General features: G+C 50.8%; 9 protein-coding genes across 16 annotated transcripts; 4 read left to right on the top strand and 5 right to left on the bottom strand.

Annotated features, from left to right (window-relative positions):
- Nucleotides 1-9,771: 9,771 nt before the first annotated feature.
- STX4 (syntaxin 4) lies at nucleotides 9,772-14,778 on the top strand. The gene is made up of 11 exons (XM_032842676.1): nucleotides 9,772-10,021; nucleotides 10,210-10,311; nucleotides 10,423-10,522; nucleotides 10,658-10,732; nucleotides 11,254-11,324; nucleotides 12,719-12,827; nucleotides 12,901-12,977; nucleotides 13,215-13,352; nucleotides 14,105-14,215; nucleotides 14,336-14,434; nucleotides 14,530-14,778. Exons 1-10 carry the CDS (start codon nucleotides 9,992-9,994, stop codon nucleotides 14,414-14,416), a joined length of 894 nt encoding a protein of 297 aa, XP_032698567.1. The 5' UTR covers nucleotides 9,772-9,991; the 3' UTR covers nucleotides 14,417-14,434; nucleotides 14,530-14,778.
- Nucleotides 14,779-32,903: 18,125 nt separating this feature from the next.
- ZNF668 (zinc finger protein 668) lies at nucleotides 32,904-42,048 on the bottom strand. Of its 2 annotated transcripts, none has more exons than XM_032842605.1 (3): nucleotides 41,951-42,048; nucleotides 35,392-36,072; nucleotides 32,904-34,903 (listed from the first exon to the last, which is right to left on the bottom strand). In XM_032842605.1, the coding sequence occupies exons 2-3, from the start codon at nucleotides 36,048-36,050 to the stop codon at nucleotides 33,691-33,693; spliced, it is 1,872 nt and encodes a 623-aa protein (XP_032698496.1). In that variant the 5' UTR covers nucleotides 36,051-36,072; nucleotides 41,951-42,048; the 3' UTR covers nucleotides 32,904-33,690. The 2 variants fall into 2 exon arrangements, with proteins under 2 accessions (XP_032698496.1, XP_032698497.1); XM_032842606.1 differs by lacking the exon at nucleotides 41,951-42,048 and adding an exon at nucleotides 36,183-36,363.
- Nucleotides 42,049-42,145: 97 nt separating this feature from the next.
- On the top strand, nucleotides 42,146-51,439 carry ZNF646 (zinc finger protein 646). Of its 4 annotated transcripts, none has more exons than XM_032842572.1 (3): nucleotides 42,146-42,219; nucleotides 44,174-49,575; nucleotides 50,853-51,439. In XM_032842572.1, exons 2-3 carry the CDS (start codon nucleotides 44,256-44,258, stop codon nucleotides 50,972-50,974), a joined length of 5,442 nt encoding a protein of 1,813 aa, XP_032698463.1. In that variant the 5' UTR covers nucleotides 42,146-42,219; nucleotides 44,174-44,255; the 3' UTR covers nucleotides 50,975-51,439. The 4 variants fall into 4 exon arrangements, with proteins under 4 accessions (XP_032698463.1, XP_032698460.1, XP_032698461.1 ...); XM_032842569.1 differs by lacking the exon at nucleotides 42,146-42,219 and adding an exon at nucleotides 42,645-42,989; XM_032842570.1 differs by lacking the exon at nucleotides 42,146-42,219 and adding an exon at nucleotides 42,645-43,090.
- Nucleotides 51,440-51,731: 292 nt separating this feature from the next.
- On the bottom strand, nucleotides 51,732-56,648 carry PRSS53 (serine protease 53). 3 transcript variants are annotated; one of them, XM_032842635.1, is made up of 11 exons: nucleotides 56,445-56,648; nucleotides 55,509-55,529; nucleotides 55,258-55,420; nucleotides 54,657-54,922; nucleotides 54,375-54,529; nucleotides 53,995-54,214; nucleotides 53,067-53,217; nucleotides 52,737-52,981; nucleotides 52,510-52,655; nucleotides 52,060-52,276; nucleotides 51,732-51,786 (listed from the first exon to the last, which is right to left on the bottom strand). In XM_032842635.1, exons 1-11 carry the CDS (start codon nucleotides 56,500-56,502, stop codon nucleotides 51,767-51,769), a joined length of 1,662 nt encoding a protein of 553 aa, XP_032698526.1. In that variant the 5' UTR covers nucleotides 56,503-56,648; the 3' UTR covers nucleotides 51,732-51,766. The 3 variants fall into 3 exon arrangements, with proteins under 3 accessions (XP_032698526.1, XP_032698527.1, XP_032698528.1); XM_032842636.1 differs by lacking the exon at nucleotides 55,509-55,529; XM_032842637.1 differs by lacking the exon at nucleotides 51,732-51,786 and having other exon boundaries at nucleotides 52,140-52,276; nucleotides 52,510-52,609.
- A 1,449-nt stretch (nucleotides 56,649-58,097) lies between these two features.
- On the bottom strand, nucleotides 58,098-60,187 carry VKORC1 (vitamin K epoxide reductase complex subunit 1). Of its 2 annotated transcripts, XM_032842663.1 has the most exons (3): nucleotides 59,927-60,153; nucleotides 59,071-59,180; nucleotides 58,098-58,566 (listed from the first exon to the last, which is right to left on the bottom strand). In XM_032842663.1, the coding sequence occupies exons 1-3, from the start codon at nucleotides 60,097-60,099 to the stop codon at nucleotides 58,358-58,360; spliced, it is 492 nt and encodes a 163-aa protein (XP_032698554.1). In that variant the 5' UTR covers nucleotides 60,100-60,153; the 3' UTR covers nucleotides 58,098-58,357. The 2 variants fall into 2 exon arrangements, with proteins under 2 accessions (XP_032698554.1, XP_032698555.1); XM_032842664.1 differs by lacking the exon at nucleotides 59,071-59,180 and having other exon boundaries at nucleotides 58,461-58,566; nucleotides 59,927-60,187.
- Nucleotides 60,188-71,092: 10,905 nt separating this feature from the next.
- BCKDK (branched chain keto acid dehydrogenase kinase) lies at nucleotides 71,093-75,354 on the top strand. Its single transcript, XM_032842607.1, has 12 exons — nucleotides 71,093-71,120; nucleotides 71,692-72,074; nucleotides 72,195-72,263; nucleotides 72,356-72,466; nucleotides 72,780-72,827; nucleotides 72,908-73,027; nucleotides 73,110-73,208; nucleotides 73,501-73,574; nucleotides 73,866-73,994; nucleotides 74,085-74,174; nucleotides 74,647-74,805; nucleotides 74,898-75,354. The coding sequence occupies exons 2-12, from the start codon at nucleotides 71,880-71,882 to the stop codon at nucleotides 75,040-75,042; spliced, it is 1,239 nt and encodes a 412-aa protein (XP_032698498.1). The 5' UTR covers nucleotides 71,093-71,120; nucleotides 71,692-71,879; the 3' UTR covers nucleotides 75,043-75,354.
- Nucleotides 75,355-78,349: 2,995 nt separating this feature from the next.
- KAT8 (lysine acetyltransferase 8) lies at nucleotides 78,350-88,549 on the top strand. Its single transcript, XM_032842713.1, has 11 exons — nucleotides 78,350-78,578; nucleotides 79,927-80,001; nucleotides 80,081-80,256; nucleotides 83,956-84,009; nucleotides 84,107-84,271; nucleotides 85,066-85,155; nucleotides 87,286-87,426; nucleotides 87,526-87,619; nucleotides 87,715-87,865; nucleotides 88,003-88,157; nucleotides 88,388-88,549. Exons 1-11 carry the CDS (start codon nucleotides 78,368-78,370, stop codon nucleotides 88,450-88,452), a joined length of 1,377 nt encoding a protein of 458 aa, XP_032698604.1. The 5' UTR covers nucleotides 78,350-78,367; the 3' UTR covers nucleotides 88,453-88,549.
- A 323-nt stretch (nucleotides 88,550-88,872) lies between these two features.
- Nucleotides 88,873-93,043, bottom strand: PRSS8 (serine protease 8). Its single transcript, XM_032842714.1, has 5 exons — nucleotides 92,681-93,043; nucleotides 90,548-90,710; nucleotides 89,956-90,227; nucleotides 89,697-89,863; nucleotides 88,873-89,578 (listed from the first exon to the last, which is right to left on the bottom strand). The coding sequence occupies exons 1-5, from the start codon at nucleotides 92,763-92,765 to the stop codon at nucleotides 89,270-89,272; spliced, it is 996 nt and encodes a 331-aa protein (XP_032698605.1). The 5' UTR covers nucleotides 92,766-93,043; the 3' UTR covers nucleotides 88,873-89,269.
- Nucleotides 93,044-95,210: 2,167 nt separating this feature from the next.
- Nucleotides 95,211-106,068, bottom strand: PRSS36 (serine protease 36). Its single transcript, XM_032842715.1, has 15 exons — nucleotides 105,779-106,068; nucleotides 105,446-105,481; nucleotides 105,143-105,178; nucleotides 104,755-104,917; nucleotides 104,041-104,321; nucleotides 101,240-101,406; nucleotides 98,593-98,842; nucleotides 98,355-98,484; nucleotides 97,755-98,011; nucleotides 97,509-97,672; nucleotides 96,952-97,189; nucleotides 96,685-96,826; nucleotides 96,176-96,441; nucleotides 95,979-96,100; nucleotides 95,211-95,731 (listed from the first exon to the last, which is right to left on the bottom strand). Exons 1-15 carry the CDS (start codon nucleotides 105,813-105,815, stop codon nucleotides 95,453-95,455), a joined length of 2,568 nt encoding a protein of 855 aa, XP_032698606.1. The 5' UTR covers nucleotides 105,816-106,068; the 3' UTR covers nucleotides 95,211-95,452.
- Nucleotides 106,069-121,896: the final 15,828 nt, after the last annotated feature.

The following is a 121,896-nucleotide window of genomic DNA, read 5'->3' as shown; positions in this document are numbered from 1 at the left end:
ATTCCTCTTCTTGCCCAGGAATTTTTTTTTTTTTAAAGATTTTATTTATCTGACAGAGAAAGAGCACGAGCAGGGGGAGAAGCAGAAGGAGAGGGAGAAGTAGGTTCCCTGCCGAGCAGGGAGCCCGACTCAGGACTCGATCCCAGGACCCTGGGATCATGACCTGAGCCAAAGGCAAACGCCCAACCGCCTGAGCCACCCAGGCGCCCCCGTTCAGGGATTCTTAAAGTCCATCCAATAACCCTGTGAGATGGGTGACCTGGACCATGCCCCAGCCTCTCATGCCGTCCCTCCTCCCGACTGGCCTTTCTAAAGCATCAGTACAAGCAGGCCAGCACCTGCTCGGAAGGTCTCCCCACATCCCCACTATTCGTAAGATAAAGCCCAGACCTCCTATCCTGACTTCCCACTTCAGCACACACCACCATCACTCATGTACCCCAATTCCATTCCAAGCGCTCTTCCCTGCATTTCCCCCCGTGCTTTTCCTCATGTTCCTCTTGACCCTTAGAACGCCCTTCCCTCTCACGTCCCCAAGCCCCACTCCTACCCTGCCTTCAAGTTTAGCTGCTCGGGCTTTCTTGACCCTTCTGAAGATGGAGGGGAAAGCCTGTTAAATATACAGATTACCAGGCACTTCCCTGGAAATTCTGATTCGGTAGAGCTGTGCTGCAGCCCAGAAATCTGGGTTTTGAGCAATGACTGCCGGAAAGTCTTATGTTTAGTCAAATTTGGGAACAACAGTGTATCTGGGCTGTGCCGGCCGAGGCTAGGTTATGCTACATAACAAATATCTCCCAGATCTCGGTGATTTAATGCGACCAAGGCTTACTTTTGCAGCGCGCTTGGGTTACTTCCTGTCCTTCAAGGAAGATTCAGTACTTCATGTGGAGAAATTTTTTTTTTAAGATTTTATTTATTTGACAGAGAGAGACACAGTGAGAGAAAGAACATAAGCAGGGGGAGCGGGAGATGGAGAAGCAGGCTTCCTGCAGAGCAGGGAGTCCTCCGAGTGCTCATTCCATGACCCCGGGATCATGACCTGAGCTGAAGGCAGACCCTTAACAACCGAGCCACCCAGGCGCCCCGAAAATCTCAATTCAAGCAGATGTGAAAGAACATTGTTGTCCTGTGCTTCCATCCCTCACATCAGGCTTTCAGGTTTTATTTCTCATGGCCTTGGAATGTGGCCGCTCAGGCTCCTCCCTATTTCCACTGCCCATTCAAACCATTGTGAACCTGTGACATGAACATAATGTCAATAACGTGGGTAACAGTAGAGATGGTAATAGTTAAATCTTACTTAGTGCTGATCATGTGCGAAGCCCTGCTTTACGTGTTTTGTTTGTATTAGTTAATCTTCACAACCACCATCTGAGGTTATCACCGACAAGGGAACAGAAGCACAAAGAGTTTAAGTAATTTATTCAAGGTAGGAGCTGGGCCAATCCCAGCAGAAATCCTGGACTATTGAACCGTTCGCTTTGCAGGTTGGTATCTGACTGCCGGGGGCCTCATTCCAGCCCTTCTCTTCATCAGAACCAGAGTCCACATCCTGCAGCAGAGACTGGATCGTGGCTCTGACTTTGGAGATATATTTTGGAAGAACTGATGTCATTGCAATACTGACATCTTCCTGTTCATTTACATGGTATATCTACCCATTAGTTTTGGATTTCTTTAAAATCTTTTGATAAAATTAAAAATGTTCTGTCATGGGGTGCCTGCGTGGCTAAGTTGGTTGAGCATCCGACTCTTGATTTCGGTTCGTGCCATGATCTCAGGGTTGTGAGATCAAGGCCGGCATCAGGCTCTGTGCTCAGCAGGAGTCTGCTTGAGATTCTCCCTCTCCCTCTCTGCCCCTCCCCCACTAAAATAAGTAAATAAAATCTTTTTTTTAAAGATTTTATTTATTTATTTATTTGGCAGACAGAGATCACAAGTAGGCAGAGAGGCAGGCAGAGAGAGGGGGTAGGGGAAGCAGGCTCCCTGCTGAACAGAGAGCCCGATGCAGGGCTCGATCCCAGGATCCTGAGATCATGACCTGAGCCGAAGGCAGAGGCTTTAACCCACTGAGCCACCAGGTGCCCCAGTAAATAAAATCTTTTAAAAAAAGTAAAGTGTTCTTTAAAAAAAAAAAAAGATTTTATTATTTGTGTGTGTGTGTGTGTGAGAGAGAGAGAGAGAGAAAGAATGAGAGGGGGAGGGTCAGAGGGAGAAGCATTCTCCCTGCTCAGCAGGGAGCCTGATGTGGGACTGGATCCTGAGACTCCAGGATCCTAACCTGAGCTGAAGGCAATGAGCCACCCAGGTGCCCAAAATTAAAATGTTCTGTCATAAAAGACATGAACATATTTTTAAAAGGTTTCCTTAGGTACTGTATATTTCTAGAAATGGTATTTTTCCATTTCCTAATAGTCTGTTGCTGTGATTTATAAAGGCAATATATTTTAAATAATTTCTCCTATTCCAGAAAACTTGCCTGCACATATAGCGAGAGGCAGATATCCAGGGGTGATCTAGGACCCTCCTGCTCCCTTACCAATTTTTCCAGTCTGCAACCATGTCTGATAGACTCTGTCTCTTTAATGGATGTTCTATCCCTACCTCCAGGCCTCATTATCTGCTAACTTATTTCCCAATCAACCTTCACCTGGCCAGGGCCACTGCCAACCCTTACTGCGTCTTTGTGTAAATAGAAAAAGGTGTCCCTTCCTCATGATACTTGACTTCCATCTGTCAGACAATTGTAATAAATGTTCAGATATACAGATGTCCACGATGTGGTTGGGGCCTCTCTTGTGTGATCGCTCCCATCGCGCCCACAGGCACAGCCATCTGTGGTCTCCCTGCACATGGCCACCAGCAGGATCCTTGAAAAGTGAAAGTTTGATCATAGAATTCTGTTATGGGCTGAAAGTCTGTGTGCCCCCCAAATTCATATGCTGAGGCCCTAACCCCCACTGTAATGGTATCAGGGGGGTGGGGCCTTTGGGAGACAATGAAGTTGAGAAGCCATCACAAGGGTGGAGACGTCCACCCACCAGGGAGACGTCCCTGATGGGACGGGCGCCCTCATAAGAAAAGGAAGAGAGACCAGAGGTTCCTCCTTTTGCCCTGCGAGGATGCAGCAAACCATCTGCAATCCAGGAAGAGCGCCCTCACCACGAACCAAATCTGCAGGCACTGTGATCTTCTTCCAGCTTCCAGAACTGTGAGGAATAAATGTCTACTGGGTAAGCCGGCAATCTGTGCTATTTTGTAACAGCGGCCCAAGCTGCCTAAGACAGCTTTTTCTTTGTTGGAAATTATTTGAAGGTAGCTTCTTTCTTTGATACGTTATTTAAAATAGGTAGTACTTTCACAGATTCAAAAATCTAAATAACATTAAAGGTTGACAGTGAAGATTCTTACTCTTGACAAATGTGCTTACCAGCTTGTTCTCTTCTGTAATTTTCCAGGATTTCTTTGAGGATACAAGCACATGCACACACACATGTGCACATACACACACGCACACACAGACACACTTTTTTCTTTTTTTTTTTAAGATTTTATTTATTTATTTGACAGAAAGGGAGAGAGAGATCACAAGTAGGCAGAGAGAGAGAAGGAAGCAGGCTCCCTACTGAGCAGAGAGCCTGATACAGGGCTCGATCCCAGGACCCTGAGATCAGGACCTGAGCTGAAGGCAGAGGCTTAACCCACTGAGCCACCCAGGTGCCCCCACACTTTTTTCTTACACCTCAATAGCATGATCTACTCATTCTACACCTTGATATTTGACTAACAAGGTATTTTAAAGCACTCTCACATCAACGTCCTCATCCTTTTTCACAGCTGCTTACCTGCTGATGGACAAGTCTGCAAACAAAATCCAATGAATAACATTGATGTACATGTCATTTCATTCATGGGCATATAGAGTGCATTAAAATTCTGTTTCTCCTCCCCCCCCCCCACCTTTTGCAGCTGGTATGGACTTATGACTTGCTTAGAGACTAATTGAAGAAATAATGTCACACAACTTCTGAGTAGGGCCTCAAGAGACCTTGAAGCTTCTATTCTCACCCTTTTGGAACCATGAGGATGCTATGCTATGAAGAAACTCAGGCTGGCGGCACTGGCTGGCTCAGTCAGTACAACATGCAACCCTTGATCTCAGGGCTGCAAGTTCAAGCCCCACACTGGGCAGGGAGTTTACTTAAACAAACAAACAAACAAACAATTAAACAAATTCAGGATGACTGACTACCACATGGAGACAGCGGCTCAGCCCCCCTCTAGTTGACCAAGCCATCAGGGCTAAGGTCTCAGACAAGTCAGTGTGACAGCCACGAGGGGCCATCCAGATCCAGGCTGGATGTCAGCTGACTGCCATCACTTGAGTAATCTAGATCAGATCAGCAGAAGAACCACCTGGCCGCCCTTTGAATCTAGAGAAACAATAAATCGTTGTTTTATGCCAGTAAGTGTTAAGGTGGTTCCTTGGGAAGCAATAGCTAATTGATAGAGGTAGGTTTTCAGATAGATTTTTGCAAGTGAGAATGCTGGCTCAAAGTGTGTATACATTTATAATTTTGATAAATAATGTCTGGGTTGTATCATTTTGCATTCCTTCCAACAATGGGTGAAAGTCCCTGTTTCCCCACAGTCTTGCCAAAAGAGTGTTTCATCAGACATATGGGTTATTGCTAATGCAATAAAGGAAAAAATGCATTTCAGTATCATCTTTTCATTTCTCTCATTATGTGTGACGTTGAATAGCTGCATATGTGTTTAAGGCCTTATGTATTTTCTCTTTTGTGATCTGTCATGTTCTTTGCCCATTTTTTATTGAACTGTTGGTCAATATGAGGAAGACCTTTAAATAGTAGAGAGATTACCCTTTGTATATGATAAGAATTGCAAATATTTTTTCCTAGTTTGTTTGTCTTTTGATTTTGCTTTGATTTTTTTTAACCATGCAGAATTTTTTCCATGTCGACAAACGCATTAATCTTTTATAGCTTCTGACTTTTGAGTTGGAGTTGGAAAGGCTTCCTCACTCCAAGAGTTATAAACGATTTTGCCCATATTTTCTTCTGGTATTTTTAGGGGGGCTTATGCTGACAAATTGTGTGATTCATCACTTTTAAAATGAAGTTCAAGGCCAAGGTTATGGCACATGTGATCAGGAGTATCCCACATGGAGAGGCAACAGGAGAAATAGAAACTAGCTTATGAGATTCTCAGGGGGAGACGATGCATCCTGTTTGAAACATGTTGAATTTAAGGTGCCTATGGGACCCCCACGAAGGGATGTCCAGAAGACAAGTGGATTCAGGGATCTGGAGCTCAAGAGAAAATTTGAGCCTGGAGATAGGGATTTGGGAAGGCAGCCCATGCATGCCAGTTAAAGCCACAAGAATGTGTGTAGTGTCTGAAGAGAGGTTCTCAGATGGAACTCTAGGGAGTGGTCAAGGTCAGGCCACAAACACAATCATGAAAAGAGAGCTGTGGGGGCTTCTTCTCTGTGGGCCTTGGGGCTTGGCACAAAAACCACCTCAGAGACTTGTAGGATAAACAGAGGCCCTTTATGCCAAACATGCACAGATGTCTTTGCTCCTGGGGAGTGGGGAGAAGGCAAACAACTTCCCAGCAGTCAGCCCTACCCAGCAGGTGTTTAAGAGAGAACTTGTGAGGGACACCTGGGTGGCTTCATTGGTTACGTGTCTGCCTTCTGCTCAGGTCATGATCCCAGGGTCCTGGGGTAGAGTCCCTCGCGGACTCCTTGCTCAGCAGGGAGCCTGCCTCTCCCTCTGCTTGCCACTCCCCCTGCTTGTGCTCTCTCTCTCTCTCTGATAAATAAATAAATAAATAAATAAAATATATATTAAAAAAAAAAAAAAAGGAAGAGTGAGCCTGTGATGGGGAGGGGAAAAGGCTCAGTCTTGCAGGTAAAGTCCTTCCCTCTCCTCCCCACATTTGATCTAAAGCAGGACCTCAATAGGTGGCAGCAAGTTCCCAAAGGTAAGTGGACACAGGGAGCCGCCCATAGCCCATGCTTTCCTTGGACCATAGTGGAGTGGACAAGAGCCCAGAACCTAGACCTCTACTTTCTGGGTTCAAATCCTGACTCTCCCCTTTGCTAGGGTGTAACCTCGGGCAAGTTACTTAATACTGCTATGGCTCAGTTTCCTCCTCTGTAAAATGAGGACAACAATAGTACTTACCTCACAGAACTGCTATGAAAATTAAATGAGTTAATATTTACAATGTGCTTATATTGGTGCCTGGCACATAGTAAATGCTATATAAATATTAAATTTAAAAACAATAATTTGGGGTACCTGGTTGGCTCAGTGGGTTAAAGCGTCTGCCTTTGGCTCAGGTCATGATCCCAGGGTCCTGGGATCGAGCCCTGCATCAGGCTGTCTGCTCAGTGGGGAGCCTGCTTCCTCCTCTCTCTCTCTCTGCCTGCCTCTCTGCCTGCTTGTGATCTCTCTCTGTCAAATAAATAAATAAAATCTTAAAAAAATAAATAAATAAATAAATAAATAAAACCTTTTAAAAAATAAAAACAATAATTCCATTCATTCATGAATATTTATTGTCCAGCTACCATTTGCCAGGCACTGTTGGAGGTCCTGGAGACACAGCAGTGAATAGCACAGGTGAAAAACCCTGTCCGGAGCTTCCATTCTGGTTAGCTGGAGAGGAGGGGTGAAAACAGACAATATAGAAAATAAATATAAAAAGTATAAGAAAATATATGGTGTGTCAGATCCAGGTGGAGACATGAGAGACCTGAGAAGCTGGCAAGGCCTCCAGCCTTGCACCTGAAGCACAGCGGGGTGCAGGAGTTGGAAAGCAGGAGGAGACCCTGGACAGGCAGCAGAGTGGAATCCCTGCGGAGAAACGGGGGCCGTTCACCCCCTCGGGGTAATAATCATCATCATCACTGCCATATAAAAGCAGCAAACACTTCTATAGCATTTATTCCGTACCAGGCCCCATTCTATTCACTTTACATATATCATCTCATTTAATCCTACAAGGTTGGTACCATTATTGTTCCCATTTCTCAAATGAGGGAACTGAGGCATAGCTAAGTTCTGTAACTTGCCTTCATGAGCTGTATGATGAGGGGAACAACCTAGAATTCCAGCCCAGGTCATCTGGTTCCAGTATAGGTAGGATGTTGGTAGGCTGGACCTGCAGGTGGGGGGGCACCGGACAGGCTGCCATGCCTTGGGACTGGGTAGGGCCTGACCTTCCCACAGACTGGAAGGAACACACAAACAGAGCCCTAATACCTATACATCCAAGACCCAATATACTTAATGCACAGTTCAAGGTTGTTCAGAGGGCCCAAAAGGAATAACCCCAAAACCATGAAATAGAGATAAGGACTCAGCTCTGGAGAATTCTATCCCCAGAGCCATTCTCCTTATGTGGTCCCTGCTCCCCACCCTCTCTCCATACCACTCCATGAGGCTTTAAGCCCAGCCTCCTGTGACCTGCAGTCACCATTCCAAAGCCCTGGGATCCCACCCAGAGACCACAAATACAATATATGAATGAATAAATATCATAATCCTGGGAAATTTAACAAAGGCACCAACAACTCCAGACCCAGCTGGGAACCAAGAAGGCAAACCATCAAGAGGCCAACAGAGAGGCAGGGGGGCACTGGTGATCCTAGAGAGAGCTGGAACCCACAGTCGTAAAATTCCACGGAGGGGGCAACCCTCGACAGTTCGCAAGACCTTTCCATAGCCTTTCTCACCTCACTTGATACTGTTCAATTCTTACCTTAGGCAAGGCAGAAATTACGAGACCAAGTTATCAAATTGAGAAATTGAGTCCCAGAGAAGAGCGATGAGTTATTTAAGACCACATGCAGGACTGGGAGTCAGATGTCCAAAAGCCCTTCCATTGTCCCACTCAGAGAGACAGAGTAGGAGAGAGAGAGAGAGAGAGAGAGAAGGGGAAGGAGGCAGGGAGGCAGAGGCTGATATAGAAGACCCAAGAGTGGAGAAATCCTCCTTCATGATCTCCAGGAAACCCTAAGGGGCAGGGCTTAGCCTCCTGAAAAACCCTCCAACCCTCCTGTAGGTTGATCAGAGCAGCACACCATCTTTACTTCTTCATTCCCAACCCCAGGCAAGCTGGGTTCTGAAGGGAAGAGAAGGATGAAAGCCCTTCGAGTAGAATCAGACATCATTTTACAGTTTCCAACTTCATAATCAATGAACTTTAGAGCAGGGAATACCCATAAAGATGATTTCCCCATCCCTCTACGCCACCCATTGCATATAGATGGGAGATGGAGGCCCGGAGACAATGAAGTCACTTTTCAGAAATCCACACCAACTCAAAGGAAATCTAGATTCTCCTTACCAGGGCATACTAGAGAAGGGCCATTCTTTCTTTTAGTTGACACTGTAAGTTCCCTGGAAAGAGCCCCTGGAATCCAGGAGACCTGATTTTTACTCTGGCAATGCTGAGACTCACTGAGTGGCCTTGGGGACTCCTCTTACATAATGCAAGTTTCATAAGTGAAAGGTATTTTGTCTCTAGGGCCCTGATTTTTCTCTGACCCCTTGAACAGTCTCTGCGCTATAGTAAGTGCCTAATAAATATCCACTGAATGGTCATCTAGAGGGCTAGGGCAGTGTCACCGTGAGAGGCTGACGCCTGAAAGACAAGACTAGGGAACCACAAGCTTTATCTTCAGATACATGAAGGGCTCAGGTTCTGTCCACAGATATTTATTGAGGGCCCACTGGGTATTCAGGTAAGAACAAGACTGCCATGCCCTGACCTGAACAGCTCACAGTCCACTATAATGTGGAATGTGTGCACATTTTTTTGTGGGCTTCAGAGGGTAGACCCCGATGCTAGGCAGGGAGTTAGATGTAAGGGGCAGACTGCTCAATAGAATACAGACACTTCTCAGCTTTAGTTGCCCTGAAATGGTCTCATGCTCAGAAGGTGGTGAGTGCAGCGGAACTGCAGTGTTCAAGCAGGGCGCCAACCGCCCACCTGTCAGAGGCTGCGCCAGGAGTATGCGGGAAAAGAGATTTCTGCCTTGGGTGAGGTCACTTTCCACCCCCAGATTCTCTGCCTACAAAACCCTGCAATTCTCTGACGCTGGATCTTATTATTTTCCAAATTTCATGGTCTCATGATGCTGACAGCCGCGAATTCTAAGTTCTCTGTCTGCCCACACCCCCGGACCCAAAAGAAATGAAGCCGATTTCAGCAAGGGTCCTACCACCCACTGCTTCAAATGGTCTTAGGGGATAGTCGTAGTCCCCTCCCCGCTTCGTGGGGGTGGAGGGGCGTAGCTTGGGCGCGAGGGTGCTGGAGACTTCGTGGGGAGAAGGGTGTTCCAGAGACCAAGTTGACAGCGCCGAGACACGTGACATTAGAAGCGTCACGTTCTGTGGTCCGCGAAGGTGGGACCGGGCCGGTCATGTGACGTGGGGGGGGTGCCCATGGGGTGATGTGAGATGCAGGGCCTGTCAGATTACGCACGGATGACGCACTCCCACCCGGTTTGGCAACTGGATTTCCGTTGGAAGATGGGACAGTTCCGGCAAAGGGGGCGGGTTCTCACGTCCTGGCAGCTTTGCTTCCGTTCGGGGCGCTACAGCTTCCGACCTCAGCCTCTCCCTCGGGCGAGGAAGAGACGCGAGCCCGTGCGCATGCCCCGATCATCCCAGAGGGGCGGGGCCGAGGCTACAAGAGGGGGAGGGGGGGAAAGAAAAGGGAATTCCAACCTGTGGGATCTTGGGGGGGTCCCCGAGGTCGGCTTCTTCCCATTGACTGTGGATGGTGCCCGGGACAGAGCCTCTGGTGGCTCGTGGGGGAGCTTGGGGGTCTGCAGGGTGAGGGCGGGGGGGAGTGTCAGTGTCAGAGTACGAGTGGGATACAGGAGTTCCAAAACTTAGTCTTGAGGCCCTCGGGGCTCCGGCGCCGGGGAGAGGGAACTCGGGCCGCCATGCGCGACAGGACCCACGAACTGAGGCAGGTGAGAAGTGGGGGCTGCCGTGTTGGGGACGGGCGGACTGGACAGGGTCTGGCTGGAATACAGGAATCCTGGACTTCGGGGCAGGGAGGGGTGGCTGAGGGCTAGGAAGGAAAGACCCGGAAGTCCCTGAGTCCTGCGGGGAGAGAGCAACAGCAAGGAAATGATGCCAGTGACCCCGGCCCTGGTAGGGGGATGACAGTTCGGACGATGAGGACAAGGAGCGGGTCGCGCTGGTGGTACACCCGGGCACTGCACGGCTAGGGAGCCCGGACGATGAGTTCTTCCAAAAGGTAAGAGGCTGGGGTGCTGCCTGTCTTCGCGAAGGGGCTGGATGACTCGATTTGCAGCGCGGTCCGGAGTACCCCCATATCTCCTTCAGCCCTCTCGGTCACCTTCCCCAGGTTCGGACAATTCGACAGACTATTGTCAAGCTGGAGAATAAAGTCCGAGAGTTGGAGAAGCAGCAGGTCACCATCCTGGCCACGCCTCTTCCCGAGGAAAGTGAGTGAAACCCCAAGTGCAAACGCATGCTCAGACGGAGGGATTGTGGGGATTGTAGTTCCGCGAAGGTGGTGGCTAGGGAGGTTTGTTGAGGTAGGGGCTGCTGTTTGGGAGTCATGGGTTTCTCTTGCTCAGGTATGAAGCAGGACCTGCAGAACCTGCGCGAGGAGATCAAACAGCTGGGGAGGGAAATCCGATCGCAGCTGAAGGGTGAGCTCCCTAGGACCTCAGATGGATCCTTCACTGTGGTCCTGCCCAGTTCCTGGTATGTCTGGGGAGTGTGTGGCCCAGAGAGGCCAGTTATGTATCCAGATCACACAGCAGGCCTAGGCCTAGAAGCTCTTTCTCCTGGCTTCCAGTACATAGTATTTTCCACAGCACATGCCAGCCCCTTAAGTTCCTTTATTTGTAAGGAAACCATTTACTTCTACAATTTTTGCTGCCTAATGTGCATTCTTTGGAGGGGCAGATGGGGGTTTCTCAAAGAGTCCTCTGTATTCCTGTGGGAATGCTCTGATGTATTGCAAAGAAAAATACACTTTCTCCCATCAGAGGCTCAGAATTAGTCATTTATGATAAATTATAATTCCCAAAAGAATCCCATGGAGATAAGCACCTCTCTGTTGTATGGATGGGGTATGGCTCTGGCCCTGTGTCCTGATCTCCACATGATTTTTTGAAATCACAGCTCAAATCCCCTTCCCCACCAATATCCTTGTGTCTTCCCACAGCCATAGAGCCCCAGAATGAGGAAGCTGATGAGAATTATAACTCAGTCAATACAAGGATGAGAAAAACACAGGTGGGTTGTTAGTCCCAGAAATAAGACATTTCACATCATTAGATGGATCATTAGCTGGTTTTCAGATGGGGAATCTGAGGTTGAAAGAGAGAAAGGACTCACCCAAGGTCAAGACTCCCGACTCCCAGTCCACTTAACACCCTATCACCTTCTCCATTCAGTGACAAGTTGCTGGGTCCCCAGGTATGATCTGGGCTTGACTGTGGAAGGCATGCTTTCTAGAAACCAAGATGGGAGGTCAAGCTTGAATAAGTGACAAAGACCTCACTGAGATAGGGTTTGGTAGCTAATATCCCTGCCCAGGGAAGAAGGGGGAACAGTCATAAATAACTGGGAGGTTTCCTGCCCACGTGACAGGGACATCCTCTGTCCCATGGGCCGAATTCAAGAAGTCAGCAAGAGGAACTTCCCTGGAGGAGGAAGGTCACTGAATCAAATCTTAGCAAGGAGATTTGAGGCAATCTAACTGCCCCGCTCTGGGTTCCCAGTGAGGAGTTACTTGGACTTCCTGGAGGTCAGAGTTGGAGTAGGAAGGCCCAGAGCTCAGCAAGTCCCCTAGATTGAAGATAGAGCCATTTGGGCATCCGGCAGGGGTGCAGCTGAAGGCAGGAGAGCAGATAGGTCTCTGAGGAAAGTGCTCCAAGGATTGAACACATTGAAGGCGGCAGGGGAAAAGACAAGATGAGAGGACATTTCAGGAGGAGCCTGTGGTGGTCCCTGGTGTGAGAGGCTGAGGGCCCAGGTGGACCCTGTAAAATCCAGCAAGTGGACTGCCCTCCAGGTATACTAGCCCACCTTTGGTCTAAGCAGTGAGGCTGGTGTTCAGCAAGCATTCACAGGTGTTTATTAGCTGTTTTTTTAGCTGTTTGGGATACAGCAGTGAACCCCGGAGCCCTATCCTCATGGAGCTTATGTTCTGGTGGGGAGAGACAAACACCTTAATAAATATGTACATTATTTTAGAACGTAATTAAGTATTCAGGGAAAGAAACGAGGAGAAGAGGGATGGAGAGTGCCAGGAGAAGGCAGGTTGCAGTGTTCGTAAGGTAGAGAAGACTTCATTCAGAAGGTGATCTCTGTGGGGCACGAGCATTCTAGACCCAGGGAGCAGTGAATGCAAAAGTCTGAGGTGGGGGTGGCTTTCGTGGAGGCAGGAGGAGTCCACCATTGTTGGAGAGAAGGAGTGAGGCAACAGCTGGAAGAGGTAGGTCAGAGGGTACATGGGGGAAGGGAGGGTCATGTAGGCCCAGAAAGGGCTTTGGCTTTTAACTTGGAGAGAATGGTGGCCACGGTGGCAGGCACCTAGAACAGCCTGTGCTGTTTGCTCACTGTCTTCGTGGGGGTGTTGAGGCCAAATCCTTCTGGGGTGCCCAGCCTATATTCTCTTCCATTAGCATGGGGTCCTCTCCCAGCAATTCGTGGAGCTCATCAACAAGTGCAACCTGACGCAGTCCGAGTACCGGGAGAAGAACGTGGAGCGGATCCGGAGGCAGCTGAAGATCAGTGAGTTGTGGTGTCTGGCCCACAGAGTCAGGTAACCTGACGCAGCTCTGAGCCTGGCTTTTCCCCTTCACAGCAAATGCTGGAATGGTGTCTGATGAGGAGCTGGAGCAGATGCTGGACAGTGGGCAAAGCGAGGTGTTTGTGTCCAATGTGAGTGGCCACAGCTTAGCCTCCCTCTTCTGGGATTCTCATCTTCTCCGAGGCCTGGCCCCTTCTGGTTAAGGGAATACGGAGGCCCAGAGGGGAGTAAGTTAGCATGCTTAGTGTCACATGTCAGGGCCCCAGCCCCGGTTCCAAGTCCCAGGGCTGCCTGAGAGCTCAACGGGAACTTCTGACCTGCTGCCAGGTTCCCTGTGACCTGTCTGTCCATCGGTGTCCACTCCCCAGATACTGAAGGACACACAGGTGACTCGACAGGCCCTAAATGAGATCTCGGCGCGACACAGTGAGATCCAGCAGCTTGAACGCAGTATCCGTGAACTTCATGAGATCTTTACTTTTCTGGCTACCGAAGTGGAGATGCAGGTGGGCCCCCGAGACAGCTGGCTGGGCTTGACCTGAGACTGGGGCTTGACCTGAGACCATGTTCAGTCAGAACCCCTGCTGTGACTATCAGCCCATCTCTACCCTCAAGCCTGTCTCTCTGAAGCTTTCGTCCCCCATCTCCCCCAGGCTGGCCCTCACTCCTGAGAGGGCCTGCCTCTGCAAATCTGGATGAGGCTGGGTGGGAGGTGGTGGTCTTTTGTGGCCCTTGGCTGTATGGCTGAGGGTAAGCTTCCGGCTCTGTCCTGGGGGAGCTCACTCGCTAGTGCGGCAGCCAATAGCCTCGTGCAGCTGGGAGTCACGGGGAAGGGACTTCATTCAGTAGGAGAACCAGGACCTGAAGGCTGGTGGTGCCATGAGGAGGCAGGGGTGGGGAGGGCTTCACAGCTGTTGAGAGGCAGGCCTAGAAGAATGGGCAAATTCAGACAGATGTACAAAGGGACAAAAGTCCACACTCTGTGAAAAGGTATGGGCCTCTTAAGGCACTTGGCCCAAAGTCACAAAGGAAGGTTGTAGCGGGTAAGGGAGCAGGGCAGAAGGGACCACAGGATAAAAGGGAGCCCGGAAGCCACCCTCAGGCATGTGAACTTTTGTGGTCCTGCCCTGCACCTTGTTAGTGCTGTTTGCCGCCAGAAAATGTCCTTCAGGCGGCTAGGGAGAACAAGCAGAAGAGTTGCTGGGCCCTCGGCCCCCAGTCATCCCTACCTGCCTGAACCATGCCCTCCTCTGAGCAGGGGGAGATGATCAACCGGATTGAGAAGAACATCCTGAGCTCCGCAGACTATGTGGAACGTGGGCAGGAACACGTCAAGATTGCCCTGGAGAACCAGAAGAAGGCCCGGAAGGTGAGCCTCTCCTCCCCTCCCATTTCCTCCCCTCCCCTCTCCTCCCTTCCCCTCTCATCCCTGACCCTGGTAGCCTTCCCTCCCCTCCTGAGTGAGTGTCCCTGAACTCCTCTCCCACAGAAGAAGGTCTTGATCGCCATCTGTGTGTCTGTCACTGTCGTCATTTTGGCGGTTATCATTGGGATCGCCACATTGGTTTGAGAGCATCGCACATTCTTGGTGAGATCCTGTGGGCCTGCCCCCCGGCCTGCCTCATCCCAGGCCCCAGCCTTGCCTCCTTCCCTCAGACCCTCTTCTCCCTCCTTCCCTTGCAGGCGCTAAAAGCACCAGAGACCCAGGTCTGCCCTCGCTCCTAGCAGCTGAGGGGGGAGGGCAGGACAGAGCCTCCAGCTGGACCCCTTCCTCCCACTGGCCCAGGCAGAGGGGCAGATGGTTCTCCTGGGGTCAGCAGCCACTCATTCTTGGGGGCTTCCCCAGTCAGGCCACAATGCCTGGGGGGAGGCCTGCGGCGTCCTGTTTGGCGGGGACACACGGTTTTGTAAGAAATTAAAAAAAAAAAAAAAGTGCTTGGAGCCTGCCCTGTGCGTGTGTGTTCCTGGAAGGGGTGGCCCAGGGCCTTCAGGTATCTAGCCTCCCCTTTTCCTGGCCATCCTTGGAGCCAGGCCCCGCCCAGAGAGACTCAGATCAGACTGTTGTAGGTGCTGTGGCCCCAGAAACTGGCATTGTCCTTCTACTCTCCCACAGGAGCAGGTGGGACAGGGAGGGACAAATGCCCCTATCTGGCTTAGTACTGCCCTTGGGTAAAGACTACTGGGAGTACCAAAGCCCAGAGCAGTGAAGCTGGGCCAGGCTAGCCTGGGCCAGGTGAGATGTGTGTGGGCATTGGTGGGCATCGGAGACCAGGGAGAGGCACCGTGAGTAATGGAGGCTGTTACTTCAGATACAGTAAACGGGGAAAGGCCTATCTCAGAATGGGTGACATTTGAATGGAATATTGAGGAGGAGCCAGTTACAAGGAAGAAGCAGGGGGAGAGTTACCAGGCAGAGGAGAGCAGCCCTGTACCCAGAAAAAGGCATAGCCTTTGACGTAAGAGTTTGGCCTGGAGAGCCAGGGACTCTGGATCAACACACCTGGTTACTAAGGGGTTATCTGGCTGAAGCAGTAAAGGAGGCTGAAGAACCTGACCCCTGGTTTCTATGAGGCACCTAAGCTCCAGACCCCAACTCTCAATTTCTAAGAGTTCCAAGTCCAGAGGCGTGGTTTCCAGAGCTGGGTGTCCCTTCCCCAGACACCTGATTTCAGGGGAAAGCTAGCTCCCAGCTCAGAAGCCTGGTTGGAGTGGGGCAGCACCTGACCCCAAACCACGGTCTGGGTGCCGGGTTCCAGCCACCCCGACCCATCCCACTTTCGATCCCACAGGTCCCTGCTGCTGCTGTCGTCGCTGCTGCTCCAACCTGCCCTTGCCCAGCCCATCTGGCCTGCAGTACCACTTCCTTCGGGTGCTGGGGTAACGCGAGCCCTAGAAGGGCAGTCTTGCCCTTGGTCTTGTCCTTGGTGCAGTCTCGGACCCTGCCCCTGGACCTGGCCTGGGGAGGAGCCAGAGGGCAGGATTAGGCCCCCACGACCCTGGCCTGCTTTGCCTCCATCCACCTGGGTACCCGCCTGCAGCGCCTCCCAGTGGCCCTAGAGAGACTCTGGCTTGGCAGTTGCAAGGCCCTTCCGCCAGGTCCAAGCGTTTGCTTGGCCCTGCGCGTGGGGGGCGTGGCCTGGCCGCAACTGGAAAACAATTGGCCCGCGGAACTAAATGTTTTTCCTAAGGAGCGTTAAGGATTGGTCTGTAGGACGTCCAGGGAACGCCTTGGGGAGTGATTAAGCCACAACCAGTCGTCTGCGGATGTGGGCGGGGCCTCAGTGAGTCCTCAGTCACCCCCTAAAGTGGTTTGATCGTAGGGCGGGGCATGACCAAACCTCTGAATGAGGGCGGGGGCGGGTACAGGCTTGAGAGAGGCTGACCAGGATAGGTGAGTCGGGGACTTCTCTCCAGAAGGTGTGGCTGGGTCCCTCTCCCCAGCCCCCGAACTTGGCAGCTGCTCGAGTCTGGGAGGGTACCCGCGCCTTGGTCCTGCCCGAGATAATGTGTCCTGAATACAGATGAAGCCCTAGATACCTCAGGAAAGAGCTCCTCGTTCTCGCCAGTGTGCAAACACAACCTGGATGTCCACTCGATGGAAAACCGCGGGGCCAGACGGATCTTGTCCCAGTAGAAGACTGATTTGGATACGGGGCCTCCGGGCTTCCCTAATTCTCCATCTCTTCCCCTGTGGCCTGCATCTTCAGCGGAATACTGTCGTCTCGGTCGCCTTTGTCCACCCCCTCATCTTTCTCTTTCGGAGGAAAACTGCACAACCCGTTGGCAGCTACTGGGATCTGATAGAGACTATCAGATCTGTGACGAGACGGAGTCACATCTATGCACCTGGGTGTCAGTGTGGTATGTGACTTGGGACTGGCTTTGCTGGACGGCGCCACCCCTGAAAGCCTGCCTATGTGTCTGTCTGCCCCAGGAAGTGGTCTAGAACCTCCTGACAAACATAACTAGATGGCCGAGTGAGGCCTTGGATGCCAGGCCCAGTAGTTTGAACTTTTCCTGTGGGCTAGGGGACACATGGAAGGTTTTTGAATAGGTGAGTGGCAAGTTTGGGGCAGACTTAGCAGTCAGGTGGACCTGTGCACTGGACATTTCACAGCCTCCCCCACATATACCCTTTCACTGGGGGAAACTGACCTGAATGAGGGGTTAAGGGCAAGTTTTACACTGAAATCTTCTCTTGGCTGCTGTCAGCCCAACTTTCAGAGAACAGGGTCTTGTTTGGATGTGGTTTTTCCAAATCCATCTTGCATCATAACTTTTCAGCTGTAGCTCTCCCTGCTTATTGCTTCATTCACTCAGTATTTTATGGTTCAAATTACCAGGAAAAATAACATATAAATTGTCTAGCCGGGTCAAGACTTTACCCTTGATCATGATGTATGTGAAGTGTTTATATGGTACGAAACACTGCGGCAGAGTGTGCATAAAGGAGGAGTGGATGGGCTCAATGACTGACATTTCTTGTGCAACCCTGTGATAGATTGTATTATTGTTCCCAATATATACTGTCCTTCCTACTGGACCACTCACTATAGGGTTGTATCCATTCGTGCCCCACTTAGGGGTTGGCTGTATGTCTTGCTTTGGCCAATAGATTGTGAGTAGAAATGTAAAGTATCACTTTCAGATAGAAGCTTTAAGTATCAGTGAGTAGGCTGGCAGTTTGCCTTTTCTTTTCCCATTTGCTGCAAACCACTGATATTTGGAGACTAGTTGTTGCCACATCAGAAGAAGTGTAAACCAACTGTCACAGAGCTAGTACCCAGAAGCGGGGTGCTACCACATTAAAAAATGAACCTGAATTATGTGCCATTGGCTTTGGAGCTGGACAGCAGCTGATGAGGAAACCATCAGCAGAAGTTGGAAAGATATGGTGATGTGTTAGGCTGTGGTGAAGCATTTGGTTAAACTGTAAGCTGGAAATAAGTAAGAATATAAATCATGTCCAAATGAGCTTGGGCCTTTAGGGAAAAAAAGAATTTGAGAGGGACGCCTGGGTGGCTCAGTTGGTTAAGCAGCTGCCTTCGGCTCAGGTCATGATCCCAGCGTCCTGGGATCGAGTCCCACATCAGGCTCCTTGCTCATCAGGGAGCCTGCTTCTCCCTCTGCCTCTGCCTGCCATTCTGTCTGCCTGTGCTCGCTCTCTCTCTCTCTCTGGCAAATAAATAAATAAAAAAAATCTTAAAAAAAAAAAAAAAGAATTTGAGAGAGAATATCAGCAGCATGACTTGATTGCTTTGGGGGTGCATTTGACAAATTACTGTAAGAAAGAGATAACTCTGAAAATAATTGGCCAGTTTTTAAGCAGAAATGGAAGAGAGTATAGAAAGTCCAGGCAGGTGATCTATATTTTTAAGCAATGAAAGATACAGTTGACAAAGCCCTTAAGCTGAAAAGGTTGAGTGAAATTCATCTTTGTGGCAAGGGTCTTAATCAAGTGTATGGCTTTCATGCCTTTTGTAAAAACCTCTGAATTGATCAAAGTGGTTCCAAATAAAGCCTTTTAGTTAGTGGAGGTGATTCAGAAAAGAGAGATTAAGAGCACAACTCTCCCAGAGGAGTTAGTAGGCTTCATTTGCTTACAATTAACTCTAAAGAGAGAGGCATGTCTGAAAAGAATTGTGGGTTTGGCAGTTAGCCCATAGAACTGACTGGAATCAAATAGATAAGAAGCTTCTTTCCCTCCTCACAAAAGCCACTAGCTTGGATTTTCAAAAGACCATGAGTGTTCAAGATCTTGAGAGCTCCCAAATTTCTATGGATATGAAGGAGACAGAAAGCTACTTTGCCTCTGAAGGGCATAACCTCCAATGTTTTCTCAAATGCGGCCAAGGAGAATAAATGGGAAAGGATGAGCTACTCTATGGGAACCAGGGAACTAGCTCCAGGAAGCAATCCCACCCCCAGGTAAAGGTGGTGGGCCTTCAAACATCTGCCCAGCAGGATGCTGCAGTTACCATGGATCAGTAAGTTGCTGTGTGTCTCCCATTCTTCCTTCTAAATGGGAGTGTTTACTGCTATTATCCCATCCCTGTTCCACTTCAGATGTTGGATGTGCATGAGGAAGTGGGGGCAGAGTTAACTGGTGGTGATGATGATGATGGTGGTGGTGGTGGTGGTGGTGATGATTTTGGTTCATAGGTCTCTGGATCAAGAGAAGCTACCTCTGGACCTGATATGAGACTATTAGTGGTCCTGGACTTGAGCATGATGCCGCGATTAGATGGGTCATTTGGGTAGTCTCCCTGGGGAAGGATATGTATATATCTTGCACGTAGAAAAAACACAAAGGCCATATTTGTGACAAAGAAGGCAGACTAGGAAGATTTCACAATTGTTCAAAACCCATCGTTCATTAACCCTTGCTGTGGGGCCCCACCATATGAGAATATATTTCCCTACCCCACAGATATCAGCTTTGGGGATGTGGCTTGCTTCAGGCCAAGGACTTCGAGTAGGAGTAACATGTACCACTTCCAAGAGGAAGCTTTAAGAGCCATCACGGGGCCTGATGCCTTTTTTCTCTTCTTTGTCTTGAGATTGAAGGATTCCAGATTGAGGCTGTTCCTTCAGACTAGATTCCGATTCCGGAATGAAGATGAAGTAGAACAGAGCCACAGCTGTCCCATGGAGGACATTGGTTCAAAACATCCTCAGAAGCTTCCCAAGTGAAACCCGAAACCAGCCCCTGTACACAGAGCACAGGGAGAGACTGAACAAAGAGGCAGGCCACCGCAGATCAGTACGCGGTGGGGTTAAGAAGCAAGGGGACTTACATGCCACCAGACACGTAGATCTCTGCACCTCCCACCAAATCTTAAAAATCTATATAGAGGCCTTGGGGTGCCTGGCTGGCTCAGTAAGTAGAACGTGTGACTTTTGACCTCAGGGTCATGAGTTCAAGCTCCATGTTGGGCATGGAGCCTACTTAAAAAAGAGTTTTTATAGAGGCCTTCGCTGGGTTCAGTCATGTCTACCATCCAGATGGTCTCAACAACACAGTGCTCTCTCAAGGCTGCATCCTTGGGGCAGCCTCTGGGGGCAGAGAAGTCAAGCCAAATGGATATTCCAAGGACAAGGGAGGGGTATGAGGAGCCTTTGATTACAGGGGAGGGAGGCTGCTGCTCACAGGTCAAGGAATATCAGTGAGAAAAACACATTTGTTGTGAACCACTGAAATTTTGGGATGGTTGTTACTGCAGCATAATTTGATCCTAGTTGATGGATAAAAGCTCTCTCCATGTAAAAGAGACTCTATTCAGTTCTCCTTTCCTTTTTTAATTTTTAATTTTTATTTTTTAATATATATATTTTAAAGATTTTATTTATTTATTTGACAGACAGAGATCACAAGTAGGCAGAGAGGCATGCGAGGGAGAGAGGGGAAAGCAGGCTCCCCGCCGAGCAGAGAGCCCAACTTGGGGCTCGATCCCAGGACCCCAAGACCATAACCCGAGCCGAAGGCAGAGGCTCAACCCACTGAGCCACCCAGGTGCCCTTTAATATATTTTTTTAAGATTTTATTTATTTATTTATTTATTTATTTGACAGAGAGAGAGAGATCACAAGTAGGCAGAGAGGCAGGCAGAGAGAGAGGGAGAAGCAGGCTCCCTGCTGAGCAGAGACCCCCCCCCCCCGATGTGGGGCATGATCCCAGGACCCTGGGACCATAACCTGAGCCGAAGGCAGAGGCTTAACTCTCTGAGCCACCCAGGCAGCCCCATCCTATCCTTTTTAAAAATATATATTTATTTATTTATTTGTTTGAGAGAGAGAGAGTGAGCGAGCGCACAGAAGGAGAGTGTGAGGAAGAAGCAGACTCCCCGCTGAACAGAGAGCCTTACGCAGGGCTGGATCCCAGAACGTTGACATCATGACTTGAGCCGAAGGCAGATGCCTAACCAACTGAGCCACCCAGGTGCCCCGTAGTTCTCCTTCCCTGTCATCGAGACAGCATACCAAAATGAGCTGAGGTAGTTCTCTGAGGTCTGAGGCTTTTCCCTTGTTTAGAGATATTTACTCTCAGATCCAGTGAACCTTGCTGGTTCTTGCTGGTTCTTGGCAACCTGTGGTAGCTGCTTATGTGAACTAGAAAAACGTCTGGGGGGATGGGGCCCAGACTTTCTACCATCAGCTTGGTGCCTGGTAAATGCCAATCAAACATATATCCTAAGACATATCTTAGGATACACCATATATATCCTGAGACCACAATGGTGCTATTGTGCTATTGGACAAAGGACTTGTCCAAAAGGAAAAAAAAGTAAAACCCAAACTTGCCTTAATTACAAAGATGTCTGCCCTTCCAGGAAGCCCCAACTTAATGGAGTAAGTGGCAATTAGTACTTTTGCTTATGCGTACATCTGCATGAAACAGAGAACCAAACTAACCATGGCTTATGCAAGGTAGGAGTTTATTTCTCTCTTGTATAAAAGTCCAGATTAGTATGGTAGGTCTTTGCATGAAGTCATCAGGACCAATGCATAATAATTTAAAAAAAATTGTTTGTTTAAGATTTTACTTGTTTATTTGACAGAGAGAGAACAAGCAGGGGAATGGCCATCAGAGGGAGAGGGAGAAGCAGGCTCCCTGCTCAGGGAGCCCAAAATGGAGCTTGATCCCAGGACCCTGGGATTGTGACCCCAGCCAAAGGCAGATGCTTCAGTGACTGAGCCACCCAGGTGCCCCAGTAATAAATTCTTTTATTTGTCTTATTGCTGTTCCATCCCTGGGATATTGCCCTCACCCACGTAGTCTAAGATGGTCCACCACTACTTCCACAGTTGAGCCCTTGTGAAGCAGAAAAGTGAAGGGGATGGCTTGCCCTTTACCCTAAATTGCAGAAGTTTTACCCAGAATTTCTGCTCTAATCCTGTTGGCTAGAATGTAGTCACATGGCCAAGAAATAGATTCTTCCCCTGGGCAAGCTTTTTGTCCTGCCAAAAGTTCTAGGGGAACTGGGAAATTATTCCCAGGAAACAAGCTAACTTGGGAAGGATGACTACTGGGGGACAATCCACAGTTACAGCCCCATACTACCAGTGTTCACCCATCCCAATTGTATTAGCTTCCTGTTACTCCTGTTACAAAGTCCCACACACGTAGTGGTAAAACAACATGCATTTATTCTTTTACAGCTCCAGAGATCAGAAATCCAAAATTAGTTTCAGTGGGCTAACCCATCAAGGAGTCGGTAGGGCTGGCTCCTTTTGAGGAACCGTTTGCTTACCTTTTCCAGCTTCTGTTGGTTGCCAGCATTCCCTGACCAGTGGCCTCATCCTCCAAAGTTTCCATTGTCGTATCACCTTCTGCTGTGATTCTGACCTTCCTGTCTCCCCCTTATAAGGATGCTTATGATTACTTTGAGCCCACCCAGATACTCCAGGATAATCTTCTGTCTTACAATTCCTAATTGCATCTGCAAAGTCCCTTTTGTCATATAAGGCAACATTCTCAGGTTCCAGGGATGAGCGTGTGGACATGATTGGGGGCAATTGTTTAGCCTCATTTCACATGTAAGTGGAATTAAAAAAAAAATATATATATATATGTGTATATATATATATAAATTTGTATATATATAAATATGTATATAAAGATTTTATTTATTTATTTGACAGACAGAAATCACAAGTAGGCAGAGAGGCAGGCAGAGAGAGAGAGAGGGGAAGCAGGCTCCCTGCTGAGCAGAGAGCCTGATGCAGGGCTCGATCCCAGGACCCTGAGATCATGACCTGAGCCAAAGGCAGACGCTTTAACCCACTGAGCCACCCAGGCGCCCCTTAAGTGGAATTTTAAAAAATGTATTTATTCATAAAATATTTACTGAGCAAGAGTTACACACTTGGTATTTTGGAAAGTGCTGGAGAAATAGAAGTAAAAATACAGACAAGGTCTCTGCCTTTCATGGAGTTATATTTTAGTGGAAAGGATAAGTAAAGAAATAACTAAGACATTCCAAAACCATGACATGTATTATTAAAAATTAAGCAGCATTCTATGACAAAAAAATGACAAAGGATTGGAGATGGCCATGTTAATAGGTAGTTAGGAATGGCTTCTTAGAGAAGGTGACTAATCCAAAGGACAGACCCGGGAGCTCAGGCCGGAACTGAGCCATGGAGGATTACTTCTAGTCTGGAAACCTAAGGGAATCTGCTCAGCCGGATTTTGGAATTGCTTTGGATTAGTGACTCCTTTCTACCTTCCATTTCTCCCCATTTTGAACCAGAACGTCTATCAACTATTACCCTATGCATTTCCCACCATTGCAAGTTGGGAGTGCCTGACTTGTTTCTTTAGTTCTATAGTCCACAGATGGCAGGAGTTGTGTTCTAGGAAGGATTATAACCAGAGCCTCATCTGCATCTACTTTTGGATAATGAGATTTAGGACTCTGGACTTGATAAGATTTGTATGAGATTTTTTGGATTCTGACTTGATGCTGTAATGGGATGAGACTTTTAGGGACCTTGGGAGGAAGTGAATGTATTTTGCATGTGGAACAGACATAAATATTCGAGGGCTAGAGGGTGAACTATAGTAATGAGAAAAATGGCCCCCAAAGATTCCAACCCCTAATCTCTATGAATATGTTACCTTACATGACAAAAGAGACTTTGCACAGGTAATTAAGTTTACTAATTGGTTGACCTTAAGATAGGGAGAGTATCCTGTTATTCAGGTGAACCCAATGTAATTACATGAACTCTGAAAAGCAGAGAAGCTTCTCCAGCTAGCAACAGAAGAGGAAGATAGAAGTCAGAGAAATTTGAAACAGGAGGATTTGATGTGCCATGGCCAGTTTTGAAGGGCCCCAGCCAAGGAATGTAGAGGGCCTTTAGAAGCTGAGATCAACCTCTGACTGACACCCAGCAAAGAAAACAGGGACCTGAGTTCTACAGACAAATGGAACCGAATTCTGTTAATCACCTGGATAAGTCTGAAAGTGGACTCTAGGTGAGAGCCTCCAGATAAGAACCCAGACTGGCCAAGACCTTGACTTCCGTTTTGTGAGACCCTAAGTAGAGGACCCAGCTGAGTCAGACAGGACTTTGGACCTATAGAACTGTGAAATAAGAAATGGGTGGGGCACCCGAATGGCTCAGTCGGTTAAGCAGTTGACTTTTTTTTTTGACAGAGATCACAAGTGGGCAGAGAGGCAGGCAGAGAGAGAGGGGGAAGAAGGCTCCCCGATGAGCAGAGAGCCCGATGCAGGGATTGAGGCGGGGATCAATCCCAGAACGCTGGGATCATGACCTGAGCCGAAGGCAGAGGCTTTAACCCACTGAGCCACCCAGGCGCCCAAGTATTCGACTCTTGATTTCAGCTTAGGTCATGATCTCCGGGTCCTGGGATCATGCTCAGTGGGAGACTATTTCTCTCTATGCGCCCAACCCTGGCTGGTGCTCTCTCCCTCTCAAATAAATAAATAAATCTTTTAAAAAAATGGGTGTTGTTTTTAAGAGGCTGAGTTTGTGGTTTTTTAGTATGCAGGGATAGAAACCTAATACTGGAGACAAGACTTGAATGAAGAGAAAGAGCATCATGGATGGGCAAATCCTGGGCAGTGTTTTCCATCCCCAGGGAAGATCAAGTGTAATGGCCCCAAGCCTGGGAAGAAACAAACAAATTTGTTTGCTGGGACCTGCTCTGTAGGAGTAGGTAGATGAGATCAGAGCAGGGATAGGGACTGAAAGGAAGGCAGGCCCCAGGTGGAGGGATTTCTATTGAGAAGGGACTATGTGTAGGGAATTGAGAACTGGCTTCCAAATCTTGGTTGAATCCAGAATGACTGCCCCACCTATTAAGCTTGCTGACTTCCCCTTATCTCCTCCGCAGCCCTGGCCCTGGAGCATTCTCCTGGGAGAAGCTCATAATTCATCCAACCATTTGGCTGGGAAGCAGGTGATGACTGTCATACATAGTACCGACGGACCAGTGATACCAGCTGCTGCTCATGTCAGCAGCAGGGTGTGTGATTTGGCATTCCTGAGATGTGCTCCCCCTGGGACAGTCGTGGTAGAGAGCCAGGGGGCAAAGGAAGTGAGGGCAGAAGAAAAGTGAAGGCCAGAAGTTAGACTGGACATTATCCAGATAATAAAACTGGACACAGACATCACAAAAAAAGAAAATTACAAACCAAATCTATTAATATATAAAAATTATTATACAGCATAATTTTTTTTTCCGGAATGCAAGGTTGGTTTAACATCCAAAAAATCAATTAATGTAATTTTTAAAAGTTTATGTAAGTAATCTCTAAACCCAGGATGGAGCTTGAACTCATGATCCTGAGATCAAGAGTTGAATGCTTTTTCAACTGGAGCCAGCCAGGCACCCTTCAATTAATGTAATTCTGAATATATTTAAAATATTTTATTTATTTATTTGAGAGAGAGAGAACATGAGCGGGTGGGGTGTAGGGACAGAGGGAGGAGGAGAAGCAGACTCTGAGCAGGGAACCAGACCCAGGGGTTGATCCCAGGACCTTGAGATCATGGCCTGAGCTGAAGAGAAATGCTTAACTGACTAAGCCACCCAGGCGCCCCTAATTCTGAATATTAATAAAGAAGAAGAACCATATAATCATCTCAATAGAAAATACATTTGAGGGACTCCAATACCCTTTAATTACAACAATTAAAAAAAACTTAAGAAACTATGAATAAAATGAAACTTCCTTAACTTGCTAAGTATCAAAAGGAATCTATAAAAAAATTCACAGTTAATATACTTAAATGGTGAAAGACTGGATGTTTTCCCCCTGAGATCAGTTCCCTTTAACAATGTACTGAAAGTTCTAGCTCGGGCAGTTAGGCAAGAAAAATAAGTAAAAGGTATCCAGATTACAAAAGAAGAAGTAAATTATCCAGATGACATGATCTTGTATATAGAAAACCCTTAGGGATACACACACAAAAACTATTAGAGCTAATAAACTAGTTTAGCAAGATTGCAGAATATAAGAATAATGCACAAAAATCTATTGTATTTCTCATTGCTGGCAATGAAACAATCCAAAAATGAAATAAGAACAATGCCATTTATAATAGAAACAAAGAGAATAAAACAGTTAGATACAAATTTAACAAAAGAAGAGTAAGATTTATATGCTGAAAATGATAAAAACACTGGAAAGAAATTTAAAATTTAAATATATTTTTAAAAATATTTTATTTATTTAGTTATCAAAGAGAGAAAGAGCACAAGGCAGAGGGAGAAACAGACACTGCACTGAGCAAGGAGCCTGATGCTGGACTGGATTCCAGGACTCTGTCTGGCCAAAGGCCGACACAACTAACTGAGCCACCCAGGTGTCGTGAAATAGATTCTTTAAATCCCAAGTTCATGGGTCAGAAGATTTCACGTTAAGATGGTAGTATTTCTCAAACTGATCTACAGATTCAATGCAGTGACCATCAGAACCCCAGCTGCTTCTTACTTTTCACAAAAATTGTAAAGCAGATCTTAAAATTCATATGGAAATGTAGGGAATCCAGAAAAATTTGAAATAGAAGAATAAGTTAGAGGAATTACAAGTCTTGATAAAACTTACTACAAAGCTACAATAAGCAAAATAGTATGGTACTAGCAAAAAGAAAATAGATAGATGATAGATAGATAGATAGATAGATAGCTAGCTACATCTACATGGAATACATTGAGATTCCAGAAATGAACTATGTGTACAGTTAGTTTACTTTCAACAAGGGTATCAAGAGAATTCAGTGGAGAAAGAACATTTTTTTTAACTAATAGTGTTTGGATAATTGGATATGCATGTGCAAAAGAATGAAATCACATATAAAGATTAGCCCAAAATGGATCAAGTATCCAAATGTAAGAGTTTTTAGCTATAAAACGTTTATAGGGGCACCTGGGTGGCTCAGTGTGTTAAGCCTCTGCTTTTGGCTTGGGTCATGATCTCAGGGTCCTGGGATCAAGGCCCACATCAGGCTCTCTGTTCAGCAGGGAGCCTGCTTCCTGCTCTCTCTGCCTGCCTCTCTGCCTACTTGTGATCTCTCTCTCTCTCTCTCTGTCAAATAAATAAATAAAATCTTAAAAAAAGATAAAAATAAAGCCTCTGCCTTTTTTACCAAAAAATGTTATAAATTTTTTTAAAGATTTTATTTATTTATTTGACAGATCACGAGGAGGCAGAGAGGCAGGCAGAGAGAGAGGAGGAAGCAGGCTCCCTGCCGAGCAGAGAGCCCGATGCCGGGCTAGAGCCCAGGACCCCAGGATCATGACCTGAGCCGAAGGCAGAGGCTTTAACCCACTGAGCCACCCAGGCGCCCCTGTTATAAATTTTTTAAAAAGATTTTATTTATTCATTTGACAGAGAGAGACACAGCGAGATAGGGAACACAAGCAGGGGGAGTGGGAGAGGGAGAAGCAAGCTTCCTGCCAAGCAGGGAACCTGATGTGGCGCTCGATCCCAGGACCCCAGGATCATGACCTGAGCCGAAGGCAGACATCCAACGACTGAACCACCCAGGTGCCCTGATGTCACAAATTTTTTAAGAGAATTTACGTTTAGAGAGAGAGAGTGCACATGGGGTGGGGGAGGAGCAGAGGGACAGAATCCTCAAGCAGACTCCCTGCTGAGCGTGAAGCCAGTTGCAGAGCTCCATCCTAGGACCTTGTGATCATGACCTGAGCCAAAATCAAGAGTCAGATGCTGAACCGACTCAGCCACCCAGGTGCTCACAACTTTTATAAATTTTAAGCCTTATAAGTTTAAAACTAGGTTGTAAACTTTGTACGTAAGGTTTCTAACACTTGTAGATAAAAACACAGGCATAATTCTTCATGACCTTGGATTAGGAAATGGTTTCTTATGTATGGCTCACGAAGCACAAGCAACTAAAAAAAAAAAAAAAAGATAAATGAGATATCCTCAAAATTAAAATTTTTTTCTTTTGTGCTCCAAAGGTCCCCCAGAAAGTAATAGGACAATCCACACAGTCGGAGAGAATTTTTGGAAATCATAAGAAACTTCTTTCTGGAATACAGAAACAACATTTGCCCCTCAACAGCAAAAAGCCAAACAGCCTAATTTAAAAATGCGCAAAGAACTTCAATAGACATTTTTCCGAAGATGAGGTACAAATGGCCAATAAGCAAAAAAAAGATGTTCAACATCAGTTTCTTTTTTTTTTAATTAAGATTTTATTTATTTATTTGACAGAGAGAGATCTCAAGTAGGCAGAGAAGCAGGCAGAGAGAGAGGGGGAAGCAGGCTCCCCACTGAGCAGAGAGCCTGATACAGGGCTCGGTCCCAGGACCCTGAGATCATGACCTGAGCTGAAGGCAGAGGCATAACCCACTGAGCCACCCAGGTGCCCCAAGATGTTCAACATCAGTTTCCACCCAGGGAATCCAAATCACAACCGCAAATTCACACCCACCAGGATGGCTATAATCAAAAGATAATAGCAGCTGTTGGTAAAGGTATGAAAAAATTGGAACAGTCATACCCTGTTGGTGGGAATGTAAAATGGTCCAGCCACTTTAGAAAATATTCTGACAGTTCTTCAAACAAGAGAATTGAAAAACATGTCCAGGGATTCCTGGGTGGCTCAGTCAGATAAGCATCTGCCTTTAGCTCCAGTCAGGATCCCAGGATACTAAGATCGAGTCCCGCATCCTGCTCCCTCCTCAGAGGGGAGCCTGCCTCTCCCTCTGCCTGCTTCTCCTGCTGCTTGTGGCGCTCTCTCTGATAGATAAATAAATAAATAAGAAACACATGTCCACATAAAAACTTTTACATGGGACGCCTGGGTGGCTCAGTTGGTTAAGCCACTGCCTTTGGCTCAGGTCATGGTCCCAGAGTCCTGGGATCGAGTCCTGCATAGGGCTCCCAGCTCCGCAGGGAGTCGGCTTCTTCCTCTGACCTTCTCCCCTCTCATGCTCTCTCACTCTCTCTCAAATAAATAAATAAAATCTTTAAACAAAAAAATTTTACATGAACGTTCATAGCAGCATTATTCACAGTAGACAAACAATGGAAAACCCAAATGTTCATCAAGTGATGAAAGGATTAGAAAATGTATTTCTGGGTGCTTGGGTGACTCAGTCGTTAAGCGTCTGCCTCCGGCTCAGGTCATGATCCCAGGGTCCCGGGATCAAGCCCCACACCAGGCTTCCTGCTCCTTGGGAAGCCGGCTTTCCCTCTCCCACGCCCTCTGCTTGTGTTCCTGCTCTCACTGTCTCTGTCTGTCAAATAAATAAAATCTTTAAAAAAAGAAAAAAGAAAAGAGAATGTATTTCCAAGGGGCACCTGGGTGGCTCAGTAGGTTGTCACTCTTGATTTCGGCTCAGGTTATATCTCAGGGTTGTGAGATCAAGCCCAGTTTTGGGCTCATGCACTGGGCTTGGAGCCTGCTTGAGATTCTCTCTCCCCCTCTTTTTGCCCCTCCCCCCTCTCCCTCCCTCTCTCTCAAAAAAGTAAATGAAATTGATCTCCATACATTGGAATATTATTTGACAATGAAGAGGAATGGAGTACTGACAGCATAGCTGGACCTTGAAAACGTTGGAAGTGAAAGAGGCCAGTTACAAAGAGCACATATGGTGTGATTCTGTTTGCATTAATTGTCCACAAGAGGCAACTCCAGAAAGATAGAAAGTAGATTGGTGATTGACCAGGGCTAAGGGAAAGGAGTTGGGGTTGGGGCCAATAGGGAGTGACAGCTAATGTGTATGGAGTTGCTTTCAAGAGGATGAAAATTAGATTTCAATAACCCTGTGGATATACTAAAATCCCAATTCAGTGATACTCTAAACAGGTTAATTGTACAGCATGTAATTTATATCTTAATGAAGCTGTTAAAATACTTGAAAAAAAAAAGTCAGACCATCTGAGTCCTTAGGGAGCAGGCACTGGGGTATGGGATGCCTGGGGTATCAGAGAAGGGGGACCAAGAGATGGGTGCACTGTCGGGTCTCAGAAAGGGAGCAGAGGCTATGGATTCCTTCCAAACATCCAGGGGACCCACTTCATCCTTCACTATAGATAGATACCCATGGTTATCTGTCGATTAGGGAATATGGTATCTTTGTACCAATTTTAAAAAGATGCCTAGTCATTCCCAACATAAATGATCTTGGGCAAGGTCACAAAGCAAGTTGGTAGTAACCCAAATCCCCCTGTTTCCAATACCCCAGTCCAAGTCTGTTTCTTTCCTGAACCCTGTCAGTATTTGGTTCCAGCCTGGACAGTCAGAAAGCCTGGGGTCAGTGCTTGTCCTGCTTTGGGCAGTGAGTGTCCTTGGCCAAACTGGTGTCTCCTGCAGCCACGACACCCTGTTCCCTGCTGGTGCCATGTGGCCCCCTTGTCCTTGATGGTCAGCAGGAATAAGAACCTTTCTAAAACTAATTTCTGAGGATTGGTCATGATGACTGTAAGTGAGGTCCATGATATCAGGGGACACTTGATACTTCTGTTCCTGAAGCTAACTGGTGCTGCCAAAGTCCCCTTTGACTGGCATGTGGGCCTAGAGAGGGACTGCACACTGGTCACTTCCTGAGGCTGCCAGCTTGGTCTAGAGTTGGTAAGAATAAGTCTAGAGATAATAAGAGCATGGAAAGGAGGATCTGGTTCCCTGAACTTTGGCTTCATTTTGGCTTATAAATTGGGAGGGCCCTAGTGGCTGGACTTTATAATAATCCAAAATCAGTTCTGGAGTGTCCTTCTAAGAATATTCTTTTTTTTTTTTTTAAGATTTTATTTATTTATTTGACAGAGATCACAAGTAGGCAGAAAGGCAGGCAGAGAGAGAGAGGAGGAAGCAGGCTTCCTGCTGAGCAGAGAGCCTGATGTGGGGCTCGATCCCAGGACCCTGGAATCATGACCCGAGCTAAAGGCAGAGGCTTAACCCACTGAGCCACCCAGGTGCCCCTCCTTCTAAGAATATTCTATAGGAATTTGAGTACGAATGTGTGATTAGACCCAGATGGGAGTATAATCATACTGCTTTGTATCTTATTTTTTTCACTTGACATATTTTTGGGAGATCTTTCAACAAGAGTTAATAAGTGTCATTTTAAAAAATAGCTGCATAATAGATTTTACAGTGGCTAGCCTTATTTAATTAGTCCTTTGCTAATGGACTTTTTTTTTTTAAAGATTTTATTTATTTATTTGAGAGAGACAGTGAGAGAGAGTATGAGAGAGGAGGTCAGAGGGAGAAGCAGACTCCTTTGTGGAGTTGGGAGCCTGATGCAGGACTCAATCCCAGGACTCTGGGATCATGACCTGAGCTGAAGGCAGTCGCTTAACCAACTGAGCCACCCAGGCTCCCTCTTGTTTACTTTAAAAAAAAAAGCAAAAAACAACTTCTGTGGGTTTGGTCTGAGCTGAAGGCAGTTGCTTAACCAACTGAGCCACCCAGGAGCCCTGCTAGTGGACTTTTAAGGTATTCCTGGTTATCGCAGATTTTGCCGCACTGAACATTCTTATCTTCAGTTTTGGTGTGGACATGGATAAAGAATTCGTGGTGTAAATTCTTTGACATGTGCTTGCCCAGCCATGGGGTATATGCACTTAACTTTTTTTTTTCTTAAGATTTACTTTTTTTTTTTAAAGATTTTTTAAAATTTGACAGACAGATCACAAGTAGGCAGAGAGGCAGGCAGAGAGAGAGAGAGGAGGAGGAGGCAGGCTCCCTGCTGAGCAGAGAGCCCGATGCGGGACTCAATTCCAGGACCCTGAGATCATGACCTGAGACGAAGGCAGAGATTTTAACCACTGAGCCACCCAGGCGCCCCAAGATTTATTTATTTATTTCTTTGACAGAGAGAGAGAGAGAGATCACAAGTAGGCAGAAAGAGAGAGAGAGAGAGAGAGAGAGAGAGAGAGAGAAGCAGGCTCCCTGCTGAGCAGAGAGCCCGATGCAGGGTTCCATCCTAGGGCTCTGGGATCATGACCTGAGCTGAAGGCAGAGGCTTAACCCACTGGGCCACCCAGGCGCCCCTGCACTTAACTTTTTAATAACCATGACCAAATCATCTTCCCAAAAGATTATTCCAATTCACACTAAATGTGGGGCTTTGTTTCTTTTCTTTGAAAAGTTGTGTAGCCTTCCAGAGTATGGATATGACTATAATTTAACAGCCTATCTTTTCCCACTGATTAGAATAATCACGTTTATTGTAAACTAAATTCCCAGAAATGGGGCTGTTTCTAAACCTTTGCCCCCACTCCATTGGCTAATTTATTCTTGTGCTAATAACCTGTTTTAACATCAATGTGTTGCTGTTTATCTAATATGTCAAATACATCACCTCCATTTGTTCTTAAAAATGTATTATGTAGAATTTTGAGTTTTCAAAATTTGGGTTTTCAGGCCCCTTTTGGGGGGTTGCGTGGGGGCTTAGTCTGTTAAGCCTTCAATTTGATTTAGGCTCAGGTCACAATCTCAGGGTCATAGGATCGAGTCCCAAGTCAGGCTTCACAGTCAGTGTGAAGTTGGCTGGAGATCCTCTCCCCTCTGCTGCTCTGCCTCCTCCCAACTCACACCTGCCCTCTCTGAAATAAATAAATACAAAAAACGACAAAAAAACCTTTTTGGGGGCGCTTGGGTGGCTCAGTCGGTTAAGTGTCTGCCTTGGGCTCTGGTCATGATCCCAGGATCCTGGGATCCAGCCCCATATCGGGCTCTCTGCTCAGCAGGGAGCCTTCTTCCCCCTCTCTCTCTGCCTCTTTGCTACTTGTGATCTCTGTCTCTCTCTGTCAAATAAATAAATAAAATCTTTAAAAAAATAAAAATAAAAATAAAACCTTTTTGGATGACAGTGAATCTAAGGATTAAACTAGAAATAATCAACATTTTTATTTTATATTTTTAAAGATTTTATTTATTTATTTGAGAGAGAGCAAGAGAAAGCATGAGAAGGGGGGTCAGGAGAAGCAGACTCCCCGTTGAGCTGGGAGCCCGATGTGGGACTTGATCCTGGGACTCCAGGATCACGACCTGAGCTGAAGGCAGTTGCTTAACCAACTGAGCCACCTACGCACCTGAAGAATCAACATTTTTAATAATGTCTTTCCATTCAGGTACTTGGTATGTCTCTTTTCACTTAGGGGTTACAATCTTCAGAACAGGGATACCATTTTCTTTGTATGTGTTTTGCATGTTTTTTGTGAGGCTTATTCCTTCATAGTTTATGGGTTTTGTTGTTACTATGAATGGAACCCCTTCCTCCCCTAAGTGGGTTTTCTAGTTTGTTATTGCAGTATACGAAATACACTAATTTTGGACCTCAGTGGATTATCTATAAAAGGATGGAACTACCCAGTAAAAAGTTTCCATGATGAAATAACAGTGGGCTAAACAAAGATAAATAGATTTGTTCATTGTTGTATCAGTGACTTTAATACACTTTTGATCACCAAAAATCCCCAAGAAGGGCACAGGGCATATCCTGTACTTCCTTGACCAGGGAACCCTTTGTCAAGACATTCTGAAAATATACATTGGGAAACAAGCCAGCCAAAGACACTTCTGGTTTCTAATCTGTCAATCCAGGGGTCTCCACTGAACCTTATCTGATGCCCAAACTCCCAATCCGTTTCCCGCAGCCAAAACAGAAGACAACCCAGTGTCAAAGTGAATGCTTTAATGAGTGTTGCTCAGAGGACACGTGTCTCTCAACAGCTGCTGCCTGCCTCCATTGTCCCCCAACTCTTTGTTGACAAGGAAAGCTAGCTGCCCCGGGGGACAGGAATCTGGAGTCTAAAGAGCAGGGGCAGACAGGTTCAGGAGGCACCCTGTAAAGTCTGGGCTCCTGGCAGTGAGGTGGAGGGGGCATGGGCCTCAAGCTGGTCCCTCTTCAGGCATTCCTAGCAAAGCCACAAGGGGCTCCAGGGGCGTGGAGGTCCCGATGGGCACAGGGTGGGTGCGCTCGTGCTTGCGCAGGTCACTGGCACTCAAGAAGGCCTTGGGGCAGTGGGGGCAGGTGTAGGGGCGCACAGAGCTGTGGGTGCGGCTGTGTTTGCGCAGCCCTGCCCGGTCAGAGAAGCTCTTGCCGCACTGGGTGCAGGGAAAGGGCCGGAGCTCCGGGTGTGAGCGCTCGTGCCGCCGCAGCAACGTCAGCGTGGAGAATGTCTCCTTGCACTCCCGGCAGGCAAACTGCGGTGGCTTCTCGTCCACCTCCTCTCCCCCCACCTCGCCTGCTCCCCCCAAGTGACCAGGAGCCTCCCCAACCCCAGCATCTTGGCACTCCACATGTTCCACCGTCATGCCCACCACTTGCCACTGGGTGGCCATCACACCACCTGATTCCGGGGGCAGCCCTAGCAGCCCTGCTGGGGGGTCACCTAGCCCTGCACCTGCGGTGGGGGCAGTGGAGCCCTCGCCTGCCACGCTGACTGGCAGTGCCAGCCCCACTACCAGCTCCTGCTGTGGGGCCGCCCCTGCGGCTTCGCTACTTCGATGGGTCCGCTCATGCTTCCTCAGGCTGGATGATACCACGAAGGACTTCCCACAGGCGTTACAGTGGAAGGGGCGCTCACCCGAGTGCACCCGACTGTGCTTAGTGAGACTGGCTCGCTCGGCGAAGGCTCGCCCACACTCCTCACAACGGAAGGGCCGCTGGCCCGAGTGCACCAACGCGTGGCGCTTGAGGTCCCAAGACGCCACAAACGTCTTGTCACACTGCAGGCACTTGAATGGCCGGTCCCCCGTGTGCACCCGCCGGTGCATGGCCAGGTCTGCGGGCTGCCGGAAGTCTTTGCCACACTTCTCACAGCGGTAAGGCTTCACGCCCTCATGTGCCCGCTGGTGGCGCCGGAAGCTCGAGGGGTCGGAGAACATGCGGCCGCAACGCGGGCACAGGAAGGGCTTCTCGCCAGAGTGAGTGCGCTCGTGGCTCTGGTAGGAGCTGAGCTGCGTGAAGCCCTTGCCACAGGCCGGACAGCGATAGGGCTTCTGCGCCGCGTGGATGCGCTGGTGGCACGTGAGCGAGGATGAGCGGGAGAAGCTCTTCCCACACTCCGAGCAGAGAAAGGGGCGCTCACCGGTGTGGGACCTGTGGAGCAAGGAGGACTCGGCATGAAGGTGGCAGGCCTGTCACCCAGACCCTGCTGCCTGTCTGCACTGTACAGTAGGGGCTCCTAACGTCCCTGGTGACCACAGGGCTGCACCCGAGAGTGGGAAACCTTCGGCTGGGTGTCTAGATCCCAGATAAGACCTTGCTCTGCACACCAAGGCCAGGCTCCACTCCCACCTACCAGCTTCCACCAGGGATCCTCTGGGTGGCACAACTTCCAGCCCTGCCCCCTTTCCAGCCCAACACGCGGTCCACCCCGCCCCACCAAACTAAGGTACCCACTACACCCTGGTGCTCTGCTCTCCCCACAGCCCCGCCCCCTCACCTTCCCATTGGCTCTCCTCACTCTTTAAGACTCTACCCCTGTTCCCAAGGGTCACAGGGCAGCCTTGCCCCACCTCGACTCCACTAGTAGGCTCTTCCCCAGCTCTTTCCCGACGGGATCACCCCCAGCACCGTGCCCTCACCGCTCGTGGTTGCGTAGGTCCTTGAGCTCCGCGTAGGCCTTGCCACAGCGCTCGCAGCCGTAGGGCCGCAGGCCCGCGTGCGTGCGCCGGTGCTTGCGGAACACTGAAGGGTCGGCGAAGCTCTTGCCGCAGTCGGTGCAAGCGTAGGGCCGCTCGCCCGTGTGACCACGCTGGTGAATCTTGAGCTTGGAGAGCGCGCCATAGGCCTTGGGGCAGTGAGCACAGCGGAAGGGCAGCTCTCCGGCATGGGAGGCCAGATGCACGCGCAGGCACACGGGCTGCATGAAGCGGCGGCCACACTCGGGGCAAGGGAAGGGCTTTTCGCCAGTGTGACTGCGACCATGACTGCGTAGCTCAGGTGCTGTTTTGTAGGCCTTAGGGCACAGCGGGCATGCATAAGGCCGAGGCTTGGCCGATGCACCTGACACCTTGTCCCCGCCAGCATCCTCTGCCTTGGGTTCTGTCTCTGGCTTCAGCTTTGCTTCCGCCACCTCTTCTGCGCAGTCTACAGGACCATGTGTGGCAGCGTGACGCGCGGCCCTAGGCGCATTTGGAAATGTCTTGGTACAGGACAGGCACTTGTAGCGGCGGCCAGAGCGTTTGTAGCCCGGGGCGGGGGCGGGGGCGGGGGACCGGGCCTCCGCAGACTCCACCTCCATGGCTTCAAAGGGTGGAGCTTCTCTAGGAAAGAAGCAAAGTTAAGACACAAGCTACGTCCCTTTGGCGTTCTCTAAGGCCTCTCCTTGCTAAGGCCTCAAAGGGGGACTCTGTCTTATCTGCATTTCTCTCACCAGGGATGGTCATATCTCTCCTTCCAAACATTCCTGGCTCTTACACTCTGAACTGGCGCTTCCTCTCTGGTCTGTTCATTGATGAAAGAAGTTGGACCAGGTAACCTTTGAGGGGCCAAGAGAGAGGGCTGGCGTCATCAAAATGTCCACCTGTACTTTTTCCCCCAGCCTCTGAGCTCCTCCGAAGGCTGTAGCATTCCCAGAAGGCCCAGGTTCCATCCATCTCCCCATCCTCCTTCAGCTCAGTGGCTAAGACCTGTGCCAGGGTACAGGGTCCCATGCAGGGCTGCAGACACAGAGGTTACCTGGATGTGGGCCCGGCCTGAAGGCTGCCATGTTCCCAGGGAAGACAGAGGTAGGTCCCGAAGAAGGCAGAACTAGTGGGCTAACTGGCGACTGGCGCCGTCTGTCTGAAGTGACAGGTCCCCAGCATATGTATTTTGTCTTTCCCCTCTGGTTAGTCAGAGGCAGCAACTTTTCACACAGAATTCTGGCTTTGCACAGCTGCAAGGGACTCCACCCCAGACAGGAATCCTGGTCCGCCCTCTGCTTGGGAATCGTTGTTGGGCTCCTGTTCCCATATCTCTGGTAACGGGGAACTCATTACCCTCAGGGCAGCTTGAGCTGCTAGCAGTTAGATGTGTCTCAGTCATAATCAATATATCTGATTTAGCCTGGCCTCCTGGGGCACCCGCTCTAGCTAAGGCTCCTTCTTTCTCATTCCACCCAGCTGCTCCTGGGGATCATGGCTGGTAGGAAATAGGATTAATGGCTGCATTAGTCTTAACACCAGCTCATCCTCCCAAGGGGATGAAAAGTAGAGGATTATGGGCAGATCCACTTAGGGAGTACTGGGCAGCAGCTGCTGGGGGCGGCCAGTGTGGGGGGTAAGGATGCTGCTATAGGCAGTGGTGGAAGCCAGGTGTGTCCAGAAGCTAGTCTGGGCAGGAGGCCTGAGTCTAGTGCTCCCTTCTAGGCCTGCTTCCTCATCTGTATACCTCAGGGGTTGGTGGCTTCCAAGTTATGACCCACAGGAGCCCTTGGGGTAAATGGCACGGGCTGAATCTTTAGAGACAGTACCTTTCTGCCTAGTGGCCCTGCCCCAGTCTCCCGCCCCTAGACACAAAAAAATGCTATGTGTACAGGCAGCCAGAATCTTCATTAGGTACCATGTCATACTTTGTCCCCTGCTCAGTAACTTTTCATGACTTCCATCACACCATGCAAGCTCCCAGGTCCTTCCTGGCTATTACAAAGCCCACCAAGCCTTTCTTTGAGCCCCACTTCCCCCAGGAAGCTCTTCCTGCCATCTCCCCTATGGTTTTTGGCCCCAATCCCACACAACTGTGTTCCAATCTCAGCTTGTTTTAGTTTGTTTCCCACCCCCCCGTCACTTGTCCCACTAAGTGCTGGGGCTGGAAGGTGAGTTAAAGGACATGAGGCCTAACCTTCCCCGTGGCTTGAATTCTCCCTAGAATTTCCAGGGGATTCTTCCCTATCTCTGGATGAGGCAGTCACTAACTCCTTTCTAGACCATCTCTGAACAGTCTGACTGATAAAGTTTCCCTTAAATAAAAATGATAGTTCCTGTTTACTGAGGACTTGCCTCGGTAAAAGGCAGTATCCTAAGCTCTTTACATGTATTAACTCAAACTTCACGTCAGCACTGTGAGAAGTGTTCTGTTATATATATTCCTTTTTTACAGAAAAGGAACCTGAGGCCCAGACAATCAGTATAGCATTGTGGCTAAGTGTCCCATCTCTGAAGCCAAACTGCCTGGCTTCCAATCTTGCTTCACTCACTTCCTAGCTATGACCTTGTGCCATTCACTTCATGCCATGGCACCTCGATTTTCTCATCTGAAAAATGGAGATAATAATAGTACTTCCCAGTGTTGGTTGAATTCTATGAATAACTGCCCTCGATTATCGAGAGTCTTCTTAGAGCTAGACACTTCGTTGAGCATGTTACCTTAGTTCATTCTCTCATAGCTTCCTGAGCTAGAGATGCTTGTCCTCATTTCACAAAAAAATGAACTGAGGTTCCAAGAGGTTTAGTGACTAGCCCATGGTCACAAAGATAGACTCACAGCTGGGGCTTGAATCGAGGTGTTTAATCTGCCTTGAGTTACTGGGCTCTTGCATCAGTTGTCTGGGCCCTCCCTACGCTGATCAGAACCCAGAGTTCAAGCCACATCTTCATGCTCTCTCATCCCTGTGGAATGCCTTGAGACCAAAACCAGCACCCTTTATGCGTCTGTTTCCCTCTCGGAGGGTTTGACCCCTGCCTGGGTTCCAAGCTCTGGGCTTCAGTGTTCCTATCTGTGAATCAGAAGTCAGATAGCTGGAGGTATACACCTCTCCTCCTAAAGCACTTCCTGGGGGGAAAAGGTAGGGAAGCATCAGGTTGGTTGCACTAGGAGCCCACCACGAAGAGCAGGGGACCATGGAGGCTAAAATCCCACCATTAGGGGTGCCTGGGTGGCTCAGTTGGTTAAGCATCTGCCTTCAGCTCAGGTCATTACCTTGGGGTCCTGGGATCCAGCCCTGCTTCAGACTCCCTGCTCAGTGGGCAGCCTGCTTCTCCCTTTCCCACTGCCCCTCTGACCACTCATGCTCTCTCTGTGTCTCTCAAACACTCTGTCTCTCAAATGAATAAATAAAATCTAAAAACAAAATAAACAAACAAAAAAAACCCTAAAATCCCACCATTAGCTCCTCACTTCATTATTTACCAAGGACCTTCCACCCAACACTCCCTAGACTGATATTTCTCCAGGTCAGGTCCGTGAACCTCCTGCATGACAGTCATCATCCAGGGAGTATGGGACTTGGACACACGCTCTTGGGGTCACGTCAGCCGACACTTAACACTTAAGAACCAAAGACACATCCTTAGGTCTTCACAAAGCTTCTAGGAGAGGGGCATTGTTACCAGGCCTCTCTTTCAGAGATGGAGATGAAGGCCCCCGTAAGCACTTGTACAAGGACACCTAGCTTGTCAAGAGGCCCAGACTCCAATCCAAGTTTTCAGGCCCCTGGGCTGCTTCTTTCTCTACCAGTCTGTATTTACTTCAGGTTTATGAGCCGAATCAGGAGACTTTCCACTGCTCCCAGGACAAAGACCTGCATCTTTTCCATGTGAAGGCTACTTCACCTCCCACTCCTCTTTGTGGTCTCAGGAGGCTCCACCTGCCCACTCCTCCCTTTCTTTTCCAAAGAGAGCTAAATTCCTTTCCACCTCAAGGTCTTTGTACTAGTAGCTCCCTCTGCCAGAACCACTGTTCCCCAAGGATCACTGTGTAGCTAACGCTTTGATTTCATTTGGGCCTCAGTCCCCTGTCACCTCCTCAAAGAAGGCTTTCCCTGACTACCACCTTCCTTAATGCCGTTTTGTATTCTTGCTAATCACTATTCCCTCCTCTTCAGTTTCCCATATGGTGTCATCTGGATAACATTCCTTGCAAGCTTACCACTGGCCAGGTATCATTCTATGCATTTTGTGGGTACTACTCAGGCTAAGCCTCACGACTGCTTAGAAATGTCTTATGACATTTATGAATGAGCACATGCATGGAGAAGGCCCTGTGAGGCTATAACCAGAGGGAGGACACCTACAGGCCAGGAAAAGGGTCCTCACCAGGAAGTGAATTGGCCAGCATCTTGATCTTGGACTTCCCAGCCTCCAGAACTGTAAGAAATAAATTTCTGTTGTTTAAGCCCCTTCAGTCTGTGTGGGTTTTGTTGTTGTTGTTGTTGTTGTTGTTGTTGTTGTTGTTGTTATGCTTAGCCTGAACAGACTAAGTTAAACAGTATTATTTCCCCATTTTACAGACAAGGATACTGAGGGAAACAGATATGAACTCGTGGCTACAGCTAATATTCAAAGCCAAGTGGTCTGGCTCTCAAACTTCTGCTTTCTGGGTTGCCTGGGTGGCTCAGTTTGTTGAGCACCTGCCTTCGGCTCAGGTCATGATCCCAGGTTCCTGGGACTGAGCCCTGCATTGGGCTCTCTCCTCAGTGGGGAGCCTGCTTTGTCTCTCTCTGCCTCTTGCTTGTGCTCTGTCTCTCTCTCTCAAATAAATAAATAAAATCTTTTTAAAAATCCAGAAAACAAAAAACTTCTGCTTTCTGTGCTGATTGTTGCTTATACATTTTATGTTGCACTTGCACATTTTATGGCTGGATTAGTAATCCTCTGTCTCCAGCACCAGAGTCTAGGCTGGCGAAGAGCCAGGAACCTTTATTTATCAATTATTATTATTATTTTTTGTATCCTGTACACCTAGAACTGTGGCTGATGCCCCAAAACAAAGTGAATGAATCAACCTTTGAGACAGAATTCAAACCCAGGTCTATTGCCTCCCCTATACTGGGGGTTTGTGAGACTATCTGTCAACAACTATTTATTAACTGAATTTCTCTGCCTTTCCAAGTTCACAACGTCCAAATACCACCCAGTATCCCACAGTGCGTTCACTGCTCTGGTGAGGGAGGCTTGTCTTTGCTTCACTACTGGTTTAGGAGGGAGATGAAGGGCTGCTGCCTGAACAGGCTGTAAATGCTAGAGAGGCATTGATTTAATTCCCAGACAGCTTAGGCTAGGACCCTGCCAGCAGGGATGAGGTAAAAAAGGAATCAGTTTTTATCCCTTCTGCACCTTGGTCTCCCCATGTGTAAATAAGAAGACATCAGTAAGGCCTCACAGGCCATGAGACCTGATGAGATGGTGAATGGGGAACTATAAACCGTGCAGAAGTGAGGGCTAATCATCTCCTAAGCCTCCAAGCTAGTCAGTTCACAACCTAATCCTAACCTACTTTTTCAACCTCAGCTCCAGTGGCAGTGTCCCCCTCTTAAGAGCAAACTAATCCCCAGCCTCAATTCTCCAACTTTCTCACCTAAATGCATCTCCGCTTGCAGTTCTCTCTGCCTCCGGAGCCCTTGCTTGCCTTCTCCCATGGGAAAAACTCTTGCATCCTTCAAATACCCGCTTCCTCGGTGCCCTCAAGAATACTGAATAGGCAGTAGAGGTAGGGGCGCCACGGCGCTCTGGGCCTCAGTTTTATAAACAGTAAAATGGGGTCTCTGAGGTACGTGGGAGTTTGAAGGGCTTTCGGGCCTAGAAGCGCTGAGAAGGGGCCTAAAGGTGCAGAAACCTTGTGCCTCCCGCTCCCAACAACTATCTACACGTCGGCGCCGCCACCAGACAACCCCGCAGGGCAGAGCCCTGGGCTGACTCGTCTCCGAAGGCTGGGAAAACGTGGCCTCGGAGAATGAGTCAAGAAGGAGTGAACGAAGAACGAGAGAATGAACAAATGAATGGGCGAAGGGCCGGACGCCGGACAAAGGCCTGCAAGATGGCGTTCTCTAGGACCGCGGGAGGGGCGACCAGGACCTCGGCCGGGGAGGGGTGCCGCAGGCGCCGGGGACCTTGTTAGGCGGGCCGCGCGCCTGGGACAAAAGCCCGCAACATGGCGGGCTCTAGGACCCCCAAGGCCCGCACCGTACGAGGCGGGCAGCCGCGCAGGCCGAGCCCAGGAGTCCGCAGCAGCCGGCCCGCGGGGACAACCGGCGGGTTCTAGGACCCGCTGGGCCGGAGCCCGCCGGCGCCCTCCCGGGGCTGCACTCCTCCTGCCCCGCCCGCGCTGCTCGCACCAGGCCAACCCCATCCGCCCTCTGCACCCGCGGGAAACTCAGGCCTCTCGGACTGCGTCCGCGCTGGGGCGGCCCGGGGGTCCCCGCGGCTTCCCGCAGGCATTTCCTACCTCCGCAAACTTGGGTTGGGTCCGTGGCGTCAGCGGCAGCTGCTCTCGCCGATGGAGTCCGGGACACTGCCAGGGAGGGGCAGGCGCTAGGACCCAGCGGGGGGGGGGGGGGGGGGGGGGGGGGGGGCCGGCAAGCGGAAGTGGGCGGGAACTTTTCCCGCCCGTGAGGGAGGCAGTTTATCCCAGCACTGCAGGCGAAGGTGGCGGAGAAACATCTTGCAAGGGTTCTCTTTGGGTGCTAATGACAGGGGACGCCAGACAGGTTTACGGTATATACCGGGCTACTGCTAGCTTGGGGACAGATCACGAAGAACTGGAAGGCGGGAGGAGAGAAGGGTCATGGCAAGATTTGTAGTACCCAAATCCGCTTCTATTCTACCAAATTTCTCTCAGTATCACGGAGTGAACGAGATTCCCTCCATTTGCCTTGGGAAGTTTCTCAGGGAACCCCACGAAAAGTGTCGCTGAAGTATCGAGGCCAGAGCAGCAGAACGCTTTTTTTTTCTCTTCTGCTTTCGTCCAATATGCACCGGAACAATTTTCGCAGCGCTTGCCGGAAGTGTGGCTAATACTGGTGCAAAACTACCTACCGATTTGACCCTCCTGGGCGGGGTCAGAGTCGCGCTTCAGCAACCTCTTCCTCAACTCCGGAAGTGTGTCTGTGTAGAACTGTTGTCTTGGAGGCGGTGCGGGAAGTGTTCTCGAGGCAGAGGTTTCGAGGGGAACCTTTTGCGGCTAGGACACTTCCTGTTTCCTAGTAACAATAGGAAGTGTCCGCGGAGCTGGGGGTAGACTCTGGCTCCGACCAGCTGCGGCCTCTTTCCCTCTTCCTTTTCTCCTTTCCTTCTTTCCCTCCTTTCCCGCCTCCAGGAGCCCTGGCGAAGTGTGCGTGTGTGGGAGCGCGAGAGCCCCCCACAGCCACCCCTTGGGGCTCGCGGCTGCAGTTAGGGTGAGGGTCCCAGTGCGCAGGCGCGCTCCCGTTCGCGGTCCCCAACGGACTCACCCGCGGCGGGAACGAAAAAGGGGCCACGCGAGCGAGGTAGGGGTCCGAGAGGAAATTGGCCAAGGAGATGAGTGAGGCGAGAAGACCTGAGTGGTGGTTGATGAGGAGAGGGGGCTCGAGCGAAGGGGCTTTGTGAGGTGAGAAGTCGGGGAACAGGTTCTGTGAGGGGGTTTAGATCCGGAGATACGAGTTGTGTGTATAGGGGTCCCATGGGAGTGAGGAATCAGAGCCAGTGAAGGCCAAGGTGTTGGAGGAGGCATAAAGGCCTGCTGTGAACAGAGTAAGGGCTTTGGAAAGAAGATTGCCCCAGTCGTTGGGTTTGCTCCTGTGTAAACTGGGATAACAGCGCTGCAGTGTGTCTCGAGGATTCAGTGACACAACGAATATTCTTTACTTAGCACAGTGCCCCGCACATGGTAATGCCCACTTAGCATGCGTTGATGTCATCATAAATATTTCAAGAGGAGATAGGAGAAAAAATGAGAAGGGTGTAGTGATGAGGTGTAACAAAAAGGTAGGGGGTGGGAAACAACCAGAAATGGGTTGGAATTTCCAAGATACAGGATAATTTGGGCTCAGTGGAAGTAGGTGAAGGAAGTGGCCAAGAGAGTCTTTTAGAAAGGAGACCTTGTGACCCTGAAAGGAATAGGGGAGCTGGGGGAACAAGCCATTGCTTTCTCTGAAGGGGGTTCTGACCCTACCTCTCAGGTCCTCAGCTGTCAACTGGAGAAAAAGGCTGCTTTTCAGTGCCTGTAGGCCACTCTGTTTAGCTGAGGGGTCAAGGAGAGAGGATTGGACTTCTCACACTGAAGGTCCTAGAAAAGGTTCAGATTTCCTTTTCAGAGGTCACAGGAGATAGGTTGGTTGGTTGTTTTGGGATTATACAGCAGTGAAGGTTAGGGACAGTAGATTTTTTGGATTTGGTCTGATGAATAGAGGTAGGTAGGTCTGTGATCAGAGATAGGTTGCATCCCTCTAGACTTTAGTTTTCTTATCTATATCTCTAGGGATGAGTTAGGCCTAGGGGAGCTTCCATATTTGGGGAGCTTGTGTGCAGGGAGGCCTTAAACAATGGGTGCTTTCAGATCTAACAGAAAGCAGGTCCCTGGGCATTATTGCTTGGGGAACATTTCTATGAGCTCTGATGAGCTTGTTGCTTATAGAGCCATGAGGCAATGTTAACTCAGGCCTGCCTTCTGACCACTGCCCCCTCTTCCTAGGCCGTTGCCCTGCCACTAGAGAAGGATGCTGCTGCCACCTGCCTGGTCTTCCTGAACCTCCAGGTTTTTGCCACACTGCCTCATGGAGGACACGCCCACCTCACTCAGCTGCTCTGACTGTCAGCGCCACTTTCCTAGTCTCCCAGAACTGTCCCGGCACCGAGAGCTGCTCCATCCATCTTCCAAGCAGGACAGTGAGGAGGCAGACAGCATCCCTCGGCCCTACCGCTGTCAGCAGTGTGGGCGGGGCTACCGTCACCCAGGGAGCTTGGTCAACCACCGTCGGACCCACGAGACTGGCCTCTACCCCTGTACCACCTGTGGCAAGGACTTTACCAATCCCGTGGCCCTCAAGAGCCATATGAGGACTCATGCTCCTGAGGGCCGCCGTAGGTGCAGGCCTCCCCGATCCAAGGAAGTCATTCCACACCTGCAGGGGGAACCAGCATCCTCTGACTCTAGGGACCAGAGGCTCAGCCCTGGGGAAAGCTGGATGAGCCAGAAAAAACAGGCTGAAGAGACATCTGGCTGTGAGTCTGGGCCTGACCCCAGGGCAGCTCTGAGCACTTGGGAAGATCTACCCACCAGACAAAGAGAAGGCTGGCAAAGCCAGCCAGATTCTGAGGGGGGTGCAGAGAGCTGGGGGCCCACTACTAATTCTGCCAGAGCCACCCCGCTCCCCACCCCAGCGAGCAGTCTCCTTAGTAATTTGGAACAGTATTTAGCTGAATCAGTAGTGAACTTCACAGGGGGCCAGGAGCCCACTCAGTCGCCTCCTGCTGAGGAGGAACGGCGGTACAAGTGTAGTCAATGTGGCAAGACTTACAAGCATGCTGGGAGCCTCACCAACCACCGCCAGAGCCACACCCTTGGCATCTACCCTTGTGCCGTCTGCTTCAAGGAGTTCTCTAACCTCATGGCTCTGAAGAACCACTCCCGACTCCATGCCCAATATCAGCCTTACCAGTGTCCCCACTGTCCCCGTGCCTTCCGGCTCCCCCGAGAGCTGCTGGACCACCAACAGACCCATGAGGGTGAAAGGCAGGAGCAGCTATGGGAAGAGAAAGGGATGCCCACCGCCAACGGGCACACAGATGAGAGCAGCCAGGACCAGCTCCCGACTACACAGATGCTGAACTGCTCCGGGGAGCTCAGCACCTCTGGGGAGCTGGAGGACGGTGGCCTAGAGGAGTACCGGCCTTTCCGCTGTGGGGACTGTGGCCGTACTTACCGCCATGCTGGGAGCCTCATCAACCATCGTAAGAGCCACCAGACGGGAGTCTACCCCTGCTCCATCTGTTCCAAACAGCTGTTCAACGCAGCTGCCCTCAAAAACCACGTGCGGGCTCATCACAGGCCCCGGCAGGGAGCTGGGGAGGATGGGCAGCCATCAGTGCCAGCAGCTCCCCTGCCCATGGCTGATACCAGCCACAAAGAGGAAGAGGTCCCCACCACCACCCTGGACCACCGGCCCTATAAGTGTGATGAGTGTGGTCGGGCTTACCGCCACCGGGGGAGCCTGGTGAACCACCGCCATAGCCATCGGACAGGAGAGTACCAGTGCTCACTCTGTCCCCGCAAGTACCCTAACCTTATGGCCCTGCGTAACCACGTGCGGGTACATTGCAAAGCTGCTCGCCGCAGTGCAGGCCCAGGGGCTGAGGGGCCCCCCAGCCACCTCAAGATAGAGCTCCCTCGTGACCAGGTGGAAGCAGAGGCAGCCCCGCATACAGATCAGGGGCATGGGTGCAAACATGAAGAGGAGGCAGCTGATGTCCCACCAGCAACAAATAGGACAGTACCCCAGATCTGTAGCACATGTGGGATGCTCTTTGAAGACCTTGAGAGCCTTGAACGTCACAGCCAGACCCACGGGGAAGGGGAAAACAGCAGGACAGAGACCAGGGTGTCCCCTCCTCGGGCATTTGCCTGCAAAGATTGTGGAAAGAGCTATCGCCACTCAGGCAGCCTTATCAACCACAGGCAGACCCACCAGACGGGGGACTTCAGCTGTGGGGCCTGCGCCAAGCACTTCCACACCATGGCTGCCATGAAGAACCATTTGCGACGCCACAGCGGGCGGTGGAGCAGGCAGCACCGGAGGCGGGCTAGCAGTGCTGGCAGCGGCGGAGAGGCCAGACTCCCATTGGGTGGGAACTGGGCCCAAGAGTTGGTGGAAAATGAGGGCCGGGACTGCCTGCAAGACCCTTCTGGGGGAGGCCCTAATGGAACTGAAGGCAACTTGGAAAATGATGGAGACTGTTTGCAGGCCGAAACTGAAAGGACTGGATGTGGGCTTGAGCAAGCTGAGGCCCATATCCAGGGTGCTAAAGAGAGCAGGCATACTGAGGAAGGGCTGGAAAGGAAGGAGGCATGTTTCCTAGACAACTTGGATATCCCAGGCGATGAGGAAAGTGGTGGGACTCACTTCTGTGATGGTCTCACCAGGCTGGATGGAGACCCGAAACCAGCCACTGGCCAGCCCAGCTCCCCTCCCCAGTCTCCCGAAGCTGGCCCTGACTGGCAGGCTGAGGTCTCCCACACGTGTTCTGACTGTGGGCATTCTTTCCCTCATGCCACTGGCCTGCTGAGCCACCGGCCCTGCCACCTGCCGGGCATCTATCAGTGCTCCCTCTGCCCAAAGGAGTTTGACTCTCTGCCTGCCCTGCGCAGCCACTTCCAGAACCATGGGCCCGGGGAGGCAGCCCCTGCACAGCCTTTCCTCTGCTGCCTCTGCGGCATGATCTTCCCAGGCCGGGCTGGCTACAGGCTTCACCGGCGCCAGGCTCATGACTCCTCTGGCCTGACGGAGGGCTCAGAGGAGGAGGGAGAAGAGGAAGGAGCCCCTGGGGCAGCCTCTACCCAGAGCCCTCCGCTGCAGCTCTCGGAAGTAGAGCTGTTGAATCAGCTGCAGCGGGAGGTGGAGGCACTGGACGGAGCCGGTTATGGGCACATCTGTGGCTGCTGTGGTCACACCTATGATGACCTAGGGAGCCTGGAGCGTCACCACCAAAGTCAGAGTTCTGGGAACACCACAGACGAAGCTCCCAGCCACTTAGGAGAGCCCAGTGATGCCATGGGAAGGGCTGCAGGTGGTGACCGTGTCTTTGAGGGCGCAGTGACCTCTCTGTCTGGGGAGGGCGAGGACACAAAGTCTGGAGAGGGAGCCGGTGCCGTGGTTGTGGACAGCCTTTGCAGGTCCGGTGAGGAGAGCGCGCCAGAGGCCCAGCCCCGCCCCTTCCGCTGCAACCAGTGCGGCAAGACCTATCGCCACGGGGGCAGCCTGGTGAACCACCGCAAGATCCACCAAACTGGTGACTTCACCTGTCCTGTCTGCTCCCGCTGCTACCCAAACCTGGCCGCCTACCGGAACCACCTGCGGAACCACCCGCGCTGCAAGGGCTCTGAGCCCCACGTGGGGCCCATCCCGGAGGCCGGGGGCAGCGGCGAGGCTCAGGACGTGGCCGAAGAAGATCTGGGTCAGGCAGACGGGGGAAGGTTCCAGGAAGAGCTGAAAGTGGAGCCCTTGGAGGAGGCGGCAAGTGTGAAAGAGGAGGAGTGGGAGGAGGCCGCTAGGAAGGGGGAGGAGGAGCCGAGGCTGGAGACGGCGGAGAAGAGCTGCCAGACCGAGGCCAGCACCGAGCGGCCCTTCAGCTGCGAGGTGTGTGGCCGGTCGTACAAGCACGCCGGCAGCCTTATCAATCACCGCCAGAGCCACCAGACCGGCCACTTTGGCTGCCACGCCTGCTCCAAAGGCTTCTCGAACCTCATGTCCCTGAAGAACCACCGGCGCATCCACGCCGACCCCCGGCGTTTCCGCTGCGGCGAGTGCGGGAAAGCCTTCCGCCTGCGGAAGCAGCTGGCCAGCCACCAGCGGGTCCATGCTGAGCGGGCCGGGAGTGGGGGCGCCCGGAAGCTGCCGCGGGAGGATCGGCCCTTCAGGTGCGGGCAGTGCGGGCGCACCTACCGGCACGCGGGCAGCCTCCTGAACCACCGGCGCAGCCATGAGACGGGCCAGTACAGGTGCCCCACGTGCCCCAAGACCTACTCCAACAGCATGGCCCTGAAGGACCACCAGCGGCTGCACTCAGAGAGCCGGCGGCGGCGAGCGGGGTTGTCCCGGCGGGCAGCCGTGCGCTGTGCCCTGTGTGGCCGGGGCTTCCCTGGCCGGGGATCTCTGGAGCAGCACCTGCGGGAGCACGAAGAGGAGACCAGAAGTGGTCCGGGAGACACAGAGGGCCATGAGGGGAACCTGGCCAGGGACCAGGGGCCAGAGGACAGAGCGGGTGGTCCTGAATCAGTTCTCCAGCTGGAGAGTGGAGCCAAGAGGCTGGGGGAGCAGAGTCTGAGCCCCATCATGGCAGCGGAGCCGGGATTCCGGGACGTGGGGAAGGCAGAAGGGAGGCAAGGAGAGGGGGGACCAGTGAATCATGGCGGATATTGGGTTCCTCAGGGTCATGTACTGGCCAAGCCAGCAGATCAGTCGGAGGAAAGGATCCCCAAGAGTCCTTGTTGTCATGGCAACACCCAGCCCAATGGACCCAGTCTGAGTCCTGTGGATAGCTGGGACAGTGGAGACAGCCGACTTCAGGTCCAGCCAGAGAGTCACCGCTTTTCCTGCACCCGTTGTGGCGAGACGTACCGCCCGTCGTCAGAAGGCCCTTTGAACCGCCACAGCACCCCTGAGACGGACTGCCACCATTGCCTGCCCTGCCCTGAGGAGTTCGTGAATCCTGTGGCCACTAAGAGCCACAGCCACAACCACATAGCTGCCCAGACCTTTGCCTGCTCTGACTGTGACAAGGCCTTTCAGTCCCATCATGAACTAGCCAGTCACCTGCACACACATGCCAGTGGCTTCGGTCAGATGCTACCCCAGATACAGGAGGCCACAGGTCCTGAAGGTGGGACCGTGGAGGATGAGGTAGATACCCCTGGCCAAGGGGAAATCCAGAAGTCCCCATCAGAAACCCCCAGCGTCCCGGGAGAGGATGCCGGGAGAGCTACTGGGGGGCAAGGAGTAAAGCCCACTGTGGCTGAAGAGGAACGGCCCTTCCGCTGTGCCCAGTGTGGGCGGTCCTACCGCCACGCTGGGAGCCTGCTGAACCACCAAAAGGCCCACACCACTGGACTTTACCCCTGCTCCCTCTGCCCCAAACTTCTACCCAACCTGCTGTCCCTTAAGAACCACGGCAGGACCCACACAGACCCCAAGCGCCACCGCTGCAGCATCTGTGGCAAGGCCTTCCGGACAGCTGCCCGGCTGGAGGGTCACGGGCGGGTCCATGCGCCTCGGGAGGGGCCCTTCTCCTGCCCTCATTGTCCCCGCCACTTCCGCCGCCGAATCAGCTTCCAGCAGCACCAGCAGCAGCACCAGGAGGAATGGACGGTGGCCAGCTCTGGTACGGAGGCATGAATGGCTTGGGCAGAGAGGATAGAAATGTTCCAGAGGAGGTGGGCACAGAGTCGGGGTGTGGGGGGTCACGGAATGAGAGGAGAGGGTCATACGGCTCCCAGGAGGTGTGAGGCAGGTGGGGGGAGCTTCGATATGGAGGAAAAATAGTTTGAGGATGCTGCCTTGTGAGGGCTGAGATTGAAACCCTGGGTGAGGTCAACAGCATGGTGTGTGGGATGGTGGGGTGGGGTAGGGGCATGGGCAGCTGCTGAGCCAAAGGGGAAGGGGCTTTTTATTTGGGGAAGGGAGGCACCTATTACATCTGGCTACTTCCCTGATCTAGCCAGAAAAGGAATGATTTCCAGAGGAAAAAATGGTCTAGGCGGTGCTCTTTCCTTGAGGCAGGGAGCAGGAGAGTGAGGAAGGGCGTGGGAGCCACCCCCAGACTCGACTGCTCTGTGGCTTTTGTGCCGACTTGGCCAGGGAAACCAGGCCACTGGTTGGCCCCCAGCTCCCTGTCCCTCTTCCCTGCATCTTGTCCCCCTCCTCTTTTCTTGGAATCTAGACCTTTGGTCCTTTGCTAGTGATACTGCCCCATGTCTCATCTTCCCCTCATCGAACCCTTTCTTCTCTCTGCTGTGCATCTCCTTTTTAGGAGCCAACCAAACCACTCTTTCTACCTGCATACCCCCGTTCCTGCCAACACACCTTTAACTGGAGGACTGAGTCACAGATAATTGTTTCTTTGAAGCCAGGCCCAGCTGTAGTTACAACAGTCATTAGCCCCTATCTCCCATCCTCTATCAGGGGAATCTCCATGGAAAGTCACCCCACCCAGCCCAGCTGGAGGATGAGCCTGCGGGGGAGTGGGGCAGCCTTTTTCTGAGCCCTGGGCTCACGCCTTCAGCCTCCCCCTCGAGATCTCTAGGCCTTCTCCCAGGACCCATTCCATTTAGTGGCCACCGAGGGTGGATGTCCCTAAGATGGCAGGTCCTTGACCAGAGATTGTCAAGGAGGGAGGGCATGGTGGGTGAGAGTCCCCTGAGAGAGCTGACGAGATGGCTTTCAGGATAAAAGATTTCTTGTGACCTCAAGGGAATGAGCGAGAAGCCGGTTAATCAGGCCTGGAAAAATAATTGGGAGTTTCTCATGTAGGCTTCTGGGCCCACGGTGGGGGTGGGGGCGGTGGGTGTGGTGGCGGCAGGATGGCCTGCAGGGTTTGGGAACAGGGTGCAAGCTGTGTGCAGTTTGCTGCCCTCAGTGACCTCCTCTCTTTCTCCCCAGGATCCCCAAAGGCACCAGCGGCAGGGAGAGGGGACTTGTCATTGCCCCCTCCTCCCACCCCCACGACCTCACTTCTGGATCCTTCACCCCAGTGGCCTGCAGACCTCAGCTTCTCCCTCTAAACTCCAAGTCTCCAAAGATCAGAATACGGGCGGGGTGGGGGGGGCGGGTTGCAGGGAAAGGCTTGATCTCCATGTTTTGCTCAGGAGTAGTTAGGCATCCCCATCTCTCATTCTCCTCTCCCACTGTGCAGAGGACCGGATCTGGCTTCTTGCCCAAGGAGGGGGTAAGGTTTTCCTCACGTCCCTGTCCTTGAAGACCCTCGTTTTCCCAGCCTTGGTCACTATGCTCTTCCCTATGATGAGCCCTGCAAGAAACCCGGTGCCAGGCTCTGCCACAAATTGGGGCCACCGTCCCCAGCCAGATTCCAACGCCAGGGAGAGGCAGAATCAGAGAGCTACAGGTGGGAATGTTGCCTGTGGAAGGGGAGCCTTTTGCTACAATTTGTAACTTATTTTCTAAAGTCTATTTTGTAACAATTTATTTAAGTTTAGAAAAAAAAAAAAAAGGAAAATTGCCCCCCCCCCCCCCAAAAAAAAAAACCCTCGAATTTTCAAAGTAAGTGACTGGTGTGATCCTATCTGGGTCTGAAGAATAGGGAAGGCTGGGGACGCCTGCGTCGGACAGCAGAGCTGAGTGTGTCGGGGAGCATCCCGCAGGCGACATCTCCCTGTCCTGCAGGGGTTGGGAGTGAGGGCAGCCGCCCGTCCAGGAGGGCTCCAGCCCTGAGCCCACTGGGCTGGTGGGCCTGCCCCGGTGCCTGGAATCATGTGCAGGCAGGGACTACAGGAAAGGGACATGGGTGGTGGACTCAAAAATTGTCTGTGTCTGCAGCAGCATCCCAGAGCCACCTATCAACAGCCAGCTGGTTTGCCTGTCAGAAAGAGGAAGGAGGGTTGGGTTGACCTCATCCTCAATACTCTCCCTCCCTCCCTGGAAGGTACTATTTAAGCCCCATGACAGATAAGAAAACGGAGGTTTGAAGAAGTTGGGAGGCCTGCTCCAAGGCACAGTGATGAAGAACCAGTGTTTTGCCCATGACCCCACCCAGGGAGCTTGAGGTGGGCCAGAACTGATCTTTCCCCGGGTTGAGAGAGCATGCATCGAGAGAGAGAAGTGTCAGCAGAGAGGCCCTAGGGCCACATACTTGTGTTGGCCAAGCAGCTTCCAGTCTCGGCCTCGGGCTCTGGCTCCTCAGCAAAGTAGACCTGCCAGTCCAAGCTGCTGACCCAGTTCTCATAGGCGGGAAGCGCCACGAACACTGCAGGCCTTGCAGGGCCCTGGCAGGCATCTCCAAAGCTGTGTAGCCCAGCCAGGAACCATGTGCCCCTCACCTCGTGCACCAGTGGTGCCCCAGACAGGCCCTGTCAGGGGTCAGGTGACAGTGGGTGACTTTCTCTTCTCCCTAGGCAACTGTGGGGGCTGAGGCTCTGGCCGTTTGGGAACTAGTCAGCAGAAAGACCGAATTTTGAGGGAGAGGCAAGTCTGGAGGCCAAGCCTGGCTAAGGTTCGTTCATGAATTAGAGGATAAAGATGTCAGCCCTCTAGGGGGTAAGGTTTGGGGGACCGGGGCTTACCTCACAGTGGGGTGGCTTACCTCACAGTGGGGTGGCTCACCCACGACACTGGAACACACCATGCCTGGCAGAATGGGGACACTGTCGCTCCCAAGAGTTGTACGCAGCCGGCTGCAGGCCCTGGGTCCCAAGAGGGTCACAGGCACTGTCTGAGGGGAGCTGGTGCCTGTAGGGCAGGGGACAAGACCCAGCTGCCCAGCAGCCTCTAGGCTGGATGGACAGCTGCTGGTGGCCCTGTCCTACGTACCTGTTTCTGGGCGGGGCAGCCCCAGGACCCATCCGCGTTCCCCATCAGGCAGTTGGTGGTCAGAATAGGGCAGGCAGAGCGGCCGAAGGTTGGGGCCTAGTGTCACGGGTTGGGCCAGCAACAGGAGGGCTACATCATAGCCCCCCTCTGGGTGGGTGTAGGCCCCATGCAGGATGAGTTGCTTCAGGCCCCGCTCCTCTAGTCCGGACCCCAGCCTGATGCTCCATTCTTCTGGGGTCTGGCGCCTGAGCAGAGGCAGCATTGACAGCCACGGGTGTCAGGGCTGCCGGCAAGGGCAGGGGGCACCAAGGCAATAGAGACATGGCTCACCCAATGAAGCAGTGGGCAGCAGTCAGCACGACCTCCTCTGACACCAGGGCTCCACCACAGGCCAGCTTCCCCTGGTGCATCAGCCTGGCATCCCAGGGCCATGGGGAGGGGGCTCCTGCCTGGGGGCCTTCTCTCCTCAAGGATCCACAGGCTGGAACAGACGGGATGACCTCACCTGCCTTCTTGCTAAGTGCTCACTGCATGTCTGGCCCTGTGCAAAGTGCTTCCCACAAACTATCAGATCCTCACAATATCCTTTTAAGCTGGATTTTGTTACCCTTGTTACCAAAGTAACCAAGTCCCAGCGAGGTTAAATGACTTTCTAACTCAGTAACCACAGGCAGGTAGCCAACTTGAGACTCAAAAGCCAGGGCCCAAGCTTTTAAACCCTGATGGTCTAGCCTCATGGGAGTGGCCCGGCTCATCATACTCCCACCCCAGCTGTCTGCACCCCCAGGGCTTGAACTGGCCCCAGAATTCCTGGCTCACTAGTACTTCTCTTACCATCAAGACTTCTGCCCTAGGAACTCTCTTGCATGTTAGTCAGCCTGGCATCTGAGGGCCATGGCTAGAATTTTGAGTGGGAGCCCTGCCCTGTCCCATCTCCCTGGGTCCCTGCTTAGAAACTTGGAGCTTACTCCCACAACCTTCAGTTAGACCTCAGATCCCTCTTCTTACCTAAGCTCCAAATGCACAGAGTTCTTAGGTATGTATGCCTCTCAGCCCTCAGTAGGGCTGTTCCTCTCTTAAGGGCTGAAAGGGCCCTTAAAAGCCGCCTAATTCGCCCCTGACAGTGTGTGAATGCCTTGTCCCAGTTCTCTGTTCTGAGCTGAAATTGGCTTTACGATGCATCTATCTGCTCCCCAGAGGTCCTTAGCCAGGCCCGGTTGTCCCCACCTGTCCCACTCCTAATGCCCCCTGCTCATACCTACACAGCTGTCCTCGTCACTGATCTCCGGGGTCCCCGGGTTCTGGGACAGGAAGGCTGCCCCTTGAGCTCGAGCGCGCAGCCAGGAGCTGTGAGCAGCCGTGCTGGTCAGCAGCACGGGGGTGTCTTCTTGGGCACAGCTTGATGCAAAGCTGATGATCCCAGCCTGAACCCAGTGTCCATCTGGCTCACGGCACAGCACGGGGCCCCCAGAATCTCCCTGGAGCCAGGCAAGGGAGTCAAGGGTGGACACTTGAGCCCCAGCCACAGGCAGACCCCCTCTAACAGTGGCACGTCCACCTGTCCCTAGGATCTGAGTACCGAGCCCGGAGCTAGGCCCCCTCTCTTTCTGTTCCCCTCCCTCATCTCCCCCATCACACCTGACAGGGACCCTGCACCCCAGGCTGGGCACCCCCACACAGCATCCCAGGTCGAGCTGGGCTGGCCAGCAGCCGCTGGTGCAGCCGGTTGTAGAGACAGTTACAGGTAGGGCGGCTGATTAGACGCAGGCGCAGATTCCGCAGAGTCCTGGGAGCTGGCAGGAGAAAGGGGCTTGGTGGGGAGCAAGGGAGATGGGAGCAGAGGGACAGTTGGCAGCTGAGGCTGTGTGACCCTGGGCAAGCGTAGTGCCTCTCTGGGCTTTAGGCTGGGCCAGCACTTACCACCATTGGTGTCCTGATCCCAGCCTGTGGCCCAGCAGGAGGTCCCGAAAGGAAAGCGATGGGTGGGCTGGGGCAGGCAGAGGGGTGTGTGGGCCGTGGGCTGGGCGAGCCGCAGCAGGGCCAGGTCTGAGCCCTGGCTGTAGTGGTTGTAGGCCCTTGGCAGCTGCAGAGCTGTCACCCCCACCACCTCGGCCCCTGGGCTCAGCCCCTCACGTTGCAGAGAACCCAGGACAACTGACCAGGAGTTCAGTTCTGTCATTGCTGCCCTGGAAGGGGAAAGATAAAGCTGGGGCATTGCACACAAGAAGGGACAGTGACACCATGAGAGACACCACGGGTAGGTGAAGGATGGACAGAAGTCAGCCCGGAGCCTTAAGCCAGGTCCTTCCCTTGCCCAACCTCCATTTGCTCGCTTATAAGGCTTCCACCACGAAAGGTTCAGATTAACCTGATAATGTGTGCCTAGCACGTGGCCCGTTCTCAGGACATGGTACCGTGTTACTCTAGGGGCACAGCGTGGGTCAGTTTTATGGAGTTTGGGGACATAGCACCCACGCCCCCCAAAAGCCAGAAACTCTGCTTGACCCCAGCCAGGACTCACTTTTCAAAGCAGTGAGCAGCAGTGAGGACCCAGGTATCTGCCACCAGGGACCCGCTGCAGAGGTGGACCCCCCGCCGCCTCACACTTGCTTGCCATGGCCACTCGCCAGGTACTGTGATGCCCTCCTGAGGCTCAGGGGGGCCAGGGCCACGCTGCCCACAAACTGTAAAGGGGAGGGGGATAGGTCAGACTGACAGAAGTCCCCTGTCCTGCCCTCCCCACAGGCCTGAGCCCATGTCCCCAGAGCTTACCGGGCTGAGCTGCTTGAAGACCTGGGAAAAGAGACACGGGTGAGACTTGAGGGAACCTTACCTGCCTGGCCCAGCCTTGGTGGAAGGCAGACGTTTTGGGGGACGGGCCCTAGATCCTTGCCTATGATTGTGTGGCTACCTTACCAGCCTCTCCCAGAATGAAAATATATGAGGTCAAGAAACAGCTTTTATTGGAACCTATTCTGCGCGTACACTCAGTAATTAATTCTCTTCCTTCAGCTGCGCTCAGCACTCCTAGGCCTGTGAAGGAGGGCCAGGGTTCAGCCTGGGACTGGCCCAGCCCTCCTCCAGGCTTCAGAACCCCCAACTCCAGCCCCCGCCACTGAGTCAGGGAGGCGGCCTGCGTATGTGGAGAGCATTAGCTTAATTGTGCCCTCAGCCATGATGCCTAAGAGGAAGGATTAGAGGCAGACGTCATGTCCGAGTTGGGGAGGGCGCCGGGAGATGGAGACTCACCCCACCCCTGTTCTGACGACTCAGAGTCCCCCACCTTTCCAGAATCCGCCAGAAACTCTACCAAAGGATCCCCTGCCCTGCCTCTTTCCCATCATAGGCACATCGGCATCTGGGCCAGGAGAGGCCAGGAGAAATGGGACAGAGACATGAGGACACAGAGCCAAAGGGCTCCCAGAACCTGCTGAAGGTCATTCTGGAAGTAGAGAAGTAGAGAGGCAGGAGGGGTGCAGGGTACACACACAGGCACAGCGACAGCAGACATGGACTGTCATCTGGCCCAGGAAAATCCCACCTGTTCTGACATAGGTGGCCTGCTCCACAGGCAGACACGGTTACACCAGCACCAGCTGACTGTCGCCCCACGGGCTCGCGCCCTCACACACCCCGAGCTGCAAGCCTGCTGGGACAGCGGGCGGCCCACCACACCACTCCCCTCCCCGCTCACCCGCAGTGGCTCACCCTCCACGAGGACCACGGCTGCCAGGATGAGCAGTGCTGGCCCCCAGCTCTGCGGCATGCTGCTCCAGGCCACTCCGCCGCCTCTGCTCAGGTTTTCAGAGGCCACCTGGGTCTCCCTAGCTCCACCTCTGCTCCGCCCCCGGCTGGCTAAGAGTCAGGTGTCATTGCTTTTCCTCTGGCTGGAAGGGAGCCTGCAGCTCCTAGGTGGCTGTGACTATGTTACCCTGGGCTCTTCACCACCCCTTCGTGGGGCTCCGCCATGGCCAGACTGCATGGGTTCAAATCCTCATTCCCCCGTTACTGCCTAAGTGACCTTGGACAAGTAGCCTGTCTGTGGACTCAGAATTGCTGAATGTGAAAATGCTTGGGCCAGAGTCTGACACAGAGAAGACTTGCTCCCAGCATGGAAGCTGTCCTCTAGGAACTGGGAACTGGGAGGGGCACTGTGGGCAGAGCCTCCCAGGTCACAGTTTGTTTCAGCTTCCCTAGCTCTCCCCCAGGCGCACGAGTAGTTGGGTCTCACATACCTTCTCCCACCTTGCTTCAGATGCCGTGTGTGCGGGCCCGGGACTCTCTGCCACTCTCTGCAGCGAGGCTGACAAATCCCAGAACCTCTCTGCCACCTTCCCAGGGACCAAGGTTACAGCGGCGCCCACCCTTCTGGCAGGTGGTGGAAGACTCAGTTGGGAAGGAGGAACATTCAGGGTGCACCCTTTTTCTCTTCCCCACTTCTAACTCAGGCCAGCCCAAACTACTCAGGAACCCTGACCCCCAACACAGGCAGTTGTGGTAAGGGCAGACATGAGCCAGACAGCCCCAGTGGATCTGAATCCCCAGGGCCCCTTAACCCCCTCCCTGGCGCCAGCTGTGTGGTCTTAGGTAAATTACTTACTCTCTCTGTATCACAGTTTCCTCATCAAGATAGGGATAAGAACATCTACCTCATACAACTGGATATGTAAGGATTAGAGGAGTTAACATATGTCATGTTCTTTTTTTTTTTTTAAGATTTTTATTTATTTATTCATAGAGATCACAAGTAGACAGAGAGAAAGGGAGAGAGAGGAGGAAGCAGGCTTCCTGCTGAGCAGAAAGCCCGACTCGGGGCTCGATCCCAGGATCCTGAGACCATGACCCGAGCTGAAGGCAGAGGCCTTAACCCACTGAGCTACCGAGGCGCCCCCATATGTCATGTTCTTATGCAGTGCTTAGCATGTGGATAGGTGCTTAGTACATATTAGGAAAACTAAGACAGAAATACTCAAAATGTGTTCCTGGTCCTCAGGGTGGCCAAGACTGGCTTGGGGTGGTAGATAAGGCAGCTGGAGGGGTGAAAGCTGGACCATAGGAAGAACTTCCCAGTTAGCACGCACAGAAGTAGAAGGGTAGTTTGCCCTTTCAAGTGTGTGCTTGGCCCCCAAGAAGAGAAACCCTGGCTCCCGTCGGGCAGCAAGGACAAGCTGCCAGCCTGTTTTTTGGGGGTGGGGCCGATGGCACCCCAAGTCTTACCAACTCCACACACTGGAGAAGGGACCAACCATCCTTTCCAGGTAGGCCCTACACTCTCCCTCTGACTCATTTGCTTCCAATCCAGAGGAGACAAGACTGGGGGAGGCGCAACACTAGGGTCCCTCACAGACAGATGGCTCAGACTTAGCCAGTTTATTTAAGAAATTTTATTGCTCAGAACCTTCCCTTCTTGGGCAATGGCAGGAGCTTTGGAACCCAGCCCTTGGGGACAGAGCCAGAGGCACTGACATGGAGGAAAGAATGTGGCACATTTGGTCCATTGTCCTGTGTGGGAGTATGGTGGGGTCAGGCTGCAGACTCTTCTAAGGACCCAGACATGGGCCCCCTGGGCAAGGCTCCCATGCCAAGGAAGAGCATGAGGTCAGCCTGGCTTGGGTGAGGGCTCAGTGCCCCTTGACCTTGCCCTGCGGTTCCCGGACCTTCCGGAAGCTGAGCACCACCAGGCCAACATTGATGGCATAGGTAGTGATGCAAACGATGCAGAAATCATAGAGTACGAAGAACAGGATCCAGGCCAGGTAGACAGAACCGACAAGAGACACCAGGGAACTCAGCACCAGCAGGATAGATGCCCAGCGGGCCCGGAGGCAACCTGCAAGGCAGACAAGGCTCAGGCAGGGCTTCAGGGACTGGCCATCTCTAGAACACTGCCTTGACTTCAGGGTACCACTCAGACCTCAGGATCTTGCTTGGGAAGAGTCTCTAAAATGAGAGACTCTGATGGGCCTCACCAAGGCCTTGGTTCTCCTATTTGTTCATCGAGCCCTAGAACCCAAATAGTGAATTTCCCTGCTGAGCTCTGCATGTGATGAAAGAGATGCTGTCCTTGGAGTTCCCCCAGAGAGTAACTCCTGAGTCTTTCCCACAAAGTGGAGTGAGTCCTAGGAGGTCTTTAAGGGCCCTTCTGGCTCTGACAGGACCTTAACCAAGTGAAAGACTTGGTAGTTCCTGCCCCCTCCAGGGGGCTCGCTGATGTGCAGTGGGCTCTAGGCTGTCTGGGTCACCGAGATTCCGAGGGATGGGGCTGGGCGGGCCAAGGGGGAGGGGGCCTATCAGGAAGAGGTGGAGCCTTAAGGGAAGGGGAGGGGTCACTCACCCAACAACAGCTGTAAAGTGTAGAAGATGCAACCGAATATGCTATTGGATTGATTGAGGATGCTGTCCTGGCCGAGCACATGTTCCACCAGCCCGAAGCCCCGGCCCCACCTGGTGGAGGGCAGGACCCCGGTTAGGAGTGGCAATCCAGTGCCTTGGCCCTGTCCTGGAGGGGTGATTTCCAAAAAGCCACCTAGGTTGTACTTCCCCTTCCCTCCCCCACGCCCTCCTGAGTCCAAGGGTCGATGAACTCCTGGCTACCCTCCCTTTGGCTACGTCAGGATTCCATGTCCCTGCCCCGGTGTTCCCCTACCCCCAGGCCAGGGCTCCACCATATGCCCCTCTTTTCATCCTAGGCCTTCAGTAATTCTTAAGATGGCAAGGTAGGTAGAACGGTTGACCTTGCTTTCCTGGGAATCAGGTGCAGAATCTCTCTGCCCGGGACCTCTAAATCTCCAGCTCCCTTCTCGCTCACTCCCCTCTTCTGTATTCTGTCAACCCCAGGCCCTCAAGCATAGTCAGAGCTGGCCACCGTATCCTAGTCACGGCCATCCTCAAGACCTCAAGCCCATCATCAGTCCCCATACGCTAAGCCATTCCCCCTTCTACCCGGTTACCGTTATTCCTTGGCATTCGAATCTACGTGCTACTCCCCAGAACAACCACAGTGCCCAGTACTACCTGCACCATCCGGCCCCAGCCCGAGGCCCCACACTCCTTTCTTGGAACACAGTCTCCCCAGGCCCCCTCGAGCAGCCCCGCCCCCAAGCGTCCCATCCCAAACTCCAGAAGCCGCCGGCAACCTGGACCCCACGACTAGCAGACCAGCCCCGCAAGCCTTCCACTCCCGTACGCACCTGGAGGAGAAAACGCGCGAACAGCTGATGGCAGTGCCCACGTCGCAGAGCGCGCGATAATCCCGGTCCCGGGCGCGCGCCGCCTTCACGTGCAGCGCGTAGAGAGAGAGCACTAAACCCGCGAGGCACAGCGCCAGCCGCACCCATCCGGGGTTCCCCCAGGTAGCGCCCATGTCTTCCGATCCCGCCCGGAGGCACTAGCCCGTAGGGAACCAGCCACGGAGCTGGGGGAGGACAGGATGTGGCACGCCTTCTCCCGCCCCTCTGGGCGATTGGCCTTCCTGGCCTCGCACTCCCTGATCCAATTGGTTGTGCCTACGACTGTGATGGGCGTGCCGTGGCAAGGTAGGAAAACAGGGAGGAACGCTGGGTTTGGAAAACCAGATTAGGGACAGGGGTAATCACGGGAGCGCACGGCCTGCCAGGCATCATGGGAGTTGTAGTCGGAGTGGCCGCAATGCCTTAAGGGAAATGGAGTCTCCGAGTTTTAAAAATTATATTAATGTGGCTAACCGTGTAGCGTTTACGCTATGCCAAGCTCTGTTCTAAACTTTGGAACATCCAGGGATTAGGGACCGGCGGACCAGGGAATCCAGAGAATACTGCGATCCGATCAAAAACCAGCATTTTCACTGAAATTATTATTTCAGATACTATTAGGACTCTATAATCTCCAATCGTCCGATCTTGCTCAGTTTTCCCCTTCTATCTCATCAGCGCCGCCTGCAGGCCAGTCTCTCTCTCTCCCCGCCTCTGCCTCTTGCCCTTAAATTCCCAGCTCCACACTGGGTGTGGTGCGTGAACAGTGAATCCTGGAACACTGAAAAGAAATTTAAAAAATAAATTAAAATTAAAAAAAAAATTCCTAGCTCCATTATCACGCCACACGCTTGACATTATCCTAACCTCTGTTCCGTCGTGGCGCCAGCCTGGCAAAAACCTGAGACTGGATCAACCCCACAGTCTCTCTTTCCAAGCCTTCCGTGGGCTAGCTGCGCGGTTTCCCTCCCAGACATCACGTCTATTGATGACCCGTCTCTCCGACACCTCGCCTGCCTTCTCATCTGCATTGAAAGTCCCTTCTCTTTCCCCATTTTAGAAATAGTAACAAATTTCCCTTCACAATAAAGTTTTTGGGAAGATTTTACAATTCCAGCGTGTACTTTCTCACTTCTTCCTTACTACCCAGCACACCATAAACTAGCTCCTGCCCCCCAAATACTCCCCTGACAACTAATGGCTGATGTCAGCACAATGCTAAATCCAATGGGTATGTATATATGTGTGGGGTGGGGGGATGGAAAGAGAAAGAGAAAGAAAGAGAGAGAAATCTCTACACCCAATGTAGGGCTCAAACTCAGGACCCTGACGTTAAGAGTCACATGCTTCTCCTACTGCGCCAGCTAGGTACCCCTCCAATGGATATCTTTGAGTTCTTATCATGCTTGACTTCCAACAGTGGTAGTCACTCCTGTCCAGGAACTCTTTTTCTCTGGATTCTGTGATATTTCACTCTCCTTCTGGCTCCTCTCTCTGTGCCTGCTCCTTCTCAAACCCATTCTTTCAGGCAGCATGGTCCCCAGAATAATGGCTCCCAAAGATGCCCATGTTTAATCCCAGTGACCTATGCATATGTGAGTTTCCATGGCAAACAGGAATTAGGACTGCAGATGGAATTAAGGTTACGAATCTGCTGGCTTTAAAACAGATTATCCTGTGTAACCAATATAATCACTTAAAAGTGAAAAGGGGCAGGGGGAAAATGAGAAGCAGCAGCAGAAGAGAGTCAGAGGGAGGTGTGACTATGTAAGGAAGGTACAGAGAGGATGCAGTGTTGCTGGCTTTGAAGATGGAAGAAGGAGGTCATGAACTGAGGAATGTTGGGTGGCCTCTAGAAGAAGGAAGAGGCAAGGAAATGGATTCTGCCCAAAAGTGTCTGGAAAGGAACTATTGATATCTTGATTTTAGCCCAGTGAGAGCCTTGTCGGGCTTCTAAACTGCAGAACTATAAGAAAATAGATTTATGTTGCTTTAAGCCACTAAATTTGTAGTAATTTGTTATAGCAGCCTTAGTCCTATGTCTTGTCTCCAGTATCCTATGGGGTCACATCAGCCCTAGGCAGTGCTGGAAGATACTACAGAGTGGTGTGAATACCAGAAGGTGGGAATTGTTGAGGACATACTGCTGTTCAACAAATCATCTCAACAAAGAATGGCATGAAACAAAAATGGTCATTTTATTTTCTCTTACAGATTTTATAGGTTGGGAATTTGGGAAGAGAATTTTGGCTCAGAATCCTGGGTCCCATAGTTGCAGTCCAATGATGGCTAACGCTGGAACAATGGGAGATTGAAGTCGCTGAGGGCTAACCTAGTGATTCTTTCTCCTTCTCTTGTAGTCTCAGGATCCATATAGTCTCTCTGTAGGGACTAGTCTGGGCTTCCTCACAGTATGGCAGTCTCCAGGCTACAATAGTCAGCTTTCAAAATTGTCCTAAATGATCTCCATTTTCTAGTATTCATATCATTCATTGTGTAGTCTCTTTCCACACTAGATGGGGGCCAACCTGGGCCCATAGGCTAATCCAGAAATTATCGTGTGTCACGTTCATGGGTAAGTCATAAAGATATTGTGGCTTCCATCTTGCTCCTTCTTAGATCACTGGCTCTGTGTGAAGCCAGTAGCGATGTTATGAGGACACTCAGGCAGCCCTAGGGAATGGACCACTTAGTAAGGAACTGAGGCTTTTTGCCAACAACCAGCATGACCTTGTTAGGCATGTGGGAGAGCCACCATGGAATTGGATTCTCCAGCACCAGTCAAGCCTTTAGATGCCTGTAGTTTTAGTCAACATCTTGACTGGAACTTCGTGAGAAATCCTGAGCCAGAACCACCTAGCTTAGCTGCTTCCAGATCCCTGACCCAAAGAAACTGTGAGATACCAAAGGTTTATTGTTTTGAGCACTGCGATGCTCTGGGAGTAATCTACTACACAGCCATAGATGATGAATACAGGACAGTCAGACTGCTTGCTTAGCAAGGCAGCTCTGGATTCTAGGACAAGTGCTTCAGGGAGCGAGGGGGAAGCTGTATCATCTCTTATGATTTAGCTTTAAAAGTCACATGGTAGTGTCCCAGCTCAGTTGGTGGAACATGTGACTCTTGATCTTGGGGTTGTAAGTTTGAGCCCTTCGTCGAGCATAGAGATCACTTAAAAATAAAACTTTTTTTTTTTTTTAAAGTCACATGTATCTCTTCCACTGTAACACAAGCCTCCTCTCTTCCAAGGGGAGGAACGTAGGACTCCGTCTCTTGATTTGAGAAATGTCAAAGTCATATTCTAAGACATTCATGTGGGGTGGACCATTTTTGGAAATACAAACTACCACATGGGAAGGTATTGTTTTCTCCTCTGTCTTTTCTTACTCTCTCCAGGTCACATCTTCCAACCTCTGCCCTGAGCCTAGATCTTTCTCCTGGTTCCAAACCCCATTGTAGGATCACCTCTTGGATGTCGCCACCTGGATGCCTCCCAGGCCATTCAGATGCAATGCAATGCATCCCAAAATGAGCTCCTTAAACTTCCCCAAACCTGTTCCTCCTCGGGCTTTCCCATCCACCCAAGCCACTCCTCCTGCATTACTCTCTCAAGCCCTGAAATCTATGCAGACCACTACCTTGGTCCAAGCTACCTTCAGCTCCTACCCAGATAAATGCAATAGTCTCCTCACTGGTCTCCCAGGTATCCTTGCCCCTCATCCACAGACTGATTCTCCACATCACAATCAAAGTGATTCTTTCAAATGGGAAAACAAACAACAAATTAAGCCAACCCCATGCACAAGAAGGGAAATAATCAAGATTAGAGCAGAGATCAATGAGTTAGAAACTAGAGATATAGTAGAAAACATCAATGAAACTAGAAGCTGGTTCTTTTACAGAATCAATAAGATCGATAAACCACTGGCCAAACCAATTCAAACGAAAAGAGAGAGGACACAAATTAATAAAATTATGAATGTAAAGGGAGAGATCACAACTAACACCAAGGAAATAGAAACAATCATCAGAAATTATTATCAACAGTTATATGCCAACAAGTTAAGTAACCTAGAAGAAATAATTGCATTCCTGGAAACCTATAAACTTCCAATTGAATCAGGAAGAAATTGACAACCTGAATAGACCAATATCTAGTAATGAGATTGAAGGAGTGATCAAAAACCTCCCAAAAAACAAGAGCCCAGGACCTGACAGATTCCCTGGGGAATTCTACCAAACATTCAAAGAAGAAATAATACCTATTCTCCTGGAGCTGTTACAGAAAAAAAAAAAATAAATAAATAAAAAGAAAGAAAGAAAGAAAGAAAGAAACAGAAGGAAAACTTCCAGACTCTATGAAGCCAGCATTACCCTGATCCCCAAGCCAGGCAAAGACCCCAGCAAAAAGGAGAATTTCAGACCAATATCCCTGATGAATATGGATGCCAAGATTCTCAACAAGATCCTAGCTAATAGGATCCAACAGTACATTAAAAAGATTATCCACCATGACCAGGTGGGATTTATCCCTGGGATGCAAGGGTGGTTCAACATTCGCAAATCAATCAATGTGAGAGAACAAATCAATAAGAGAAGAGAGAAGAACCACATGGTCCTCTCAATTGATGCAGAAAAAGCATTTGACAAGATGCAGCATCCGTTCCTGATTAAAACCCTTCAAAGTATAGGGATAGAGGGAACATTCCTCAACTGCATAAAATCTACATATGAAAAGCCCACAGCAAATATCATTCTCAATGGGGAAAAACTGACAAGCATTTCCTTTGAGATCAGGAACACAACAAGGATGCCCACTCTCACCACTGTTGTTCATAGCAGTACTAGAAGTCCTAGCAACAGCAATCAGACAACAAAAAGAAATAAAAGATATTCAAATTGGCAAAGAAGTCAAACTCTTTCTCTTTGCAGATGACATGACACTTTACAAGGAAAACCCAAAAGACTCCACCCCCAAACTATCAGAACTCATACAGCAATTCAGTAATGTGGCAGGATACAAAATCAATGTACAGAAATCAGTTGCTTTCTTATGCACTGACAAGAAAAATATAGAAAGGGAAATTAGAGAATAGATTCCATTTACTATAGCACCAAGAACCACAAGATACCTTGGAATAAACCTAACCAAAGAGATAAAGGATCTGTACTCAAGGAACTACAGAACACTCATGAAAGAAATTGAAGAAGACACAAAAAGATGGAAAAGCACTCCATGCTCATGGATTGGAGGAATAAACATTGTTAAAATGTCTATACTGCCTGGAGCAATCTATACTTTCAATGCCATCCTGATCAAAATTCCACCAGCATTTTTCAAAGAGCTGGAACAAACAATTCTAAAATTTGTATGGAACTAGAAGATACCCTGAATTGCTAAGGAAATGTTCAAAAAGAAACAAAACCGGGGGCATCACGTTGCCCGATTCCAAGCTTTACTACAAAGCTGTGATCACCAAGACAGCACAGTACTGACACAAAAACAGACACTTAGACCAGTAGAGCAGAGTAGAGAGCCCAGATATGGACCCTCAGCTCTATGGTCAAATAATTTTCGACAACGCAGGAAAAAATATCCAGTGGAAAAAAGATAGTCTTTCAATAAACGGTGCTGGGAAAATTGGACAGCTATGTATAGAAGAATGATACTTGACCATTCTCTTACACCATACACAAAGAAACACTCGAGATGGATAAAAGATCTCAATGTGAGGCAGGAATCTATCAAAATCCTTCAGGAGAACATAGGCAGTAACCTCTTCGACATTAGCCACAGCAACTTCTTTCGAGATATGTCTCCAAAGGCAAAGGAAACAAAAGCGAAAATGAACTTTTGGGACTTCCTCAAGATAAAAAGCTTCTGGGGCACCTGGGTGACTCAGTGGGTTAAAGTCTCCACTTTTAGCTCAGGTCATGGTCCCAGGGTCCTGGGATCGAGCCCCACATCGGGCTCTCTGCTCAGCAGGGAGCCTGCTTCCCTCTCTCTCTGACTACTTGTGATCTCTGTCAAATAAATAAAATCTTTAAAAAAAAAATAAAAAATTTTAAAAAAAGATAAAAAGCTTCTGCACAGTAAAGGAAACAGTCAACGAAACAAAGAGTCAACCCACGGAATGGGAGAAGATATTCGCAAATGACACAACAGACAAAAGGCTGATAATCCAAGATCTAATAAAGAACTCCTCCAACTCAACACTCAAAAAACAGAAAATCACATAAAAAAATGGGCAGAAGACATGAACAGACACTTCTCCAAAGAAGACATACAAATGGCTAACAGACATGAAAAAATGTTCATCATCATTAGCCATCAGGGAGATTCAAATCAAAACCACACTGAGATACTACCTTACACCAGTTAGAATGGCCAAAATGAACAAGACAGCAAACAACGTGTGTTAGAGAGGATGTGGATCTTACACTGTTGATGGGAATGCAAGTTGGTGCAGCCACTTTGGAAAACAGTGTGGACATTCCTTAAGAAATTAAAAATAGAGGGGCACCTGCGTGGCTCAGTGGGTTAAGCCTCTGACTTCAGCTCAGGTCATAATCTCAGGGTCCTGGAACTGAGCCCTGCATTGGGTTCTCTGCTCGGCGGGGAGCCTGCTCCCCCCCCCCTTTCTGCCTGCCTCTCTGCCTACTTGTGATCTCTCTTTCTCTGTCAAATAAATAAATAAGATCTTTATTAAAAAAAAAAGAAATTTAAAATAGAGGTAATAGGGTTACTGATTGGCTCAGTCATTAAGTGTCTGCCTTCGGCTCAGGTCATGATCTCAGGGTTCTGGGATCAAGTCCCACATCAGGCTCCCTGCTCTGCAGGAAGCCCACTTCTCCCTCTCCCGCTCCCCTTGCTTGTGTTCCCTCTCTCACTCTCTCTCTGTCAAATAAATAAAATATTTTTTTAAAGATTTTATTTATTTGATAGACAGAGATCAAAGTTGGCAAAGAAGCAGGCAGAGAGAGAGGAAGGGAAGCAGGCTCCCTGCCAAGCAGAGAGCCCGATGCGGGGCTTGATCCCAGGATCCCAGGATCATGACCCGAGCCGAAGGCAGAGGCCCCAACCCACTGAGCCACCCAGGTGCCCCAATAAATAAATCTTTAAAAAAAAAATAGAGCTACTCTATGACCCTGCTATTGCACTACTGGGTATTTGCCCCAAAGATACAGACGTAGTGAAAAGAAGGGTCATCTGTACCCCAATGTTCATAGCAGCAATGACCACAGTCACCAAACTGTGGAAAGAGCCAAGATGCCCTTCAACAGACGAATGGATAAGGAAGATGTGGTCCATATATGCAATGGAGTATTATGCCTCCATCAGAAATGATGAATACCCAACTTTTGTATCAACATGGACAGGACTGGAGGAGATTATGCTGAGTGAAAGAAGTCAAGCAGAGAGAGTTGATTATCATATGGTTTCACTTACTTGTGGAGCATAAGGAATGACATGGTGGATATTGATTGAAGGAGAGGAGAAGTGAATTTGGGGAAATCAGAGTGGGAGACAAACCACGAGAGACTGTGGACTCTGAGAAACAAACTGAGGGTTTTGGAGGGGAGGAGATGGGTGTTGGGAGACCCTGGTGGTGGGTATTAAGGAGCACTGGGTGCATGGTACCTAAACAATGAATCTTGGAACACTGAAAAAATTAAATTAAATTAAAAAATGTTTTTGAGGACATAAAAAAAAAAAAAGATGTGATCCTTTCAGGGGTGCCTGGGTGGCTCAGTTGTTAAGCATCTGGCTTTGGCTCAGGTCATGATCCCAGAGTCCAAGGATGGAGCCCCGAATTAGGGTTTTTGCTCTGCGGGAGGTCTGTTTCTCCCTCTCCCACTTCCCCTCTTTGTGCTCTCTCTCTCACTGTCTCTCTGTCAATTAAATAAATAAATAAAATTTAAAAAAAAACAAAAAGAAAGTGATCCTTTGAGAAATGGATGATTGTAGGGGTGTTTGGCTAGCTCAGCTGGTAAAGCACGTGACTCTTGATCTTGGGGTCATGAATTCAAGTCCCACTTTTGGCCTAGAGCTTATTTAAAAAAAAAAATAATGATGTAGTCCTGTCACTTTCTGCCTTTCAATAGCATCCCATTTCAATAGCTCAGAAAATAAAGCCCCAGATTTCCCTCACTTATTTAACAAATGTTTATGGAGCCCATGTTATGTGCCAGAGATTGTGTTAGGAGCTTGGGATAAATCAGGAAAGCAGACAAATATTCATGCTCTGGTGTTACATTTTATTTTATTAAAGATTTTATTCATTTGAGAGAAAGAGAGAGCGAGCACAAGTGGGAGAGGGGCAGAGAGAAGCAGGCTCCCTACTGGGTGGGGAGCCCCACATGGGGCTCAATTCTAGGACCTTGGGATCATGACCTGAGTGGAAGTCAGATGCTTAACCAGTTGAACCACCCAGGCACACCTGGTCTTATATTTTAGAAGAGAAGATAAAAGGGGCATCTGGGTGGTTCAGTTGATTGAGCATCCGCCTTTTGATTTGGGCTCAGATCATGACCTCAGGGTCATAGGATGGAGCCCCACGGTGGGGCTCAGGGCTCCATGCTCAGTGGGGAGTCTGCCTGAGATTCTCTCTCTCCTTCTCCTTCTGCCCCTCCCCCTACTCTTTCAAACAAATAAATAAGTAAATCCTTTTAAAAAGATGAAAAAGTGCACAATCAATACATAAAGTATATAGGATCTTATTGGTGATAAATGCTACAAATAAAATAAAAACTAGAGTGAGGGGAATGGAGGTGACTGCAAGTTTAAATAGGATGGTCAGGGTGGGCTTCATTCAGTTGACATTTGGGGGAAGGCTTGAAGGAGGTGAGGGGTCAGCTATGTGGGTATCTAGGGAAGGGCGTTCCAGACAGAGAGGACAGCCAGTAAGAGGCTCTGAGGCAGAACCTACCTGCTTTGCTTAGAGAGCAACAGGGAGGACAGTGTGGCTGGAGCCATTGCATGTGGGGGGTAAGGACAGAGAGAAAAGAGCGGGACAAATCTTTTAATCGTTCTGTAAAATGATAATAATAATAGTTGCTGCATCATAGGGTTGCTATGAAGATTAAATTTGTACAACACACGACTCATCAGAGTGCCCAAGCAGTGGTGGACTGTGCACGAGTGTTATGAAACGCCCGGGTGCATGTCCACCCTCCGCCGCCAAGTGTCAGCAACGAGTTCAGGCCGAGCCGGGGCCAAGACAGCCAGGTCAAATGGGGTGAAGTCCTGCCCAGACGCCTCCCGCCTCTGGGCCACTACAGCAACCCTCTCCTGGACAAGCCGCGGCCACGTGAGCGCCGAGCTCTGGCACACTGCAAGCACTCCGAGTCCTTTGCTTCTCTGCGCATGCTGTCCTCCCCACCAGAACCAGCCTTCCTTCTTCCTTCTTCCACCGGCTGGAGCCGTGCCTGCCTCCAGAGCTCAGAGGCCTCGTGGCCCCGTCCAGGATATTGCCAGGAAGCTGGAAAAGAACGGGTGGGAATGGTGTGAGGATGAGGGGGCACAATGGAAATCCAGAGACTCAGGGAGCCCTATCCTCGTGGTATACGCAGACCTTCCTCCAGTTCCTCAGGCCCTCTGGCCCTGGTAAAGGGTCCCACCTCTGCTGAAGTTTAAAGACAGGCTTTGGGCTCCAAAGATGTTGCCTGCTTCATTTAATCCTTTTTTAATTAAAAAAAAAAGAAGGGGGGGGATGCCTGGTTGTCTCAGTCAGTTAAGTGTCTGCCTTGCACTCAGGTCATAACACCCCTGGGATCCTGGGATGGAGTCCCGCATCAGGCTCCTTGCTCCCCGGGGAATCTCCTTCTCTCTCTGCCTGCCATTCCCCCTGCTTGTGCTCTCTCTGACAAATAAATAAGTAAATACAATATTAAAAAGAAAACTTATATCAAAAAATTTAAAAGTGAAATTTAAAAAAATATTTAGAAAATACATAATCATGGTAAAGAAAAATCCGATTAGTACAAATACAAGTACACACACACACACACACACACACAGAGTAAAGTCTCTCTATCACTCCCTGCCTAGGAAAAGTAAATAGTTTTTTTCACTGGTTTCTGCATTTGGTCTCACCCACATCCAATCTTCCAAACATTATAGCCACAGGATTCTATCTAAGGAGCAGATCAAATTAAAACTCTTCAATGACCTCTCACTCTCTCAGGATGAATTGCAGGCTCCTTGCCCTTCACGATCAGGCTCTCGTCACCCCATTCAGCCCTTCTTCCTAGACTCCACATGGCTGCAGGCATATCCTCAGATTATCCAGACTATTCTCTGTCTTGTCATGCCCTTCCCACTAAGGCTTGGGTACCTGACCACATCCTACTCATGCTGCACCTGTACCAATGTCCCAGACCCTATCTGATGCTTCCTTCCTGTGCAGCCTTCATCAGGATTTAGGACACTGAAACTTTCTTCCTCTGTGGGTCAGGGGAGGGTCCACTTATTTGATTCAATACGCCAGCTCCTCTTCTGGCACAGAAAAGTCACCCAATCAGCACGTCAGGCATGAATGAATAATAATAACATACTCACATCGTGCTAATTTCATGCCTGGCACTGTTCTAGGCAGTTTACATCTATAAACTCATATACCCACACAATCCCAAATTTGGTACATCCTAATTTTACGAACACAGAAATTAAAGCATGAGGCAGTTTAAGTCAAGTCATTCCAGATGGTAAAAGTGGCTGAACTAGGGTTTGAACCAGCAGTCTGGTTTTCCACAAATGAGTCAAGAAATAATGGTAGGGAGGGATGGGACCGCAGGGAAGGGAAGCAGGCAGGATTTGGTCTGCGTGCTTCACATCTAAAGGTCTTCTCGTCCTCTCCCATTTCGCTCCCAGGAAGCCTGTTTTATAAAACAGGAGACAGAGACCCAGGGAGACCACAGGAAGGAGCCGTGGAAATTTATCTGGGGGTCCAGGAGCAGGGGCGTAGCTGATGGTCTGGCTCCAAACTACAACTCCCAGGAGGCACCGGGCCCCCAAAGCCCACACGACGTCACGGCGGCAGAGGGCGCAGGCGGCTCGGCTCTCCCGGCCCGTCTACCGTTGGGCCATTCCGCTCGGACCTCGGCCCTGGCCCTGGCCCTGGCCCTGGCCCCGGCCCAGGCCCAGGCCCCGCGGTAAGTGGAACAGCCGGCGCGGACCCTGCCTGCCGAGGCTTGCGGCGCGTGCTCGTAGCCTCCGGCATTGAGCTGGACCGCGGGGTGCGGGCGGACCGGGGTGGCATCTACCGTAAAGGGGGGGATCCGGGCCGAACCAAGTGACCCTGCGGAGGGGGAACCCAGACGGCGACTCCGGGGCCGCTACTTCGATGCAGCCGGCCCCCGGGGGCACAAAGCTGTGCCACACACAGGCAGGCCACGCTCGTGGGGGCCCGGGTCTGAAGGCGCTGGGTAGGGGTCAGCCCCGCCCCCTGAACGAGGGTGCCCAGGACCACCCGGAGGGGTGTTGTTTTCGGGCTGGACGCGTCTGAGGATCCCCTCCCCTCCAGGCACCAGATAGAGCCTCAAGTTGAAGAATAGCCCGGGAAAACAAGGTTGTACGGGCTCGGCCCGTGTGTGTTTGGGGAGGTGGTTGCATGGGTGGGTATAGAGATTGCCCAGGTCTGATGATACCAGTGTCCACGTGGAGATATGGTGCAAATTGTCTGGATTCGGATCCTTACAACTACCCCTTCCCTTTCCCCGGCAGATGGGAGCTGCTCCCTGGGGGCTGAGCTTGTCAGCATCCCTGACCTGCCGTCGTTGCTCCTGAAGTCAGAGAAAAGCCCCTGCCCACCCATACAACCCCTGCCCCGCTTTGGGGTCGCCTTGGTGTATCCAGTGCTCTGCCCTAGCAGCCGCCTAGTCTGAAAAGAAACAAAGGAGCAGAGCAGGACAATGATACTGGCGTCCGTGCTGGGGAGTGGTCCCCGGAGCGGACCTCCACTCCGGCCCTTACTGGGGCCTGCACTCTCGCTCCGGGCCCGCTCCACATCAGCCACCGATACGCACCACGTGGAGATGGCGCGGGAGCGCTCCAAGACTGTCACCTCCTTTTACAACCAGTCGGCCATCGATGTGGCCGCAGAGAAGGTGCGCAACTGGGCAGAGGTCCGGTCTGGAGCTGGGGACGATGTTCAGGGAAGGGGTGGAGCTAATGTGGTGGGGGCGGGTGTTGCAGATCCAGTCCTCAAAGTCCCCTCGCCCCTCCAGCCCTCAGTCCGCCTCACTCCGACCATGATGCTCTATGCTGGCCGCTCTCAGGATGGCAGCCACCTTCTGGTAAGATTCCAGCCCCCTTGGTTGGTTCTTGGTTCCTGCAGCCCAGGCACAGCCTGTCTGGCCCTGGCCCTGACTTCCCTCATTTTTCTTAGAAAAGTGCCAGGTACTTGCATCAAGAGCTGCCAGTGAGGATTGCTCACCGCATCAAGGGTTTCCGGAGCCTTCCTTTTATCATTGGCTGCAACCCCACCATACTGCACGTGGTAAGGTGGCCTCAGGGGGTGTGAGTTTTTCTAGAGGGGACTGTAGATCAGTGTGCCCACTGCCCACGGGGCGTATCGGGAGACGGGAACAGAGTGGGAGAACCTTCTCTACCAAAAGGATTCAGGGCCAGAGGGCTCAGACACAAGCCCTCGGAGGCCAAAGCTGCATATTTACTGAGGCTTAAAAGGCCACAATGGAGGTTTAAACCAAGTGCATTGGGGTGGATGGCAATCCCCATGGGTAAGCATGGGTGGCTGTTCTCCACCCAGTGCCCACAGCATCCCTGTGAACTTCCACACCTCTTCCTTGCAGCACGAGTTGTACATCCGTGCCTTCCAGAAGCTGACAGACTTCCCTCCGGTGAGGGCTGGGCCAGGGCAGGGTGAGGGGCTGAGAGGTCAGGGCCAAAATATCCAAGCTCATGACTCTGTGGCCTGTAGATCAAGGACCAGGCGGACGAGGCTCAGTACTGCCAGCTGGTGCGACAGCTGCTGGACGACCACAAGGATGTGGTGACCCTCTTAGCGGAGGGCCTGCGCGAGAGCCGGAAGCACATAGAGGTCAGGGGCAGCACAGTGGGCACCCGGGCCTGTTGGGGGGCCTGGGAAAGGCACGGGGTTTCTGAGGACCCACTCTTCACAGGATGAGAAACTCGTCCGCTACTTCTTGGACAAGACACTGACCTCGAGGCTTGGGATCCGCATGTTGGCCACACATCACTTGGCGCTGCATGAGGACAAGGTGGGGGTGTTGGGATCTGAGACCTACCAGATGGGGTGCTGGGATCTGAGACCTTCCAGGTGGGGTGCTGGGATCTGAGACCTTCCAGGTGGGGTGCTGGGATCTGACACCTACCAGGTGGGTGCTGGCATCTGAGAACTTCCAGGTGGGATAGACGGGACCAAGCCAGGGTCCCCTGGGGCTAGGGGCTGGGCCAAGGGCCTGGAAGAGGCTTGGGGCTGCTTCAGGGGTCCAGAGATGGCAAGGTGTGGGTCAAGGTACTGCTAAGTACTGACTTTCTTTCTCTTGCCAGCCCGACTTTGTTGGCATCATCTGCACTCGCTTGTCGCCAAAGAAGATTATTGAAAAGTGGGTGGACTTCGCCAGGTGAGGCTAGAACAGCTAAGGGGGTGGAGGGCTTCTGGCTGGGGAGGGTTGGGTCTGAGCCCTTGCCTGGGACAGGGTTTCTCAAATGTGGCACTATTAACATTTTGGGTCAGATAAATCTTAGGGGCTGTCCTGTGCTTATTTGGATCTTTAGAAGGAATCCTGGCTTCTATTCAGTACAACTCGCAGTTGTGGCTAAGGAAAAATCTCTCTAGAAATTGCATCTGGGGTTGGTGGAGGCAGAACCACCTCTGTCTGAGAATCACTGGCTAGGTTTGCTCCTATCCACAGACGCCTGTGTGAACACAAGTATGGCAATGCCCCCCGCGTCCGCATCAATGGACACGTGGCCGCCCGTTTCCCCTTCATCCCTATGCCGCTGGACTACATCCTGCCTGAGCTCCTCAAGAATGCCATGAGGTAGACTGGCTGGATATGTTGGAAGGGGGCAGACAGGAACTGGGGTGAGGCTGGGGCACCACCGCCTACTGGTGTTTCCTCCCCACATAGAGCCACCATGGAGAGTCACCTCGACACTCCCTACAATGTCCCAGATGTGGTCATCACCATCGCCAACAATGATATTGATCTCGTCATCAGGTTTGGCCTGAGTGGGAGTTAGGCTGGGAATGTGGGGGTCGCTATTTCTGCCTTGCTGCATGACCTTGAGCCAGGAGCTGCTCTACTCTGAGACTTGGTCCCTGGTCAGACAGAATGCTCTCTGGTTTTGAATGCCGTGAGTTGGATAGGAATGGATCTGGGGCTGGCTGCAGGTGCCAAGTCCTATCCTTGTCAGCAACTGAGGGGCCTGGAGTGGGGAGTTAGGAGTAACCAGTCCACGATGTTGGGTTGGTAATAAGTGTAAAATCCCATGAGAAGGTGTAAGCAGCTAGTGGCCCAGGCAGAAGTGAGGATGGAAGGATGTTCCTTAAAAAACAAGGGCCAGGGTCTGGATGGATCCCATCCCATCCTTGGGTGGAAGGGGCAGGAAGGCAGACTTGGCAGTTTATTTGAGAGGTAGTGAGGCTCCCACCAAAGCGGAGCCAAGCCCATGTTATCAACATCTTGCCAGGATTTCAGACCGGGGTGGGGGCATCGCTCACAAGGACCTGGACCGGGTAATGGACTACCACTTCACTACAGCTGAGGCCAGCACCCAGGACCCCCGGATCAGCCCCCTTTTTGGCCACCTGGACATGCACAGTGGCGGCCAGTCAGGGCCCATGCACGGGTGAGGCCCCACCTGGCCAGGATGGAGGGGTAGGGGGGCCCCAGGAGACCTAAGCCTCTGAAGCTTCTATCCTGTCCCCCTGCCCATCCCAGCTTTGGCTTCGGGCTGCCCACGTCACGGGCCTACGCGGAGTATCTCGGCGGTTCCCTTCGACTGCAGTCTCTGCAGGGCATTGGCACAGACGTCTACTTGCGGCTCCGGCACATTGATGGTCGAGAGGAAAGCTTCCGCATCTGACCCCACAGCCCTCGGCCTACTTGCCTGCCTCACCTGGGCCCCACACCCTGCCAGGACCTTTTGGGCGAGGCAGGGTGCCACCCTGGTCCACATGCTGCTGCATCTTGGGTCTTCGGGCCCCAAACAGATGGAATTCCATGGAGCCCGGTGCCACCCCTCCTCTACAGAGGTCCACTGCTTCCCTGCCTCCAGACCTTGGAGGAGAGGAAGTGGGGACCCTTGAGGCCTCCAGCACCAGCTCCTTTATTCTCGTTCCTGGGGAACCCCGACCTTGACCTGCTGTTTGTTATTAAAGTTCACATTTTGAATGCCCTCTTGGGCCCCGTGTGTGGGGAGGGCAGGTGAGCTTTTGTTGCCACCCTGTTCTGGTTCCCTGGGCCCTTGGGTTAATGTAGCTTGTGTCCCAGTCTTGAACTGTCCAGACAGCCTGTCAGGCCAGGTATAGAATTGCCCCCAAAATCTCTTTTCATTTAACAAATGTTAAATTTCGTTTAACAGATGTTTCTGGGTCCCAGCCTATATTGAAGGCCCAAGCTGGCCCAGCCTCAGGCCTCAGTTCTGACACCTCCCTTCCTGGCAGTCACAGGTTCTGGAGGTGAAGGTTACCAGACTGGGCAACCTCCTTGAGCCACCTGATTCCTGAGTAAGGTTAAAAATACTGCCTGCCAGCTGTGCCTGCTTCTGCCAAGAAAAAGGAACATATAAAATTATATCCTGGCAGGCCCCAGGGGACAGTGGGGCCCTGGTAGGGGAGGGCAAAAGGAAAGGGCTCCAGACAGCAGGTGGGGACCCAAGGGAGGGGAAGAAGGGCCTGAAACCCTGCTTGGTGGGACTGGTGATAGAAGTAGGGGATTGAGGAAGACAGGAATTGTATCTGGAGGTCAAAAGCCAGGTGGTAGAAACCATAGTGACTTAGCAGGCTGAAAATCCTGCTGGCTGTGGCGCAGGGGACGTGGCTGGAGTCTGGCCAGGAAATACAGGCTTTTATCCTGTAGGCAGCACGAATCCATGGACAGATTTTCAGCAGGGCAGGGATGTTTCCGGTTGGATTTCCTAGAAGCAGACGCTGAAAGGAGGCTTTGTGTCTATGTGATTTGTTGAGAAAGTGCTCCAGTTAGGGAGTAGGAGAAGCAGGAAAGGGAAGGGCAGGAGGCCAGACAAGGATATCATCTCAGGCAAAAGTTCAGGGCTAGCTAGTAAGTTCTGCCTTAGAGTTGGAGGCAAGAGAGCTAAGTTCCACAGTCATTGATGAACTGTGCTTGATAATCATTGGTTAATGTCTGTATTGGAAAGTAGGGGTGGATAGGTACTTAAACTTCCAAACTGAAAACTTCCCTTTGCTTTTTTAAGATTTTATTTACTTATTTGAGAGAGAGGAGAGAGAGAATCCCAAGCAGAATCTGTACTGAGCCCAGACCCCACCACAGGGCTTGATCTCATGACCCTGAGATCATGACCTGAGCCAAAATCAGAGTCAAACACATTACTGAGATCATGACCTGAGCCAAAAGTGGGAGTCGGATGGATATGAAACCAACTGAGCCACCCAGGCTGAGCCACCCAGGTGTGTCCCCACCCACCCCCCCCTCACTCCTCCCAGCCCCCCACCTGCCTTTTCAGCTTTATTTAGGCAAAACAGCTTTATTGGCCCAAGGGATAGTTTCATAAAGAGCCTCTGGCTTTTGAATGCACATCAGAAGTAATCTGGATCTGAAGAAGCAACAAAAAGAGATTCCAGAGGGTCTGGGTGAAGCATCCACACAGTTCTAGAAATAACAGATTTGCACATTAGAAGGAGGATTAGAGGGAGACTAGTGAAGAGGTTGGTGTAGTAACCTGGATCAGGGATTTATAAAGCCTGGGCTAATCCTCAACTAGAAAGGACAGCAGCCCTGTAACAAGATGTTGGGTGAAGTCAAAAGTGAGGCACCAGGACCATGGGTGGAGAGAATAACAGTCTTGAAGATGGTGGGGGGGTGGGTAGGATGGGAGAAGGCACTGTGATTTTTTTTTAAAGATTTGTTTTAGAGGGTGGGGAGGGGCAGAGGGAGAGGGAAACCATCCTAGGCAGATACTGTGCTGAGCATGGAGCCTCATGAGGGGCTCTATCTCATGACCTGAGCAGAAACCAAGAGTCCAAAGCTTAACTGACTGTGCTACCCAGGCGCCCCAAGGCATTACAATATTTTTTTCTTGCCTGACTTATTTCTTTGGCTTATTATGCAGCCAAACACTTGGCATTCACTGCTCACTCTCCCACCAATTCTCTGATTTCCGAAAGTTACTAGTGCTTCCCACTGCCATCACCCCACCCCCAGCGAACTCCTTTACTTCTTGATCTGAAACTCAAGTTCCAACTCCGTTAGAATTGAACATTCCACTCCATTAGAACTGCTTTTAATCCCAATAACCAATCTGTAAGTCAAAGAAAATTCAGAGAATGGCCAGAAAGAATGTTTATTGAGTACCTACCCTGTTTGACACTGTGCAACACACTTTATATACCAAAGAGATAGGTAAATATATGGCTTACCCTTTATATAGCTATATAGGTTATACACTTATATATAATTTAACCTTCACCGGCACTCTGAGGTTGAACACCCTTGCACAATTTACCCAGAGCAGGGTCAGAACCCAAGATTCCTCACTAAGCTCAAGATGTTCTCCAGTATGTCCACTGCCTTTGACTAGATTGTTTAGGGGATGTCTGTTGTGCAGCGCCTGGTTCTGAGAAAGGTTTCATTCAAAAAAGAAAAAAAAAAAAAAGAAAAAAAAGGTTTCATTCTATGAGAGCAATTTACTGGCTATCTCTGGACACAGCCATCCTGTTCCCCTCATCCTGATTGAAGGAAGGCGGCTCCTTCAATCTTTATAAAAGGGGTGATCTGGATTAGTCTGGCAGAGATGGGCGGCGAAAAGGTGGGTGTTAATTCGGGGCTCAAAGCCTTAATGCCAGGCAGCCAGGGAGGCCGCTCTAGCTCGCCCCGGTACCGGGTAAAGTGGGGGTAGCACCTCTGCCAAGGGGCACACCCTCGCTTCCTCGGGTACCAGGCACTTTAAAAAGACCGGGCTGAGTCATCACACCAGGAAAATCTCTTTCAACTCGAGGTCCAGCCATATTTCCAGACGGAAAAAAATCCCAGGGCAATTGGCACAGAAAGGTCAAACTTGGGCCGGGGCGGGGGTAGGCCGCGTTAACCAATGAGCTCTTGCCATGTCACAGATCCCACCCTCAAGTGGGCAGCGGCCTCCGCCACGCGTCGCTGACCCGGAACTAAAGTGCTGCGCGGCGCCGGATTCTGGCGTCATCTCCACTACAGCGATGGCGGCGCAGGGAGCAGCTGCTGCGGTTGCGGCGGCGACTTCAGGGGTCGCGGGGGAGGGCGAGCCCGGGCCCGGGGAGAATGCGGCGGTCGAGGGGACCGCCCCGTCCCCGGGCCGCGTCTCTCCTCCGACCCCGGCGCGCGGCGAGCCCGAAGTCACCGTGGAGATCGGAGAAACGTACCTGTGCCGACGCCCGGACAGCACCTGGCGTGAGGGCGGGGCCCAAAAGGCCAGGGGGCGGGGTCTGAGGGCGGGTTCTCTGAGGGGCTGGGGTCATGAGGGCGGGGCTTTGAGGGAGGAACGCGGGGCTTTGAGGGAGGAACGCGGGGCTTCGGGCGGTCCCCGGCGCCGCCTCCAAACCCCACTAGTCAAGACAGTCACCGAGTTCTTCTAATGCTATGTAGAGCTCCCATTTCACTTGCTCGTCCAATCTCAGGCTTCATTGCCTTTTCAACAAAATCTTGGTTCTTTGCTGGTGTCTCTTGTCTCTGCGACTTCCTCTTCTAGCCCTCTTTAACAAGCGCCAGTGGAGAGGACCTACGGAAACAACAAAAACGAACTTCCCTTCCCCTTCCCTCTCCTCATCTTTAGAATAAACCCCAAATTCCTTAGAATGGCGTGCATCTTTTTGACCTTTCTGGTTCCTAGCCACCCCTAGCAAAGGCCCTTACCAGAGCAGACCACATTGTACCTTCTGAAGACCATATGCCTTTTACCGCCTGTGCCCGCTGCTTTGAATGTCCTTTCTTTCCTTTCTCCTGGTTCACCTGGTTAGCTCTTACTCAGCCTTTTAACATACCATCACTCCTGTGATGCCATTACTGACTCCCTTCAGGCAGAGTGAGTCGTTCCTTTCTGTATGTGCCTGCAACATTTTCTTCATACCTCAGCCATGGTATATGTGACCTATGTTGTCATTGTCTGTCTGCGTCTTCCTCTGTCAAAGTGGGAATTTTCTGGAGGGCAGGACCTCTGGTGATTCACTGCTATGTCTTCTCTACCCAGCAGTAGCACAGCATAGGACCAGACACACAGTGGTTGTCTTACTCATTTGTTGAATGGTCTGCTAGTTGTCAGGTACTATGCTAAAACCTTTAGAAGCATTAAGTCACCCTCTGAGACGGGCACTATTATCCCTGTTTTGTAGATGAAGAAACCGAAGGTCAACCAAAATAATTTGCAGTTAAATAAAGGACGTGGGGAGCTGGGGTTATATATAAACGCGGAGCCAGCCCTCATGACTCCTGAACAAATGAACAACTGAGTATAAAACAAACATTGAGTTTGGAGCCAGACTTAAGCTCAGTTAAGTGTTAACTTCTTAGCACTTTGTACATATGTGAGCCTGGGTAAGCCTCCGTTTTTCACCTGCAAAGTAAGAGTAACAGCTCCAACCTGGCCCACTTAACAGGCAGTGACCAATGGAATGGCAGATGTGGCCAGGTGCTATTAGCTTATGTGTGACCCTGGAATCTGGAAACTGCTCCTCGGTGTGAAGGACCCTTCTTGTTCATTCCTGCCTTCCTTCCTGATGATCCTAGCCTTTTTCTTTCCCAGATTCTGCTGAAGTGATTCAGTCTCGAGTGAATGATCAGGAGGGCCGAGAGGAATTCTATGTACACTACGTAGGCTGTGAGTGACTTGGGGGTATTCGGGCCTGGGTTGGGGGAGAGGGATGGAAGGGCAGCTCACTCACGGCCCGTCCTCACAGTTAACCGGCGACTGGACGAATGGGTAGACAAGAACCGGCTGGCGCTGACCAAGACAGTAAAAGATGCCGTGCAGAAGAACTCCGAGAAGTACCTGAGTGAGCTGGCTGAGCAGCCCGAGCGCAAGATCACTCGCAACCAGAAGCGCAAGCACGATGAGATCAATCACGTGCAGAAGGTCCGGGCCCCTCCCCTTCTCCAAGGCCCCAGGAGGCTCAGCTGCCTCTGCCAACTAACTCCCTTGAGTCCCGGTGCTAGAACCACAACAGCTTCTGTTTCTTAAGCTTCTGCAGTGTGTCAGGGACTTTGCCCGTGTTTTGCCAGATAGTCTTCGCAGAGAAGAAAAGTGAGGCTCAGAGAGGGCAGGCGCTTGGCTACAGTCTCACAGCAAGGAAGTGGCGCAGCTGGGACTGGAACTCAGGGCCTCCTGCAGCAGTAGGCTTCTTTGTCTCCTATTTGCCACGCCACCTTAGACAAAGGTTTGAAGTCCAAAAGGAAGGAGGAGAATGAATGATTTGGGGCACTGCTGCTGCCCAGCACTGGGCTGACTCCTGCACCTATATAAGCTCATCATATCCTTCCTGACCATCCAGTGCCATGGCGATCATGGTTTCTGTAGATGAGGAAGCAGCATCAGAGAGGTTAGGTAACATGCCCAAGGTTACACAGCTAGTAAAAGGGTGGGCTGGGATTAGAATAATAATGGCAGACATTTATTGGCTTGTGAGCCGAAGTTATAGGCTTAGTATTTTAATAGATGATCTCACTGAAGTTTCACAGCAGCCTTGTGAGGTAAGCAGCGTTATTATCTCCAGTTTACAGGGAGGAACAGATAAGTTTTAAGAATATGGTCAGGAATTAGATTTGCCAGCTTCTGGATTGTCTGACTTCAGGGCACCAGAGCCCTTAACCATGACTTCACCACATCCTTAGAAACTCAGGCTACTTGATCCAAAACTTGGAAGGATCCTTCTTGATCCAAAAGCTGGGTATTTTTATCCCCAATCCATGCCACCCGTGGGGGTTGCTTTCCCCCCCCACTCTGAGCCTCAGTTTCTTGATTTGTAAAATGGGGAGCGCAGATGAGACCAGGATTTATTGAGTTCTCAAGCACTTAGACATTCATTAGTTTTAGCCAACTGTGTTTTCCTTCTGAGTGCTCATTGTGTGCATATTCTGTGTGCTTGCTTCTGAGTGCTCATTGTGGCAATGTTTTTCCAACTGGGGGGGGCACGGCCAAATTAGTTCAGTGGTTTGTAACAGGCTTTTAAATTTAAAAATGAAGAAAGAGGGATGCCTGGCTGGTTCGGTTGGCGGAGCATGTGACTCTTGATCTTGGGGTTGTGAGTTCGAGTCCCATGTTGGGTGGAGAGGTTACTTAAAATGAAAATATGGGGCGCTTGGGTGGCTCAGTTGGTCAAGTGTCCAACTCTGATCTCAGCTCAGGTCTTGATCTCAGGTTCATGAGTTCAAGCCTCGCATTGGGTTCCACGTTGAGTGTGGGGCCTGGTTAAAAAAAAGAAAAGAAAAATAGGGTAAGATAGGAAATGTCAGAGTACGTTGCACTTTATTAAACATTATATATTGTTTTTGAGAAGCTTTTATTTCATATACAAATACATGTAATGTGTATGCACGGACAGGTCAGCTGGGTTACAGTGCTAACCATTTCCTGCTGTGGATCATGATAAAAAAATTTTGAAATACCCTAAGCTGCAAAGACCCTGCAAGGTCTAAGGCAGCAGTGTCCTACTGACCTTCCAGTGATAAGTGGAAATATATCTGTACCGTCTGATAGAGTAGTGCCGCTAACCATATGTGGTGACCGAGCACTTGGGTGTTTCGTGTATCTAAATATTAAATCTGTGTTAAATTTAATGAATTCAAATAGCCACCTGTGGCCAGGTCTCAGTTTCTCTTAGTTTCCTCAAACAGGTTGTGCTGGCACATTAAAGTCTCAAAAATACCTGGAAGCTGGTAGTCAGCAGGGATGACAATGGGCCAGTGGTGATAAAATCAAAGGATGATGGATAATCGGGGAGTTAATAATAAGCAAGGTTCTTCAGAGCCAAATTAATGTTTAATTTTAAATAAATTGCAGCATTTAAGAAAAGTAGTGTTTTTGTAATTCTTTAACACATACGCAGAAGAGGATTGTCTTTTGTGAGAATTGGGAAGTGGGTTTTTAAAGAGGCATGTGAGGAGAAAAATCCTTCTTCCCTCATCTTTGCAGGGGTTAGGTTTGGAGTTGGACCAGCCAGGGGCCTGTGTTCAGCGGTGCTGGGTACCAGTTCTGTAACCTGACCTCTCTGTGCCTCAGTTTCCTCTTTGTGCCATGTGGATGATGAGCACTCCTGTCTCAGGGTCTTTGTGAGGGCTAAAGAAAATAATGCCTGTGGAGTGTTTGGCACTTGAAATAAATGGCAGTTAGCTAGTCCCCAAAGACAAGTGACCTCACCTCTCCCTGCCTCTTTACTTCTCTAAAATAGAAATAAAAAGGCTATGTCTCAGCGTGGCTGAAAAGGTTCCATGAGGCCACATAGGCCAGGTGCTTAGTGGAAAGGGATCTGGGGAAAATGCTGACCCCCTCCTGCCTTCCCAGCCACAGGGCAAAGCTGCCGTCTCCCATGGTGTAGGTCATAGGCCTTCCTGGGGTCCCTTTCCATTATCAGGCTGTGTGCTTGGTTCCTTCTACAGAGTCTGGCTTAGGAACAAGATGTGCTATGAGGGTGACATGACTTTTAGTCCCTGATTTCTAAGGACTTGGAAGATTGGGGAAACTAAGTGGCAGCAGGCAGAGTGGATTGTTGTTAACAATGCATTACAAAACTTGGAAGGGAGAGGGCGTGTTCTGTGGCGGAAGGATTCAGTCAGGTCTCCCGGAGAGGGTGGGCGGGGCGCAAGGCCTTGAAGGACAGGAAAGAGCACAGTAAAAACAGTTACACACAATGGCTCACAAAACTGCCTCACTTCACACTCCCCTGGCTCACGCTCCATGCGAGGCTGAATAAGCAGTTTTTGGAGGTCAGGGAGAGGGAACTGCGTGCGCACAGCATGAAGGCCACGGAAAGAGGGGCGTTGAGAGCGTAGAGGTGAAGGAGCTGTACCTGGAGCCTGGGAATCTGCAGAAGCTTAGTTAGGGGTCCAGACTGGAGATGGTGGCAGTGGCTCTTCGGAGTTGGCCAGAGAAGAGTTTCAGAGAGGGACCAATGGCAGAGACATCAAGGAGGAAGAATTGACAGACCTTGGCCCTTCATCAGATGCCAGGCTAAGAGGAGGAGGAGTCCGAAGAGCAGACCTGCTATTGGTCTTGGACAGCTGGACTGAGGGTGCTGCTTCCAGTGAGAGGGGGACCCCAGGAGGATTAAGAGGTTTGCGGGGAGGACGGGTTGAGTTCCTTTCTGGATACCTAGAGTCTGATGTGGCTGTGGGAGGGAGCAGGCAGCTCCCTGGATCTGGTGCTCAGGAAAGAGGCCCAGTCACACTGGGATGTCCAGCACCAGTTCCTGCTCGGCACAGAAGATAAGATCCGGTATTCATCTGTCTCATGACAGTTTGAGCAGAGCTGGATTGATCCTTTTGTGTAGCTGAAGCTCTTACCAGCCCGAGGGCTGGAACCAGACCTCTTGATCCTAGCCCTGTTCATCTGGCAAAAGGTCCAAACTTGGATGTGTGGGTGGGTGGGTAAGGCAGGAGAGGAGATTGGCCCAGCCAGCTTCAAAACCACGTCAAACAAGTTAGCTGTTCATGTGGTTATTAGTGTCATATAGGGGATGAGATCTGGAAGACAGGAGGGAAGCACTGGGTTTCTGGTGCAGGGGACACCACTTGACCACCACTTCTGTTTACCTCTGTTCACGGCTCTGTCCTTGCGCAGACCTACGCAGAGATGGACCCCACCACAGCAGCCTTGGAGAAGGAACACGAAGCGGTAAGCAGGGGCCGGTCTCCTGACTGTGGGCCCTCCTTTGCCTGGCTTTCCTTGGCCCTGAGCCAGCCACCGCCCTGCCCTCCCACCTTACCCACAGATCACCAAGGTGAAGTATGTGGACAAGATCCACATCGGAAACTATGAAATCGATGCCTGGTACTTCTCACCGTTCCCCGAAGACTACGGGAAACAGCCCAAACTGTGGCTCTGCGAGTACTGCCTCAAGTACATGAAATTTGAGAAGAGCTACCGCTTCCACTTGGTGAGACGGGGCCCACTGGACCTGGCGAGAGGGGTGTGCAGGCTGAGGGGCTGAGGCAGCAGCCATAGGGAAGAGAGACAGGTCCAGAGGAGTTGAGTGCGAGGAAAAGCTGCCCGTTGGCTCAAGAGCCCTGGGTTCTAGGCCTGGCCTTGCCTGGCTGGAGTGGAGTGACTGTGGCCAATTTGCTGCCTTCCCCCAGGCCTGAGTTTCCTCTTCTGTGGAATGGGGATGGTAATCCCAGCCCTTACCGCCTCCTCAGGTCAACCTAGACCCCACATGTTCATCAAGGCCAGCCCAGTGCCAGATTCCTCAGGAAAAAAGAGGAAGTGAGCATAGCTCTTGAGCAGTGGAAGGTGTGGACCAGATGGGAAGCGTTGGCAGAGGCGGAACGGGGGTGTGGGGTGCTGGGGGCTCACAGCGCTAGCACAGCAGGGCGGGTCCCGAAGGGCGTAACCGGAGGCAAATGTATGCGGTTAAGGGATCGCCGCTGTCATGGATGAGAGCCCTCCAGAGTCCTCCAGAGCCAGGCTGACCCTAACTTGAGACCATCTAGCTGTGTGATATTCAAGCCAGTTACTTAGCCTCTCTCTGCCTTGGTTTCTTCATCTGTAAAATGGGCTCTGTCTCCTCAGGTAGTTGGGAGGATTACTTGATGTAGGTGAAGTATGGGGCCCAGGGTCTATAGATGGGGAAACAGAAGTGGAGACCTGTTGCAAGCCACACACAGTGGGATGGGGGCTCCCAGCAGAAAACCTTAAGGTCTCAAGCCCTCATCTCCCCATCCACACCCCCAGGGCCAGTGTCAGTGGCGGCAGCCCCCCGGGAAGGAGATCTATCGCAAGAGCAACATCTCTGTGTACGAGGTCGATGGCAAAGACCACAAGGTGAGTTAGGGGGCCTAAGTGCTGTGGGGAGGTGGGGGCAAGCACCTCCTGGGTGATCCTCATTGTCACCAAAGGGTAGAGGCCGGCCTGAGGACAAGCCCCAACCTAGGAAAGGCCTGTGAGATCATGCTTAGCCTGGCGAGGGGCCTGTGGTGGGGCACGGTAAACACCCGACCATGGGGTACCAGCCTTGGGGACCAGGTTTCTGTTCTGTCCCTGAAGACTTTTCTACTGATGGGGTGGCTTAGCTTGGGTCATTTCTGGCACCCAGAGTGAAGATTCTTGTGCCAGATGCTGCTTCTAAAAGAGCTTTCTCTTTCTGCCTGAAGGAAAGCTTTCTTCCCTGGGAGGGGACGGCTTTCTGTGAGACTTGCTGCCCAAGAGCTGTGTAGCTCCGAGAGCGGAGTTCCCGGTTTCTGGCCACAGGACCTCAGGGGGCAGGGTGGGGCATTTGCGGCCTGCTTTGCTGCCATTGAGCACCTGGCCTTTGCCTGGTCAGTCTGGGAAGCTCTCACCAAATGTCCCTGTTTTCCAGGGCAGGGGGACAGTAGAGGGTAAGGCAAAGAGGGCAGGTTTCTGAGTGGTTCCTGCTTCCAGTTGTGCTGTGGTTGATTAGCTGACCTTGGACAAGTTACTTAACACTGTTTGTTCCTGTTTCCTCATCTGTAAGATAGGAGTCATGATAATGTTTACCCAATAGGATTGTTGGTGGAACAAATGAGACAGCAATGTCAAGTACTTAACACAGTGTCTGGTATCAAGAAGATGCTTAGTAAACATGGGCCTTTATTATTATTGGTGACCTCCTTGTGTTCAGCCAGCCTTGAGATAAATAGCTCAATGGGAAGTATTTGCTCTTAGCCTGGCCTGGGTCCCCTGGTTTGCCTTTCTGAGCATGAACAGGGGGAGTGGCAGAACGGGCTCCAGCAGGAGGTGTGGGTGTTCTTTCTAGCTCTACTCTGTGAACTTTGAAGCCTCAGCCAAGGACTTCCCCTTCCCAGAACCTCAGTTTCCTCCTAGGTAAAATGGGCTAGCAATTCTGGACTTCACAATCGTTGGGTCAAATAAGAGTGGATGTAAAAGGTGTCATAAACCAGAGGGCCTCTTGGTCTGTGCCATGAAGCCAACCATTCTCTGTCCTGATGTTGGTCTAGCCTGGGTGCATAAGGAGGGCTGCCGAGGCCCAGCAGAGGAGTATGGCCAGGTGGGCAGACAGCTCAGGCTTTGGAAATCGGCTCAGAGCCATCCATTCAGCAAATATTTATCAAGCACCAAGCTTCCTGCTTAGCCATGTGCTGTCTGTTGAGGATACAGCTATGAACAAGACAGAACTTGTATACCAGTTTGAATCCTGCCCTAGCACTCACTAGCCTTATATCAGCCACTTACCTCCTCTGAGCCTGTTTCCTGATTTGAAGTGTAAGAGTTAATGTCCCTGAAAATTCAACTCCTACTTAGCACTCAGAAGTGGTAACTGATTGGGATGCGTGGCTGGTTCAGTCAGTGGAGTGTAAGACCCCTGATCTTGCTGGTGTAGAGATTACTTAAGAATAAAATCTTAAAAAAAAAAAACAACTTTTTTGCCCATGAGTCCTATCCCCATGCTTTAACTAAAAACAAAAACAAAAACAACACCTTTGGGGCACCTGAGTGGCTCCGTTGCATGTCTGACTCTTGATTTTGGCCCAGGTCATGATCTCAGGGTCATGAGATCAAGCCCTGCGTCAGGCTCTGTGCTCAGTGTGGAGTCGGCTTGGGATTCTCCATCTCCCTCTGACCCTCCCCCCACTTGCACATATTCTCTCTGAATAAATAAATAAAATCCTAAAAATGCCAAAACAACTCACCTTTTTGCACCGGGGAGAAAAAAAGGAAGTTGTCATTGATTAATCCAGCTGTCTGGTTTTTAGTTTCCCTGTCCATCAGAAAATGACTGTAAGACTCCTCTCAGTTCTAAAACTTCTATTCTGGGGAGGAGCCCACTTCTCCCTAGTGTGGCACTGGCTGCTCTCTGAAGGCTGGCATTTGCAGAGCAGGGTAGCAGCCACTGTCCAGGCCTCACTGAAGTTGGGGGTGGGGGGCAGCTACACCTGCTCCCTGAGCCTGCCTCCCATCTTCCCCACCCCTCAGATTTACTGTCAGAACCTGTGTCTGCTGGCCAAGCTTTTCCTGGACCACAAGACCTTGTACTTCGACGTGGAGCCCTTCGTCTTTTACATCTTGACCGAGGTGGACAGGCAGGGGGCCCACATAGTTGGCTACTTCTCTAAGGTGCTGGATTGGGAAGCCCAGGTTGAGGGAGGGTGGGGACTCTGACCTGGAGAGGTTAGGCTGAGCCTCCCCAGTGGTCCTGACCACACACTACCGTAGGAGAAAGAGTCTCCAGATGGCAACAATGTGGCCTGCATCCTGACTCTGCCCCCCTACCAGCGCCGTGGCTACGGAAAATTCCTCATTGCTTTCAGTGAGTGGTTCCTGGCCTGTGGAGGAAGGGGCAGCCAGGGCGGGGGTGCTGGGGCAGGGCTGGGTCCTCCGGAGGCTCCTTCCCTCTGCCACCAGGTTATGAGCTCTCCAAGCTGGAGAGCACGGTCGGCTCCCCAGAGAAGCCACTGTCCGACCTGGGCAAGCTCAGCTACCGCAGCTACTGGTCTTGGGTCCTGCTGGAGATCCTGCGAGACTTCCGGGGCACACTGTCCATCAAGGACCTTAGGTGAGGGCCCTGGAACCCTTAAAGAGGAAAGGACTCCTCTAAGACGCTGTGATCCTGTGTCCTTTTCCCCTTTTGCTTTCCCAGTCAGACCCCACAAGGGGACTGTCCGCAACATCTGTGCTAATCCCTTTCTGCAGCCAGATGACTAGCATCACCCAGAATGACATCATCAGCACCCTACAGTCCCTCAACATGGTCAAGTACTGGAAGGGCCAGCATGTGATCTGTGTCACACCCAAGCTGGTAGAAGAGCACCTCAAAAGCGCCCAGTATAAGAAACCACCCATAACAGGTGGGTGGGGGGCTGCCCAGGGTGTGTGTGGTGGGGGGTAGGTGTTAAGATCTCCTGGGATCCAAAGCCACCTTTTGGCTGTTACATGATCCCAAACTAGTCTGACCAGCTCCCAGGATGGAAGCCCCGCCCCCTCCCCAGGACTCAGTATGCCCTTATTCTCACCTGGAGGTGAAACCTGGCCTGGGCCCAGGGGCCCAGCCCCGCCTCTCATGCCTCTCTCCCCACAGTGGACTCAGTCTGTCTCAAGTGGGCACCCCCCAAGCACAAGCAGGTCAAACTCTCCAAGAAGTGAGTGGGCTACGCCCCTGCTGCCGGACCCGTGCTTCCCTCCCTACCACCCCCCTTCCTGCCTGTAAATATGTACAGACCTGTTTCATCTTTTTTTTTTTTTTTTTTTAATAAAGTAAATTCTGCCAGTGGTTCTGGACTTTGGAAGTGGGAGGGAGAGGCCAATAGCTGCTGTTCTTCGTCGCACGTCACACACACAGCCAGTGGCGCTCAAAACTTCATTCGTGCTTGTTCTTTCTATCCCTCACCCCAAGCCCAAGTCCAGTTCCGGTGGGGGCTCAGTCCTCCGGAGTCTAGAAGTCGAGGTTCAAGGAGGGCATGGCAGCCGATGGGGCAAGATTAGGGCCTTTTCTGTTCTTGAGAACATGCCGCCCAGAGGCAGCCCCAGCTCAGGAGACAAGAAGAGGGGGAAGTGACAGGGCTCGTCAGGCAGATGGAGTGCTCCCGGTGCTGGAGCCGGCCCTCCGGCAGCAACTGGCTAGGCAGGTGCCCCGTCTTCTGGAAACAAAGCGGGGAGTCAGGGCTCATTTTCATCGTTAAGGGTCCTCAGGGGCTCCATAGGAGTCCAACCAGCAGGTGAAGGTGGACAGAGGTTCTAGCCAATACCACAGGTGGGAAACCACCTGACTGTGGGTTGTAGTCCCAAAGAACAGACCCAGAAGAGGGGACTCCTGCAGGTCCGGGGAGGAAGGAGTGGCTCCAGCCAGTCCCCAGGCCCAGAAGATGTAAGGAAAGGGCCAGGTCCATTCCTGGGCCAGGTGTCTGTCCTCGGGTACAGTGTGGAAGTCCAGGAAGCAGGGTCAGCTCCCAGGATGACCCGCTTAGCAGATGAGGCCCAGGGTCAGGCCTAATGGCAGCAGAAGGATGAGCCCCAATAAGCCCCGGACTGGGGCTGAGCTGAAGGCCTGATGGTTGACACAGAGATGGCCGTCAGGCTGGGACTCCTCCACATGGGGCACCACACGAGGCTGGAGCTCTGTCACGTGATAGTGAATCCAGGAGGCATAGCTGGAGGTCAGAGTGTACACACCAGGCCTGTTGGGGGCCCCACAGGCATCCCCCCAGCTCACGATGCCTGCCAGGTACCAGAGGCCCCCCACAGGGCAGGAGAGTGGGCCCCCAGAGTCTCCCTGAAAAGAAATAGAGTGACTGTTAGGATGAAGCCCTGGGACCTCAGGTCAGCCCCGCCAGACATGCCGACCCTCATCTGCTAAGAGGCACTTGTCTCCCAGGACCCCCTGCATTTACCTGGCAGGCATCTTTGCCCCCCTTCACGTAGCCGGCACACACCATGTCCTGCTGGATGCTGTGGGGCTCCTCGGGCTTGGCGCCAATGTTGTATAGGCACTTACACGTCTCACGGCTGATCAGTGGCACCTCAAGTTGCTGTAGCTGCCGGGGTGCCAGGAGGCTCACTGTGGGAGCAAAAGATGCTCGCCTGGGGCCTCCTACCCCTGAGTCAGGTGCACCCCCCACGCATGCCTCTAGAGGTCTGCGCCCACCTCACCTGAGGGCGCCACGTGGCCCCATCCAGTGACAGTGCACTGGAGGCCATTGGGGAAGGAGGCGTTGGCCGCAGGGAGGCAGATGGGCCGGATGTGGCGGGAGAAGGTGACGGGCCTATTGAGCCGGAGGAGTGCGATGTCACCCTGGGAGCCCTCCTGGCGGTAGCTGGAGTGGGGGATGACCTGGGCCACGGTGCGGACCTCGGCCTCAGAACTGTAGGAGTCCAGCTGGTGGGCCCCCAGCTTTACTTCATAGTCTTCCCTGAGGTGCTCCCTGCAGGCAGAGGGGCCAAGACTGGGACCCAGGAGATCTCTCCTAGTTCCCTGATCCCTGGTAGGGATCCCTGTTCCAACCAACCCCAAGTTCTGTTCCCAAATGAAGGGCATTTTAGATCCTGAACTGTGTATTAGTTTTATCCTGTGACCTATGACCTGTGACCTGACTTTCACTCCTGACACATCCTTTCAGACTTCATTATTGCTACCCCTAGACCCAACCCAAGCATCCCAACCTCTGGCCTAGATTGATCCCTCAACTTTGACCTTAGCCCACTTTTGACTCCCTGCCCAGCTGCCCTCTGCCCAGCCCGGTACCTTGGGAAGCAGTGAGCGGCGGAGAGCACCCACTGCTCAGACACGAGAGAACCGCCACACACGTGGGTGCCATCGTAGGTAATGCTGACCTGCCAGGGCCACTGGCCGGCGTCTGCGCCACTACCACCAGTGATGCGTGCTTGGAAGGTCACACCACAGGAAGCTGTCCAGAAAGGAAGGGGAAGGGGTCAGGTCCTTCTGGGGTGCACCCCCTACATCAGGTTCCTCGGGCCTGCCACGTCGCGACAATCTGTTTTGGAGCTTGGGAAGTGAGTTCACAGGAGCCAGCCACCTGTTTGTCCCCGTCCCACTGCTCAGTGGGCATGGTTAGTTCTGCCCCCTTACCATCCTCATTACCTAACCGGGTTTCATCCAGCTTCCTTTCTCTCAGGTCCTACCTTCCGTCCACTCCTCACAAGTCAGAAGATCTTTATAAATGACAAATGTGATTAGGTCACACCTCAGCTGAAATCCTTTCCTGGCTCCTCACTGCTCTTAAGATACATTCCAGACCTTCCATGACACTACCACCTACTCTAGCCATCCCTCGGGACACTTCCTGCCACACACACTGGGCAACACACTTGTTTGCCTCTAGACCTTTGCTTATCCAGGTCACTCTGGCGCTCGGGCATACCTTTCCGCATCCCTTCTCAGCTCAGCAAACCTATTTGCCTATGGAGGTGATTCAAATGTCAGCCTCTCCTGACTGGGCAGGCTGAGTTGGACGATGCTGGCAGCTCTTGGCACAGGGGGGTGGGGGAGTGGGGGGGGTGCATGCCTCCCCCAACACTGTCCAATCACACAACGGTGGTGCTGGTGTCTGCGACTCTGTTTCAGCTGTCCCCAGTCCGGGCATTCCCTAGTGACAGGGACTGGAGCAGATCTCCTTGTCCCCTGGGCCCAGTCCAGGGTTGGGCACGCACACAGCTGGAGTCATGGATATGTGTTGACCAAACAACTGGACTCCCACCTGGAACATCTTGTTTCCAGGACAGCCTCACCCCCACTGAGGCTATGGCCAATTGGAGCCGGACCCAACAGCCCATCACAAAGTCACCTTGCCTGGTACAGCGAAACTGTCCAGCCAAGCTCCTCCTCCTGCCCTCATCATAACGACAATAGTTACTATCTAGTAGCTGATCAAGCACCTCACTGGGCTGCGAGAGGGCTTTCACTTCCTTTATGTCCCTGAGTCCTCACTGGGCTGCGGGAGACAACCAACATCGACTTCATTTTTGAGGCAAGAGGACTGGCCAAGAATACACAGCCAGCAGTATGCGGTGAGGCTGGGCGTGAAAACCAGACTCAGAGTCGGGTCGTGTGCCTTGCCAGGAAGTAACCCTTGGTTGGTTTTCCGCAAAGGTCGTACCTTTGGAGTCAGACCTGGGTCTAAAATCCCAGCTATCGGGGTGCCTGGGTGGCTCAGTGGGTTGGGCCTCTGCTTTCGGCTCAGGTCATGATCCCAGAGTCCTGGGATCGAGCCCCGCATCGGGCTCTCTGCTTACGGGGAGCCTGCTTCCCTTCCTCTCTCTCTGCCTGCCTCTCTGCCTACTTGTGAACTCTGTCAAGTAAATTAAAAAAATAATAATAAATAAAATAAAATCCCAGCTATGCCTCCGACTGGCTGTGTGCTCTTGGGCAAGTCACTTCTCAGTACCTCAGTTTCTTTCTCCATGGAATGAGGGCTATAATCCCCATCTCCTGTACTAATGGGAGGATTTACATAAGGCAATAAGGGTGGGTAAAACGGCCCTCCAGGGAGAGGGGGTCAGGCACTCAGGAAACATTCCATTGGAATCTGAATCCAAGTCCCCTTCGTTTCCCCTCCCCCACACAACCCTCACCTTCATCCCCATCAGCCCCTGGAGGAGAGAAAGAGGGAAGGGAAACAGGAAAGACTAGAGGTCCCTGACCCCTCAGCACCTGCCACTTCTCCAGAGGATTGTCCCTCACCCTGTGCCCCTCAGGAGGCCAAAGCTGAAGGGAAGGGGGAGGCCCAGATCTAGGGAGGTTGAAGCCGGGCGTTCCTGAGCCCAGGATAAGGGATGTGCCCAGAAAAGTGTTATAACCTCTGCTTATGTCCACCACCCCTCCCCCGGGCCCCACACTCTGACCGATGCAAATACTCACCAAGTCCGGACTGGAATAATCCAAGAAAAAGCAGAATGGCCACAGCCCCCAGCCACCCAGGCCCCAGGCCTGCCCTGTGGGCCATGGCCCAGGACCAGGGCCCCTGGGGAGAGACACCAGGCACGCGAAGGGAAGGTACCTAGGGCTGGTTTCAAAGACAAGTTCCAGGTATCGGCCCCAGAGGGAAGGGATCTTGGAATTCGAGCTGCGAAGGGGGAAGAGACGTCCAAGGCTAGCTTCCAAGTCAGGGATAAGGCACAAAGGGAGACGCTGGGGTCTGCGCAGCCCGCCTAGAGGACACGTCTCCAGCGGGGCCTGGCTACGTAGAGACCTTCCAGAGCGCGGATCCCTGGGGAAGGGCACCTACCTGTGCCTGCCCCTCCCCTAGCCCCGCCCTTCTTGCTTAGCTCCACCAGCTTTTCCTGGTAACAGAGTCCTAAGCCCTCCCAGACCCCCAGGCTCTCTGTGTGTGTTTCTGTGCGCACGCGCGCACAAATCCCTGATAGACTCCCTAGAATGTGACCCCACTGCCCTCTGTCCCAGGTCTTGCAAGCTCTCAGACCAGTTATGTCCCCCAGGGCCTGGCCCAGCCTTGGTTGTCCTGGGGCGGTTGTGGTTCTGACCTTTTTTCCCTCCTTAGGCCTGGTGACCAAGCCCAGGACACCTGGGGCTGCTCCAGGCTGGCCATTTCAGGCCCCTCTGTAGAGTCTGCGCGTCACCTGTGTGCGGTGAGGTGTGCTGAGTGGGATGGCAGAGCCAGTCATCTTACAGATATTTCCCCAGGGCCTACTATGTTCCAGGCACAGGAGACAAAAACAGACACCATCTCTGCCTTCGCTGAGCTCCCCGTGAAATAGGATGACAGTTCTGAATCAAATAATCACACAGAAATTATGGAATAATTTCAAGCCAGGCACTATGGTAAAGAAGAATGGGGGCTCTGGGGGCCTGTTCACAGAATTTTGACATAGGTTCACATCAAGAAGGACTCCTCAGGAAGGCTGGAGGGGCTCTGGGAAGGTGTCAAGGCAGGTAGAGGAGAAGGGCAATCCAGGGAAAACCTTCTCAGGTGGAGGAAACAGGTGGCACAGGCTCACATGACGGAGGTCCATGGGACCAGTTTGGGGGTCAGGTTCATCCTCTGACCCTTATGGGTCTGTGGGCAACTGGGATGTATGTTGGCTTCAAGCCTCAGAAAAATAGAGGCCCACTCCCCCGCCTACTTTCTATATGGGACCTCTTAGCCAAAACTTCAGGGCCCCTCCTGGAAGGCAGGGAATTCCTAGAGTGGGTGAGGGGCTAGAGGCTAATTGCTGGGGAGGAGGGAGCAACATTGGACACTGTGGTGGGTTTGGGTAGAGGGTGGGTGTATGAAATGTTTGTGGGGGATGGCATATGGGGGACTGTCTGGGTACAGGACCCGGGTGGGGAGGTAATACTCTCTTTGGGATCTGGCAGCTAATGATAAGCCCGGTTCTTTAAGAACCTCTGTCCAGCTCCTTAATCTCCCAAGAACCTCCCACTTCCCCTCCCCTATTCTCTGCCCACTCAACCCAGAGATGGTGACTCCAGCCCCAGAGGGGACCCCTCTGCTACCCTCATCAGCTGGCTTCCACGCCAAGCACTCCTCTTTCCCCAGGTCTCCATTTGTCCCTTTTCTGCACTCAGACATCACCTCTTCTGTGACCCTTTCCAAATCCCCAGCCATGGGTGTCCATATGTGCCCCCTTTTGCCTTGGGAGCACTTCAGGGGCTGATCTATCAGACCCCAGACCCCCTGACTTCGTAATTAGCAGGGAATGTGGTTGAATTCACACAGGGAGGGGCACTAATAAATGGTGGGTGAGAGGGGACGCCTGGGAGGCTAGGTTGGTTAGGCGTCTGGCTTTGGCTCTGGTCATGATCCCGGGGTACTGGGATGGAGCCTGCTTCTCTCTCTGCCTCTGCCCCCACCTCCCTTGCTCTCTCTTTCATTCTCTATCTCAAATAAATAAATAAAATCTTTCAAAAAATGAAGGGAGAGGGAGTGGGATGTACACCCAAGGATGCATGATGGTGCCCTAACTCTGGGGACACTGAGCAGGATATAAAAATGGGGGACCATTGAAGGACATGTCATGTGTGAACTGGGGACCCTGGAGGGTGCACACTCTGGGGGTGTATATGAGAGGGCAGCTGTCTGTGGATATAGAATATGGTAGACCCTGGACTCCCAGACTGTGACCCTTCCTCAACCCTCACCCTCAATCCTTGCTCTGGGAGGCGGGGCAAGGGCAGTAGGGTCTGAGCTAGGGCTGAGGTGTCTGGCAGGTGCTAGGGATGCTGATTCCACTGGGGAGGTGACACACACCCAGCTGCCACCCCACCTCCCCCGCCCTGGGGCAGGAATGAGGGGCAGCTGCCACGTTATCAGGGACACATTTCCTGGGAGCCCAAGGCCTGACTCACAGAGGCCCAGAAGGGATGGGCCCTATTCTTGGGCTTCCCCCAGCCCCTCGGCCTGCCCCTAGCCATGCCACAAGGCCACGTGTCTGTGTTTACACCTTTATTGTCCGCTTCCCGCTGCCCCCAAGGATTCCCATGCCCGAAATAGCCGGGCACTGGGACCCAATTATCCAAAGCCGCTGCAGCCCAGGTGGGTGGGGCGCTCTGGAGGTTCCGGAGAGGGAACAAAGCCGGTTGGGCCACATTCCAGCCCTACTGGGCGGGAAGTGGAAGGCAGGAGGGAGTGGGGGGGAGGGGAAGGTTGAGCGGCCAGAGACCCCTGCTCCTTCAGCCATGGATCAGGGGGCTTAGTAGCAGCAGGAATAGGGCAGCCTGAGGGGAGCCTGAGGCCCTGGCCATGTCGGGGGGACAGAGATTGCTGCCTTCTGGGGGCCAATAGGGGTAGCCACTGGGAGGCAGAAAATGGGCCTCCTCCACTGTCTGGGAGATCCAGGCCTCTTCAGGGGCAATGGCAGCAAACAGCTCCCGGCTCCCTCGAACAGCCATGCCCATGAGGACCCAGGAGCCCTCCTCAGTCTGGCACAGGAGTGGAGGTGCTGAGGTCACCTGCGGTATCAGAGTCAAATCCCAAAGGGTCTCTTACTCTTTCTTCCTCCTGATTCCCTGCCCCTTATTAGAGTCCAGCTACAAAGCACTGCTTGTCCCCATCCTTAGGCTTCCTGGCCCCAGTCTCTCTCTGAAGTCTGGCAAGGAAGCGCTGCTTCTTCCCACTTGGGGCTCAGCACTCAAGAATTCCAACCCCATTCTCTCTCTAGGACCTGGTTGCCCAGCACCACCTCTCCCCTCCCTTTACCTCACATCTGTCCTCCTGACCTTCTGAATACAGAACACAGAGAGTCCCAGAGGGCAGAACGCCCTGATAGAGACAGTGACAGAGTCGAGGCATCAAGATGGAGACAGCTGCAGCCACAGGGACTAGAGAGGAGAGAGAGTTGTCACAGGATTTCTGGCCTTCAGTCACTTCTCACCCCCAGGACCCTGGGCTCTCACCTCGGTCCCGGGAGTTCTTCCAGCCCAGGACCCAACATCTGGCCCCCAGGGGGACACCCCCTGGGTGAAGGCAGATGGGCAAGGCTGATGGGGAGGGCTCCACCCGGGAGCTCAGCTCCAGGAGGGCCAAGGCGGGGTGAAGTCCCAGGTGCCGGGGCAGGCGGATGCTGATGACCAACCGGGATACCTGGTGGCCCTGTGGGAGGGGGATGGCCCCTGCCCGGCCCAGGTATACTTCAATATAAGGGACGGTTGTAGAGCCTGGCCTGTTGGAAAAAAAAGCCCAACGTCACCTCCTCCCCCAGTCCTGTAGTGTAGGGGACAGGGCAGAATGAACTCCAAGGTCACTCCATTCATGATTCCTCCTTCCAAATCTCTCTTCAATCTCAAAACACTTGTTGCAATTCCCTGTACTGTGAGAACCTTAAAGAGAGAATATCCCACTATTTTAAGATTCCTTTTGCCCATCTCAATTTTCCCCTCTTGTCCAAGAGATGGGTGAGACCCACCTGAGGACACAGTGAGTGGCTGCCAGGACCCAGCCTGGGGCCACGAGGATCCCAGTGCAGACTCGAACTCCAGCTACATGCACCTCTGCCAGCCAGGGCCACAGGACCCCCATCACAGCGGGCTCTGGTCTCAGGCCACAGGCTAGGGAGAGGAGATGTCCACTTAAGTGGGGGCTCCACAGCTGAACCCTGAAGACACTCTCATGGATCTCAGCCCATGTAGGAGCCTCTAAGTCCCAAAGCCCTAAGGAGACTTTGAGCCCTCACCACCATGTTCTGTGGTGGGGGGACAAGTCTGTGTCTCAGTCTCCTCCCCTTCAGGACCCCAGTCCCAGGTCAGCTGGTCTTCGAGGTAGGCTCCCCGAGTCACATGGCTGATCCATGGGCCATGGATCTGCAGCGGGTAGAAGACTCTGGGACGTAGGCAGCCACTGGAGAGATCGCTGATTCCGGCTAGGAACCAGGTCCCCTCCTCCTGACACAGAAGGCTCCAGTGAGAGTAGTTCTGCAGCAACAGTGTGGGAGCGATGGTAAGCAAGCGGTTCTCAAAGGTCCTGGGGCTTTTCTGTACTCCACTATCTTTCCCCGTACTCAGGCATAACAAGTCCCCCCTCCTCCCAGCCAGGCTCCAGTACTAATCTGTCTAAGTCAGCCCTCACTTTAGGATCCTCTTTAAACTAGGGGTAGCAAGAAGGCCAGACATCCCCCAGGGCCCATCCCAGGGCCCTTCCAAGAGTCCTCAAGGGCCAGACTCCGCCCCCAGAACCTTCAGGACCCGCCTTAATCTCCGCCCCGGCCCCGCCAGCCCCGCCCCCGTCACTCACCCAACAGCGGCCCGCCTCCTCCTCCTCCTGGTAGGCGGGGCACAGCGTGTGCGGCGGGTCTCCCGGCGGCGGCACCGACGCCCCCTGGCGGCCGTACAGGCAGTGACACCACCAGCCGCTCAACAGCTCCGCCTCAAGCTGTGCGTTGGGGCCGGCAGAGAGTTCTGGGAGGGAGGAGAAAGGGAGCCCGCGGTGCGGAGGAGTCCCACCCGACTCCGTCCGGCCGCGCGCGGGCCCCCAGCTCACCTCCGCGACCCCAGAGAGCCAGGCGGCAGCGGCTCCTGGGCAGGAAATAGTGTTCTGGTTGAGGTAGGCACACTGGCCGCGGGGCGGTGCTGAGGTTCACGGGCGCTCGCAGCTGCAGCAGCGCCAGGTCCGAGGCGTCGTCCCACGAGGCATTCTCGTGCGGCACGAGGCGCGCCACCAGCTCTGCGCGCGGACGCGAGGGCAGCAGCACGCGCCAGCTGTCCAGGTCGCTGGGCGAGCTGTCTGGGCTGATGGGGCTGCGGGATGGGGGAAACTGGGGACGTGGGCTGGATCCTGCACACTCAGCTCAAAAGCCACGCACCTCTGGCTTGGACTTTGGATTTCCAGAGAACTGTGTACTGAGAACCCAGCGTCCTGGATCGAACCTATACTACCTCCTACTCGTCCCCAGTAGACATGGACCCTGCTTTGCAAGCTGGTCCTACACCTGCCAGTGAGACCCCGTGCTCCAGACCATTGCGCCCCTCCACCTCTACTCCCACCCCACACAAGGGAAGGGCCAGGGTCAGGGAGATAATGTCTCAGGCCAGTGGGGGGGGGGTCGGGCAAGAGTATGTCTGGGACTGGGTTTTCACTCACTCCAGAAAGCAGCTGGCAGGTGCCAAGACCCAGCTTTCAGACACCAGCGCCCCACGGCAGGGTCTGGATCCTGGCACCATCACCTGGGCCTCCCAGGGCCAGGCCCCTGGCCTTGGGGCCTTCCCGCACTCTGAGGGGTGAGAGGCCTGAGTCAGGGGGCCTCCCAGACCCCCAGCAGTTTCCACCCCAACTCAAATCTCTCATGTCCAGCCACCATCTAGGGGTCCTGCTCCCTCACCTGGCAGGGCAATGGTGCAGTTCTCTTCCCTGGGCTCCCGCGGACCTGACTGGGGCTCCCAGGAATGGGTGGGAAAGGCAGGCCCAGGCTCTGAGCCTATCACCCGTTCCCGTATCCATGCCTCGTAGGGAGCCACAGCTGTGAAGACTCCAGGACGGTTCCTTCGTCCACAGCCAAAGCCAAAGCTGGTGATTCCCGCCTGGAACCATCGGCCACCTTCCTCACAGACCAGGGGACCCCCAGAGTCTCCCTGGTGATAGATAATTCAGTGTTACAGGATCAACACAGGGACCCACCAGTTTATACTGGGTCACCTCACAAAGGTTCTGCACCTCTTCTTCTTGCCCAATACAGAGCCACATTCTAGAAATCTGTCCTCTCTGAGCCTTGTCCTCTGCATTCCCTACAACTTTAAACAGAAGAAAGCCTTGTAAGGCAGAAAGGCTGATGAGCAGCCAAAGCCACGGGCACAAAGTTAATGCACCAAAGCCACTCTACAGAGATCTGCAGGTCTTGTTCAGTGCCAAATGATTCTTGTTCAATAAATGGCTCAAATAAACACTGTTTTGGGTTTCTAAGTGCACCCAATTGTTAAAGTAAATCAGAGATGCCAACTTCAGGAGGAAGAGGCTTCTAGAAATAAGCCATTAGAAAAACAGCAAGGGGGCGCCTGGGTGGCTCAGTTGGTGGAGCGCCCAACTCTTGTTTTTGGCTCAGGTCATGATCTTGGTGGTCATGAGATCTGGCTTGTGCTCAGTGGGGAGTCTGCTTGTCCCTCTCCCTCTTCTCCTCACCCTGCTTGCACACTCACTCTCTCTTTGTCACTATCTATCTCTAAAATAAATAAATAAAAATTTTTAAAAAAGCAGCAAGAAGGGATAGTTTGAAAGCGAGTAAGCAGGGATAACTACAATGAACAAACACTAAAGCAGCATTGTTCCTAAGGCATCTTCTGTAGTCTGGGTCAGGCATCTCTGTGACCTGAGGAGGTTCCAAAGAAGGCTTGGAATCATTGAGAACTGTGCTGTGCAGTGTGGTAGATGCCACCCACATGTGGCTATCTGAATTTAAATTTAAGCTAAAAATTTAAAATTCAATTTTTCAGTCACACAGAAAATGTTTCAAATACTCACTAGCTACTGTGGCTGGTGACTGGCATACTGGATAGTGCATGGTTTAGAGCAATCTGAATTGTTTGCAATCCTGTTCAAGAAGGCAGGGGATTACGTCCATAGGTTCTGGAACCTCATAATTGGGAGGGATCCTGAAGACTATGTAGCTCAAATTCCCATCACCACCATGCATGCTTGAGCATCCTCAAAAATGTGTGCCATTGGGGCGCCTGGGTGGCTCAGTCAGTTAAACATCTGACTCTTTCTTATTTTAGAGAATTAAAAAAAAATTTATTTAAAGATTCTATTTGTTTATTTGAGAGAGAGAAAGCGAGAGAGAGCATGAGTGGGGTGGGGGGAGGAGCAGAGGGAGAGGGAGAAGCAGACCCCCCACTGAGCAGGGAGCCCAATGCGGGACTCCATCCCAGGACCTGGATATCATGACCTGAGCCCAAGGCAGATGTTTATCTGACTAAGCCACGCAGGTGCCCCATTTACTTATTTGAGAGAGAGAAACACTCTCAGGGAGGAGCAGGGAGAGGGAAAGAGGAAGCAGACTCCCGGCTGAGTAGGGAGCCCAGATTCGGGGTGATCTCCCAAGCAGGAGATCATGAACTGAGCCCAAACCAAGAGTAGGACGCTCAACTTACTGAGCTGTCCAGACACTCCAAAGCATCTGACTCTTGATTTTGGCTCAGGTCACGATCTCAAGATGGTGGGATCGAGTATGGAGTCTGCTTCTCCCTCTCCCTCCCCCTGCTCGTACTCTCTCAAATAAATAGATAAATCTTAAAAAGAAATATGTGCCATTGGAGGAAAGTTTCTGGGGAGGATGGTTAAAATATACTATGTGCTGGCTTTCAGCAAGATAACTGGGAACTTCTATAAAGGATTAATCCTTCTACTTTTTACAATTTTATTTTTAAGTAATCTCTACACCCAACGTGGGGCTTGAACTCACAACCCTGAGATCAAGAGTCCCCCGCTCTATGGACTGAGCCAGCCAGGGACTCCAGATTAATTCATTTTTGAAAAAAATAACTATTTGCTGAATATCTACTAAGTAACAGGTGCTGTGCTGTGGCCTGGAATGTGGGATGATAATAATAATAGCTAATACTTACTGTAACTCTTATTAAAGACCAAGGCACTGTCATAAGTATTACATATTCCTGCTGTCGTCGTAACCATCCTATGAGGTAAGTAGTGCTATCACCTACGTCTTCCAGATGAGAAAGTCTGGACATATGGAGGTTAAATAATTTGGCCACGGTCACACAGCTAATAAACGGTGGCGCTGGACTTGTCAGCAGGCTGCCTCCCTCTGGAGTCGCGCATATAACCTCTGCACCACCATAAGGAACAATGGCCTCTTGTTGAGCTCCGAGTTCTTATAATCTCATCCATCCCATCTACTGGCAGTCTTGCCCTCTTTTTGTAGATATGAGAGAGATGAGATTGCTCTATTCCTCTTGTTTCCTAATGGTCAGGGCTCTGCCTGGCCCTGCGGGGCAGATTCGGCGGGCTCCCCTCACCTGGCAGGTGTCCCTGCGGCCCTCTGGGTAGCCAGCACACAGCATCCCTGGCAAGAGCTGGAAAGTGAGGTTGAAGGGGCCGGGCCGGCTGTAGAGACACTGACAGGCGGCCTCTCCCAGCAGCCTCAGCTCCACTTCCTGCAGCACCCACGGGAGAGGCAGGCGGTCTGCAGGCAGAACCAGAGAGCAAATGCTGTGAGGCAGATATGAGGTCCACTGGTCCCCAGCTCAGCGTTGTGCCCTTGAGGCGCCTCCTGGACATCTCTGTCTAGATGCCCCATGGCACCCGAGCCAGCTATGTTCAAAACCAGTCATTGTCACCTCCCGCTCCTCTCTGTTCTTCCCACATCCTCATCTCGGGAATTGCCTCACCCAGAACCCAGTGAGAGCTTCCACGGATGGTTGTGCAGTGGAGAAAGTTATCTAGATGACACAAGATGCATGTGGGGGCTAAAATCACTAAGCTCTGAGCCCCAGTGTAGGTTGTATAGTCTTGAGAGGGTAACCCTTTCAACAAAGACACCATTTAGCCTAGTGTGGTCCCACACTAAGTTGACAAGTTGGCAAGCATGGAGTCTGTGCATCATCCTTGACCCTGTCTCAGCTTCCCTTCCCCAATCAGTTCCCAAGTCCTGAAAACCTCTCATTTATGACTTCTTGGAATTTTCACTACAACTGCCCTAGTTCAGGAGGCACAACTTTGGGCCTGGATGATTGGCCTAGGCTTCTACTGGTCCATTCCCCAACCCACCCTTCACTTATTGCTGACAGAGAAATGTTCTTTTTTTTTAATTTTTAAATTTTTAAAAAATTTAAATAAGTTCCACGCCCAATGTGGAGCCCAACTTGGAGCTTAAACCCATGACCCTGAGATCAGGATCTGAGCGGAGATCAAGAGTCGGATGCTTAATTGACTGAGCCAGCCAGGCACCCCCTGACAGAGGAATGTTTTTAAAACTCAGCTCTGATCTTACCAAAAACAATCAATGGACCCCACTGTTTACATCTGAGGCCTCGGCCCTTTCCCTAGTGAACCTACCTTTGATGGAAACAAAGTCTCAGATTCCAGGAATGGGTGGGGGGAGAGTTGTGGACAGGGCTCCTTCCCTCCCCACCCGGCATCCTGCAAGGTCAAGTGATGGTGCAGCTGTACCTGAGGGTCGACCAGGGAGGTTTGGGGATTGTCCTAGGGGTCCTGGAGCTGGTGGGGGTACTCTGGCCCTCGGTTTGACCTTAAGGCTTTCATGGTCCAGCCCTAGCAGCTTTTGTGGCCTCTGTTGCCTCTTCCCCCTCCACTCCAGCCTCACAACCTGGCCCTTCTCCAATTAATATGTCTCATGTGGGTTCCCAGAGTGGCCTCCATCTCCCCCTACTTTCCTGTAATGCTAACTTATGTCCTCTTTACAAAGCCTCCCCAGAAATCCCCTGTTCTGGGGACGCCTGGGTGGCTCAGATGGTTAAGCATCTGCCTTTGGCTCAGATTGTGATTCCAGGGTCCTGGGATCGAGCCCCAGATCAGGCTCCCTGCTGAGCAGGGAGTCTGCTTCTCCATCTCCTTCTCTTCCTGCTGCTCCCCCTGCTTGTACTCTCTTTCTCTGTCAAATTAATACAATCTAAAAAAAAAAAAAAAAGAAAGAAAAAAAGAAAAATCTCCTGTTCTGGGTGCCCTTTGTCAGGATGGTCTGGGGCCATCACCAGACTTCCCAGGTGCTCAGAATGACCCTTTCTTGTCATCTCTCCCCTTGATGGGGGCCCCTCCAAGTACAGGCTGTGGCATCTTCCTCATCCTTGCCAAAGCCCTGGGCACTACACAGGTCTGATCACGGCACATGCAGAATAATTGTGGGGGCCTTGCTAACATGGAAAGGTAGCACTGGATTATAGGGATGATGAGGAATGGGAAAGTGGTTTATTTCCCCCCACACCTTCCAACATAGTGTTTGTTTATCTACTGAATTTCTAGCTTGTCTGCCTACTAGAACTTAAGCTCTGAGAAGGCAGGGAGTTTTGCTTATGTTCGCTGATACATCTCTAATGCCTAAGTCAGTGCCTGGCCCAAGAAGGTGCTCAAGAAGTAACCTGTTGAATGAATGAAAGATGAACTGAATGGAGGAGAGTGACTTGGGAGAAGACAAGAGGTGGGCAAGTAGAAAAGGAGTGAGGGGAGGGGAGGATGGGAGGAAGAGGAACAGGGGAAAAGAGGGCAGAAGCAGCCATCTGCTGAATGAGTTTACGATATTCCAGATGCTATGCTCTAGTGCACGACTGCCTAGGGCAAAAATATCTAACGTGCATGAGTTACTGCTATGTTAGGCAGCGTGCTATAAACCTGACATGGATTTTCTCATTTAATCCACCCAACAACCCCATGGACTGGGCACTATTTTCCTCAATTTTCAGAGGAGGGAATGGATTGGGTGAAGTGCTTTGTCTTAAATAGCAGAGCTAGGGTGGGAACCCTAGTCAGATCCTAAATCAAGGAAAGAAAAATCTGGAAGGAAAGGTGAGGAGGGAATCTGGGTGGATGAGTCCGGAGTCTTAGTTTGCGAGCCCTGGGGGAGGAGGATTGACGGAGATGGGCAGAGGCCTTCGCAGCAGCCAGGCAGAAATCTGCCCTCCAGGCCCCCGCCCAGGGCCCCGCCCCGTGGGTTCCACCTCCCGATCTCCAGCCCCAAGGACCCACTTACCGCGGGCCGCGGCTTTTCCGACTCGCCCCGAGGTCCCGCCCAGGGGACCGCTCCGGAGGCTCCTCCTCTCCGGTTACCCACCTCCCCGGGCCCCTCCCCCACCACCTCACTTACCCTCTTCCTGAATGTCCCCCCAGCCCGTGGCCCAGCAGGCCGCGCCGTGAGCGAAGCGGTGCGAGGCGCGCGGCAGGCAGACCGTCCGTACCGCGGGGCCCAGCTGGGCGGGCGAGGCGAGGCGCAGCAGGGCCAGGTCTGCGCCCAGTTCCACGCGGGTGTAGTTGTCCGGCACGAGGATGGCGGCCACCGCGCGGATGTGCGCGCCGTCCAGGGGCCCGTCCTGGGAGTGCACGCCCAGCAGTACGGACCACTCGGTCGCAGGCTCCAAGGTCCCGTTCCTGCGCCGAGGCCCAGGCAGGAGGGGATTAGGTCGACCCTAAGATGGGGGCCGACTGTCGTGGGGGTGGGGGCTCAGAGGCCAGGGAGAAGGTGGGATTAGTGGGAACCCAGGAGGGGCGGAGTCGGATCTAGATTTGGGGCTGGGGCGATCCAGGTTGAGATAGGTTCCCCGAAGGGGGAGGAGTGGATCCGATTTTGAGGCGGTGGATAGAGGATACTGGGCAGACGGAATTCAGATTCGGATATTTGGTGAAGTGGTGGGACGAGTCTCCCGGCGGTGTCACCCACATTCAGAACCAAGATACCTCCGCAGAGGGGCGGAGGGGGGGGGACGCGCGCAGCTCGGTTCCAAGTTAGCGGTTGAATACACCGGGTCAAGCTGCCGGGCGGGCTTGGCTTTTGGAGAGGGTTCCGACGTGGGCGAGTACTCACGTCACGAAACAGTGAGCAGCCGAGAGCACCCAGGAGGGGGCGATGAGAGAGCCCCCACAGATGTGGCCCCCACTCTGTTGCAGGCTCACCTGCCACGGCCAGCTGCCTGGCTGCGCGTCTGAGCCCCCCACGATTCGGGCAGAAGGCTCAGGGCGACCGCAGTCTGCGATGGAGTACCATGGAGGTCATAGCCTGCCGGGTCCCTGACACCAGAGGCCCAAGCAACTCAAGACAAAGCCTGTCTCCCACCCGACTTTAATTTGCCCCTTTGAACAAAGAATCAAGAGGATGTAGGCACTGCTAATTTTCGGGACACTTCCACCTCCCTCCTCACCTAACCAGACTTTTTTTTTTTTTTAAGATCTGAGGAACCCCCATTCTTCCTTACCTAGATCATCAGGTTCTTCCTGGGTGGGACTGAGAGCTGGGGGTTGGAGGGTAAAGAGGGGAAGGTACTGTGACTTCCAGCCCCTGAGACTGCCAGCCTCCATCTTCCTGTTCTCCATCCCTTACGCCCTACCGGTCCCTTCCCCAGTTCCCTTTTTCAGCGTCCCCGTCCCGCCCCCCCCCCCCCCCCCCCGCCCTCCCCCCCCCCCCCCCCCCCCCCCCCCCCCCCCCCGTCAACACCATGCTACCCCTCCTCCTATCTTTAATGCCTCCCACGTGATTTCCCCCAGTCTGACTGCCTTACCTGAGTCCTGGAAAGCTCCTGGGATGCCGCTGAAGGCTGGAAAGAGGGAAGCAGGAAAGAGGCTGGAGACCTACACTTTGAGATGCCCTCTGTGACTCCCCTCCCCCACAAGCTTTACAGCTACTCCATCTCCCCAGGACACTCGGGCCCCTATTCCCCTCTCATACACTATTCCTCTCTCTTCTGACGCCTTACTCCCTCCTTTTTCTGACGTCCTCCTTCCCTTCCTCTGACACCCCCACTACCCACACAGAACCCAGAAGTCCTGCTTTCTGACTCCCCAGATACTAGGACCCAGGCCCATTAAAGCCATCTCCTGTCCCCTGAAGTTACCGAGGATCACAAGTGGAAGGAGCAGGTGCTGGGACATGGCACATTTGAGTCAGCTGGAGGCACGGAGATGGGTGAAGGTCTGCTCCCAGCCACAGCTCTGTCACTGCCTAGGCAGCCTGTGACACCCAATGGTCCCAGGACCAGCCCCACCCTCCCTGGCTGGAGCCCATCTCTGGCAATCTGAGAGGATCTGGGGCTTGAAGGGGGAAGTAGGGAGCCTAAGGCCCCACCCAGAGCGCTGTGAGCATCTCACATCTCTGGAGGCCCAAGGTGGGGTGGGAGGCAGATGTCCTAGCTCCAGGACACTGTTGGGTGGGGGATGGAGGAATGGCGAACCCTGTGGGCAAAGGTGGAAGGAGAGGACAGCCAGGTGCTGGGAGGCTGATGTACTGGGTCCTTGGTGAGGCATAGCTGTAGGTGAGCCCAGGCCCTTGGGACAGAGGAGGTGGCCCCTCAGTGGCGTGACTCACCTGAGACCTCTCCTCTGTTCAGGGTGTGGCTTACCCCAGTGGCCTGGCCTTTTCTTCTCACACAGCTCTGGTTACTGGAGTTGCTGGCCAGGTCTGAGAAGGGAGCTCTAGGGAATTCAATCCCATCCCAACAAAGGGATCACAGATTCCGTCTGGTTGGGCAGGGCCAAGGATTCTGGGGTGGGGATGGGGGCTGGGCAGCCTGGCAAAACCAAGAAGGACACCACCCTTTTTTGTGTTAGAGTAGTCTCCATTGTGTTGTCATTCTTTGTGTGACCCTGGGAAAGTCACTCAACCCTTCAGTGTATATCAATAGGAGGCCACTAAGAAACATGTGGTGCCTCAAAGAGGAATTATGGGGAGTTTAGTGAAGGAACTATTTACAGAGGTACAGGCAGGGTTAAGGGAAACCAACAAGGGCTGGTGAAGCAACCCTGGGGCTAGCAGTAATGGAGAGCTCTGCCCTGCCCTGCTGGGAGGAAGCTGGGAAGTAAGTCTCCATCTCACGTTCCTCCTACCCTCTGATCACCTGCTAGCGCCTCCAAGCTCTGAAACTTCCCAGAACTGGAGTGATCCGGAGCCCATGATGTGGCCCATAAAGATCGCTCTGGGGAAACAGATCAGGATGGAGAAGAGGTGGAGGAGAATGGAAATGGAGAGTCACAGTATAGCCACACACAGGTTTCCCCTGCCATGCATGAGAAGAGCATTTCTTTCTTTCTTTTTTAAAAGATTTTATTTATTTATCTGACACACAGAGAGAGATCACAAATAGGCAGAGAGGCAGGCAGAGAGAGAGGGGGAATCAGGCTCCCCACTGAACAGAGAGCCTGATATGGGGCTCGATCCCAGGACCCTGAGACCATGACTCAAATCAAAGGCAGAGGCTTAATCCACTGAGCCACCCAGATGCCCAGAGAAGAGCATTTCTGTGAAAACTTTTGGAAGTAGAAATGACATAAAGCAAAGAAGCCATTACTATCAATTTATATGGAAAATATTTTGAGCATTCCCAGATCTAAAAAATCACCTCTTTTAGGCTCTCCTTTCTTTCTTCTTTCAAAGATTTCATTTTTAAGTCATCTCTGCGCCCAGTGTGGGGCTTGAACCTACAACCCTGACAACATGGGTTGCATGTTCCATTGACGGAGCCACCCAGACGCCTCTCTTCTAGGCTTTTCCGATACTTTAGGACGCATTTTGGTAACAAAACCACAATATAAATTGAGATCAAGCACAGATGCTTGCATAGTTCAATGGTATGATGGCTTGCTGCTGAGACACTGAGCGTAGTTCTGGGGAGGAGATCTTGGGGTGCTTGCTGCCTGAAAAGCCAACTCGGAGCCGTATTTTCACTTTTCACCTTTTTTCAAAAAAGTGAAAATCCTCTTTGGATTTCTTTTGGTTAGCAAAAACACATTCAATGTAGGCTTTCCTAAAATCCAAGTGGCACAATGCGAACTTTTGAAAAGCAGGGGATACCTGAATGTCTATTTTCTTACCAATAATATAGGCTACTAATAATATACAACTCTGTTAGTCCAGTTTCCCTAGAAAATAGGGGCCTGGGTAAAGGCCACATTCCTCAGGCAGCAAGAGCAGGGGAAATGAGATGTGATTAGGAAGGGAGAAAATGCAAACACAAGGACCCAACAATGGACCGAGTTAATTGATAAGTTTGCTAACCTTAGCTAGTCCACAGAGACAATGAAGGTAAACTTGGTGGCAACAGCTTCAGAATCATTAACACAATCCTGGAGTTTTAGCTTGTTTGTTTGTTTGTTTTTAAAGATTGTATTTATTTGTCAGAAAGAGAGAGCACTAGCAGGGGGAGCGACCTGTAGAGCAGGCGGAGGGAGAAGCAGGCTCTCCGCTGAGCACGGTTCATGACCTGAGCTGAAGGCAGATGCTTAACAGACTGAGCCACCCAGGCGTCCCTGCTTGTTTGTTTATTTAAAGTAAGCTCTACGTCCAATGTGGGGCTTGAACTCACAACCCAAGATCAAGAGTCGCAATTCCTGGGGTTTCTAAGTCTCCTCAGATACTCGTTGGAAAGCATTAGCCCCTCCAACGATGAGGAACCAGTCATTTATTCAACAAACACTCAGAGAAATGAGGCAGTGGGCAAACAAAGGTATGAAGGGAAAGAGGGTGTAGGTTGGTTATGGCAAAACGTGCAAGGCACGAACACCTTCACCTACAAACCGCTGGCTGCAGTTCAGTAGTTCTCAAACATTTTGGTTTCAGGACCTCCTTACACTCTTAAATATTACTGAGGAATCTAGAGAATTTTTGCTCATGTAGGTTATATCTATCAATATTTACTACCTTTTTTTTTTTTAAAGATTTTATTTATTTATTTGACAGACAGAGATCACAAGTAGGCAGAGAGGCAGACAGAGAGAGAGGAGGAAGCAGGCTCCCCGCTGAGCAGAGAGCCCGATGTGGGGCTCGATCCCAGGACCCTGGGATCATGACCTGAGCCGAAGGCAGCGTCTTAACCCACTGAGCCACCCAGGCGCCCCTATTTACTACCTTTGAAATTAAAACTCAGAAACACTTAGGGAAGCCTGGGTGGCTCAGTTGGTTAAGCGTCTGCCTTTGGCTCAGGTCATGATCCCAGGGTCTTGGGATCAAATCCCACATTGGGCTACTTGCTCAGCAGGGAGCCTGCCTCTCCCTCTGCCTGCTGTTCCCTCTGCTTGTGCTCTCTCTCTCTGACAAATAAATAAATGAAATCTTAAAAAAATAAGATAAAACTCAGAAACACTTAAAATTACTTATTAATTCACTAAAATTAATCTGTTACATATTAATGAGGATAACACATTTTTTATGAAAAATAACTATTTTCAAAAAAAATAGTGAAAAGAATGACATCGTTTTGAAAGCGAAAAGAGCAAAGAGCAACATTTTTGCTAACCTTGCTAGAGTCTGGATGAATAGACTACAGCTGGATTCTCATAACTGCTTTTGCAGCCAGCCTTTCGGAATATCACTGGCCAAGTAGCCTTTGGAAACCTGTATTGTAGACTCGATATCATGAAAATAGTTTTAGCCTTGGGCACCCCTTGAAAGAGTCTTGGGAACCCTTTCAGGAGCTCCCAGACCATGTTTGAGAACTGCTGCTCTAAGACAATAATTCCTTTTTTTTTTTTTTTTTTTAAGTAAACAACATCCAATGTAGGGCTCCAACTCATGATCCTGAGATCAAGAGTCACATGATCTATTGATTTAGTCAGCCAGGAACCCCAAAGGCAGGAAGTCTTAATCCTTTCTCCAACTCAACAGATTTGAGGAATAGGACTTGCTCCTTTAAATGTGCTGATGCAAAATGAACAAAATTTTCGGAATCCCTAAGTAAGAAAGAAAGTTTTATTGGAGCCCAAGGTAGGACAACTGCCTGGGAAACACAGTCTTCACAGGGAAGAAAGTGCTCCAAAGAATGAATGTTTCTTACAGGGTTATTTACAGGATTATATACTTTTTTATATCTTACAAAAGTCAAAAGATTATAGATTAACATATAGGCAGGAATCATAAGTTTTAATGTCAAGGAATTCAGGGAGTAGGAGCATCAACCTTACCTTAAGGATAAGATGGCTTTCCTTTAGGCTACTCATTTACAATATATGCTTGGTAGGCCATAAATTGGGCTTTTGGTTTTTTGTTTTAATCTTTATAAAGATTTTATTTTGGGGGGTGCCTGGGTGGCTCAATTGTTAAGCGTCTGCCTTTGGCTCAGGTCATAATCCCAGAGCCCTGGAATCGAGCCCCTGCATTGGGCTCCCTGCTCAGTGGGGAGCCTGCTTCTCCCTCTGCCACTCCCCATGCTTGTATTCCCTCTCTCGCTGTGTCTCTCTCTGTCAAATAAATAAAACCTTAAAAAAAAAAGATTTTAGGGGCGCCTGGGTGGCTCAGTGGGTTAAAGCCTCTGCCTTTGGCTCAGGTCATGATCCCAGGGTCCTGAGATCGAGCCCCGCATCTGGCTCTCTGCTCAGCGGGGAGCCTGCTTCTCCCTCTCCCTCTGCCTGCCTCTCTGTCTACTTGTGATCTGTCTGTCAAATAAATAAATCAAATCTTAAAAAAAAAAGATTTTATTTTTTAAATAATCTTTACACCCAACGCAAGGCATGAACTCACACCCTGAAATCAAGGGTTCCATGCTCAGGGTGCCTGGGTGGCTCAGTCGGTTATGTTTCCAACTCTTGATTTCAGCTCTGGTCTGTCACAATTTCGGGGTCCTGAGATCGAGCCCCACAGGGGCTCTGTGCTCAGTGGAGTCTGCTGGAGATTCTCCATCCCCCTGTTGTCTCTTGCTCTCTCTCTCTCTGATTCTCTCAAATAAATAAATAAGTAAATAAGTAAATAAATGTTTTTTTAAAAAAGATTTTATTTACTTATTTGACAGAGAGAGATCACAAACAGGCAGAGAGGCAGGCAGAGAGAGAGAGGAGGAAGCAGGCTCCCCGCTGAGCAGAGAGCCCGGTGCGGGGCTCGACCCCAGGACCCTGGGATCATGACCTGAGCTGAAGGCAAAGGCTTAACCCACTGAGCCACCCAGGCGCCCCAACAAATAAATCTTAGAAAAAAAAAAAAAAAGAGTCGTGTCTTCTACTGACTGAGCCAGCCAAGCACTCCCCGGCTTTTAGTTTAAACAAAGTTTATGTAGCCATGCTGAGTTAGAAAGAAATGTAGGGGCACCTGGGTAGCTCAGTTGGTTGAGTGTATGCCTTTGGTTCATGTCATTATCTTGGGGTCCTGGGATGGAGACACGGTGGAGTCTGACTCCCTGCTCAGTGGGGAGTCTGGTTATCCCTCTCCCTCTGGCCTCCCCCTTCACTCCAGCTCGCATGCGCGTGAGCTCGCTCTCTTTCTCAAATAAATAAATTAAATATTTTAAAAAAAGAAGTCTAAAATGACTTTCCTTATATATCAGGCCTTTAGAGAGTTTTGTCTATCATCAAATAGCACAGTGGCTCACCAAAGCAAAGGTTCTTGTGGGGGGAAGGGGGAACACTTTCCTTTAGGGAGACAGATTGAAATTTCTGGGTTGCAAGTACGGTTTGCAAAAGCTGCCCCTGGGAATTCTGATAGTTCTTCCAGCCCAAGATGTGTTTGCTTGAGAATCACTGTTCTAAGCTTCCTAACAACCAACAAACACAAAGAGGGAAACCCAAGCAGAGTCTCCTCCAGGTACTAGGACGGAAGCTAATTTTCTCCTGCAGGTTCTAATGGAGAGGAAACTTCTGGGTAATGAACTCTTCCTCAATAGCACCATTATGGCAAAAGCAACAAAGAGTGTCATGAGGTTGATTTTTATTGTGCTGCTTAATGGCAGCCAATAACACTATAGTCAAACCACAAGTCAATAAAATAATTATGTGGTGGTTGCCTCTGGGTAACAGAAACAATAATAGACACACCGTTCTCTGCTGGTCTGATCAGTGGAAGGGGAACTTACAGATCAGCTAACGTACTCGTTTTCTATTGCCAATAGAACAAATTATCATACAATCAATGGCTTAAAACTATAAAAACTTGTTACCCTATACTTCTGAGAGTTAAAAATATGACAAGAGTCTTGCTAGGCAGGGCTGGGTTCCTTCCTGGAGGCACTAAGGGAGAAGCCATTTCCTTGCTTCTAGAGGCTGCTCTCATTCATGGGGTCCTGGCTCTCCTCCTCCATCTTCAGAGCCAAGAAGGTTGCATCTCTCTGACTTCTTCTCTTTTGCATAAAGCCCAATGTGGGGCTTGAACTTATGACCCTGAGATCAAGAGTCAGACGCTCTACTGACAGCCAACCAGGAACACCTCTTTGACCTTTCATCTATCTTCACATCTTTCTGTCTGACCAAACCAGGAAGGGTTCTCTGAGTTTAAGGATTCACATGATTAATGGGCCCAAAGTCCTTTTTGCCATATAAGGTAAAATATACCTTAAAAATAAATAAAACATTAAAAAAAAGAAAATTGGCAGTATTGACTTAAGCTGTATGCATACTTGTATTTTGATGCCAAAATACTTATGATTAGACACAAGAGAAACAAGTGTGCCAAAAGACACGAGCATAATATAGTGCCCATAGCAGTTTTATACACAAAAGTCAAAACCTAGAAACAGCACAGATGTCTCATAACAGGAAAATTGACAACTTATACCACAATTTATTATTGTGGTGCTTTGATACAATGGAATACTGTGTAGCAATAAAAAAGAATGACCTGTTTTTTGTTCACCAAAGAGAAGGATCAGACTCTATGATTCCAATTATATGCAATTTAAGAGTAGGGCTCCTAGGTGGCTCACTTAGCTAAGTGTCTGCCTTCCGTTCAGGTCATAATCCCAGGGTCCTGGGATTGAGTCCCCCATCAGGATCCCTGCTCAGCTGAGAGTCTGCGTCTGCCTCTGCCCCTCCTCGCTGCTTGTGCTCTCTCTCTCTCTCTCTCTCTGTCAAATAAATAAATAAATCATTTAAAAAAAAAACAAACCTTATCCTTAAAAAAAAAGTATATTGATAAAAAAAAACAACAACAACATCAAAAACAAAACTAGGGGTGCCTGGATGGCTCAGCCTGTTAAGCGTCTGTATTTGGCTCAGGTCATGATCTCAGGATCCTGGGATTGAGCCCTGAGTTGGGCGCCCTGCTTAGCAGGGAGTCACTTCTCCCTGCCCCTCTGTCCCTCCCAGACTCACCCCCCCCCCCCGAGCTTGTGCTCTCTTCCTCACTCTCTATTTAAAAAAAAAAAAACACCTTGAAACAAAAGAACAAACAAAACTAATTGATATTGATGAAGTCAGAATAGTGGTTACCACTGTGGAAGTACTGACCAGGAAGGAATAAAAAGGAACTTGCTAGACTGCAGGAAAGTTCTATATCTTGATCTGGGTGGTGGCCACACAGGTGTACACAAACGGACAATTTCATTAAGCCGACCCTTTAAGATTAGTACACTTCATGCACTTTACTGTAGGGTTGTTACACCTGAATGAAAAAAGACAAAACACATTTTGCAAGTAAGTGAATTCCAGGGTCAGTTAAGGATAAACAAACTGAACCAGATCCAAAAATGCTTTCCTAGACCACAAGCTTTGGTAGAAGGTGGAATATTACATCAGATACACCAGGGAATAAAAGGGTTATGTAGTTTCTGAAAGTTTAGCCAAAATAACGAAACCCCTTAGCAATTGGAGAAGCAATAAAAGCATGCTTAAGCAAAGTTGTTGCCATCACCTCCCTGATAAAAAAAGATCATTTCTTTAAAAAAAAAAATTGGGGGGACGCCTGGGTGGCTCAGTTGGTTGGACGACTGCCTTCGGCTCAGGTCATGACACCAGAGTCCCGGGATCGAGTCCCGCATCGGGCTGCCAGCTCCACGGGGAGTCTGCTTCTCTCTCTGACCTTCTCCTCGCTCATGCTCTCTCTCACTGTGTCTCTCTCAAATAAATAAATAAAATATTTAAAAAGATTTGGTAACAGGTTACTTATTTTCTGAATTGGCCTTCTCAGTAAGAAGGTTATTACTGACCTAAAAAAAAAAAAAGACATCCTTCAGATAATCCTTTAAAAATATTGTTTCTCTCGTAGGTCAGTTACTTCTCAAGAAAACTGGAAGAAAAATATTGTTTCTCTCAGCCAAGCTTTTGAAAGGTGCTGGATGGAAGGAGCAGGAGACCGTTTCAACAGGTTAAGGGCAGAGCCGCCTATGTGTCACAGAAGCTACTGGTGGGCCGGTGGCACTGCGTCTCCTGTGGAGAGAGAATGTGCACTCACGTGAAGTTGCTCTGCTTCTGGTCAGGGCTGCTCGGTGAAGAGCTCGTGGGCAGGAACATGTGTCTCCTCAGAAAAGAATCGGGAGCGTCTGCATTAATGCGCCCCAGAATGGGTGCCCTTACAGAGTAAGCCTGCAAATATTTCCGTCTGGGTAACGTTCAAGCAGATGTAACCCCCCATAGGGTCTGGCTAGATGAAAACAGAGGATGTTCAGTTAAAGCTCAGGTAATCAATGAGTAATTGTTTTTGTATAACTATGTCCCTTGCAATATTGGGGATATAGTTAAACTAAAAAATAATTTGTGTTTATCTGAGATTTAGATTTAATTGGGTGTCCTGTATTTTTATTTGCTAAATCTGGCTACCCTATTACCTTGGCCATAATATTGTCTTGCTAAGTTACTGTGCTGTTGCCTCTGCTCGGGAAAAATGAGACTTTCTGGGGTGAGCTCCAGAATAATTTGAGGTAGAGTCTAAAATGCCTGGTCCACCTTACTTGTCGGGGTGATCTTCTGAATGGGGTTATTTGAGCAATTATTGATGAAAGTTGAGGACATACTGACTCCACTCTGTAGAAGGCTAGTTAGCGGATTCAGACCCGCCTTCTGGTGCTCCCCCTTGTGACGGGAAGAGTAACTGCTTCTCCTCCCATTTCACTGAGAGACCGCAGCACTGCCTGCCTCTAACACCTGGTCTCCAGGGACCATAGTGGTCACCACAAACCCCCAACCTTTCTATCAATATAGTGCCTGAGCAGCTGAGGCCTACTGGAGCCAGAAATTGCCCCAGGAGGTGCCTGGGTGGCCCAGATGGTTAAGAGTCCACTTTCGGCTCAGGTCATGATCTCCAGGTCCTGGGATGGAGCCCAGTGCCGGGCTCCGGGCTCGACAGTGAGCCTGCTTCTCCCTCTCCCTCTGCCACTCACCGAGCTTGTGCTTTCTCTGTCTCTTGAATGAACAAATTTAAAAAAATATATATATTTTAAAGATTTTATTTATTTATCTATTGGATGAAGAACATTTAATTTCCTATTGAAAATATTGAGAAAAAATATTTTATTTATTTATTTGACAGAGAGTGAGAGAGCGAGAGAGGGAATACAAGAAGGGGAGTGGGGGAGGGAGAAGCAGGCTTCCCGCCCAGCCGGGAGCCCGATGCAGGGCTCCATCCCAGGACCTTGGGATCATGACCTGAGCTGAAGGCAGACACTTGATGACTGAGCCACCCAGGTGTCCCCAAATTAAAAAAAAAAAACAAAAACTCTTTAAAAAAAAGAAAAAAGAAATCGCCCCAGGACTCAGTACTTTGGTCTCAAATGAGCAGTCCTACTTTAACTAAGAATACCTCACTATTATTTTTAAAGATTTATTTATTTTGGGGGGTAGCAGAGAAAGAAGAGGGAGAGAGAGAATCCCAAGCAGACTCATGCTGAGCACAGGGCTCGATGGTGGGCTCAATCCCATGACCTCGAGATCATGACCTGAGACAAAATCAAGAGTTGGATGCTCAACGAACCGACTGAGCCACACAGGTGCCCTAAGAGTACCTCAATTTAGTGAGAGCTGTTACGTGCCATTCGGAGGGTGGTTCCTGAGAAACAGAGGGAATGATCTGACTTGTGTCTGGGATAGAGACCCTCTCCCTCAGCGGAGAGCAGCTGTGGGGTTCTCCTGTGCAAAACAGAAGAGTGTGGCTGAGCCAGTGCAGTCCCTGCAGGTGAGACAGGTGACCAAGAGGATGGAGGTGAGGGCAAGATTTTTGATAAGTGGCTAGAAGCCATAGGGCCCTGACTTGGAGGCTGAACCAGGAAGATTCTGGACTCCTCTGGTCAACAGGGGGCATGGGGCAGGGTAGGATCTCAGGCATTCATACCACAGCAGTTACTTCTCCTGTGGGTGGTTTTTGTTCTCTGAATTCTAAACATCGAAAATGAGTATATGGGTACCAACTGGCTCATTTACCAAATGAGTAAAATGAGTATCAACTGGATGGCTTGGTTGGTAGAGCATGGAACTCTTGATATCAGGGTTGTGAGTTCAAACCTCACGTTGGGCATAGAGCTTACTTGCAAATAAAGAAATATATAAATTAAGTATGCCTAATTAATTAATTAATAAAATGAGTGTATGAGGAAGAAAACTGTAGGTAACAGAAACCCATTCAGACTCTCTTACTACAGAAACAGGTGCATTATTATCAGGATATCGAGGGTTTCTCATTGAATCCCAAAAGCTCCCATGGGACTAGAGCTATATGTGCTAGACTTCTAGACCTGTACTGTCCACACAGAGGTAACTAATCACATGTGGCTGCTAAAATTAAAATTGAAACTGATGGGGCGCCTGGATGGCTCAGTGGGTTAAAGCCTCTGCCTTCGGTTCAGGTCGTGATCCCAGGGTCCTGGGATCGAGCCCCGCGTCGGGCTCTCTGCTCAGCGGAGAGCCTGTTTCCTCCTCTCTCTCTCTGCCTGCCTCTCTGCCAACCTGTGGTCTCTGTCAAATAAATGGGTAAAATCTTTAAAAAAAAAATCTTTAAAATTGAAACTGATTAAGCGGAAATTGATATTCATTTCCTTAGTCACACTAACCGCATTTCAAATGCCCGATACCACGTGTGGCTAGTGGTTCCCACACTAGACAGCAGAAATGTAGAACATTTCTTTACTGCAGAAAGTCCTATTGGACAGCTGCTGTTCTAGATTATGTATCCAGCTTACTATTGCTCCTATCTGCTCCCATGGTCCACAGAAATGGGATCTTGGCTGCTATTACATCAAATTTTGAAATTATTTGCCCCTGCTTAAAAAATTTTCTGTGGATGGAGTGCCTAGTTGTCCCAGTTGGAAAAGGATGTGACTCTTGATACCAGGTTCCTGATTTTGAGCCCCATGTTGGGTGTAAAGTTTCCATAAATAAAAAATTAACTTTATGGTGTGCTGGGTGGCTCAGTTGGTTAAGTGTCTGACTCTTGGTTTCCGCTGAGGTTGTGATCTCCAGGTCATGAAATCAAGCCGCATGTAGGGTTCTTTTCTCAGTGTGGAGTCTGCTTGTCCCTCTCCCTGCTCCCTATAATAAATAATTTTTTAAAAAACTTAAAAAGGCAAACTTTAAAAAATCTTCTGTGGCTGCTCAAGGCTCTTATAATTAAATTAAACTGCTTAGTATGGCCAGCAATGCCCACAAGAAATGTCCTTGATGCCTTTTTCCAGTATCATACTACCAGTCATTTTGAAAGGCACAACCTTACTTCCCTGGCAAGTTCTTGGTCCAGAACCATGGACTCAAGCTGGGCTGATCAGGGTGTTAGAATGGATGGTGGTCTGCAGGTGGTCTTGACTGGCTCTGTCCTCTGATAGATCATTATTTCTCATAGTTCTTTACAGAGGAGCACCTGCTTTGTATCTTGGTTTTGGAATTGGGTTAGCTGCTTTGGTAGTTGACCCTTCCTAGAAATGATCTTAAATTTCTGATCACTACAGGCCATTGTCTGGGTTAGGTTAGTACACGAACCGTCTAAGGTATGACAGGTTGATTTGTACTTGGCCCCAATCAGCTCATAGAAGAAATCATGTGGCTTTCTGATCTTTTTTCTGCTGGGGACTGTTCCACAGAGGAGATATCTCGGGAGATTTGGGTTTACCCAGGGATCTGCAACTTGATTTTTACCCTGCTTTCAGATTAGTTTTTATAATAGATCATAGTTCAGTGGTTTTAATTCTAATTCAGGAGCTGGCAGACTGGCCCTCTGGCCAAATCCAGCCATCAAACTCTTTTTGTAAGTCAAGTCTCATTGTACCACAGCTACTCCCATTCATTGACCTGTTGTCTAGGGCTGCTTTAGTGCTACGAAGACAGGGTTGAGTACTTGCTACAGAGACCTTTACAAAGCCTAAAATATTTACTGTCTGTGCTTTATGGAAAATGTTTAATTGACTCTTGTTCTAGATGGTCAACTTGTGGACAAAATTCCCATTTTTATTATTTAAAAGATTTTATTTATTTGTGAGAGAGAGCTGGAGGGAGAGAGAATCTGAAGCAGACTCCACGCTGAGTGCAGAGCCCCCTACTCGGGGCTTGATCCTGTCACCACGAGATCATGACCCGAGCTGAAACCAAGAGTTGGGTGCTTAACCAACTGAGCCACCCAGGTGCCCCTAACATTGTATCGTTTCTATCAATGAATAAAACAAAGATCACCAAAGTTTGAAATAGCTTTTTTAGCTGAATGTGTTTGACAGAAGAAGAAATTCACTGGGAGGGTTGCTGAGTGGGAGAGGTTAAGAGTTCTGAATATTAAGAGGGGGTTTTCATGGTAATATGCTAATTAAGAATGAAAACTGAGGGGCGCCTGGGTGGCTCAGTGGGTTAAGCCGCTGCCTTCGGCTCGGGTCGTGATCTCAGGGTCCTGGGATCGAGTCCCGCATCGGGCTCTCTGCTCGGCAGGGAGCCTGCTTCCCTTTCTCACTCTCTCTGCCTGCCTCTCTGCCTACTTGTGATCTCTCTCTGTCAAATAAATAAATAAAATCTTTAAAAAAAAAAGAATGAAAACTGAACACTTTGGATAGAATGGAATGAATCCATAGGTTTGACCCAGGTGGTTAAAACAAGGCCCATTGTTCATTGGTCAAGAAGGAGTCTTCAGTTCGGTCCCATAAGGGTCTGGCATCTGGAACTCACTCACAGTCCACGCCTATTTATTAGTTTCAGCTGGTTGGAACTAGTTGTGATGAAATACAATATTCAGTTTTGCTATCTCGTAGACAAGTATTGCTCCAAATGGAAATCTTCCCGTTTAGGAGATACACTTTGGAGCCCCTGGCGGACTCAGTTGGTGGAGCACGTGACTCTTGATCTTGTGAGTTCGAGCCCCATGTGGGGGGATAGAGTTTACTTAAAAAAATAAAAAAGAAAAAAAAAGAGATACATTCTAGGTGTGTTTCCTGCCTATTTCATTATACTATTTGAGATTGCTAGCGTGAGAGCCCACTGAAACCAAAAGGAAGGGGGAAGACGGTGAAAGCCATTCCTTTCCTTTTTTCTTGCTAATCAGACCCCAATTTTGTTCAGCCACTGGATGGGCAGCAATATGTTCATGGAGGTAAGGTGCCCTGCTCTCTGACCTGAAGTTCTGAGCCTCTTTGGGTTAACACTGCTCCTCTTTATCAGAAATTGATCCAATTCTGACCCACGGACAGTCTGCTGGGGCTTCTGAGAAAGAAGAATTTTTTCAAGGAGAAAGAATCATTTTCACAGGGCAGGATTGTCCTTCCCGGACCCCCACCCTGTGCTTGAGGAAAGCCACGTGACTAGTTCTGCCCAGTGAATTGTAAATGGAAATGAATGTACAACTACTGGACCAAAGCTTTAATTCGGAGACCTCTGGCGCTTGTTTTTCCCCCTTTGCCCCCAAAACCCCCAGTGTTCTAGTTTGGTCCCATTATGAGGATGATGCTGGGCAGAGCTCTTGGTGGACATGAAGCATAAGCAAGAAGTAAACTCATGTGTGTTATTTTATTACTATAGCATAATAATCTAGCTTAGCAGTTCTCAAAGTGAGGTCCGGGGAACTCTTTGGGTTCCCAGACACTTTAAGAGGGGCTGTAACATCAAACCTATTTTCATAATAATACAAAGAGATCATTCGCCTTTTTCACTCTCTGGAGTTTTCCAGAGACTACATAACATGTAATGATAATTAAAAGTTTATCAATTTCTAATATGGTAGCTGTAGATAGCTGTAACCTACCTAAAGAAAATTTTTGGGGGTTACTTTCTTCTTTCTCCGTTTCCTTATTTTCTTTTCATACATATTGACATTTCTCCAAAGTATTTGTTTTATGACATGTCTTATCACACAGAAGTATATCTTTAAATTACTGTACTATCTAGAGCTTTGTATTTTATCCATAAGGGAGCATCTTTGCCCATCCACTTTGGGCTTCTGGTGTACCAACATAATTTACAAACAGAGTAGCTGGCCAGCATATCTGTTGAAGCAGGTGCAATGGTCCCTGCGGCCTGAGGGACAGCATCTGTAGTGTGCAGGTCCCAGCTGGCCTGTTGAACACTTCCAGCCATAAGGTAGGTCCCCAGCATGCCAACTAGAATCAATGCTGTTGGAAACTGATTTTTTTTTTTAAGATTTTATTTATTTATTTGACAGAGAGAGATCACAAGTAGAGAGGCAGGCAGAGAGAGAGGGGGAAGCAGGCTCCCTGCAGAGCAGAGAGAACCCGATGCGGGGCTCGATCCCAGGACCCTGAGACCATGACCTGAGCCGAAGGCAGAGGCTTTAACCCACTGAGCCACCCAGGTGCCCCGGAACCTGATTTTTTTTTTTAATATTTTATTTATTTATTTGACAGAGATCACAAGTAGGCACAGAGGCAGGCAGAGAGAGAGAGGAGGAAGCAGGCTCCCCGCTAAGCAGAGAGCCCGATGCGGGGCTCGATCCCAGGACCCCGAGATCATGACCTGAGCCGAAGGCAGAGGCTTACACCACTGAGCCACCCAGGTGCCCCGGAACCTGATTTTTTAAAATTAAAGATTTTATTTATTTATTTGAGGGACAGAGGGAGAGAGAGCATGAACAGGGGGAGTGGAAGGCAGAGGCAGAGGGAGGAACAGACTCTCCAAGGAGCAGGGATCCCGATGTGGGGCTTGATCCCAGGACCCCAGGATCACGACCTGAGCTGAGGGCAGACGCTTGACCAACTGAGGCACCCAGGCGCCCCTGGAACCTAATTTTATATTATCGGATTTATAAAATCATAGACCCTCTCTATTACAGGAATTGTCCTTGATGTTCTTTTCCTTACGTTAAGGGGGGGAAAGCTTACATCCTTGTGTTTTATTTTTGCATCTCTATGTCCCTCTTCCTCTGTTCCACATCAAAACATGTTTTCAGGCCTCTGCCCATTTGCCCTCTGTTTCCTGAGTACAGAGTTTAAAGATTAAAGGTTTTATTACTCAGACATTTTATAAGGCAAAGTAAAGGGCACCTAGGTGGCTCAGTTGGTCAAGCCTCTGACTCTTGATTTTGGCTCAATTCATGTGGGATCAAGCCCCGTCTCAGGCTCTGTGCTCAGTGCAATCTGCTTGAGATTCTCTCTCCCTCTGACCCTTGCTCTCTCTCAAATGAAATAAATAAATAAAATCTTAAAAAAAAAATGTAGGGGTGCCTGGGTGGTTCAGTGGGTTAAATCTGTGCCTTCAGCTCAGGTCATGATCCCAGGATCCTGGGATTGAGCCCCGCATCGGGCTCTCTGCTCTGCAGGGAGCCTGCTTCCCCCTCTCTCTCTTTGCCTGCTTCTCTGCCTACTGGTGATCTCTGTCTATCAAATAAATAAATAAAATCTTTAAAAAAAATAAAAATAAAAGGGGCGCCTGGGTGGCTCAGTTGGTTAAGCGACTGCCTTTGTCTCAGTATGATCCTGTAGTCCCTGGATGGAGTCCCGCATCAGGCTCTCTGCTCAGCAAGGAGTCTTGCTTCTCCTGCTGACCTCTCTCCTCTCATGCTCTCTCTCCCTCCCTCTCTCTCTCAAATAAATAAATAAAATCTTAAAAAAATAAAAAAAATAAAAAAAGAAGGTAAAATAAACGTCTGAATTATTGAGAATTACTAGGTAAAGCAAGCCCATACGTCTATTTGCTTTTGGTAATAATTAAATAGCTTAGACCAAAGCTAGAACAAAGGTATCTTTGGGGCGCTTGGCTGGTTCAGTCAGTAGAGTATGTGATTCTTGATCTCTGGGTCACAAGATTGAGCCCTAGGTTGGGTGTAACTATCCTAGAAAGTCCTGAGGTTTTCCCCATAAATTCCAATTACTCTCTAGTACTTGGGTGTATTCAAGTGTTTATTACATTCCTTAGG

This window comes from Lontra canadensis, unplaced genomic scaffold (assembly GCF_010015895.1).
Source record: "Lontra canadensis isolate GAN:19392208 unplaced genomic scaffold, GSC_riverotter_1.0 scaffold132, whole genome shotgun sequence".
Classification (NCBI taxonomy): domain Eukaryota; kingdom Metazoa; phylum Chordata; class Mammalia; order Carnivora; family Mustelidae; genus Lontra; species Lontra canadensis.
This window is presented reverse-complemented; position numbering and strand designations above follow the sequence as displayed.

Excerpts from the sequence above, each read along its gene's own strand:
- KAT8 (XM_032842713.1), top strand. The coding sequence starts at position 78,368 with ATGGCGGCGCAGGGAGCAGCTGCTGCGGTTGCGGCGGCGACTTCAGGG. Across the intron at positions 85,156-87,285 it reads TCGATGGCAAAGACCACAAG|ATTTACTGTCAGAACCTGTG; the intron begins GTGAGTTAGGGG and ends CCCACCCCTCAG. Across the intron at positions 87,620-87,714 it reads AAAATTCCTCATTGCTTTCA|GTTATGAGCTCTCCAAGCTG; the intron begins GTGAGTGGTTCC and ends CTCTGCCACCAG.
- ZNF646 (XM_032842572.1), top strand. The coding sequence starts at position 44,256 with ATGGAGGACACGCCCACCTCACTCAGCTGCTCTGACTGTCAGCGCCAC. Across the intron at positions 49,576-50,852 it reads ATGGACGGTGGCCAGCTCTG|GATCCCCAAAGGCACCAGCG; the intron begins GTACGGAGGCAT and ends CTTTCTCCCCAG.
- PRSS8 (XM_032842714.1), bottom strand. The coding sequence starts at position 92,765 with ATGGCCCACAGGGCAGGCCTGGGGCCTGGGTGGCTGGGGGCTGTGGCC. Across the intron at positions 90,228-90,547 it reads GCCGCTCACTGCTTCCCAAG|GGAGCACCTCAGGGAAGACT; the intron begins GTACCGGGCTGG and ends CTCTGCCTGCAG. Across the intron at positions 89,579-89,696 it reads GGGGCAAAGATGCCTGCCAG|GGAGACTCTGGGGGCCCACT; the intron begins GTAAATGCAGGG and ends ATTTCTTTTCAG.
- BCKDK (XM_032842607.1), top strand. The coding sequence starts at position 71,880 with ATGATACTGGCGTCCGTGCTGGGGAGTGGTCCCCGGAGCGGACCTCCA. Across the intron at positions 72,264-72,355 it reads AGGATGGCAGCCACCTTCTG|AAAAGTGCCAGGTACTTGCA; the intron begins GTAAGATTCCAG and ends CATTTTTCTTAG. Across the intron at positions 73,028-73,109 it reads AGAGCCGGAAGCACATAGAG|GATGAGAAACTCGTCCGCTA; the intron begins GTCAGGGGCAGC and ends CACTCTTCACAG.
- ZNF668 (XM_032842605.1), bottom strand. The coding sequence starts at position 36,050 with ATGGAGGTGGAGTCTGCGGAGGCCCGGTCCCCCGCCCCCGCCCCCGCC. Across the intron at positions 34,904-35,391 it reads GACCTACGCAACCACGAGCG|GTCCCACACCGGTGAGCGCC; the intron begins GTGAGGGCACGG and ends CTTGCTCCACAG.
- STX4 (XM_032842676.1), top strand. The coding sequence starts at position 9,992 with ATGCGCGACAGGACCCACGAACTGAGGCAG. Across the intron at positions 10,022-10,209 it reads GGACCCACGAACTGAGGCAG|GGGGATGACAGTTCGGACGA; the intron begins GTGAGAAGTGGG and ends CGGCCCTGGTAG. Across the intron at positions 14,216-14,335 it reads ACCAGAAGAAGGCCCGGAAG|AAGAAGGTCTTGATCGCCAT; the intron begins GTGAGCCTCTCC and ends CCTCTCCCACAG.
- PRSS36 (XM_032842715.1), bottom strand. The coding sequence starts at position 105,815 with ATGTCCCAGCACCTGCTCCTTCCACTTGTGATCCTCG. Across the intron at positions 98,012-98,354 it reads CCTGCCAGCTGCTTTCTGGA|CCCCATCAGCCCAGACAGCT; the intron begins GTGAGTGAAAAC and ends CCCATCCCGCAG. Across the intron at positions 96,442-96,684 it reads GCCACTCACTGTGTCCTCAG|GCCAGGCTCTACAACCGTCC; the intron begins GTGGGTCTCACC and ends TTTTTCCAACAG.
- PRSS53 (XM_032842635.1), bottom strand. The coding sequence starts at position 56,502 with ATGCCGCAGAGCTGGGGGCCAGCACTGCTCATCCTGGCAGCCGTGGTC. Across the intron at positions 54,530-54,656 it reads GGATCAGGACACCAATGGTG|CTCCCAGGACTCTGCGGAAT; the intron begins GTAAGTGCTGGC and ends TTCTCCTGCCAG. Across the intron at positions 54,215-54,374 it reads GGGTGCAGGGTCCCTGTCAG|GGAGATTCTGGGGGCCCCGT; the intron begins GTGTGATGGGGG and ends GCCTGGCTCCAG.
- VKORC1 (XM_032842663.1), bottom strand. The coding sequence starts at position 60,099 with ATGGGCGCTACCTGGGGGAACCCCGGATGGGTGCGGCTGGCGCTGTGC. Across the intron at positions 59,181-59,926 it reads TCGCGCGTTTTCTCCTCCAG|GTGGGGCCGGGGCTTCGGGC; the intron begins GTGCGTACGGGA and ends GCCCTCCACCAG. Across the intron at positions 58,567-59,070 it reads CACTTTACAGCTGTTGTTGG|GTTGCCTCCGGGCCCGCTGG; the intron begins GTGAGTGACCCC and ends TCTGCCTTGCAG.